Source organism: Balaenoptera borealis (genome assembly GCF_965194805.1).
Source record: "Balaenoptera borealis genome assembly, chromosome: 2".
Classification (NCBI taxonomy): Eukaryota; Metazoa; Chordata; class Mammalia; order Artiodactyla; family Balaenopteridae; genus Balaenoptera; species Balaenoptera borealis.
The window spans coordinates 125,910,866-126,044,321 of record NC_138867.1 but is presented as its reverse complement, the minus strand read 5'-3'; the positions used below and the strand labels follow the sequence as shown (position 1 = coordinate 126,044,321).

General features: G+C 38.6%; 2 protein-coding genes across 6 annotated transcripts; one reads left to right on the top strand and one right to left on the bottom strand.

Annotated features, from left to right (window-relative positions):
- The first annotated feature begins 12,825 nt into the window (after positions 1-12,825).
- On the top strand, positions 12,826-83,685 carry LOC309624569 (uncharacterized protein C5orf46 homolog). 5 transcript variants are annotated; one of them, XR_014242024.1, is made up of 5 exons: positions 12,826-12,960; positions 17,045-17,192; positions 20,378-20,451; positions 82,209-82,257; positions 83,392-83,685. XR_014242024.1 is itself a non-coding variant. In XM_082382818.1 (4 exons), exons 1-3 carry the CDS (start codon positions 12,891-12,893, stop codon positions 20,439-20,441), a joined length of 282 nt encoding a protein of 93 aa, XP_082238944.1. In that variant the 5' UTR covers positions 12,826-12,890; the 3' UTR covers positions 20,442-20,451; positions 82,209-83,685. The 5 variants fall into 5 exon arrangements, 3 of the variants coding, with proteins under 3 accessions (XP_082238944.1, XP_082238942.1, XP_082238943.1); XR_014242025.1 differs by having other exon boundaries at positions 83,218-83,685; XM_082382818.1 differs by having other exon boundaries at positions 82,209-83,685.
- On the bottom strand, positions 51,484-54,913 carry SCGB3A2 (secretoglobin family 3A member 2). Its single transcript, XM_082382819.1, has 3 exons — positions 54,712-54,913; positions 52,025-52,227; positions 51,484-51,629 (listed from the first exon to the last, which is right to left on the bottom strand). Exons 1-3 carry the CDS (start codon positions 54,764-54,766, stop codon positions 51,606-51,608), a joined length of 282 nt encoding a protein of 93 aa, XP_082238945.1. The 5' UTR covers positions 54,767-54,913; the 3' UTR covers positions 51,484-51,605.
- Positions 83,686-133,456: the final 49,771 nt, after the last annotated feature.

The window sequence follows — 133,456 nt, the reverse complement described above, 5'->3', positions numbered from 1 at the left end:
CAGTCTGGATGCACACTTGGGGGAACAATAGCATGAGGCTCTAAGCAGCTGAGGAGCTGAATGCAACCTTTGAGAATAATTCCAACCCTGACTTTAGCCTTCCCAATCACATGAACCTTTAAATTTTAAATAGTTCTATAATATGATAAATTCGACAGGACATTTAAGACGCAAGCAGCAGAATTAGCAAGAGCAGAATATGATTTCTCTCTGTCTCCTCTCTATGCCAAGATTATGACTTCATCATATTCTGCTTTATATTAATGTTGTTTATATTTCACATACTTCTGAAATGGAGTGGGGCTGTCAACACCTGTGTTTCACAGATAAGGAAACCAGCTCTGAGACATGCTTGTTCTCATGGAATCTACTTCCTTGATTCTCTCACAGCGTGTAATGAGGCTTATCACCACCACTCCACTGGCACTCCTACAAGTGACCAAAGACCTAGCTGCTATAGTTATAAAATATCACAATCCTTGTCTTCCTTGATCTCTGAGCCACATCCAACACAGCAGAACGGTACCCCCTTCCGTTAAGCCTCTCTTCCCTTAGCTTCTGTAGTGTCTAAATATCCTCTTTTTTCCTTCTTTATTTCTGACAGCTTTTTCTAAATTTCTCCTACGGGGCCTTCTTGCTTTGTGGGGTCCTTACGTGACGATATTTCTCAAGTTCCTGTGTAAGTGCTCGTCTAATTCTATCCACTATCCTTGAATAGTCTCATCTATTCCCATGGGTTTATTTTTCAGTGATGACTCTATCTTATGCGAAGTCCTCTCTTCTGAGTATAGGTCAGAAAATATTTGTTGATAAATGAGTAAATGCAGGAATTAATAAATAAGTTTATGAGAAGTAACCAGGTTCCCACATTTCAGACTAGAAACAAGTAAAATGCATTCTTATCACTGGTTTTGTTCAAGTCTAAGCTCTCCCTTACTAGTAGCATGACACTGGATTAGTGAATTAAAAGGCCTACACCTTAGTTTGTTTTACTTTGTCATTGTCGCTGTTAATTTTTTTCTTTTTAATAATTTACAAAATGAGGATAATTATACCCACTCTGACCTACATTTCAGGTAGGGTAATTGTGAGGAATGCATGAGTTCTCACATGCGAGAGGGCCTTAGGAATAGGAATTAATCTTACTAAACTGTATTGAACTCTTCTATCAAGAAAGGCAGATAGCAAGATGCCTAGTAGTGTGCAAGACAGACGTTTGGCTTTGTTCTGTTTATCCCAAGGCTCTGGGGAAATACTGATGGTACCTGTTCACAGCTCAGCCATTAACAGCTTGGTAAAGGAAGGCTATGAAGGATACATTGTGGTGGCCAGATTAACTCCAGCCCTAGACGTCCCCAACACACACCTACCTGTAATGTATGGTAATGGCTCAGAACGTGAGCCCAGCCCAAACCTCAACCAAAGTGCCTGGTCTCAAAGACTGAGGGAATACAAAGCAACTAGAGAAATCGCCTCTTCAGTCATCATAGAACGCCAAGACTAGACGGCATTTTATTCTAGTCATTATCCCATTCAACATTTTCATTGGAAAAACAGAGAAACTTGGGCCCAGAGAGGGGAAAAAACAAGTTAGCTGCATAGCTGGAGTACAAACGTAAGCCACCACCCCACTATACATCCCAGCCTCTCCGACTACCTCCACCATCCACAAGGCTATTATAATATTTGTTTCTTTTTCTTGATTTGGATATAACTTACTTACAGTAAAATATTAAGGTATAATTTACACATGGTTTAAATTTACCCTTTTTAACATGAAGTTCTGTGAGTTGTACCAAACAAAAAAAATTATAACTAAAACCTTCCTCATGGCATAAAATGTCCATCACCCTGAAAATTCCCTCATGCCCATTTATAGTGCTATTAGAAATGATATATTTTAATTTCAACTTCTATTTGTTCTTTGCAAGCACAGAAACATCCAATTGACTTTTTTTTTTTTTTTTCCAATTGACTTTTGTACCTTAGTCCTGTGTCCTGCAATCTTATTAAATTCACTTATCAGTTCTAATAGCATTTTTGTAGTTTATTTAGGATTCTATACATAGTCATGTCCTCGAATAGAAACAGTTTTATTTCTTCCTTTCCAATCAGTATGCCTTTTAACTCTTTTTCTTGCTGTACTGCACTGGTAAGGACTTCCAGTGCAATATCAAAAAGACGTAATGACAGAGTATATCTGTATTTTGTTCCTGATCTAAGGGGGAAACCATTCATCTTTCAATATTAAACATGAAGTTAGCTGTGGATATTTTATAGATACCCTTTATCAAGTTGAGGAATTTCCCTTTTATTCTTGGTTTGTTGAGAGGTATATGCATATAATGAGTATGGAATTTTGTTAAATGATTTTTATATCTATCGAGATGATTACATGGGTTTTCTTCTTTAATCTAGCCACATGATAAATTGCATTTATTGATTTTCAAATTGCATTCCAGTTATAAGCCTAACTTACTTGATCTGCTAGTACTTTCTTTGGGGTTTTTATGTTTATGTTTCTGAGGGATATTGATCTGTAATTTTCTTGTCTTGTAGTTTCATTTTCTGATTTTGGTAGCAGGGCAATATTGATCTCAAAATGAGAGGGCCAATAAGCACAATGAAAGATGCTTAGTATTAAGCTATTAAGGAAATGCATATCAAAATCAAAATTATGTACTACTTTGCACCTACTAGGATGGCTAGAATCAAAAAGACAATAACAAGGGTTGGTTAGGAAATGGAAAAACTCATACACTGCTAGTGAGAATGTAAAATAGTGTAGCTGTTTTGGAAGAGTATGGCGATTCCTCAAAGATTAAACACACAGTTAGCATATGACCCAGCAGTTCCACTCCTACCTATGTATATACTTATGAGAAATAAAAACATACATCCATTTAAGCACTTGTACAAGAATATTCATAGCAGCATTATCCATAATAGCCAAATAGTGGAAACAATCCATATTTCTATCAACTGATGAATGGATAAATAAAATTCAGTATATCCATACTTTGAATATTATTTGGTAATAAAAATGAATGAAGTGTGATACAGGCTACAACGTAACTGAACCTTGAAAACGTTACGCTAATGAAAGAAGCTTGGCACAAAAGGCCACATATTGTATGGTTACATTTATATGAAATGTCCATTACAGGCAAATCTATAGAGACCAAAAGCAGATTAATGACTGCCTAGGGCTGGAGGGGGAAGGATTAGGGAGAGATGAGGAGTGGTTACTAACAGGTATAGGTTTCTTTGGGGGGGCAATGAAAAAATGATAAAATTGGTATGACAACTCCATTAATACACTAAAAAAGATTGAACTATGCACTTTAAGTGGCTGATTTGTATGGTATGTGAAATATATCTCAATAAATCTCTTAAAACAATTAGTGGGGAACAGTTCCCTCCTCTTCTACATGCTGAATGAGTGTTCTGTAGATCCATTATTATTTGTTCCCTGATAGAATTTACTAGTGAAATTATCTTATCCTGGAGTTTCTTCTATTGGAAAGTTTTAAATTATGAATTTCATTCTTTAATAGATATGAAACTATTCAAATTAGCAATTTATTCATGAATGAGCTTCTTCAGTTTGTGTCAAGGAATGTATCCATTTCATCTAAGTTATATCTATGGGCCTAGAGTCATTCATATTATTTCTTATTATTTTTAATAACTGTACAGTCTATAATGATATCCCCTCTCCAATCCTGATATTGGTAATTTGTGTCTTTAATTTCTCTGTCTCTCTGATTGGCAAGTGTGCCCAGATATTTATCAATTTTATTGTATTTTTCAAAGGGCCAGATTCTGGTTTTACTGATTTTTCTCTTTCTCAATTTAATTGATTCATGTTCTTATCATTATAGTTATTTCTTCCATTTGAGTTTATCTTGAACTTTTTCTAGTTTCTTAAGGTAGAAGGTGAAGTCATTGATTTTCTTCTCTTTTAATATAGGTCTTTAACGCTATAAATTCACTGCTAAGCTCTGCATTAGCTGCTCTCATAAATTTTCATATATATATTTTTAAATTTTTATTGGAATATAGTTGATTTACAATGTTTAGTTTCAGGTGTACAGCAAAGTGAATCAGTTATACATATACATATATCCACTCTTTTTTTTTTAGATTCTTTCCCCATATAGGCCATTACAGAGTATTGAGTAGAGATCCCTTTGCTATACAGCAGGTTCTTATCAGTTATCTATTTTATATATAGTAGTGTATATATGTCAGTCCCAATCTCCCAATTTATCCCTCCCCCTTTATCCCCTAGTAACCATATGTTTGTTTTCTACATCCGTGACTCCTGTTCTGTAAATAAGTTCATTTGTACCCCTTTTTTTAAGATTCCACATATAAGCAATATCATATGATATTTGTCTTTCTCTGTCTGACTTACTTCACTCAGTATGACAATATCTAAGTCCATCCATGTTGCTGCAAATGGCATTATTTTGTTCTTTTTTATGGCTGAGCAATATTCTATTGTATATATGTACCACATCTTCTTTATCCATTCCTCCATTGATGGACATTTAGCTTGCTTCCATGTCCTGGCTATTCTAAATAGTTTTTTAATCCAATTCAAACTATGTTTCAGTATCTCTTGGGGCATCCTCTTTGATCTATGGATTATTTAAGACTTTTAAAATTTAATTTCCAAATATTTAAGAACTTTTGACATACCTGATTTTTTGATTTCTAGTTTGATTCCATTATAGTAAAAAATACACTTTGTGTTATTTCAATTCTCTTAAATGTGTGAGGCTTATTTAATGATCCAATAAAGTCTATCTTGAACAATGTTTCCTTTGCAAACAAAAAAATGTGTATTCCACTGTATGAGGCAGCATATTTTATAATGTAATTTAGGTCAATTTGGTTAATAGTGGTATTCACGTTTTTTGCATCTTTCCTGATTTTCTATCTTGTTCTATCGACCACTGAGAGACTAGTTTTGAAGCCTTTATCTGTAATTGTGGACTTGTTTATTTATCCTTTCTTGTCTGTCAGTTTTTGCTACATAGATTTTGAGGCTCAATTGTAAGCTGCATACACATACAAGATTATTATATATTCTTAAGGAATTGATTCCTTTATGATTATGTAATGACTCTGTCTCTGGTAATATTCCTTGATCTGAATACTACATTTTCTGATATTAATATAACCACTCCAGGTTTCTTTTGATTAGCGTTTGATGATATATGTTTTTGCATTCACTTATTCTCACCTATGTCTTTATATTTAAAGTGAGTTTCTGTATACAGTGTAGTCTGACAATCTCTGTCTTATTTTTGATGGGTTTATATTGTTTACATTTAATATAATTATTAATATGGTTGTGTTAAAATCTACAGTGTTGTGAGATGTTTTCTTTTGATTCCATCTATTCGTTCTTTTCCCCTACTTTTTGCCTACTTTTAGATTAAATGAGTATTTTTTATGGATCTATTTTTATCTCCATTATTATCATTATTATTATTTTGGCTACATCGGGTCTTCGTTGCAGCATGTGGGACCTTCGTTGCGACATGTGGGATCTTTTGTTGCAGTGCGTGGGCGCTTCATTGCAGCCCATGGGCTTCTCTCTAGTTGTGGTGTAAGGGTTTTCTCTTTCTAGTTGTGGTGTGTGGGCTCCAGAGTGTGTGGGCTCTGTAGTTGTGGCACACGAGCTCCAGAGCGCATGGGCTCTGTAGTTTGTGGCACATGGGCTCTCTAGTTGAGGCGCATGGACTCAGTAGTTGTGGTACGCAGGCTTAGTTGCCCCGCAGCATGTGGGATCTCAGTTCCCTGACCAGGGATCGAACCTGGGCCCCCTGCATTGGGAGCATGGAGTCTTACTCACTGGACCACCAGGGAAGTCCCTATCTTCATTACTGACTCAGTAGACATGCCTCCGTTAATTAATCACAGTTTTTCTTCTATTTATAGTTCTCAATTTATAGTTTGACAATTTGTAGTTTTCAAATCAATTCTGTATCCACTACCTCATTTGATACCAGAAAAGCCTTGTGATTTAAGTATTATTATACCCTGATCTGGCAAAGATAAATTATATATGACTGGCATAGAAATTTTTACACTGTGTATTTAGTGCTAGGGTCTTCATAATTTGGGGAAAGTCACTATTTCCATGTGATTAATTTATGCTTAATTTTTTGTTAACTCCACATCATTCCATCCCGTGTGCCAAAGGCATGACCAAGTACCTCTTCTGGAATGTTGCCTCTACCCTCGGCTGTAGCTCTAGCTGCTAGAAAAACAAAAGCCACTAGACTCTTAACTAACCTTCCTTGTTTATACCTGGTCTGTTAGTCTGAGTTTTGGCTCTCATTCCAGTGGGGCTCATGAATCACCTCTGCCACTGACTCCAAACGTCCATTTACACATTTAATGAGCATCCACTGAACACTCATTGCATTTATTCATCACTGTCTACTTGCGAGTCATGGCTGTGGGCGAATGGTATTTGAGGACAAATAAGGCATGGCCCACACTTGAGGAACTTGTAGCTTAATGAAGGTGTCAGAAATAAAACAATAACTTATGATTCAACGCAATACATACTGCAATAGAGGTGTGTGCAGTGTGGGCCCACAGCAGAAGTGATGAATTCTAACATGGATTAGGTCAGGGATGTGACCATGATGTTTTTCTGAAGGATGTAATATTTGAAGTTGAGTTTGTGTGGGTTGGATAAGCCATGCAAAACTAACAGGGTGATAGAATAAGAAACAGTCTGGAGGTATGCCTAGTAAAGTAGGAGGGGAAGTCATGTGCTCAGAGAGTGGTGGGAAGTTATAATGCAAATAGTAACATGTATTAGACCCACACTGTGCTGAGTTTTTTGTAGCATGATCTCATTTATGCTATAAAAATTTTATGAGGCTGCCACTCTTGTTATTTTCATAATGAAGAAGGAGAACTGAAGTTAGAAGAGTATCACCAACTTGCCAAATCACACTGTAAAGGACTGGGAGGATATTGTACTATATAACAATGAGAATACAAATACTGACCCTTCATAGTGGACCGGATATAAACAAACAGTATGAGCATTCCAGTACATGCCAGGCAAATACTAACCCTGATGAAATCAGGAATGGAATCCAGGCCATCAAACTGTAGACCCTGTGCTCTAAGACTTATTCTATACCACAACTAAGATAAAATTGGAACTATTGATTGAGAATAAAACATGAAGGGCTTTAGGTATACACAGTAAGGAGGCATGGAAATTATTAGAAATGGGAAATGACAGAAGATGTAAACATAATTATGTTTGAGAAAGATTAAATGACAGCAATGTTTAGGAGATGGGGGAGACATACATCAGGAAGACTAGACTACTATTGCAATAGTCAAGACAATGGCCCAAACTATGACACTTATTGTGGAAATGAAGAGAATTTGATAAAGCTGAAGGCTATTTGAGTGGAGAATTGATAGGACTTTGTGAGCAAATAGGTTCTGTGGTGAAAAAAGAGTTAAAGAAAATTTGTACTTCAGATAATTGGATGGATGGCAATATGCTTATCTAAGATTGGAACAGGGAAACATGAGCAGGGGAGAAGCTGACTCTGAGCTCTAATACGTAGTGATTTGTGATTTTTACTCCCCCCAGTGTTCTCTGTTTCCTCTTCTCCCTTTCTCTCTCTCTATTATCTCTTCCTAGCATGTTCATTAATTAAAACGAATTTCAAGATTCAGTTAGCTCACTTTAATTTTCACTTCTAATATCAAAACTCAGGAATTTGAGGGGTCATTCTTAGAAATATGGTCAGTCTTCCATGCCTCTGTGCCTTTGCAGATGCCATTCCTCCCACCAAGGAGTCTTCTCCATACCTTGCTTGCATAGTGAACACCTACAAACCCACTTTTCCAGGCTCCAAACAAATGATACCCCCATGATTTCCTCCCCAGGCAATGTTACCACTCCCTGATAGTCTTCCATAGGAATCTGTTCATACCTCCATCAGTGTTTCTTACATTTATATTGCAATTGTTTGGTTACTTGTTCACCTCCTCAACAAAGGCGAGGTCAGGGACTGGTGTTTTGCATTTTTTTTGTCCCTGTTGCCTAGCAGAGCACCTGGCAAACAGTGAAAGCTCAAGATGTGTCCACTGAATAAGAAATTCATGAATTGATGGGTGGCATGAGGATTAAATAAGTTATAACGTATGTGTAGAAAGGTGATTAGGGTGACAAAGACTATAGCCACTCCTCAGCATATGGATACCATGGGAACGGGAGCTCTTCCTGCAGCCACGTGCATCCCTTCCAGGGCTGGTCTGAAACTTTAGGTAGAGTGAACCAAGGACAAGAGAGGGGCTAATGATTTTCTTATGAGGAATACAGGTGTGAAATATGCCCCAGATGTGATATTAAAGAGGAACTGTGGCTTTTCAGTAACTTCCACTTTCCATATATGATTTTAACTTCTCACATACTACGTTTTAATCATTTCTTTGATCCCCCCCTCAGTCCTTTCCTTTACTCTCTGATCTGAGGTTCAAAGTAAGAAAACACTGATGAGGGCCTCTCCAGGAAGGGTTGCCAGATTCAGCAAACAAAACTACAGGATGCCCAGTTAAATTTAAATTTCAGCTAACCAACAAAATTTCTTTTAGTAAAGTATGTCCTGTGAAATGTTTGGGACATACTTATACTTAAAAAATTACTCACTGATGATCTGAAATTCAAATTTCATGATGCATCACTGTATTTAATTCTGTAGCCTTAGCTCCAGTTCACTTTCTGCCAAGGATCGAGAAGGCGCTCTGTACGCTGCACCTTTGATAGATCAAACTGAGCTCAAACACAGGTGAATGATGCAGGTCAATGGGAAATCTAGAGACGAACGGGGAAAACAGAGCAGATACGGATGGATCTGTGCACAAACAGGCCGGTGACTTCAGGGTTCATTGCGTGACCCAGGCTTTCCACCAGTTACAGCACTGAGCATGTGCCGGTGCAAATAATTTAATAGTTAAGAGCACAGACTTTGACAGGGAACCTTACTAAATACTCTGTAATGACCTATATGGGAAAAGAATCTAAAAAAGAGTGGATATATGTAGTATGTATAACTGATTCACTTTCCTGTACAGCAGAAACTAATACAACATTGTAAATCAAGTATACTCCAATAAAAATTAATTTTAAAAAAAAGAGCACAAACTCTGAAGTCACATGTCCTTGAGTTCAATTCCTTGTTCTGGCTTATACATGATTTGTAATGCTAGGCAAATTATTTAACTTCTCCAAGCTTGAATTTCCTTATATAAAATTAGGATAATAATGGCAGCCTCTCAATAGCTTTGTTGATATATTTCATCTAGTTTGATTCCTGGTCAGAGTTAACAACATTAGCCTACTACTATTACTATTACTATTATTATTATTATTATTATCATCATCCCTAATGCTGCTTGCATGACTAACTCTCACTCCCTCCTCTGGGACAATCCAAGGTAGAACAGGGTAGAAAAGGATAGGGTAAGATAGGATAGGATAGAATAGAATAGAATAGAAAAGCAAGTTTACTGTTTAATTTTTGCTTAGTATATACAAGATACTGTGTTGTTTGCATGTGTTTTTCATCCAGTCCTCATAACAACCCTGAGAGATATCATTATTCCTATTTTGTAGACATTGGATCCAAGGCATAAAGAAATTAGGAACTATTTCTAAGATCACATAGATACACAACTTGTAAGTGGAAATCTGAAACTTAAACTCAGTTGTCTGATCCCAAAGCTCAACCACTAACACACACATCAAGATCTGGCTATGAGATTTCCAAATCAGACTACAGGTATTTCCTACCTGAAGAAAGTACTCTGATGACTTTCAGTTACACAAGGAAATGTTCATTGGAATTACAGCATGCCATATTCCTTTTATTTTCACATCCTCTTGCCAAACTAGAATGGCATTCTGAAATAAGGTACTCATTTCCTCTTCCTGGCTTGGGTAAAACTCTTTCATAATCCCAGTTTCTCCTCTACCTAAAGTCAAATTCATTTGCTTATGCCAATGGAGGGTAAGTCACAAGTTCTTGACTGCTTTTGATATGGCACACATTAAAGGTTCTGTACATTTTAACAGGCATTTTATCTGCTCTCTCCTATGTCCTTAAGACAGTGCAGATGACTAGGCGGGAAAATATGTTTCAGTTTTACAGATGAGGAACCTGAGACTTAGAGTGGTGTCAGCCATTTGCCAGAGTTACAAAGATAATAACTGATGGAACTATTACATGAGTCCATGCTTCTCTTCTGAAAATTATTTATTAACTCATTTATTCAGTACATATTGATGGGTATCTTTTATATGTAAGGCACTATCCTAGAAACCAGAGCTACCTCAGTGAACAACATAGACCAGATTTTAACATTTCTTGGGAAGAGAGATATTAAATAATCAAACAAAAATATAATATTTAAGTGCTAAGAAGGAAGAATACAGAGTGTATAAAAGATTATAATAGAGGGATCTGAGTTGGATTAGAGGGTCACAGAAGTTTTCACCAAAAAAAAAAAAAAAAAAAAAGAGAGAGAGAGAGACATTTTAGCTGAAACCTGAAGCTAAAAGGAATCAACCAAAAGAAGGGAAGTGATAAGAATACGAAGAGAAAACAATGTCAGGCCTGGAGAGTATTTAATCAGGGTATTTAATCAGGGGTACTGACAGGAATAGAAGCCAGCTATCCTGCCCCTCAGGATGATGCTATTTCCTTGACACCAGACCACTGAAAGAAGCTGATTCAGGACTTGTCTGCATACCCCATTTAGTTGATATCCTTGAGAAGCCAGCAGGCCTCTCATAGGCTGTAACATCCAGAACCTTTGCTTGCCTGTACAGTGTTTTTGTGGTGAATTAGAAAAATATACCCCCTTCTGGGCTGATTAAGCCCTGAGGACTCGAAGCTTGTGCAAAGTAAAAGGTATTCTTGGCCTTTCTCAGGCAAATACAGCCACTTGTCAGGGTCCATGGCAGGGCTAACTTGAATGTTATTTCCCCCTGGACAGCACAGTGCTCAGTCCTCAGCAGTGACCCTGATGGCACAAATCTAACTTGCTGAGATCTCCCTGCTGTGAACACTATCTCCAGATCACAATGCTTTGTATAGGAGAGACAGGACCAGAGTCTTCTTTTTTTTTTCTTTCTTTTTATTTATTTTTGGTTGCTTTGGGTCTTCCTTGCTGCACAGGGACTTTCTCTAGTTGCGGCGAGCGGGGGTTACTCTTCGTTGCGGTGTGCAGGCTTCTCACTGCGGTGGCTTCTCTTGTTGTGGAGCACAGGCTCTAGGTGTGCGGGCTTCAGTAGTTGTGGCACATGGGCTCAGTAGTTGTGGCTCATGGGCTCTAGAGCTCAGGCTCAGTAGTTCTGACACACGGGCTTAGTTGCTCTGTGGCATGTGGGATCTTCCCGGACCAGGGCTCGAACCCGTGTCCCCTGCATTGGCAGGCAGATTGTTAACCACCGCGCCAACAGGGTAGCCCCAGAGTCTTCTTGAGAGGATAGGTTGGAGAGGCCTGGAAGGGTCCAAGCAGAGCTGCCTGATGGCTTTCGAGTGCTAAACCAGGAGAAAGAGGGCCTAGCCTTGGCCCCGTGACACCAGACAAGCCCCTGTTTTCTGTACTTCAGTTAATTTCTCCATTTATTAAAAGGACCCTCTGACACTCACAATGTATAAGTTTTGGTCAATCTGTAAGTTTAGGGACCACCCCAAGTCCTCATCGCAGGTAACTGCTTGATTATAGCATTCCTCAAGATAACCAGTATCATCCAGACTTCAACCAAATCTTATCCCCTTGAATGTTTGTATCCAAAAGGAAGGGTATTTTACACCTGAGCTATATAACAACATCTCAAACCCAGTATTCCTTTACACTGAGTGCAGTAATTTAATTATTTTTTTCTCTTTTTTAATGTTTGCAATAGTCCTTGAGTAATATACATTCGACTCCGGCAAAGATAGTCTTGCCCTCAAGGAGCCTATGGGCAACTGGTGGAGATATTTAAACAGGTACCTATCAGGTACATAAGAAGAACAGTTAGCTCTGCCTGGGAGAACCAGAACAACCTTTCCAAGGAAGTAAAGTCAAAGCTGAGACCAATGCCAAGCACTATATTAGCCTCCTTGAGAATTCAAAAGTGAATAAAATACTCTGCCCTTAACATACCTATAGGCTAAAGGAGAAGAGAGCTGTTAAAGTACTTAGTTCCCAGACAACTGGTCAAGGGTGATATGGCAGGTGATGGAGCAACTATCTGGAGTAGGGTGGAATGGCCATGATGGAGATTTTGCAGAGAAGGGGGCATTTGAACCTGAGCCTGAGGAATAAGTAGGAATGCGCCAAGGAGAGATAATAGGGAAGCTATCCCAGGCAAAATAAAGGGCATGAGTAACGGCATGGGAGTGTGAATGGGCACGCCCAGGTGGAGACAAGATACTAGCTCAGAGCATGGGAAAGAAGCAGAGCACACAGGGAGGCAAGTAGGCACACCTCAGCAACTGCTGTTGCTTGCTCCTTGGCACTGAAAAGCACTTCTGCCTGATCCCCATCTAATTGTCAATACTGGCAGTGGAACTAACTCCAAAAGAATGATTCCAGTGCCATTTATAAACACACATTAGAAAAACCAGGAGGGTTTTTCTTTCCCTATCTGTAAAACTCTTAGTTTGAAAGATAGGGCAGGGCTCATTAGTAGAGATCCAAAAGCAAGTTGTGTCTATATCTTATGCAACAACCTAAATTCCACAGCAGATGATGTCACCTATAAATGCCCTATAAATGGAGCAAGGCTTCAGGTGCATCTGAACAACTTAACTGCATCGATACCCACTGCTACAAACATGCCTGTCTCAGTGCCACGGCTGACAATTGTTTGGGGACTGCTTGTCTTAATCCTGACTTGCCAAGCCAGTAAGTACCTGCAATCGCAGCACATGCATTGTGCAGTAGTTAGCCATGACTGGAGGACGTCAGTGGCGCGGATCCAGAACATAAAGGGGAGAGAGGGGAACTTTGGGCACTGCAGAAAGAGCACTGGACTGGAAGACAAGAGACAGATCTTCTAACAAAAAGAAAGTAGGACTTTTATTCAAATGTGCTTAGGTTACAGTCTCTATCCTCAGTGAATGTATGAAGTTTAGAATGATTTTTTTTCTTATATCTTCATGTGATATAGTGACACTATTATAAATTCCTTGAGAGCTGGGGGTGTTTATTTTTTAATGATTATAACTAATAATATTCAAAGGCGAAGAGTCTGGAATAAGACTCCTAGGTCTCGCTCTACCACGAGTCAGAAATGTAACTTCAGGCATGCTCTTTAACCTCTAAGGGCTTCACACTTAAAAGGGAATATCAATGGTTAACTTTCTCATTTAGTTGTCATGAAAATTAAATAAAAGAGACAAAACATATTGGAAAAGTATCTGGTCCATCATAAGCACCCAATAAATATTAACTGTTACTGTTATCATGTATCATCTCATTTGATTCTCATAATCTTTTTAAGTAAACGTGCACCGTTTTATCATTTCCCTTTTTGCAGGTAAATAAACTGAGCTTGCAGAGGGAAAGTTACTTGAGCATAGACACAGGTAGAAGTGGCACACCTGGGATTGAAACCCAAGTCTTTCGATTCTTTCTATTCTAAAGCATCTACTTCTTTCATGTCTGTTCCAAGCACATAGAGGACCAAAAGGCAGCAGGCAGAATTCTCATTAATTAATTTTTGGTTTACAGAAGACAGTGAGCTCTTAACTTGTCTCCAATCAGAATGATAGGTCAGAAAACACAGACAGTACAAATAGTAACAGAGCTTTCTGAGCTCTTCTAAATGTAACTTGGCAGAACTCCCACCCTCCGTCACCCACTGTTCACTGGCACAACCCACAGGCAGACACTCCAACAAAGCTACAACAGGGATGGGCTCAGAGACTACTGTGCCCATCTACCTCTACAGTAATCACCGTGGTAAAGTAAAAAGTAAGATTTATATCCTAGAGACCAGTCCCAGGTCTGTCTCTCATGAACTCTGAAACTGGTTAAATCAGTTCACTGCTTTGAACCTCAGTTTCCTCATCTGTAAAATGGGATAATTACCAACTGCACCAGGTGAAATGAGCATGCTTTTGTCACTTTGTAAACTATAAAAACTGTATAAATATCAGCATTACTGTGTTTTTTCAGAACTTTATGATTATATTGACTAAGAAACTCAATCAGGTAGTTAATGTAAATAAAGGCTACCCCATATTTTAACTGAAAGGAGAAAATATTCAACTATTGGCTTTGATAATTTGTTTCTGGTATGTCAAATTTCTTAATTTTTATTATTTTTCAGCATTTTCAAAGTTCTTAATATTTTAGCAGCATTTTAAAATTTTTGTATCTTTAAGCACTAGCGGAGAAAGCTACTATGAATCATTCTGTTGCTACTATTATTAACAATAGTAATAATAATACAATGAGCATTTATTGTGGGCTCACCTTAGACCTGGTACTGCAATAAGTGATTTATATAATATAGATATAGAGATACATAGATATGCATATATATACATACATATATATGATATACATCACACATAAATAAAGTATCTTTCCATCTTGACAATAAGAAACTGAGAGAATAATTAAATATTGTTTATACAGTTACATGGTGAACGTTTTGCTGAAGACAGAATCAAACTCAGGTATATAGGACTCCAAAACATCACCCACCATACTCTCATACCTCTCATTATATATGCGATCCAAAGGCTGGAGCCAAGGATTTGATCTTCACACACACTGCAATCCAGGGCTCCTTGCATTTTGAAAAGTTAGCATTTAGCATCATATTAAAATAAAAAGTTAAAGTAAAAATAATAAAATTAAATTGTTATGCAAGTAGGCTGATAGGAACACAGAAAAAAGGAACTCACTTGTCATGCAAGGAATTTCTGGTTCGCAGCTGGTAAATGTCTCCAGGGGACAGTTTCTTGAAGGCAGTATTATATCAAATGAGGAACATGCTCTGTGAAGTTAAAAAAAAATAAAAGTTCAAACCCTGGCTCAGCCACTTTCTATATGTGTGACTTTAAGAATTTCTCTGAGCATCTGTTTTCTCTCCTGTAATCCTATCACTGAACTGAATAAGGATTAGGCATGTGATGAAAGCACATCCTAGTACCTGAGCATCACAAATATACCTTCCCTTTCCTTCCCCTTCATGTAATGAAAACAAAGCAATTCTGGTCACCGTGGTTGCCCTGTGCTTTATGTAAGGGTCAGGTCCATATATGCCCATTTTTGCCTTAACTCTTAGCAGCATATGCTATGTACATAATAGTAGGCTCAAAAACACTTGTTGAATGAAAAAAACCAACAGCTGAACAAATGAATACTTGGTGGTTAGTATATTGATCTTGGTTATAGGTCCCAGACTGGTAGTGCTCCTATTGAATTTTTTGCAGTGGCATAGTAAACAATAAATGTTTGCAGAATTGAAAGCCATATTTTTTACTAAGACTTTCTATTTTAGGATATAATATAAATGCAACTCTTCTCACTAATTTGACAGCCTCCACACCAAAAGCTAGTTACATCTCCTTCATTCAGAGTAATGGGGTACATTGTATAGAAGTTGGGACTTCTTGAGTCAAAATGTGTGGTGGGATTGACAGATAAAATACAGGGCACCCAGCTAAAGTTGAATTTCAGATAAACAATAATTTTTTCGTTTAATTATGTACTAAATATTTCATGGGTCATTCTTACACTAAAAAAGTATTGTTATTTATCTGAAATTCAACTTTAACTGGGCATCCTGTAATTTTATTTACCAAATCTGCCAACACTACTTGTGAGGCTACAGTAAAACTAAAAGACAAAGGTCCTACTTCATCCTGGCACCAGGGTGCAAAGGGGGGGCTGTTCGTATCTTTAATTGCCGCTCTTGCATTGCTTTTAATCTCCCAAACCACTTAGACCACTAAGCAAAGCCAAAACCCCCCCAAGGGACCTTGCATGTCACCAACTTCACTCTGGATCTTTGGCCTCATTCCAAAAGGCACTTGACTAAATATCAGAAGTAAGAGACCTGCAGTTACAGTACCATCTTCTCTTGCTATTTGTAAGATCTTCTGCAAGTCACTTAATGTTCTCAGTTTCTGAGTCCGGTGAGCTCTGCATACTCCACAAGATTGGTCAAGCTTAAACTTACACAGTAGATGTAAAATCATTATTTACAGAACTACCACATGCTGTACAAGTGACAGAATTTCTCCTTGTCATCATTATTATACTACTCTCAACCTTATAACAGACTTGTAGTTAGATCATACCTTTTCTGTCAAAGACTATGCAGTTCATCACAGAGTGCTTAAGAACCTGGATTTTAATACCAGGCAAACATGGGATTGAATTCTGATTCTGCCACTTACCATCTCTGTGACTTTGACCCCCTCCTAAACCTCTCTCAACTTCCATTTCTTTACCTTTAACTTCGGATAATAACTTTGCCTCCTTCATACTGTTGCTGTGAGAATAAAATGAGATAATGCACGTAGATTGCCTGTCATAGGTATGTGCTCAGAAAACACTACCTATTATTATATCATCCTCCTTATTATCATTTCCATAGGTCCAGGGATTACATGAGAAAAATACATTAAAACCAAGCAATCTGCCTTTCAGTCCCAGCATTGGCATTTACTAGCTGCTTTAACTCTGAACAAGTTCCTTAACCTCCATGAGCTTCAGTTTTTTCATCTGGAAAGAGAACCAATGTCTGCCTAAGCATCAATATCTGTTGCTCTGTTTGGTTTCAGGAATAAATGACATAATGCACGTGAAGACAATCACCAGGCAGGCACTAGATACGCAATAAATATAACTATATGAAGCTATATAATTAGTGAGAGGGGGTATAAAGAGCTCTAGTGTTCCCTACAATGAAAGAAACTTCCCTTTCTTCTTGCTGAGAATCACCCCAAGATTCCATTCTGTTTTTCAGATGACAAACCAGATAGCAAGCCAGATGACAAGCCAGATGACTCGGGCAAAAGCCTAGAACCAGCCTTTCCAAAATTCCTAAACCTCTTGGGCTCGGAGATCATTAAGAATGCGGTGGAGTTCATCGTCTGCTCCATGATAAGGAGCAAGTAAGCACTGAGATAAACCTTGCTTTTGTGGTAATGACCGCATTGCATTAAAATGAATGAGAAACAAAATTGCATGCATGCCAATGTATTGTTTCAATTGAAACTTGTTGCCTACCTTAAGATATATTTGCATCTGCATGAATTTCCCTGAACTCTTTTGGGGTGAACACATTCCCAAGGAATTTATGGAACAAGGGGTTCCATAAAATATTTTTTATTTCAGGACCAAGTAGAAAGGAAGAAGAGCACCGGACCAAGGGACAGAAAGCCAGGTTCCGATCTTGACACAGGTGTTATTTATCCAGGTGTTATTTACTGGGTGATCTGGAGTTAGGCTTTCCCTCCCTGAGTGCCTCAGTTTGCTAATCTGTAAAGTTAAAGGAATAAAGGACCCGCCCAGTGCAGACACAGTAATTTGCTGATGAAGGTGGTGGGTAGAGGTGTGCTCATTAGTATGATGAGTTCTGTCTTTATTTTCTGGTTTGAGTAATTCAAGAGGGTTAGCAGACACAGTAGCTATTCTCTCCTCAGAGGCAATCTGGAGAACCTCTCTTATGAGGGTTTGTTTTGATCACGAGAGATTGCCTTGATGGCAAATTCCACAACCCAGAATCTTCCCATTATTTTCAACCTGCTTCCAAGCTCCTGTGCCCAACTCCTAATACATCCTACCCAAGTTTACATAGCTCTGATTTTTACATCTACTTTACCCTTTCTTCATTCTTCCAACATTAATCTCCCCAAGTTCAGCTCTCCAGGGTCTATTTCGTTCTTTTGAATTTCTAGGTGCTTTCAGTCTCCACTTCTCTGGGGCTCTGCTCTCTAATTCTCTCCTTCACAGCCCCCTAAGCAGAGTCTGACAAAGTGCAGTCTATTACCTGCTTCAGAATCGCCTGGAGAACTTATCCAAAACGCGGGTCCCTTCATCCCATCTTGCACCTTCCTGGGGCAAGGCTATATAACATGCCTTTATAACAAGCTTTATAACAAGCTTTCAGGTGATTCTTATATACAACAAATTTTGAGAGCCCTTGATTGGATGCTCTGGGTTACATGGCTGAGCCTTAAAGTTCCACACAGCCTTTAAATTTGTATTCATCTTTTGTGTAGATGTGAATCTTTGTATTTTTCTAGGGAAAGTGCTTCTGACTTTATAAGATTCTCAAAAAGGTCTATCACCACTAACAGATTAAGAGCCACTTCTATATAGAAGTGATCAGGGGCCATTTTGTATCACTTGATCTGCTTAAATCCATATATTACTATCATGTGAATGGGCATGATTCTGCATACAATCATCATGAACAAACTGTTAAAACACAGATGTTTATTTTGTGTTTTTATTTTTCATATTGTGGTTGCTTTTGCAACTGTTGAGTTCCCATGACTGTTAGTGTAAACAAGGAAAAAACTGAATAATACCTATTATGTACAAAGTAGAGTTTAGACTCCAGTTGAATTCATATTGTTATAAATCACAACAATAGCAAGGCAAAGAATTAGAATAATAATTCTTTTTATTCCTTCCCTGGGGAATTCCCTAGATATAAAATAGCACATGTTTTCTCTGTTAACTCTGAAAGTTGACTATCTGAAATACTAAAGAATTGTTGTCAGCTCTGGGTTCAGAAATGGCACCTCTTCTACCATTTTCTTTTTCCCTCATTTTATTCTGGGTATATGATATTCTTTCTGTTCTTGGAACTTACAACTGTCTCAGGCTCTCTGCTCTTGCTTTAATTTCTGCCTAAAATGCTCTTTTTTCCCTCCTAGCTAGTGCTTTGTCCTGCCTCTCATCTAAAAGTCACCTCCTCCGAAAACGATTCTATAACCACTCTTATTAATACAAACTTCTTTTATTCCCTGGTTATGCTCTATCACTTTACCTTGTCATTATGTCTTTATAACATATCAGCATCTCAAATGATTAATTTATTTTTAATCATGTAACTATATGAAAGTAGAGATCAGATATCTCTAGCTTATTGCTATAGCACAGTACCCTATAAGTCATATCGGGCACTTAGTAAATAATTGTTGAATTAATTAAATAAGGAAAGGAAGCTTAGAGATCAGATCTAAAGCCCACATACCCCAATTTGACTGAGACATTTTGAGGGATCTTTGTTGAAAGATACAGCAGTCCTTGCTCAAGGGAACAAATCTAACTGTCCTCACTCTGTCCAAGAAAAGACCATAAATATAACAGGGGATGGGAAATGGGAAGAGACCAGCAAGAAGTATTCCTAAGAACTTAATACATGCTTAGGAAAGTCAGGGCAGGAATTGTGAAGGAAAAAAGTCTAGACTGTAAGCCCCTTCTCCTCAAAGAATTTGCTGTCCTTATTGTATAAGATGGCATGAGCAAATGCAATGATAACTAGAATACTGAATAAGGTAAATGTCAGCCAAACATCACAGTTAATGTCTAAGGAAAGGAGCTGTCACTGAGGCCAGGATGCTTAGGGGAGAGTTTATGGCAAAGGTGAGAAGAAATTTGGGTCGTAAAGGACTCAATGAGATTTGATTAGAAAGAGAGAATTGCAAAAATATGGAATTTCATAAAGATAGAAAATTTGCTTTATTTATTCCTATGTATCCAATGCCTAAATACTGTGTCAAGCACATAATAAATGCTGGACCATAATTTACTCATCTCTTACCTTCTCAGCAGCTACCCCACACCCAATCCTTAAACAGTGGAATGGCCTCTGGCATTAATTCATGCTTCTGGAGACCTAAGTTTTAGACTTTGCTTTGCAATTTACCAGCCATGTGACTTGGACAGGTTTTTAATCTCTTTGAGCTTCAGAGGTTTTTTTCATATGTAAAATGATTAAAATTCATTCACTTATCCATTCAACAAATATTTATTAATTCATACTATATGCTAGGCACTGTTCTAGGTGCTGGGGATATATTATGAAACAAATATATCAAAATATCTGTCTGTATAGAGTTTATATAGGAATAGACACCAAACTAATAGATTTGTTGGCAGATTTAAAGAGATAGTTATGCATAATGGCTTGTCAAATTTGAACTATTATGGAAATCTTAGACCTTACGACTGTAAGGTAGTAAGAAAAGTATTGCTCAAATATTATAAGATACCTTAGTGATGATTCTAATATTCCTGATCAGTCTAAATCATAATTCATTTTTTTCTCTCTCTTTTTTTTAAGAGGATTTATGGAATGTGATGATAAAGAAGAAGATAAACAAGAAGAAGAACATTCATCAAAGTGACTTCAACCAGGTGATTTTAACCTAAAAACTTACAACCAAAAAATAGTATATTGAACAAAGGAAAAAGGGTCTGTCTGATTTACTTAATAAATTTGGGCACCCATATTTACCCATAAGCAGAAAAGGGGTATTTTTTGTGTGTGTTTTTGCTTTATTCTTGCACTTGTTTTTTTAAAATTGATTTTAAGTAGATGTATTTTTATCATCTCAAAGTCACTGACTTAATAAGATTCTCTTAAGAGAAGAAGCACAGTTGTGGGGTGAAACAAGTAATCACTGGAAGTGAGGAGATCCGGTCCTGTCACAACCCTGCTTGGAACTTGACTTGTGCAAGTTCCGCCTATGAAAGGAGGGGCTTATATGCACTAAAATCTAAAGACCCAGGTAAACAGGCAATTAGCTACTCATGAGAAGAGTGAGATTTACTGAACCTAATTCCAGGAGAAAGGACTAGTAAACTCTCTAATCCTGCAGTTAGATTTATGTGCAAATAGTCTGGTTTGAGTCCTCAGAGATACCTGCTGTTTCCTTATCCAGTTCTCTCCTGAGAATGGATATCGAAATATAAATACAGAAATGTTAGACTTGAGAAAGTAATTCTATAAGTAACTAGCATGAAATTAGTACTTCTGTTTTAGGCAGTAAGCTAAATGCTTTATATGTAGTACCTAATTTAATTCTATCTAACATTCCCTATGAAAAATATGTATTGTTATTCTTAGATTTTATAAATAATGAAACCAAGTCTCAGGGAGCTTAATTAATGTGGCCAAGTTAATAAGGGAGGAGGGGTGGATCTGAATTCAAACAGCCTGATTCCAGTCTGTGCTCTATCACTCAGCAATAGAGCTGCTGAACAGCGAATAGTGTAGGAAGAGGCAGTAGAGAATAGTGATTAAGCTGTGTGATCTTAGACATACCTCGAGGTGCCCATAGAAATAAAACCCTACCCCTTTGGTTAGTTGAATTACCTTATATGCATCTCCAGGAATCATGGCCTTTCCCAACTTTTTCTCTACTGGCTTCATTTCATAACAAGGGAGTGATTGGCGTGAGCTTAGAAAGCTACTATCATATTACCCTGGAACTTAGCCCACCCTTTTCCTTAAGCTTCTAAGGATGGAAATCAGACTTGCGCATTGGAATCAAGGTGTGCCCAACGCAGACACGCCTGAATCTCACCCCAAAGACAGCTAAGCTTCTAAAAACACTCACCTGTGTTTGCATCTTCCCATTCCCATCTTCTCAGGGAACAGCCTACCTCTTGTTGCAGGTATCCTAACATTTTGCCTTCATTCAGGCTCATTGGTGCTCACACCCTGAATCTTTGGAGTGCCACCCTAGAGGTTCAATGTATGAGACAGTCCAATAAGCAAGGCAACATGAAATTTTAGAAAGAGCAAAAGCCATAGAGAAGATGTAAGTTCAGCTTCTATCTTGGCCTCTTATTGGTTGTGTGACCATGGGGAGGTCAGTTGGTCTCCTTGAGCCTCACTTTACTCCTTATTAATATTTAAAACGTTTGGAACTTAATTGTTCCAGACCTTAATGTCGGAAATTTTTTAACTGCATATAAAAAAACTTTGAGTGGATTCACGAACCAACTGTAGATGCCCTAATGGGCAGAGAGGAATGGCTCTGTCTAGGGATATAAACCAAATGGACTAGAGAGAAAGACGCCTCTAAGGCAGATATTAAATTTTGGATGGTTTGATCAAGGCTGTCTCTCCAAACTCCAGTGACTGTTCATTTAATAAATAGTTTTAAAAGTTGCATTTGTATGATAAGTGCCTCATCTAATCAAAAGCAAATCATGACTTTAGAATTAGTGATTCACAGCAATGCCTATTTCCCCAGTATAGAAAATTTGGCCAAAGTTTTAGGTATTTCCTAAATTAAGATAGGTAGATAAATAGATACATATGTAGATATCCCATTTTTCTCCTACGACATATGCCTCTTTCTTACATAGTCCTTTAATGCTTATTTAACCCATGCGTACTATGTGTCAGATTCTGCCAATGCTACCAAGATGAATAACACTGTCTCATGATTAACAAGTTTATGGTTTGGACTATCACCTAGCAGAGTGCACCCCAGGATTGTGCAGGAAAATAATGAAGTTCTATGTACAAGTGCCGTGGGCATGCCTTGGAGAAAGAATATAAAAAGGAAGCCCTGGAGGAAAGGGTGGGCATTAAGAGGGCTTCACAAAGAAGGTGAATTTCTGCATGCAATCTCAGATGATGAGCAGAAAAGGGCAAGTCCTCAAAAACTAATCATCCAATAATTGGACACCTAATTAATCTGAGATTCTCCCAACCTCAGCTCAATCACATTGATATGATTTCCTTATGTTAATAAACTTACAATCTTAACTCCTAATGTCCTGCATCACTTGAAATCATGGGGATTCAAGTCTCCCAGTGTCTGAAGTCATTTGACATCTTAAAGTATAAATTACCTTTCTTGTGTTAAAATAAGAATCCAATGAATCTCACCAAGATTATGAAAGAAGTAAAAGATGGGAAAGCACTTTGTGAATTCTTAATATCTATGTACATTTTTAAAATTAAGAACATAATATACTTGGACACACTAGATGACATGTTTAGACCTGCTGAGTCAGAACTTCCTAGGGAGGGAGCTAGGAATAAATAAATTTAATAGGAAATCCTCAAGTAACTAATGAGTAAAATTGCAGATGGGCATGACATCACTCAATATCCACCCCATGAAGTCTGATGGGAAATATTTCTTTTAGAATTTAGAGCAAGAAAAAAAAAATTTCCTTCCCTCAGGACTGCTTCCTCATTTCTGGTTATAAGATTTATGTAGCTTGGTTTATTTCATTTATTTACTTTTCCTGTCTATCCAGAAACTCAAAGAGAAACTGACGACTCAATTTACCCCAGTAAACATATGTGCATTCTCCCTTCATCCCTGTTGTTGATTCTTGCCTTTACATTTTTGTTGTTGTTGCTTGTTTCTTCAAATATATATTATAGTTGATTTCATTATAAATCATCTCAAGTTCTAAAGTGGAGAGACATAAAAATGTTAAAGAAAAGATTAAAATATCTTTGTATTTTTCTTAAGTCTTTAAGCCCTCTTTAGCTGGTAATTGTTTCCCTGTCTCTGGTTTGTGTTTCTAAGGACATACCCGCATGGCTCCAGAATAAGGCAAGGGCAGCTGAATCCTGCTTTTCCAGTTCTTTTGTTTCACAAGTCCTCCAGGACAGAGGCCTCAAAGCAGCTCCCAGCAAGTTCTCAGGATTCAGGTCCTGGCTTCAACCAAAGACCGCTTCTTTTGAACATCCTGACTTTGCATTTTTGCTTCTAGGAGTCAAAATAAATGTGTCCTCTTTGGGGACACATATCCTACTTCATTAAGATTTTTGTTGGTGGAAGTAATTTTTCCTGAAGCATGTTTAAAGTTTTTAATGATGCAAAAAATATGAAATATATAAAAATTATTATTATCCAGAATAACTGAAGAACATATCAAATTAAGAAAACTAAATTTCAGATAACATAAGGCCAAAGTCACAGAACCAGTAAACAACAGAAAGAAGATTTGAACCTGACTCCAAAGAAAAACCCATTAACCCCTAAAAATGCATGAGGTTTCAGAGTTAAAACTTTCATAAATCCTTTTTGGAAAAGTCTTTCAAAAAATCTGAGCCTACACTCCTGGGCTAGTAAAAACCGACCTATTAAAAAAAAAATTAACAAGGTTATTGCTGTTCCACAGTTTTTATTATTCTCATAGAATAGCAGAGTGCCCTTGAAGACATTTGAAAATGGTGGATGGAAGAGTCCTTGACAAGTCTAGTGCAGTTCTTTCATTTCTTCTACCACTTGTTACACAGATGTGGGTCCTCAGTGGCAATTGGTGTGGTTCTTGCCCACTTGGTCATAAAGGATTGAACCATTGTCAAACCTGACCCAGCTGAGCCAAGAAGATTCTCCCAGAATTATTTAATGTGGACAGTAAGACAAGACAGAAATCATAAAGCACAATGACAATTATGGTAGCACTCTAGTCTAGATGGGAGGGAAGCTCAAGAGGGAGGGGATATGGGGATATATGTATACTTATAGCTGATTCACATTGTTGTATGACAGAAACTAACACAACATTGTAAAGTAATTACACTAAAATAAAGATATTTTTTAAAAAAACTATGTGCTTCTGTCCTGGATTCCTGTTCTTCCCAAGCACTTTGACTCTGAAAGCAACTCCAGTGTATTTTCAATAAACCTTTTTCTTTTTAATATCTTTATCCGAGTATAATTGCTGTACAATGGTGTGTTAGTTTCTGCTGTATAACAAAGTGAATCAGCTGTACGTATACATATATCCCCTTATCCCCTCCCTCTTGCATCTCCCTCCCACTCACCCTATCCCACCCCTCTAGGTGGTCACAAAGCACCGAGCTGATCTCCCTGTGCTATGTGGCTGCTTCCCACTAGCTATCTATTTTACATTTGGTAGTATATACATGTCCATGCCACTCTCTCACTTCGTCCCAGCTTACCCTTCCCCCTCCCTGTGTCCTCAAGTCCATTCTCTACATCTGCATCTTTAGTCTATTCCTGTCCTGCCCCTAGGTTATTCAGAACCTTTCTTTTTTTTTGTTTAGATTCCATATAATGTGTTAGCATACAGTATTTGTTTTCCTCTTTCTGACTTACTTCACTCTGTATGACAGACTCTAGGTCCATCCACCTCACTACAAATAACTCAATTTTGTTTCTTTTTATGGCTGAGTAATATTCCATTGTATATATGTGCCACATCTTCTTTACCCATTCATCTGTCGATGGACACTTAGGTTGCTTCCATGTCCTGGCTATTGTAAATAGAGCTGCAATGAACATTGTGGTACATGACTCTTTTTGAATTATGGTTTTCTCAGGGTATATGCCCAGTAGTGGGATTGCTGAGTCGTATGGTAGTTCTACTTTTAGTTTTTTAAGGAACCTCCATACTGTTCTCCATAGTGGCTGTATCAATTTACATTCTACCAACAGTGCAAGAGGGTTCCCTTTTCTCCACACCCTCTCCAGCATTTATTGTTTGCCGATTTTTTGATGATGGCCATTCTGACTGGTGTGAGGTGATAGCTCATTGTAGTTTTGATTTGCATTTCTCTAATGATTAATGATGTTGAGCATCCTTTCATGTGTTTGTTGGCAATCTGTATATCTTCTTTGGAGAAATGTCTGTTTAGGTCTTCTGCCCATATTAGGATTGAGTTATTTGTTTTTTTTTGATATTAAGCTGCATGAGTTGCTTGCATATTTTGGAGATTAATCCTTTGTCAGTTGCTTCATTTGCAAATATATTCTCCCATTCTGAGGGTTGTCTCTTTGTCTTGTTTATGGTTTCCTCTGCTGTGCAAAAGCTTATGTTTCATTAGGTCCCATTTGTTTATTTTTGTTTTCATTTCCATTTCTCCAGGAGGTGGGTCAAAAAGGATCTTGCTGTGATTTATGTCATAGAGTGTTCTGCATATGTTTTCCTCTAAGAGTTTTATAGTGTATGGCCTTACATTTAGGTCTTTAATCCATTTTGAGTTTATTTTGGGGTATGGTGTTAGGGAGTGTTCTAATTTCATTCTTTTACATGTACCTGTCCAGTTTTCTCAGCACCACTTATTGAAGAGGCTGTCTTTTCTCCATTGTATATTCTTGCCTCCTTTATCAAAGATAAGGTGACCATATGTGCGCGGCTTTATCTCTGGGCTTTCTATCCTGTTCCATTGATCTATATTTCTGATTTTGTGCCAGTACCATACTGTCATGATTACTGTAGCTTTGAAGTATAGTCTGAAGTCAGAGAGCCTGATTCCTCCAGCTCCGTTTTTCTTTCCCAAGATTGCTTTCGTTTTTGGGGGTCTTTTGTGTTTCCATACAAATTGCGCAATTTTTTGTTCTAGCTCTGTGAAAAATGCCATTGGTAGTTTCATAGGGATTACATTGAATCTGTAGATTGCTTTGGGTAGTAGAGTCATTTTCACAATGTTGATTCTTCCAATCCAAGAACATGGTGTATCTCTCCATCTGTTTGTATCATCTTTAATTTCTTTCATCAGTGTCCTATGGTTTTCTGCATAAAGGTCTTTTGTCTTCTTAAGTAGGTTTATTCCTAGGTATTTTATTCTTTTTCTGGCAATGGTAAATGGGAGTGTTTCCTTAATTTCTCTTTCAGATTTTTCATCATTAACGTATAGGAATGCAAAAGATTTCTGTGCATTAATTTTGTATCCTGCTACTTTACCAAATTCACTGATTAGCTCTAGTAGTTTTCTGGTAGCATATTTAGGATTCTCTATGTATAGTATCATGTCATTTGCAAACAGTGACAGTTTTACTTTTTCTTTTCTGATTTGTAGTCCTTTTATTTCTTTTTCTTCTCTGATTGCTGTGGCTAAAACTTCCAAAACTATGTTGAATAATAGTGGTGAGACGGGGCAACCTTGTCTTGTTCCTGATCTTAGTGGAAATGGTTTCAGTTGTTCACCATTGAGAATGATGTTGGCTGTGGGTTTGTCATATATGGCCTTTATTATGTTGAGGTAAGTTCTCTCTATGTCTACTTTCTGGAGGATTTTTATCATAAATAGGTGTTGAATTTTGTCAAAAGGTTTTTCTGCATCTGTTGAGATTATCATATGGTTTTTATCCTTCTATTTGTTAATATGGTGTATCACATTGATTGATTTGCATATATTGAAGAATCCTTGCATTCCTGGGATAAACCCCACTTGATCATGGTGTATGAACCTTTTAATGTGTTGTGGATTCTGTTTGCAAGTATTTTGTTGAGGATTTTTGCATCTATGTTCATCAGTGACATTGGCCTGTAGTTTTCTTTTTTTGTGACATCATTGTCTGATTTTGTTATCAGTGGATGGTGGCCTTGTAGAATGAGTTTGGGAGTGTTCCTCCCTCTGCTATATTTTGGAAGAGTTTGAGAAGGATAGGTGTTAGCTCTTCTCTAAATGTTTCATAGAATTCGCCTGTGAAGCCATCGGGTCCTGGGCTTTTGTTTGTTGGAAGATTTTTAATCACAGTTTCAATTTCAGTGCTTGTAATTTGTCTTTATATTTCTGTTTCTTCCTGGTTCAGTTGTGGAAGGTTGTGCTTTTCTAAGAATTTTTCCATTTCTTCCAGGTTGTCCATTTTATTGGTATAGAGTTGCTTATGGTAATCTCTCATGATCCTTTGTATTTCTGCAGTGTCAGTTGTTACTTCTCCATTTTCATTTCTAATTCTATTGATTTGAATCTTCTCCCTATTTTTCTTGATGAGTCTGGCTAATGCTTTATCAATTTTGTTAACTTCTCTAGACACAGCTTTTAGTTATATTGGTCTTTGCTATCATTCCCTTCATTTCTTTTTCATTTATTTCTGATCTGATCTTTATGATTTCTTTCCTTCTGCTAACTTTGGGGGTTTTTTTTCTTTTTCCTCAAACTGATTTAGGTGTAAGGTTAGTTTTTTTATTTGAGATGTTTCTTGTTTCTTGAGGTAGGATTGTATTGCTATAAACTTCCCCCTTAGAACTGCTTTGGCTGCATCCCATGGGTTTTGGGTCGCCGTGTTTTCATTGTCATTTGTTTCTAGGTATTTTTTGATTACCTCTTTGATTTCCTTAGTGATCTCTTGGTTATTTAGTAGTGTATTGTTTAGCCTCCATGTGTTTGTATTTGTTACAGATTTTTTCCTGTAATTGATATCTAGTCTCATAGTGCTGTGGTTGGAAAATGTACTTGGTACGATTTCAATTTTCTTAAATTTAGTAAAGCTTGATTTGTTACCCAAGATATGTTCTATCCTAGAGAATGTTCCATGAGCACTTGAGAAGAAAGTGTATTCTGTTCTTTTTGGATGAAATGTCCTATAAATATCAATTAAGTCCATCTTGTTTAATGTATCATTTAAGGCTTGTGTTTCCTTATTTATTTGCATTTTGGATGATCTGTCCATTGGTTAAAGTGGGGTGTTAAAGTCCCCTCCTATTATTGTGGTACTGTCGATTTCTCATTTTATGGCTGTTAGCATTTACCTTAGGCATTGAGGTGATCCTATGTTGGGTGCATAAATATTTACAACTGTTATATCTTCTTCTTGGATTGATCCCTTGATCATTATGTAGTGTCCCTCTTTGCCTCCTGTAATAGTCTTTATTGTAAAGTCTATTTTGTCTGATAATGAGAATTGTTACTCCTGCTTTCTTTTGATTTCCATTTGCACGGAATATCTTTTTCCAACCCCTCACTTTCAGTCTGTATGTGTCCCTAGGTCTGAAGTGGGTCTCTTGTAGACAGCATATATATGGGTCTTGTTTTTGTATCCATTCAGGCAGTCTATGTCTTTTGGTTGGAGCATTTAATCCATTTACATTTAAGGTAGTTATCGATATGTATGTTCCTATTACCATTTTCTTAATTGTTTTGGGTTTGTTATTGTAGGTCTTTTCCTTCTCTAGTATTTCCTGCCTAGAGAAGTTCCTTTAGCATTTGTTGTAAAGCTGGCTTGGTGGTGCTGGATCCTCTTAGCGTTTGCTTGTCAGTAAAGGTTTTAATTTTTCCGTCGAATCTGAATGACATCCTTGTTCGGTAGAGTAATCTTGGTTGTAGGTTTTTCCCTTTCATCACTTTAAATATGTCCTGCCAGTCCCTTCTGGCTTGCAGAGTTTCTGCTGAAAGATCAGCTGTTAACCTTATGGGGATTCCCTTGTATGTGATTTGTTGCTTTTCCCTTGCTGCTTTTAATATTTTTTCTTTGTATTTAATTTTTGATAGTTTGCTTAATATGTGTTTTGGCATGTTTCTCCTTGGATTTATCCTGTATGGGACTCTCTGTGCTTCCTGGACTTGATTGACTCTTTCCTTTCCCATATTAGGGAAGTTTTCAACTAAAATCTCTTCAAATATTTTCTCAGTCCCTTTTTCTTTCTCTTCTTCTTCTGAGACCCCTATTATTCGAATGTTGGTGCTTTTAATGTTGTCCCAGATGTCTCTGAGACTGTCCTCAATTCTTTTCATTTTTTTTTCTTTATTCTACTCTGTGGTAGTTATTTCCATTATTTTATCTTCTAGGTCACTTTTCTGTTCTCTGCCTCAGTTATTCTGCTATTGATCCCTTCTAGAGAATTTTCAATTTCATTTATTGTGCTGTTCATCATTGTTTGTTTTCTCTTTAGTTCTTCTAGGTCCTTGTTAATTGTTTCTTGTATTTTCTCCATTCTATTTCCAAGGTTTTGGATTATCTTTACTCTCATTACTCAATTCTTTTTTAGGTAGACTGCCTATTTCCTCTTCATTTGTTTGGTCTGGTGGGTTTTTACCTTGCTCCTTCATCTGCTGTGTATTTCTCTGTCTTCTCATTTTGCTTAACTTACTGTGTTTGGGGTCTCCTTTTCACAGGCTGCAGGTTCATAGTTCCTGTTGTTTTTGGTGTCTGCCCCCAGGGGTTAAGGTTGGTTCAGTGGGTTGTGTTGGTTTCCTGGTGGAAGGGACTGGTGCCTTTGTTCTGGAGGATGAGGCTGGATCTTGTCTTTTTGGTGAGCAGGACCGCACCTGGTGGTGTGTTTTGGGGTGTTTGTGACCTTATTATGATTTTAGACAGCTTCTCTACTAATGGGTGTGGTTGTGTTCCTGTCTTGCTAGTTGTTTGGCATAGGGTGTCCAGCACTGTAGCTTGCTGATCGTTGAGTGTAGCTGGGTCTTAGCATTGAGATGGAGCTCTCTGGAACAACTTTCACCATTTGATATTACATGGGGCCAGGAGGTCTCTGGTGGACCAATGTCCTGAACTCGGCTCTCCCACCTCAGAGGCTCAGGCCTGACACTCGGCCAGAGCACCAAGACCCTGTCAGCCACATGGATCCCATCTGCATAGTCTGTATCTGCTCCACCCCACCAGACATCCGAGTCAACCTCCTCTGCGTCTGCTGTGTCAATCCAAAAAATCTTTTGTTTGTTGTCTTCCTATTTATACTAAGCCAGGATAGGTTTGCATGCAACACAAAGAACCTTTAATAATGCAGATAGCTAAACAAAGAGCGAATTTGTACTAAATATTGAAAAATATATATTACTTTCTACAATAAATTTAGATAATCCACCCTCTAATTTTCCAGAGACCTCCAGTTTCTTTTTATCCCCAACTTCATTGAAATATAATAGACATATAACATTGTGGAAATTTAAGACGTACAACGTGATGATTTGATATACATATATATTGCAAAATGATTCCCACAACAAGGTTAGTTAACACATCCATCACCTCACATGGTTACCTTTTTGTTTTTTTGTTTTGTAGTGAGAACTTTTAAGATCTACTTTGTTAGCAACTGTCAAGTACACAATACAGTATTATTAACTACAGTAACCATGTTGTATATTAGATCTCCAACTTATTGATCTTATAACTGGAAGTTTGAAACCTTTGGCCAGCTTCACGCATTTCTCCCACCACCTCCTCTGCCCCTGGCAACCACCAATCTACTCTCGACTTCAATGACTTCCATTTATTTTTTAAGATTTCATATATAAATGAGGTCATACAATATTTGGCTTTCTTTGTCTAACTTACTTCACTTAGCATAACATCCTCATAATTCATCTATATTGTTGCAAGTGGCAGGATTTCCTTCTTTTTTAAGGTTGAACAACATTCCATTATATATATATATACCACATTCATCCATTGACAGACATAGGTTGTTTCCATGTCTTGTTTATTGTAATTAATGCTGCAATGAATGTGGAGGTACAGATATCTCTTCGAGATAGTGTTTTTATTTCCCTTGGATATATAACCAGAAGTAGGATTGCTGGATCATATGGTAGTTCTATTTTTATTTTTTTGAGGAACCTCCATACTGTTTTTCTTTATGGCTACACCAATTTACATTCCCACCAACAGTGCACAAGTGTTCCCTTTTCTCCACACCCTTGTCAGCACTTGTTATCTCTCGTATTTTGATCATAGCCATTGTAACAGGTGTGAGGTCATATCTCATCATGACCTTGTTTTGTATTTTCCTAGTGATTAGTGATGTTGAGCACCTTTTCATATACCTGTCAGCCATTTTTATGTTTTCTTTGGAAAAATGTCTATTCAGGTTTTTTTAGGTCTTTTTCCTATTTTTTTAAAAAAATATTTGCTTTTGCTATTGATCAGTATGAGCTCCTTATATATTTTGGAACTTAATTCCTTACCAGATATGTGATTTGCACATATTGTCTCCTATTCCTTTTCTTTTTGTTGATCATTTCAATACTGTGCTAAATTTAAACATCACATCCTCTTAATCAAAGTTACCTAAGATTTCTATGATATTCAGCATCTGACATGCAGACTGCTTCTTCCCAACAAATGTGACCCAAGAATCCTTCTTCATATTCTGAGTGCCTAACTTGTGCTTGGGAAATATATTTACTATAAGTAAAAGAATCGGTGTACTCCCTATGTGAGAGAGACATGCCCTATCAGAGCTTTGTCTTTATCTTCACCTGTTTGTTGTACAATTTGAAATCTCTCTTTCATGTTGGTAAAATAGCAAAACACAACACAACAAAACAAGCAACAACAACAAAAAAAGCAGGTACCGAATCAGTACTGGATTTTGCGCACTACAAAGAAATACCTGTCTAAGATCTCCAGCAACCTATAGAGATTTTGAAGATTTCCCAATTTCTTTTTTTTTAATTAATTAATTAATTAATTAATTAATTATTTTTGGCTGTGTTGGGTCTTCGTTTCTGTGCGAGGGCTTCCTCTAGTTGCAGCAAGCGGGGGCCACTCTTCATCGCGGTGCACGGGCCTCTCACTATCACGGCCTCTCCCGTTGCAGAGCACAGGCTACAGACGCACAGGCTCAGCAGTTGTGGCTCACGGGCCCAGCCGCTCCGCGGTATGTGGGATCCTCCCAGACCAGGGCCCGAACCCGTGTTCCCTGCACCGGCAGGCAGATTCTCAACCACTGCACCACCAGGGAAGCCCTTCCCAATTTCTTTACAATGCATGTTACTTCTCTTCCCACCCTCCAATAAGACCCCTCTCTGCAGCCAGCAGGAACACCTGTTTTTGAAGATGAATCTCTCACACCTTCATGGTGTTTTTGTTTTGTTTTGTTTTGTTTTTATGGTCCCTTCACACTATTATCTCACTGTAACCTTTAATTGCAGTACAATTGAAGTAACCTGGTCAAGCATTATTTTCTTCACATGACAGGCGAGGAAACTGAGGCTCAGGGAAGGTAATTGACATCATGCCTAAGATATGAGAGCTGATGGAGGCTGAGTGGGAGGTTGGTCTAACCTCCAGCACAACTCTGCTGTCCTGTGACACCCTGAGGACACAGTCCACTGCATCGCTCTGTCCCCAATCCCAAAGTCCCTACCATGACATCAGCACTTGAGGGAATTTACCTCCTGCACTTTACAGAGATGCTGAGCAGAAAGAGTACTTCTATTAAAATATAATTCAAATTGTATAAGTTCCTTCTGCTACTTCCCATCTCATTCTGAACAAAAGCTAAATTTTAAAATTTTCTTACAATGGTGGCTGAGAACCTCCCTGAGCTACCCACATCACATTTCTTCTACTGCCACTCATTCTTTTGCTACCTCCACTGTAGCCATCTGGGATCCTTGCTGTTCTCTAACACTCCAGGAATGTTTTTTCCTCAGAGCCTTGCATTTATTCTATTTTTTGCCTAAAATACCCTTCCCCAAGACAGCCACTGGCTTGCTGGCTTGCTCCCTCAGTTCTTTAAATCTTATCTTTGAGATCACCTTTTCAGTGAGACCTTTGTTGGGTACTCTGCTTAAAATTGCACTTTCTGGGCCCACCATTTCTTATCCCTTTGGGCTGCTGTATTTTCCTCCATAGTGCTCATCTTTTAACACAATTTAAAACTTCTTCATTTATTTTGTTCCTTTTTCTGCACCCCTAATAGACTATAAGCTCTATGAGGCAATAATTTTACCTCTTTTGTTCAATATTCATGGAAATATAGTGAGCAATTAGAACAGTATCTGTCAGAGAATAACTGGTCAATAAATATTTATTGTGCTCTGTGTTAAGCAAAGAAATTAAAATCATAATATTTCTACTTAAGGACAGGATAGTAAGGATGCAAAGTTGGACATTCTGTGGTTCTTGCCTTCAAATAGCGCACAACCTTGATGCAGAAGATATGAGCACATAATCAAGTAACCACACTCAGCATGATCTTGTGTAACAGAGGCACAGACACAGTAGCATACAAACCGGGACAGCCATTAATGCTCCCTTGGAAACTCTGGGAAGACTTCTCAGTGGTAATAATATTCGAGCTGTATCTTGATAGATGAGAAAGGATTTGGAGACACAGAGAAAGTGGAGGAAGGGTAATTCAACCACAGGGGACAACTTAAATTAAAGCTCAGACTGTGACAATGCTTGACATTCAGTGGTGGCTCTTCAAAAGCTAGCTAAGTTGGTAAAACAATAGATATTGTTGGGACATTACCCATACTTGGACCTTCAGAAATGTTGCCTCATTTAATCCTCACTTGAAGTGCAAAAATTAGATATTAGCATTCCCTTTTGAAATAATGCAATTGAGAACCTGAAAGTTTAAGGAAACATCCCAAGATCACTCACATCACTACCGCTGGAGCCTGAACTTGAAGAAAATTCTGTGTGAGCCTAAAGCCCTTGGTTTTTACTTCACTGCTTTTTAAGTTTGTGATAGAATTTCCTTCTGTTGTTTTTGTTTTTATTTTGAGAGGGAGGGGAACTTACTGTCTAATGTGTATTAATTGACAAGATGTTTTATTTAAAATTCCTCTTCAAAAATGATTAAAGTAGCATATGCTTACCCTAAGGGGAAAAATGATGGGGAAAGTGGGAAAATGTATACATTTTAAAAGTTAATCACCTCCCACTCAAACACCATTATCCCCAAATCAGCCTTTCTAGCAACCAATATTGACTCCATTCTCCTGTCCATCCAAATATACATACAAATGTATAGGGAGATCTGTGTGTGCCCTCTATTCTGCAGTTTGCCCTTCTTATTTAACAATATCTCATTTTATTTACTTTAGATAAGTAGATACAAATCTTTTAAAGGCTACCTGATAGCTCAAAATTTAAAACATTATAATTTCCCTATTGATGGGCATTCATAATACAATTTTTTCTACTTTTTCAGCTCTTATAGGATGTTGCCATAACCATCCTTATACGTATAAACACATGCACTTATTTTTTATTTCTTTATAAAAGACTTCTAAAAACTGAATTGCTAGATCAAAGGACATTTTTATTATTATTATTATTTTGGGGGGGTAGTTGTATTTTATTTTATTTTTTATTTATTTATTTTAAACATCTTTATTGGAGTATAATTGCTTTACAATGGTGTGTTAATTTCTGCTTTATAACAAAGTGAATCAGCTATACATATACATATATCCCCCATATCTCCTCCCTCTTGTGTCTTCCTCCCACCCTCCCTATCCCACCCAAGTATCTTTTCCGACCACAATGCTATGAGACTAGATAACAATTACAGGAAAAAATCTGTAAAAAATGCAAACACATGGAGGCTAAACAATGCACTACTAAATAACCAAGAGATCACTGAAGAAACCAAAGAGGAAATCAAAAAATACCTAGAAACAAATGACAATGAATACATGACAACCCAAAACCTGTGGGATGCAGCAAAAGCAGTTCTAAGAGGGAAGTTTATAGCAATACAATCCTACCTCAAGAAATAAGAAACATCTCAAATAAACAACCTAACCTTTCACCTAAAGCAATTAGAGAAAGAAGAACAAAAGAATCCCAAAGTTAGCAGAAAGAAAGAAATAATAAAGGTCAGACCAGAAATAAATGAAAAAGAAATGAAGGAAATGATAGCAAAGATCAATAAAACTAAAAGATGGTTCTTTGAGAAGATAAAAAAAATTGATAAACCATTAGCCAGGCTCATCAAGAGAGAAAGGGAGAAGACTCAAATCAATAGAATTAGAAATGACAGAGGACATTTTTAAAAATTATGATTGATATTGTCAAAAAATCTTCAAAATGTAGCAATTCTCTTAAAGGCCCAAATTGACATTGTATTGACAAAAATTAGCTTAGATCTGTATCTCACAGTGTATGAGTAACTTTTTATAACTTTACTGAGGCATAATTGATGTATAATAAACTGCACATATTTAAAGTACACAATTTGAAGAGTTTTTACATATGCATATACCCACAAAACCACCACCACAATCAAGATAATGAATATATGCATTACCCCCCAAAGTTTTCTCTTGTCATTTGTAATTCATTCCTCCCTTTCACCACTCCCTGTTCTAGCCATAGTCAACTACTGATTTGTTTTTTGATACTATAGATTAGCTTGCATTTTCTAGAATTTTGAGATTGACTTTGAAGTACTAATTTTCTCCTTACCATGTTCTCAGTCCTGTCTCAGACATTGAGACAACACTTGACAACATCATGTCTTATGGCTTATGTGGGTCCTGAGCTACCTTGAGAAAGCCAATACACATGATTGATATACCTCTAGCCCCAGGTAATATGTGAGGGAAATCAGGGGGATTTCTAGCTTTTCAGTGTAATCCTCTTACCAATGTGGGTGGAGAATATAGTGTTAATTTAAAGCCAGACTAATACGAGACTAATACTAGGATAATGCAGTCCCCTATCCTTTCTTTAAATAAAATTCCTTCTAGAGTATCTAGAAAATGGATCATCTAAGAGGTGTATATTAATTCGTGTTACTCAATCATTTAATCATAAAATACCTACTGAATATTACTATGCCCCATGCTCTTTGCTAGGTACTAGATTCTACCCTCTTGGAGCTTGCAAACAAGTGGGAGAGACAAATAATGATCACATAATCATATATAAGTATGTAATTATTTTTGAGAGACATACTCAGGAAGGAAGGAACATGATTCTACTAGAGCCTCTAACAAATATATTTCACCTGGACAGGGAGGAGGGTTTCCTAAGTCAGTGAGACCTGAGCTGTGATCTGGAAAAAAAAAAAAAAAAATGACAAGGAGGTAATGAGAAAAAAATCAGCAGAAGCAAATGAAGAGGAACTACTTATGAGTGAACAGCCTTTGCAAAATCCCTGTATCAAGAGTGAAATAAGTCAGAAAGAGAAAAACAAATACAGTATGCTAACACATATATACGGAATCTAAGGAAAAAAAAAAAAAAGGCCATGAAGAACCTAGTGGCAAGACGGGAATAAAGACACAGACCTACTAGAGAATGGACTTGAGGATATGGGGAGGGGGTGGGGTGAGATGTGACAGGGTAAGAGAGTGTCATGGACATATATACACTACCAAATGTAAAATAGATAGCTAGTGGGAAGCAGCCGCATAGCACAGGGAGATCAGCTCGGTGCTTTGTGACCACCTAGAGGGGTGGGATGGGGAGGGTGGGAGGGAGGGAGATGCAAGAGGGAAGAGAAATGGGAACGTATTGTATATGTATAACTGATTCACTTTGTTATAAAGCAGAAGCTAACACGCCATTGTAAGGCAATTATACTTCAATAAAGATGTTTAAAAAAAAAAAAAAAAATCCCTGTATCAGGCATCCTCACGCCAGAAGGTCAAGGTGGCTGGGAAACAAATGAGAGCAAGGGAGAAAAGCAAGTGCTAGGCCTACAGCACTCACAGGCTTAATCAGGATTTCATTCTTAACTCCAAAAACAATGGAAAGCCACCAAAGGGTTTTAGGCATTAGAATGAGAATGATCATTGTTGCATTTTGAAAAGATCACTTGGCTGCTGTGAGGACCAGACTGAGGGGTTCAGAGTAGAAGAAGGAAACCTTCTAGGAAGCTCTTACAAGAGAAGAGAGAGACTTGGATGAGGGAGTATCAGTGCAGATGGAACCATGTGGGAGGATTCAAGAGAATATTAGGAGGTGAGGTTGATAGGACAAGGTGATGAGTTGGATATGATGTGTCATGGTTTCAAAAATGACTCCCAGTTGTCTGACTAATATAATTGGACCTGTGGTGGTGCCATTGATGGAGATTGGGATACTGGATACAAAACTGCCCATGACTCTTAGGATATTTGCACATTCAGGAAACTCAACCCAGAATATTCTTTGGCCAAGATGGTTTCTTCACAAGCTCAAGTCCCAACTTAAATGACATTTCCAAAGAGGGACTTCCTTAGCCACTCAAAATAAAACAGGGAACCTCTTGTCACTGTTACCATTCTTAAAATCTTATTTTTTTTTTTATTGTTCTGATCATAATTTGTAATGATCTACCTACCTGTGTTTACTCACACAGTTTCTGTGTCTTTCTTTAGACTGTAAAATCTGTGGGGCCATGTTCATTTTGTTTACCACTGTGTGCTCAATTTTTGGCACAGATACGGTGATTAATATTCAATCACCACTTGTGGAATTAAAAATATAGAGAGAACATATTTAATAACCAACTATTAGTCATATTAGTGGTTACTATTAGTCATATTAGTCATATTAGTGGTTACTATTATTTAATCACGAAAAAAGTTCTCATTAGAAAAAGACCCACCTAGCTAGTGGCAGAGCAAAGAATGCACTTTTTAAAGATGCTCAAAATAAAGCCAGAGGTAGGGGTTTCCCTAGTGGTGCAGTGGTTAAGAATCCGCCTGCCAGTGCAGAGGACACAGGTTCGAGTCCTGGTCTGGGAAGATACCACATGCCGTGGAGCAACTAAACCCGTGAGCCACAACTACTGAGCCCATGTGCCACAACTACTGAAGCCCGCGCGCCTAGAGCCTGTACTCTGCAACAAGAGAAGCCACCGCAATGAGAAGCCTGCGCACCTCAACAAAGAGTAGCCCCCGCTCGCCACAACTAGAGAAAGCCCACGCACAGCAACGAAGACCCAACACAGCCAAAAATAAATAAATAAAAGAAATAAATTTTTTTTTAATTAAAAAAAATTAAAAATAAAGCCAGAGGTAGTTACTAGAAAGGAGGAACATCAGATAATTTTCATTTAGTTGTGTTTCCCAGTGAAAAATTTAATAAATAGAAGGTGCTGATATTTCTTACTATATATCTTGAATAGATATATAAATAAAATGTCTCCTTTGATGTTGTTAACAACCTATGAGTGTCTCCTGCTGTCTTTAATCTACTTCAAAAGGCTACAAGCTTTTAAGCTGGCTCCTTTCCAAAATTTAAAAAAATGCAGCAAATAAGTTTTACTTTATCTGTTTGTTTGTATTACTTGACTTAAACATGGAGGCCAGAAATAATATGATTCAGGTATTGCATCTCCAGACCTTCCAACACATCAAGCCGAAAAGAGATTTATTGCTTTCTCAGGCAGAACAATCATCCCCCAAGCATTGTCTTTGGTCCCTAATCCATCTTTGGTAATGGACCTTCTCTGACCTCAATAACCTCAGATCCCAACTGCTCTTTTACATGGAACTTTGTCAGTAGCTACCAAAATTTTAAACACTAAAGAATTCTCGGCATTGTATTTCTACTTCCAAGATTTTTCTGAAGAGATAAATAGAAAACTACATGCAAATATATGGATGTTTACTGTAGAACTCTTTATAATAACAAAAATATACTAGAAATGATTTAAGTATTCACATAGATGTCAGTTTAAATACAGTGTGGCTTATTCATATAGGAATGCTTTTAAATGTGCAGAAAATGTTTTGAAAAATCACATAAAACTGTGAACGGGTTTCTTCTAGTTTGTTGAACTTATGAAAGAAAGGAATTAAAGTTACATATGTAATTATACACACATATAATTATACATATATGAAAATATATAAATATATATCATATACAGAAGTATAACTTATATTAATTAAATTGCATATAATATATATTTCTATATTCTGATTATCTCCACAATATTTTTAACTAAACTTTGTATTTTTTGATAATCATAGAGTCACGTGCAGTTGCAAGAACTGCATATTCTCTACTAAGTTTCTCCAAATGGCAACATCTTGCAAAACGATGCTACAATATCAAAACCAGTATATTGACATCAATACATACATGATACAAAGCATTTCCACTGCCATAAAAATTTCTCATGGGGCCCTTATATAGCACACTCACGTCCCTCCTACTCCCATCCCCTTCTTAGCCCCTGGAACTCACAAATTTGTTTTCCTTTCTGTAATTTTGTCATTTTGAGAATGTTTATGTTTATATAAATGGAATCATACAGTATTTAACTTTTGGGAATTGACTTTTTTCACTTAGCATAAGTCTCTGAAGATTCATCCAGGCTATTGTGTGTATCAATAGTTTATTCTCAGGTTATTGATGATAGTATTCCAGTCCTATAGATAGATGTACAGCAGTTTGTTTAACCATTCATCCATTGGAGGACAACTGGGTAGTTTCCAGGTTTTGACTATCACAAATAAAACTGCTATGAACATTTGTGTACTGGTTTTTGCATAAATATAAATTTTATTTCTCTGGATAAATGTCTGGGAGTACAATTGCTGGGTTGTATGGTAGTTCCATGTTTAGTTTTTTGAGAAACTGTCAAAATATTTTTCCAGAGTAGCTGTACCATTTTACATTCACACCAGCAATGTACTAGTGATCCAATTTTTCTATATCTTTGGCAGCTTTTGGTGTTGTCATTTTCATAATAAATTGTATCAACTTCTGCCAAAATCATCAGGTTCTGCCTATGTTCCTAAACATAGTCTGTCTTCTAATTCCTTCTTAACTAAGTCATTCCCTTTGATACACACCCAGAAAAAAAACCTCCAGACCCAATAGACTGCTATCTTACATTTATTACTCAAAACTTCGTGACACAGAACTCTTTCCCCAGACTTCTCCATTTAGCACCTTGAATGAAGGCATAATCATCCTCTCAAATATGCAAAACACAGCAAGCTAGGAGAAATAGTAATGAATAGCTTAATAATATGACTGATGGGAGAGAACAAAGGGTCAACCCAAGAAGATAAAACCTAACAGAAAGATATCCATCTATTCAAAAACACAACCCAGTGCTGACTACCTACAAGCTCTGTGCTATGTGCTGAGAATACAGACATAAATAAGTTCAAGTTCCTATTTGATTTCACAGTTGAGAAAGGAGATTTTGAAATAAGTATGAAAATAAGTATGTCTAAATCTGTGTTTTGAATATGTTTGTTGGTTTAAAATAGTGTCTGACTTTTTTTCAATCAGCACTAAAAAACTTTCAATGAGTTTGAAGCTAGGGAGTGACTTGTATTTTAAGAAATCACTTTCCCTTTTGTGCAGCTGACAGATTGGAAAAGATCAGCTTTGGGAATACAGAGGCCATTTGGGAGATTAACACAGTCGTCTGGAGAGGAATGACAAGGTTTTGGGAAAAGCAGCAGCTGTAGTGATAATGAAAATATGTATATGATAGATATGGAAAAGGCTTATAATTAACAGGGCTTTCTTACCAATTAGAAAATAAGGCTGAGAAGAGGGAATACTTAGAATGATTCCCAAGTTTCTGACCCACACAACAAGGAAAATAGTGCTATATATTGAGATAGGAAATTAGAACATCAGAGTGTATTTTGAAAGACAGACAAGAAGTCCAGATAAATGTCTGTTGAGTTGAACTTTAAAAAACAGCATCTGTTGGAAGTGATTTATGGGTAATTGAATCTCTTCTCTTCAAAGGAAAAATACAGGTTGCAGCAATAGATTTTAGAGTTCTTAACATGGAGATTATATTGACAGCTACAGGAACACATGAAAACCCCCAGTGAAGGCTATATGTAAAGTGAAAAGAGAAGAGGAATCAAGTTTACAATTTTTGGAGGCATCAACATTCAGAGAAAGTCAGGATAATGAGGGCCATTTTAAAGAAACTGAAAAATAATGGTCAAATAGTAAGAAGGATACTAGAAGTGGAAGGAAAGAAAATCCAGCAGAGCAGAAAATTACAAGTAGAGTGGAGATATGGCAGGTAGCAGTTACCTGGAAGTAGTCAAGTAATGTGGTAAATTACATTATGTTAACCCATATTTGGCACCCTTCCATTTGTAGAAATGTATATGTCCTTCCTAAATAAGTCAGGCATGGTCTTGTGACTTGCTTTGGTCAATGAAACAGGACAGGGTCACTTCCAAGAAGAAGCTTTAAAAATTAGCATATGGTTCACTAAGTTCTCTTTCCTCATGAGCCATGATGATCAGAAATGCTCCAGACAAAGACTGTTCCATCAGTTCTGGGTCACAGAATTCAGACAACATGGGGACAGCTATAGCCAACCCAAGATGGCCATATAGTATGAGAAAAAAATTTAAATGTTGTGGATGTAAGCCCCTGAGATTTGGAGTTATATATTAATACAACTGGTCAACCCAGTCTGTTCTTAGTAGACGCAGGCAAAGTGAGAAAGGAAAACAGGAAGTTTCACAAGGTTCAACAATTTTAGCTGTAAAAAACACGGGGGTTAAGAAATGGCAGGAGGAGGAGTCAAGGTGGTGGGATAGGAGGTTGCAGAATTTGTCTCTCCTCACAAGTACATCAAGAATCCATCTACAAATGGAACAATTCTCACAGAACACCTACTGAACGTTAGCAGAAGACTTTGGACACCTAAAAGGACAAGAAAAATCCCCTCGCCAAGTAGGATGAAAGAAAAAAAGAAAAGAGGAATTAAAAAAGGGACCAGCAACCATGGCGGGAAATTGAAGGTGAGGAGAGATTCCTGCACTCAGAAAAACCCCTGCACCATGGGGAAATTAGCTGGGACAGAAAGAGACCTTTGGGGGATCAAAGGGGAACACAGCAGACAGTCTGTGGAAGGCAGGAGAAAGTAAGAACTGTGCACACGGTCTGTGTTACAGCCCTGCGCACCCCAGCCTGAGTTGCGTGTCTCCTGTTGCAGAGAGGGGCTGGGTGCTGGAAAGTGAGGTTTGAAGCGTGGACCCAGTGAGGGGACAGCTGTTGGCTGTGAAAAGACAGCCTAAAGAGACAGGACTAAGGAGCTCCACAACCAGGAAAGTCTGCAGAGGAAGCCTGGGACACCATAGAAGCAAGGCGTCATTGTTGAGTGGCACGCAAGGGGCAGGGCCACAACTGCAACCCCCTTCCCCACCTGCCAGCTTCAGCCTCCATGGGTACTGGGAGGGGCAGCCATCTGAGCAGGCTCACCCACCCCTCAAGCCAAGGCCTCCTCTGCCCATGTAGGCTCTGGGGTCCTGAGTGCTACCCATGCCAAAGCCTCCTTGGCAATCAGCTCTGGACACCCCTGCCTGAGATGGTAATCTGCCAATGCTGGCAGGGGCTGAGTGATTAAGCATGGGATTAAGAGAGTGGATCCAGGGAGAGGACTGATGTTGGCTGCACGGATACAAGAGAGGGAATGGGAGTGACTCTGCGGCCAGGAGTGCCCCTAGAGGAAGAATGGTCTGCCTAGGAAACAAGATGCCATTGTTGCGCATAAGGGGCAGGGCCGCCACTACCCTCACAAGCCAGCCCCTGACTCTGCAGGCACTGGAAGGGACTCCCACCAGAGTGAGCATGCCCCAGTCTGTTGCAACTGCCTGCTGGTCTCTGCCACTTCACACACACCCCAGTTGTCATCACCATACCCCTCCCCAGCCTGAGTGAGTAAGTGTGCCCCAATCAGCTGCTGCTTTCGCTCTCTCTCGCCTGGGTGGGGAGCAGATGCCTGAGGGTGGTGCACATGCAGAGGTGGGACCAAAACCAAAGCTGAGCCCCAGGGGCAGTGTGACTAAGTAAGAGGAAGAGAAATCTCTCCATACAGCTGCACAAGCTGTAGATTAAGTCCCTGTGATTGGCTTGGTAAATCCTGTGTCTGTGGAATATCTGAATAGACAATGAGTGTTCCCACAACTAAGAACAGTCTAGCTTTAGCAGCAGTGGACTCTGGGGGCAAGTACACACAGGAGTTGGGCCAGGTCAGAGTCTGAGCTGGCCCCATAGTGCCCACAGCAGGTCCAGAGACCTAGCTAGAAGTACGGGGGGGCCTCTTGGAGAGGCAGGGGTTGGCTGTGGCTCACTGTGGGAGCAAGGTCACTGAGAAAGAGTCCCAGGAAAATATTCTTATTACTATTATTCTTTTTTTGTTTGTTTCATTTTGTTCTGTTGTTGTTGTTGTTCTTATTATTTTTACTTTTTATTTTTTAATATCTATTTTTTCTATTTTTACTTTACTTTTTTGTTGTTTTGTGTGTTTTTTCTTGTTTTTGCTCTTTGGTTTTTTTGGATCATTTTTGTGTGTTTGTTTTATGTTTTCTTTGCTTTTTTTAGTTGCTCTGTTTTTGTTTTGTTTTTCTTTTTTTGTTTTTGTTAGTTTAGGCTTTATTGATTGTTTTCATCTTTGAGTTCTTTGTTTCTTCTCTTGTTTTCTTTTTTTTTGTCTGTTTCTTTGTTCCTGTTTGGTTGGTTTTGTTTTATCATTTATCTTGGGTTTGGTTTGTCTGTTTGTTTTCCTTCTTTTTTGTGTGTTGTTATCATTGTTGCTGTTTGTTTTTGTTTTTGCTCTTTGTCTTGGGTTTTGTTTGTTTTGTTTTCTTTTTTTTTTTTTTTCTTTTTTTTCTGGCTGCGCTGTGTGGCTTGGTTCCCCAGCAAAGGGTCAGGCTTGGGCCGCTGGGGTGGGAGTGCTGAATCCAGGACGCTGGACCACCAGAGAATTCCCTGGCCTAGGGAATATTAATCGGCATGTGCTCTCTGGAAGTATCCATCTTGACACAAAGACCCACCTCCACCCAACTGCCTGCAGGCTCCAGCGCTGGACACCTCACACTAAACAACCAGCAAGACAGGAACACAGCCCCACCCATCAGCAGACAGGCTGCCTAAAGCTGTACTAAGTTCACAGACACCCCAAAACACACCACATGATGCACCCCTGCCCATCAGAGGGAAAAGACTCAGCTCCACCCACCAGAGCACAGGCACTAGTCCCTCTCACCAGGAAGCCTACACCAGCCCCTGGACCAACCTCACTTACCAGGGGACAGACAACAGAAGCAAGAAGAACTACAACCCTGCAGCCTGCAGAAAGGAGACAACAAACACAGTAAGTTAGACAAAATGAGATGACACAGAAATATATTGCAGATGAAAAAGCAAGGTAAAAACCCACAAGACCAAATAAATGAAAAGGAAATATGCAATCTACCTGGAAAAGAATTCAGAGTACTGATAGTAAAGATGATCCAAGATGTCAGAAATAGAATGGAGACAGGATCGAGAAGATACAAGAAATGTTTAACTAGGACCTAGAAGAAGTAAAAAACAAACAATCAGTGATGAACAACACAATAACTGAAATGAAAAATACACTAGAAGGAATCAATAGCAGAATAACTGAGGCTGAAGAATGGATAAATGAGCTGCAAGATAGAATGGTGGAAATAACTGCCATAGAGAATAAAGAAAAAAGAATAAAAAGAAATGAGGACAGACTCAGACAGCTCTGGGACAACATTAAACACAACAACATTTGAATTATAATGGTCCCAGAAGAAGAAGAGAAAGAGAAAGGGTCTGAGAAAATATTTGAAGAGGTTATAGTTGAAAACTTCCCTAATATGGGAAAGGGAATAGTCAGTCAAGTCCAGGAAGGGCAAAGAGTCCCATACAGGATAAATCCAAGGAGAAACATGCCAAGACACATATTAAGCAAACTATCAAAAATTAAATACAAAAGAAAATTTTAAAGCAGCAAGGGAAAAGTAACAAAAAACATACAAGGGAATCCCCATAAGGTTATCAGCTGATTTTTCAGCAGAAATTCTGCATGCCAGAAGGGAGGATATATTTAAAGTGATGAAAGGGAAAAACCTACAACCAAGATTACTCTACCCAGCAAGGATCTCATTCAGATTCGACAGAGAAATCAAAAGCTTTACAGACAAGCAAAAGCTAAGAGAATTCAGCTCTACACCAAATGCTAAAGGAACTTCTGTAGGCAGGAAACACAGGAGAACAAAAAGACCTACAAAAACAAACTCAAAACAATTCAGAAAATGGTAATAGGAACATACATATCGATAATTACCTTAAATGTAAATGGATTAAATGCTCCAATCAAAAGACACAGACTGCCTGAATGGATACAAAAACAAGACCCATATATATGCTGTCTACAAGAGACCCACTTCAGACCTAGGGACACATACAGACTGAAAGTGAGGGGATGGAAAAAGATATTCCACGCAAATGCAAATCAAAAGAAAGCTGGAGTAGCAATACTCATATCAGACAAAATAGACTTTAAAATAAAGACTATTACAAGAGACAAAGAAGGTCACTACATAATGATCAAGGGATCATTCCAAGAAGAAGATATAACATTTGTAAATATTTACACACCAACACACACTCCAATACATAAGGCAAATACTAACAGCCATAAAACGGGAAACTGACAGTAACACCATAATAGTGGGGGACTATAACACTCCACTTACACCAATTGATAGATCATTTAGACAGAAAATTAATAAGAAACACAAGCTTTAAATGACACATTAGACCAGATAGACTTAATTGATATTTATAGGACATTCCATCTGAAAACATCAGAATATACTTTTTTTCAAGTGTACACGGAACATTCTCCAGGATAGATCACATCTTGGGTCACAAAAAAAGCCTCAGTAAATTTAAGAAAATTGAAATTGTATCAAGCATCTTTTCTGACTACAACGTATGAGATTAGAAATCAATTACAGCAAAAAAAAACTAAAAAACGCAAGCACGTGGAGGCTAAACAATATGCTACTAAATAACCAAGAAATCAAAGAGGATATCAAAAATAACTAGGAACAAATGATAATGAAAACACGAGGACCCAAAACCTATGGGATGCAGCAAAAGCAGTTCTAAGAGGGAAGTTTATAGCAATATAATCTTACCTCAAGAAACAAGAAAAAACTCAAATAAACAACCTAATCTTACACCTAAAGCAACTAGAGAAAGAAGCACAACAACAACAACAAAAACCCCAAAGTTAGTAGAAGGAAAGAAATCATGAAGATCAGAGGAGAAATAAGTGAAATAGAAAAGAAGAAGACAATAGCAAAGATCAATGAAACTAAAAGCTGGTTCTTTGAGAAGATAAACAAAATTGATAAACTTTTAGCCAGACTCATCAAGAAAAAAAGGGAGAGGACTGAAATCAATAAAATTAGAAATGAAAAAGGAGAAGTAACAACTGACACTGAAGAAATACAAAGAATCATAAGTGATTACTACAAGCAACTATATGCCAATAAAATGACAACCTGGAAGAAATGGACAGATTCTTAGAAAAGTACAACCTTCCAAGACTGAATCAGGAAGAAATAGAAAATATGAACAGACCAATCACAAGTAATGAAATTGAAACTGCAATTAAAAATCTTCCAACAAACAAAAGTCCAGGACCAGATGGCTTCACTGGCGAACTCTATTAAATATTTAGGGAAGAGCTAACACCTATCCTTCTCAAACTCTTCCAAAAAATTGCAGAAGGAGGAACCTCCCAAGTTCATTCTAAAAGGCCATTATCACCCTGATACCAAAACCAGACAAAGATACCACAAAAAAAGAAAATTACAGGCCAATATCACTGATGAACATAGATGCAAAAATCCTCAACAAAATACTAGCCAACCAAATCCAACAACACATTAATGGGATCATACACCATGATCAAGTGGGATTTATCCCAGGAATGCCAGGATTCTTCAATATATGCAAATCAATCAATGTGATATGCTGTATTAACACATTGAAGAATAAAAGCCATATGAACATCTCAGTAGATGCTGAAAAAGCTTTTGACAAAATTCAACACCCATTTATGATAGAAACTCTCTGAAAATGGGCATAGAAGGAAACTACCTCAACATAATAAAGGCCATATATGACAAACCCACAGCAAACATCATTCTCAATGGTAAAAAACTGAAAGCACTTCCTCTAAGATCAGGAACAAGACAAGGGTGTCCACTCTTGCCACTCTTATTCAACATAGTTTTGGAAGTCCTAGCCACGGCAATCGGAGAATAAAAAGAAATAAAAGGAATCCAAATTGGAAAAGAAGAAGTAAAACTGTCACTGTTTGCACATGACATTATACTATACATAGAAAATCTTAAAGATGCCACCAGAAAACTACTATACTAAAGATCATCAATGAATTGAGTAAAGTTGCAGGATACAAAATTAATACACAGAAATCTCTTGCATTCCTATACACTAACAAAGAGAAAAATCAGAAAGAGAAATTAAGGAAACAATCCCATTCACCATTGCAACAAAGAGAATAAAATACCTAGGACTAAACCTACCTAAGGAAGCAAAAGACCTGTACGCAGAAAACTATAAGATACTGATGAAAGAAATCAAAGCTGACACAAACAGATGGAGAGATATACCATGTTCTTGGATTGGAAGAATCAATATTGTGAAAATGACTATATTACCCAAGGCAATTACAGATTCAGTGTAATCCATATCAAATTACCAATGGCATTTTTCACAAAATTAGAACCAAAAAATTTTACAATTTGCACAGAAACACAAAAAACCCCAAATAGCCAAAGCAATCTCAAGAAAGAAAAACAGAGTTGGAGGAATTAGACTGACTTCAGACTATACTACAAAGCTACAGTAATCAAGACAGTATGGTAGTAGCACAAAAACAGAAATATAGATCAATGGAACAGGATAGAAAGCCCAGAGATAAACCCACATACTGATGGTCACCTAATCTATGACAAAGCAGGCAAGAATATACAATAGAAAAATACAGTGTGTGTGTGTGGGAAAACAAAAAAAAAACAAGAAAATGCAAGTTTTCCGCTTGCACACTGAAAACTACAAAACATAATTGAAAGAAATTCAAGAAGACATAAATAAATGAAAAGACATCCTGTGTTCATGAATTGGAAAAAAAATACAAACTAAATAAAATAAAAATAAATACAGTTTTTAAATAGAAAAAAAAAAAGAATATACAATAGAGAAAAGACAGCCTCTTCAATAAGTGGTGCTGGGAAAACTGGACAGCTACATGTAAAAGAATGAAGTTAGAATACTCTTTAACACCATACACAAAAATAAACTCAAAATGGATTAAAGGCCTAAATGTAAGGTCAGACGCTATAAAATTCTTAGAGGAAAACATAGGCAGAACACTCTATGACATAAACCACAGCAAGATCTTTTTTGATCCACCTCCTAGAGTAATGAAGATATAAACAAAAATAAAGAAATGGGACCGAATGAAACTTAAAAGATTTTGCACAGCAAAGGAAACAATAAACAAGACAAAACGACAATCCTCAGAATGGGAGAAAATATTTGCAAACGAAACAACTGAAAAAGGATTAATCTCCAAAATACACAAACAGCTCATGCAGTTCAATATAAAAAAAAACCAAACAATCCAATCAAAAAATTTTCAGAAGACCTAAATGGACATTTCTCCAAAGAAGACATACAGATGACCAACAAACACATGAAAAGATCAACATAACTAATTATCAGAGAAATGTAAATCAAAACTACAATGAGGTGTCAACTCACACCGGTCAGATTGGCCATCATCACAAAATCTACAAACAACAAATGCTGGAGAGGGTGTGAAGAAAAGGGAACCCTCTAACACTGTTGGTGGGAATGTAAATAGATACAGCCACTATGGAGAACAGTATGGAGGTTCCTTAAAAAACTAAAAATAGAACTACCATACAACCAAGCAATCCCACTACTGGGCATATACCCTGAGAAAACCATAATTCAAAAAGACACATGCACCCCAATGTTCATTGCAGCACTATTAACAATAGCCAGGACATGAAAGCAACCTAAAAGTCCATCAACCGAGGAATGGATAAAGAAGATGTGGAATGTATATACAATGGTCATAAAAAAGAATGAAATTGTGTCATTTGCAGAGACATGGATGGGCCTAGAGAGTGTCATACAGAGTGAAGTAAGTCAGAAAGAGAAAAACCAATATCGTATATTAACGCATATATGTGGAATCTAGAAAAATGGTATAAATGATCTTATTTGCACAGCAGAAATAGAGACACAGATGTAGAGAACAAATGTATGGATACCAAGGGGGAAAGGGGGTTCAGTGGGATGAACTAGGAGATTGGGATTGACATGTTTACACTACTATGTATAAAATAGATAACTAATGAGAACCTACTGTATAGCACTGGGAACTCTACTCGGTGCTCTGTGGTGACCTAAATGGGAAGGAAATCCAAAGTAGAGGAGGTATATGTGTACATATGGCGGATTCACTTTGCTCTACAGCAGAAACTGACACAGCAGTGTAAAGCAACTATACTCTAATAAAAATAAATAAATAAATAAAAAGAAATAGCAGGAATCAAGGTAATCTTCACAGAGGAGATGAAGTTAATACTATATTAGTCAGGAACCAACCAGGAAACAGAAACTATTTATATGCTTAGAACAGAGGGAATGTAATGCACAGAATTGACTCAGTAGATGATAGAAGACCTAAAAAAATCAAATAGGTGATGGTGAGGCAGCTTAGAAACTGATAACAGCAGGAAGCCAGTATGAACTTCAGCTGGAGAGAAAAAGAAGAGATGGTGTAACAAGAGTCCAGGGACTGGAGTCACCTGCCAAAAGCTGAAACAAATATAAACTTATCCAGCAGGACCTGGTGGCTCAGACATAGTGCAGGCACTTCCAGAGACTTCTCCCAAATAGAGAGAGAGAGAGAGAGAGAGAGAGAGAGAGAGAGAGAGAGAGGGGAGGCCACACTCTGGCCTTTCCCCTTTTCCCACCTCCCATCTCCTGCCTGGGCCTTCTGGGGCAGAATGCAGCCCAAATATCAACTGACATGGGAACCTGAGAAACTGACCTGGGAACCACCTGCAAGGGTCAGCATCATGTCCCCTCCCTCCCCCTAATATGGAGCAGAGCATGGAAAGCATGGGCAATGGATCTAAGGGCAAATAGCCCCAAGATTGGCACAAGCCCAAGTCTGGAGGCAGACTGGGGCAGACATTGCAGGTGGGAAGAAGCTTGAGTTTTTTCATTAAGGCATAAGAGTGTTAGCAGCAAAGAGATTTAGTTATCTCTTCAGCATGGCTGGGGCTGGAGCACATGTGAAGAAAGGAACATTGATGAGACTAGACATGTAAAGTAAGGCCAGATCATGAAAGACCTTGTATGCCATACTAAGGAGCTTGAAATCTATTTTATAGGTGGTCGTATAGAGCCAGAATTATGTCTTGGAAAAGATGATTCTGGAATCATAGTACACGGTAGCATTGAGGAAAAGAAAGGATAGTTCAGAACCATTTGCCAGAGAATGACGTAGCAGAGGCCTAACTTGGTGGAAGGGTCTGTGAAGCTATGGGGTGGCACTAATATAACTGCTAACTTAATCAAACCTCACATTCTGGTGATGTAGACTCCAAACAAATGAAGCTTGTAAAACTTCCCTTTTCTTCACACCCTCTCCAGCATTTATTGTTTGTAGATTTTGTGATGATGGCCATTCTGACCAGTGTGAGGTGATATCTCATTGTAGCTGTGATTTGCATTTCTCTAATAATTAGTGATGTTGAGCATCTTTTCATGTTTTGGAGCATCTACTCTATCCAAACTATCAGAGTGTCACCAGGTAACACCAGTGGAAGAACTACCCAGGTGAATCCAAGGCAAACTGCAGAATTATAATCAAATAAAGTGCTTTTATTTTAAGGCTTAAAAAAAAATTCCTTAGAAGTAGGGGAATAGGAACATAAAGCATCTGGAAACATTGTCAGATAAACAACAGTTGAAGAAAATGGAGACATTCAAGTTAGAGATAAGGAGAAGGAAAAAATCATTACACCTTACTGAAAATGCGAGTTGTCTTTATAACAACAGGCTCTCTAGAGTTTATAACCCAAGGAAAAAATTATCTAGTTAGGCCCTTCTGAATAGAGCTCCCCAAATAAAAATAGGACAAACTGAAGTCTGTTCATTGCTTTATTCATTCTTTTCAGGGGTCACTGAATTTTAGGATGGAAGGAGTTTCAGCCAGGGAGGAGGAGAGCATCATCTCCTTCCCTCCTCCACTCTTGCTTTTTTCTGCTGTCACACCAAATGTGAGAGTGCCTCCTGAAAGTCAAAAAGGCAATATTAAAAATAAGAGCAGCTACATATCATAGCACATCACCAAAAATAGTCACTACCCTATTTCGCTACCATTTTACTTACAAAGAAACAAAAGCTCAGAGTGGGTAAGTCCCATCCAGAATCACAAAGCTGGGAAGTGGCATACATTTCACGACTAGCATACATCTCTCTCATTCAAAAATTCCTTCTAGAAGTGTGGATACTGCACTTTCCTTGAGATTCAAGGACATGCAAAATGTGTATGAGTACAGTAAGCAAGGGGGAAATACAGGTTCACAAATGAGAACAAGGTGGGGTGGAAGTGGGGTGGAGAGGGTGAGCACTCAGGGTGACTAAGCCCTGCCCTTTGATGAGTTAGCCCCACAAGCTGCAGTTACCAGCAGTTTCTTCACGGCCTCAGAGGCCTCTGGTCCCAGCTCACTCACACACTTCCTTAGCCCTTCCACAAGGTGCTCAACAGAAATGCCCAGAGTTTTCAGAAGAAGCTTAAGTGGGTCCATGAGGGGGAGATCGTTGTCCAGAGGTAAAGGTAAAACCTTGTTGACAGGAAGTGGCAAACTGTTGATGAAGAAGGCGGTAGCTGCAGAGCAAAAGAGATCCCAAGTAAAACAAGGCACTTCCAGTTCCTATGACCTCACCACCTTCCACTCTCTCCATCAATGGCTCCATTCCAGCCCTACTCATCTTGATTTCTCATGAAAACATCTGCTTCCGGACCTTTGCCCCTCCCATTCCATCTCTCTAGAACTTTCTTTCCCCAGATAACTACATGCCTTTCTTCCTTACTTGTTTGGTCTCTCCTCAGATGTTACATTCTCAGAGATGTATCTAAAATGGTATCACCCGTCACCCTCTATCTTTATTTTTTCTTACCACTACTTAAAGTATTAAATCTTTATTCATTTCTTTACTTTGCCTTCATCCTCTCACTAGAATGTAGGATCCATGAGAATAAGAAATTTGAGTTTTATTCACTACCATACCCTATGCCTAGCACAGACCCTGGCATATAGTAAGCACTCAAAAGATACTGGTGATTGACTAGATGGGAGTATAGTTTGCGTGTGGCTGTCTCCACAGCCCACAAGTTTGAAACCAAAGGGAAGATGCCATAATGAACCTCCACTTGGAGACATGAATGGACCCAACCACAGCCCAGGAAACTGCTCCCAACCAGTCCAACTCAATGCTACAAACATAAGTGAACAGAGACTCTATGCCAGTTGGTGCAGATACACAGACGAATAAAACAAGATATTACACTCAGAGAACCCACACAATCTGGTGGACAAAAAAGATTTGTGTATGCCACAGAGCAGCATGTGCTATGCTAATATTATGGACAAAGCTCTATGGAAACACAAAAGAAGTGATGATTAATTCTAACGTAGGAGAACGCTACAGGAATCTTCCAAGAATAGATGTTGCAGGAGATGTGTCTTGAGGCAAATGTCAGGATCACAGGTAAAGAAGGGGAGTAGCATTTTAAAGAGGAAAAAAATTAACCAAGGCATTGAGATATTAAGGTGAAAGTGCATACACAGGATGGTGAGTCTTCTTCAGAATTCCAGTGGGGTGTGCTGAGGAGGAATAAAGAAGGTTAGGCTGCAACTTGGGTGGGGCAGATTTTCAAAGCCTTGAATGTCATACAGATGAGTTTGAGACTCTTTTTCCCCAAGGGTAATGAGGAGCTATCAAGGCTCTTATATGGAATAATTTGCATTTTATATCTTCAGCTTTAGAAAGATAACTTTCACATAGAAGAGGTTAGAGAATGAGGAAAATGCTTATGATACATATTTTTACAAAACACATTTGCGTATGTATAAATACACATATGCAGAAGCACACACATGAGACACACATCCTCCTGCTGGCTAAGACCCTGCCAGTACTTCATTCTCTTTGTAATACTTTTTATTTTCCCATTCAAATCATAAAAATGGAGCTTGTGCAGCTATTTCCCCTTCATCTTCTACCACCCACTTTCCCTCCAAAACTCTCCCCCAGAAGGGGGATATTTATTTCCCCTCCACCCATCTTTCTGCTGCCACCTCTTCCCATGTGTCCTTAGACACCAAAGGACAACAAAATAGCCAAAACTGGTGAAGTTACAAATTAGTTCAAAAATTCAAAAAAAATTCACAAGCCAAAGTTGCCAATGTAGGCATGGGTATCACAGTTTCTCATGATTAATCTCTGTACTTCTTATTTTCAACACTTTGGTGACTGTCTTCTCTGTATGTACTTACATATTCCAGAGGGGAGACCCTCAAAGCTTTTTGTTCTCCAAATGAGCAGTGGCCATTATGATGGATTTTGCAGATGCACCCAAATATCTCTTCCTATAGTTAAAATGACTCCCTCCAAAAAGAAAGGATCAGTTCCCATTCTCCTCCAAGAAATCAGCCTCTATACCCTACCTAGAAATGGAACTGTTCACCCCTCAGCTCTCCCACAGAGCTCTATCTGTATTGTCATTGTGCATTAATGACTGGTCTAGTACGGCAGTGACTTCTGTAGAAGTCTTCTCTCCCTTGCCAGACTATAAGAACCTTGAGAACAATATTTATGTCTGATTCAGGTCTGAATCTTCGAATGCCTATCCAGTGACCAACGGCTTATAACTATTCAACAAATACCCACTGATTGTGTGAACAGATAAACATAGCTATGTCTCAAGAGAACCAACGCTGCAAACTGATTAGAGGTGATAGCAAGAATGACTCCATATAGTTTCAGAAACATAAAAGAAAGAAGTCACAAAATCAGATCTTAATCCAAAATTAAGGAAGATTAATGGTGGCCGAAGTTCAATACTGAAGTGCGTTTGTTGAACTTCTGTGGGAGCTGGTTAACTTCTTTGTAGGATACACCAGGGATAGTACTTGTATTGGGTTAGAGCTTGGAGCTGGGAGCAGGGGACATCTGAAGTCCCTTCTGATCTTACTATTCTGTGGCTCTAAAACTCCCTCCACCATATTCCACTGGGAGCCTAGGCTTACCAGTTGTGTTCCTGTTAACAGAAAAATACAGAAATAGCATATGTTCCCAGCTTACTTACCAGAGTAACTGCAAATGCTGATGGTCACCAGCAGGAACACAGTGACCAGCTTCATTGTACGTTATCTGTGATATTTCCCTGGAGTTTAAAATTAAACTGGAAAACCTAATGAGTCCACCGAGCCAGTGGTTCCCCTTGCTGTACCAAGTGTGGCAGTGGCTTTTGCACACACACATATTTATACACCAAACAGGGACCTGAATTTCAGTCATGACCACTTGACTCGCCCCAGGGGAGAAGAGCATGGAGGTCATGTTTTCTCACTAAACAAATTGGAGGTTTTTTCCGCTTTCTCTCATGTTCCCATGAGAAACAAAGCCCTAACTTAAAACACTCTCAAGGATCTCTTGCATAAGCTCTTACACAGAGTTGCGGGTGGGAAGCAAAGAGCTCTAGAAGTCCTTCTCCTGGAAGAACTCTGAAAAGAAGGGAAGGTTTCATATTGGGATTAAAGAGAGTGAAAATTCTGTTGCTTTCCTCCAGTTTTCTATTCATTTAAAGTTTGGAGAAACACATTAACTGATGAGCTCGCCAGTTGTAGGACTAATCCCGACGCCCCTTCAGTCCTGAAATAATACAGACTCAGCTTACTGGCATTTAGTGCCACGTTTCTCTGGAATTTACCTCCACCCACCCCATCCCTGCTCACACATCTACATGGCAAGATCTTCTACCATTTCTAGTGTCTCCCACTTATTTGGGGAACACCCAGGGTCATGCCTTCTCTGTGTTCTCATATAGCTCAGGATCGAAGATCAAAATGCCTTTTTAAAAACCTGGGATTCAATATTTACTCTTTGTGTAACCTTAGATTTGACGTATTTTATTCTATAGTATTGTTCTCCTCATCTAAAATGGGACATTTAACAGCTAACAGCAAGATGGTCTCAAAGGTGTGTGACCCTGAGAAAAAAAATTTTTTTACAAGACCCCATCCATATAAACAACTTGGGTCACCAAAATATGCATGTCAGAACCCTTCTGGCAGTCCAGTCCCTTGTAATCATGCAAAAGAAATACTGTGCTGGCCACAGGAACAATCTGTTTGCAAGGCTGCCCTCCTGCAACCAGGACTCAGCCATGGGGCCCTAGGATGACCCTATCTGTAAGCCCAAGTCCTAGAGTTCCTTGTGGTATCTGGTACAGGAAAGAGAGAAAGAATGAAACTTGAAGGGGAGAAATAAGATCCAGGGTCCAGGTGGATCCCAGTCCCAGCTTGGAGCTCCCTGACCAAGTGACATTGCTGGCCCCAGCCAGCCCCTGCCACTGAAGGGGTACTTAGAACATTGTGAGGAAGATACATCAAGGCATAGTCCCCTCTAGGTGCAAGGCCAGGAGTTGGGGCCCCACTTGAGGGTGTGGTATCGTTATGAGGATTTAATGTAATTATGTAGACCCAGGATATAACTGTACCAAACCAAGATTAACACCTAACAAGTGTCACCTGCTATTCATTTCTGTGCATTACCGAGTTATAACTGCCATTTCTTAATTTTTCTGCTACATTATAAACTGCATGGAGGAGATCATGTATTACTGCCACACATACGCAATCCTGCCCCTTCTACTGCTTTCTCTGCCAGAGACGGCTTCAGTTTTTCCTGGGGAGCTATCACCTAGCCAGGGATGTTGATGTTCCAGAACTCTCACAGGGCCAAGGTTGTGTGTGGTAAAGCGGTGGCGAGTTGATGCCGTCCTTTATTTTTACGTTATGACCTTTCTACAGGATACGAAAACTGTACTGCCCTCATCTCTGCTGGTTGTTTCCATTTTGCTCTCACATCCTCTCCGTGCACGTCCCCCCCCCCTCTGCCCTGCACTATAGGAGGCTCAGTTTTTCAAACTGTGGTTTCCAGACTTTCTGGCCAATTGCGTTCTGGTTAGGATCGGCTAATGGGAGGCACTGGGAAAAGATTGGAGGGGAGAGAAAGGGAGAAATCAGGGTGCTTCTCCCTCTCCCTGCTTCAGGAGACATCTCGGGCAGTGACGGCCGCTTCTCCATGGCTCCAGCTCCTTCCAGAAAGGCCCTTTCATCTGCGGTCCCCCACACACCAGGCAGTCCCACCATCGTTCCGGCTTCCACAGTGCAGCCCCAGCCTGGGCCCAACCTGCTCTCCCTATTCCTCCCGGCCAAGAAGCAGTAGCAGCTTCCTGAACTTTCTAATCTCAGAGTTGACTCGCCTTTCCCCTGGTTGCTTTAACTGCCTTTCTAGCATCTTGTGAATTATCCTTCAAGATAAATTTTTCCTGTTTGATCACCTGGCATGGTTTTGACTTTCTGGCTGGGTTCTGACTAACACAGCATACTAAAATATAGTAGAGCTTTTGGCAAAAAACAGATATTTCTGTTTGGAAACATAGCCTCTCTCTCGCAACTGCCAAGTTATGAGTCCACAAGGGGCTGGACCAATCCAAGAGAAATAGAGCAATACACACACACGGATGCTTCTCCCTTTCTACCTCTGAAGTGTGTGGCACTGTCTCCAGCTTGTCTGCTGGTCCTGGAGGTGAGTTCTTTCCCAGGAAGTTCCTCAGACCTCAGTTCTTTCCCAGGAAGTGCTAATAGATTTCTGGTGGGCCCGTCTAATAGTCGACCAGACATTTGTCTTGACCAAAACCTGGTAGTAAACATGGATGGCTTAGACTAAAGGCTAGAACCTCCTCCATGCAAAACACACACACACACACACACACACACACACACACACTCTCTCTCTCTCTCTCTGTCACACTTACAAACACAAATGTCCACATGCTTACACATATATGAACAGTAATATGTGCACGTGAACAGACAGACATCACATAACCTTCAAGCACTACTGTTTTCATTTCTTTTGTTCAACAAATAGTTATTGAGCATCTACTCTGTGCCTGACACTGTCAGGAACTAAGACTGGAGTAGTAAATGAGGCAAGCAAATTTCTTGCTTTCGTGGAGCTGACAGTGTATGGGATAAACAGACAATAAACAGGTAAACAAATAAAGAACTAGTAGTAAGTCCTATGAAGAAGCTAATAGGGTGCTCTGATTGTAAAGAACAAGAGGATTGGGGGTACAGTCAGACCTGAAAAGAGACTCAGACTTGGCTACTCCCATGCTTCCTGCATTCTGAGCCCATGTATTAGTCATGTCTTTTTATTCCATATTTCTGATGCTTTGACATTTCGGAGGCTTGCTGACCTTGGAGGGACTGCCCCTCCCAGGGCTAGCTAATTCCTAGAGATAGCAAATGGCTCACCTGGGAGTGTACCTTTCATATGCAAACCAACCAATCCAGAGCCCACACTGCCAACCACCTCCTTCAGGAAGCCCTTGTCCCCGACTGGGCCACTGCCCACCTGCCTCAATCACCCCCGGGCCCAGGCAGCTACCAGACAACTAGGGACAGTCCCTACACCCCAGAGCCCACTGAAATTATTCAAACTAGCCTATCCTAAACCTGCTTACCCTGTCTCCCCATCCCTTCCCATGGAAAACTGCTGGGAAGTTTGAGTAAACGCTCCTGTCCACTCACCTGCCCCACCCTCCTGACAAACCCAGTGCTTCCCATGTGCCCTTACTGCCCTGTGGTGTGGCATGACACTTTTCTTGGGAATCTGTCAGTATAACAAGCTATCTTTTCAATGGCAGTTATCTCCTGATCTGATGACCTGAATAATAATAAAACATATTTTAAAACAGCCTTCTATGCTCTTCTTGTGCCGTTGTTATGCTACTGATACTGATATTATTTGTATTAATGTTTTCTTTCCCAGGACTAATTTGTAAACATCTCAAGCGGCTTTGTCTTGTTCATGTTTGGATCCTAACACAGAATCCTACACACTTGATAATATTATTAAGAACCACCAATCAGTGCCAGGCCCTACACTTTGCATATGGTATCCATTTCATTCTCATAAAGCCCCTGAAGATAAGAGCTTTTATCCCATTTTATAAATGAGAGGTCTGAAGCTGGAAGCAATGAATTAATTGCCAAGGTCACTTAGATAATATATAATGTGGCCAGAATTTGAGTCCTTTCTTCTGATTTGTATTTCTTTACCTTTAAACACTTAACTAATATGCTTTTCCAGTAAGCATTTGTTAATAAATTAATTCATGAAAAGAAATGAAAAGGAAATGAATACCAGTGTTTCTAAATTAATTTTCAAAGTGTTTTTCAAATGAATTTTTTGTGGAGATTAAATTAATAAGTGAGAGTGGAAGTTCAATTAGCCATTCAACAAGTATTTATTGAGCATGTTTGGTGGATCTGCCTCTGTGGTAGATTCTGGGAATACAGCAGGAAGAAAGCCAGCATGACTCTTGCCTCATCTTAATTATATTAAAGGAAACTGTTAGAAGCAAGTCAGTAAGTCCAACATAATAACGGCCATATATGACAAACCCACAGCTAACATCATACTCAATGGTGAAAAACTGAAAGCATTTCCTCTAAGATCAGGAACGAGAAAAAGATGCCCACTCTTACCACTCTTATTCAACATAGTTTTAGAAGTCCTAGCCATGGCAATCAGAAAGGAAAAAGAAATAAAAGGAATCCAAATTGGAAAAGAGGAAGTAAAACTGTCACTGTTTGCAGATGACATGACACTATACATAGAAAATCCTAAAGACACCACCAGAAAAACTACTAGAGCTCATCAATGAATTCAGTCAAGTTGCAGGATACAAAATTAGGTTGCATTCCTATGCACTAACAACGAAAGATCAGAAAGAGAAACTAAGGAAACAATCCCACTTACCACTGCATGAAAAAGAATAAAATACCTAGGAATAAACTTACCTAAGGAGGCAGAAGACCTGTACTCCAAAAACAATAAGATGCTGATGAAAGAAATTGAAGATGACACAAACAGATGGAAAGATATACCGTGTCCTTTTTGTCTCTGTGAGGAGAATGACAGTTCTAAAGAAGCCAGCTGAATGTAGATTCAAGACACAAACCAGAAAAAAAAAAAAAAAAAAGACACAAACCAGAAAAAGAAAAGAATCAGCCTGAGATTTCATCTCACACTCTTTCTTCTAGCTGAAAAGAGACAATTATTGGGAAGTCACACTGGAGACATCAAAGTAGAGCTCATTATCTTCTCTTCTACTTTCTGTAAATTGGATGGTCAAAGTGACAAAGTGAAACCTAAATAAAACGGGATATAGCCTCAAAATTTGTCTTGAAAACACAAGCATGTAACAATCAAATGTCACAGCTTTGCATACCAACCTTATAGAGTTTGGAGAAAAGCAAAAAAAAATAAAATAAAATAAAAATAACCTGTTCCTGGCTCTCTTCCCTATTGATTGAATCCTATTTAGTGAAAAATCAGTCCACTGTTGTTTAAGACTAACTTTTAGCCCCTGTAGAGGCACTGCAGGGAAATCCAAATGGAACATGAGCCCATGAGGGTGAAACACAGGAAGTGACGCATAAATCAAGACCAAACCAAAGTACAAATCTAGGAAGCCTCAAAAAAGGAGAAAATTGACTTGCCCAGGCTGGATTTTTCAAAGATGACTTCAAGTGGTTCTTGAATTCAAAGATTTGGATAAGAAGAGAATATGAGAGCTAAAAGTAGAATTTGTAATGTTTTATTTTAAGAAACTAATTGAGACAAGTAAGCTAAAAAGGAAGATGTGTGGAAAAAGTCTCTTTTATCTTTCTCTGTCCAGCACTGTTCATCCACATGCCTGACCATGCAAATTTCAAACAAATGCTTAGTTTACAATCAAACAATCAATGAATTGCATCAGATGAGTTAATGAGAAGGTATGGCTATAAAAAACTAAACTCTGGTGGCCTGAATGAGACTACCACTTCATCTGGCAAGACTTGATCCATAGTGAGAAATATGGGTTCTTGAGCAGGGTCAAACCTGGTCATAGGGGTTTATAAAGCACATTAGTGTAAGGGAAGCAGAAAGGCCGTTCAGTGAGGAGGAGTCTGGACCCAGATGACCCCATACTCCCAAACCATGGCGCAGTCCCACATTCACAGCTAATGTCACTATCTAGTTAGGGGGCCAGAATAGCATCTGCTATAACTTCCTTCCAGCGAGGATGTCAGCCCTCCCAGAGGGCAGCTCTTCAGTGCCTAGCAGACATTCTCCATGACATGATCATGTTCTAAGTCCTACCTTTCAACTGCCCTTTATAGGGGAATGACTTTATTTACCATATTACCTGGTAACCTTGCAGGGATCCACATATGTGAAGGGTCGAACCATTGTTTATCTGAGTCTTGGGGGAACACCTTGCAATCCTCCTGGAACCCGAGAGGATGCGAGGACTACAGTAGCTGCTATGAGCCATCTCCCACGTGCCTTCACATCTCTCCAGGGAAGCTGTCATAAGACATTCCCTCCCAGGTCCTATGAGGTGTGGGACTTTCTGCCCTAACCGCCCTTGGAACAGAAATGCAGAATATTAAAACCTAAGCCTCTCAGCTGCAGTCTAGAAAGAGCTCCCCACAATCGACCTTGGAGTCATCCAACCCCTTCTGTTTCATTGTCATCCTTTTTAATGTATGCGACAAAGATGATAGGGAGCTGACACTTTTGGTCTATTCTCCTCTTTGCTGTCTATGTAAAGTGATAAACTGACTAAATCTAAAAGTGGCTCATTGTATCTTTAGCAACTAAATCAGTGACGGCCTCGGCCTTGCCTGCTCTTGAATATGTGAGCTTAACACCCTTCCAAGAAACAGCCAAACTGCACATTCACCCTGTGGGTGTGACTCAAAGAAGAACATGAGAAGTTCATGGCGTACTTTGCCAAGTTGCAGGTCCTCACTCAGTGCCTCTGCTATAAATCGTTTCCCCCTTTCCAAATGTTTACACTATGACTCTTGACCAGAAGTACAGGGAGGGCTAGGCCTTTTTACTAAGATGAGTGGGCCCCTGGCAAGCCTCAGGATGAGCAATCAATTTGTTAGATATGATAATGATGATGATGATTGCCATTATTTCCCTCTCTACTTTTTTTTTTTTTTGAAATGAATAGCCCAGTTTGCTTTTTTTTTTTTTAAAGAAATTCACGTTCTTTATTTATTTATTTATTTATTTATGACTGTGTTGAGTCTTCGTTTCTGTGCGAGGGCTTTCTCTAGTTGCGGCAAGTGGGGACCACTCTTCATCGCGGTGCGCGGGACTCTCACCATCGCGGCCTCTCTTGTTGCGGAGCACAGGCTCCAGACGCGCAGGCTCAGTAATTGTGGCTCACGGGCTTAGTTGCTCCGTGGCATGTGGGCTCTTCCCAGACCAGGGCTCGAACCCGTGTCCCCTGCATTGGCAGGCAGATTCTCAACCACTGCGCCACCAGGGAAGCCCATCCCTCTCTACGTTTTGTTTTCCAGCTTCCTAACCGTAACCTCACAGCAGCCACCATTACCAACAAGTTCATCAACACCACTTCTCCATGATTTAATTTTGAATGATATTTGGGGATTTTTTATTTACAATTTTCTCTTTAAAGAATTCTGTATTTCTTTTGGCTTGCTTTATAGAACAGAAGGAGGGGAATGGATAATCACTGTATCCAGTAAAGTAATAATGGAGGTTTTTTTGGTATAAAGTTTTAAATTTGAGACAACTTCACACTTACACAGAAAAGATCTGAGTACAATACAAAGAATTTTTTTTGGAACCATTTGAAACTGAATTGCTGACCCAATGCTCCGTCACTCAAGGAATACTGGTGGGTACTATGTGCAACGACACCCTCCTACATGACCATAATCAGGAACTTAACATTGATACTTTACTACCACCTACTGAATTATACCTAATTCAAGTTTCACCAACTATCTGAATACTGTCCTTTGTAGCAAAAAGATGCGGTTCAGAATCATGTATTACACTTTGCCATTATGTCTGTTTAGTCTTCTTCAACCTGGAAGAGTTGCTCAGCCTTGCCTTGACTTTCATGAAATTTCTGAAGACCACAGGCCAGTTTTTTTGTAGAATGTTGCTCAGTTTGGCTTCATCTGATGCTTCCTCATTGCCAGGTTCCAGCTATGCAAGAAGCCAGGTTGTGTTCTCAGTGTATCCTATCAGTTGGTACATGATTCTTCCCCTTACTGATTTATACTACTCATCTTGATCCCATGATTAAGGTGAAGTCTGCCAGACTTCTCCATTTTGCTCATTTTCCTGTTTAATTAACAATTGTTTTGTGGGAAGTTACTTTGAAACTATGTAAATATCCCATTCCTAAGCAAACGTTCAATTTCTGCTTAAATACCAGAAGGGACTCAGGGTTTCCTACTTTATTAAATGGGGTATCATCCATTACAGTAATATTATATTTGATAACCAAAATGTCTCAAATATTGCCAGTGAAAGCCCCTGCAAGCTGGCCTCTTTGCCTTTTGGTGTTTCCCTGTCATTCTTTGTGCTTGCTTTCTGGTACTACAAGATGATCCAGGCTCATCTTCAATATTCTCTGCCCCAGCCCAAATAAACTCTTTTTCCAAGAAGTGACCCTTAGTTCTTTTTAGAAGAAAAGTAATATTGTGGAGTCATCCAGGTACTAGGTTACTCATTTCAACCAGGATGTCCTGCTTCAAGGCCCTCTCAGTGGACAGAGCTAGAAAGGATATGTATACATATGTAGGTATATGTAAATACCCTCTTCTCACTGCAAGGGCTTTGACTCTCTTGCTATTCGGTGTCCCCTCAGTAAATGCCCTTCTTACTCTACTTGGGCCCTGACTCCCTATGCCAGGCCAAACCCCAGGGATGCCCTCGCCTCTCTTAGTTAAATCAGTTCTCCAGAGAAAAAAAGTTGTTCTGTTCTTATCCTGTGTTCAGGCGTCAGTTTGCCAGCTTCGTTCACTTACATTGATGATGAAACAGAAAGAACATTTGACTAGGGTCAGAGAAGTTTTAATGAATCTCTTTCATTTAATTCCCATAGCAAATCATTCACCTTTCTGAATCTCAGCTCATTAACCTATAAAGGAAGATCATATATTAAGCATATATGGTTGTATGGATTAATTGAGATGGTGCATGTTCAGGTCCTTGGTTTACACGTAGGTATTACAATAATAAAATAATGGTTATTGTTCCATCAAATCTAGAAAAAAATTCAGGACTCATTCTTTGATTGGCAAAAGAGGGAACTGAGAAATAAGACAGAACTAATTTCAATGATCTTTTTTTTTTTAACATCAATATGAGCAAAAAGTGTTCTGATCTCAGAAATCATTTCAAACTCCACAGGCTCTGAAAATACAGCTATAAAAATCTACCAGAACTGTAAAACTGGGGTATCAAAATCAAAGAAGAAAAAAACTTTATTTCGTTACTGGTTATTAGTCACAGTCAACATATTTAGATCTGAGTCTAATACTTTGAAGCCATTTGCAACCTGGACCTATTAGTTATTTAAAGCTGCATAACAAATTATTCCAAAACTTAGTGGCTTAAAACAACCGCAGTTCATTATTTTCATAATTCTTTGAAATGACTGCATTCTTCTGCAGCGTTCTGTTTACTAGTGCACTGGGATGTCCTGATATACAAAACACTGGCATTTGTAGTTGGCTTTGGCCAGGAGCTCAGCAGCAAGCTGTCTGCAAGAGGCCTTTGTGGTCCATGAGTTCATATTGAAAGACATGAAAATTAAAACTGTAGATGTTCTAATGATTAGCCTCAAAAGATACACAGCATCTTTTACATTACATTCTGTTATTCCAATCAAGCCATAGGACCAGTCCAGATCTGAGCAGAGAGGAAACACACTCTACTTCTTGGTAGGAAGAATTGCAAAGAACACGTATCCATATTTAATCCACAACAAACCCATATTAAGAGGGTGTCCAGGCTTTTGAAAGATCATATGAGAGACAGTTAATGAATGTGGGAACATCAGCCAGGAGATAAGACGAATCAAGGAGACCTTAAAATATTGTTCAAATACTTGGGGACCTGTCACGATGAAGGAAGAATAGACTTGGATGTAAAATAGAATTTGAGAGTTCTTTTGAAATGCGATTAGAAACTACAGGAATGTACAGTTTAGTGAATCAGTATTGAAACCCCAAAATAGAGGTTAGCTAATGTCACATTTACTGTAGAAAAGGTTCTTATAATAGATAAAAGGATAGATTATATCCTCTTTATTACCCTTTCCAAGTCTATGATCATAGATTCCAACAGCTTCCTTAACCTGAAGCTTAATTCAAGAAGAAAGTGCTCAAGATTGCAATAAACCACTTTAAAATTAGTGAAGCTTCCTCACCACCATTTCTCAGACTCTATCACAAGCAGAAGTCTCCAACTCAGTGAATGCTGATGCACAAATATTTTTCCCTATGGGTCTCAAATTTTTTAAGGTTTTGACTATCAAATGAGTAAAGTTATAATAATTCTTTTTTTTTTTTTTTTTTGCCACACCACGTGGCATGTGGGATCTTAGTTCCCTGACCAGGGATCGAACCCACACACCCTGCATTGGAAGCACATAGTCTTAACCACTGGATTGCCAGGGAAGCCCCAGTAAAGTTATAATAATTTAAAGTCAAAAGGAAAGCTACTTGGTGCCCAACACCAATTTAAATGCTTAAAATATTTCTTTTTTAAAAATATTTAAAATAACTCACAGTGCCTCACCAATATTTAAAAGAGTAACACTATCACAGGTCCTGCCATCTGGGGCTTTCAGGTTGAGAAGCTGAATTAGATTATGTCTGATATGCCTCCCTGCTCTAGAAGCTCCACAAATGTACGTTTTATTTCTTCCAAGGAGGAGTAAGTCCAAACCATGGGAAACCGTGAGGGTTTGTGAAATTGGATGTTGAACACAAATCAATTTTCAAAACAGTTCACAAGTGCCCCCTTGTGGCCAGTTCAGAGATTGTGTTACAGTTTGCTACAAAACAAAGCAAAGCAAAACAACAGACAATGGGTTAGTGAATACCTCCTTTATGTCAGGGCTTGTGCTACAGAGCAGTAATGAATTGCAAAGTTAAAAAGGAGGGTGGGGGAATTATTGTTTTTGCTTCTTGTTTTATTTCTCAAATGATAAGCTAAAAGAAACACTGTCTCAACTGTAGCAGGTTTGGAAACTATATTATAGTGGATTTGGGGGATATGTGTGGGTGTCTACGGTTGGGGAGAGGGGGAAGGTGTGCAGAGTGATGGCAGAGTAAGCAAAGTGACTAATGTCCCTGGAAGCCCTGAGAGCCTCTAATCCTCAGAGATTTTTACAGCACCCCTAAATATTTAGCAGTGTAGGGGGACACCTTCAGGATCTTTCTGTCATTCCAGAACCTGGATAAATAAGAAGGCATTCTGGTGAACACAGGCTGCATTAATATTCAATCCTCTCTGCATTCCCTAGTCTATGGGTGCCAAATCCAGGACTTCCAAGATATTGTCATCAATAATAGTAGAAAGCATTTAGAAAGGCTAGAGCTGTTTTCTGGTTCCACATATAAGGAGCGTCAAAGTCACTGCTCTGTTCTAACAACAAGTAAAAATCTCAAAAGACTAAAAAAATCAACAACTCATCTTGGATCCGTAACACCCATGAGGACACCAGGTAAACTGCCCCAAGACTGGAGAGAAAGCCAGGTGATTACAAGGAGTCACGGCTTAGCGAAGCAGACTCATGAGTGGAAACCACCTGGGGATCTAGTGCTGGGGTAGGAAAACCTGAACTATAATTGACGAAATGCTGGAAGCTCAGCATGGACAACTCTGGGAGTTAAAAACTCCAGAGGGACTCAGTCATGGGTGGGGAGGGGCACAATATTATGAGATCTATCTCCAAGAGCTCAACAAGATTCCCAGAGTAAATATCAGAGAAAAATCTCTTGGGCTTCTGGCAGAGGAAGGAGGAAAAGGAATCAATTTGAAATATACCAGAGCACTTTGTTCTTAACAAGGCCTGCCATCAGGGAAAACTAGTTAACCAGAACCTAACCAGCTGGAGTATCATCGGAGCCTAACTGATCTGGGGAAGGGAAACACCCAACTCCAGCCCACTCTAGCCCTGTCCCTCCTTAGCAGGGAGAAAAAAACTGAGAAACACGCATGAAGTTCACAATCCAGAGGCACAGGCTCACTAAGACTGAGACCTGATCATAGGACAAAATGTTACTTTCCCTCCCCCAAAACCTCACCACCACATTACTAAAGGCCTGTTTACAGCAGTTCCTTTTACCCAGTACATCATATCCAGCTGTAAGAAAAAAAAAAAAAAATTACAAGGCAGGCCAAAAAGCAAAAAACACAATTTGAAGAGACAGAGAGAGCAAGTATCAGAATTCAACACGGCAGGGATGTTGGAATTATGAGACTAGGAATTTAAAACAAATATGATTAATATACTCTTGCTAACGGATAAAGTAGACAGCATGCAAGAACAGATGGGCAATGTAAGCAGAGAGATCGAAATCCTAAGAAAGAACCAAAAAGAAATGCTAGAGATGAAAATGAACAAACACTGTCACAGACAGAAGAATGCCTTTGATGGTCTTAGTAGTAGACTGCACTTAACTGAGGAAAGAGTCTTTGAGCTAATGGTTATATCAATACCATCCTTGAAAACTGAACATCAAAGAGAACAAAGACTGAAAACAACAACACAGAATATCCAAGGACTCTAGGACAACTACAAAAGGTGTAACATACATGTAATGGGAATCCCAGAAAGAGAAGAAAGAGAAAGGAACAGAAGAGATACTCGAAACAATAATGACTGAGAATGTCCCCAAATTATTGTCAGACACCAAACCACAGATCCGGAAACCTCAGAGAACACCAATCAGGGTGAATGCCAAAAAACGATACCCAGGCATATCATTTTCAAATTACAGAAAACTAAAGACAAAGGAAAAATTCTGCAAGAAGCCAGAGGAAAAAAAAAAAAACCTTACTTAGAGAAGAACAAAGACAGAATTACATCTGACTTCTCAGAAACCACATAAGTGAGAAGAGTCGACCAAAACATTTAAAGTGTTGAGAGAAAAAACCCATCAACCTAGGATTCTATACTCTGTGAAATTATCCTTCATGAGTGACTTTTATCCTTCATAAAGACTTTCTCAGACAAACAAAAATTGAGAGAATTTGTGGCCAGTAGACATGCCTTGTAACAAATGTTTTTTAAAGAGTCCTTTAGAGGGAAAGAAAATAATATAGGTCAGAAACCTGGATCTACATAAAGTAAGGAAGAGCATCAGAAAAGGAATAGATAAAGGTAAAATTAAAATTTTATTGTTCTTATTCTTAATTATCAAACAACGGTTTGTCAAAAATAATAATGGCAACAATGTATTTGCTTATATATGTTATGTATATATATATTTATGTATTCTTACATATTTATGCATATATATGAAAGTGAAATGAATGACAGCAATGATACAAGAGATAGGAGGGAGGAATTAGGATTACTTTGTTATTATAAGTTATTTACACTACCCATGAAGTGGTATGATGCTATGTAAAAGTGGACTTAGATTAGTCATAAATGTATACTGCAATCTCTAGGGCAGTCACTAAAAAAAGTTAAAAAAAAAAAGAAATATAACTAATATGCTAAGAAATGAGAGAAAATAGAATCATATAAAATGCTCAATTAAAACCCCAAAAGGCAGAAAAACAGTGGAAGACCAAATAGAAATAAATAAAAAATTGTAATGAACATGGTAGATATTAATCCAACAATATCAATTATCACTTTGAATATCAGTGGCCTAAATGCACCAATTAAAAGACATAAATTTTCATAGTAGAGCAAAAAACATGACCTAATTATATGTTGTTTACAAAAAAAAAACCAAACCTCTTTAAATATAAAGACACTTATAGATTTAAAGTAAATGGTGGGGGGGGGGGTATCCCATGCTAACACTTATCAAAAGAAAGCAGGAGTACAAATTTTAAAACTCTTTGTTCTAGTTCTGTGAAAAACACCATTGGTAATTTGATAGGGATTGCATTGAATCTGTAGATTGCCTTGGGTAGTATAGTCATTTTAACAATATTGATTCTTCCTATCCAAGAACATGTATATCTTTCCATCTGTTTGTGTCATCTTCAATTTCTTTCATCAGCATCTTATTGTTTTTGGAGAACAAGTCTTTTGTCTCCTTACATCGGTTTATTCCTAGGTACTTTATTCCTTTTTCATGCAATGGTAAATGGGATTGTTTCCTTAATTTCTCTTTCTAATCTTTCATTGTTAGTATGTAGAAATGCAACAGATTTTTGTGTATTAATTTTGTATCCTGCAACTTGACCAAATTCATTGATTAGTTCTAGTACTTTTCTGGTAGCACCTTTAGGATTTTCTATGTATATTATCATCTCATCTGCAAAGTGACAGTTTTACTTTTTTTCCAATTTAGATCCCTTTTATTTCTTTTTCTTCTTTGATTGCTGTGGCTAGAACTTCCAATACTATGTTGAATAAAAGTGGCAAGAGTGGGCATCCTTGTCTTGTTCCCGATCTTAGAGGAAATGCTTTCAGCTTTTGACTGTTGAGTGTGATGTCAGTTGTGGCTTTGTCATGTATAGCCTTTGTTATGTTGAACTTTGTTCCCTCTATGCCCACTTTCTGGAGAGTGTTTATCATAAATTGGTGTTTAATTTTATCAAACGCTTTTTCTGCATCTATTGAGATGATCATATGGCTTTTATTCTTGTTTGTTAATGTGGTATATCACATGATTGATTTGCAGATATTGAAGAATCCTTGCATCTCTGGGATAAATCCCACTTGATCATGGTGTTTGATCCATTTAATATATTGTTGGGTTTGGTTTGCTACTGTTTTGTTGAGTATTTTTGCATCTATGTTCATCAGTAACATTGGCCTGTAATTTTCTTGTTCTGTGGTATCTTTGTCTGGTTTTGGTATCAGGGTGATGGTGGCCTCATAGAATGAGTTCAGAAGTGTTCTTTCCTCTGCATTTTTTGGAATATTTCAGAAGGATAGGTGTTAACTCTTTTCTAAATGTTTGGTAGAATTCACCTGTGAAGCCATCTGGTCCTGGACTTTTGTTTGTTGGGAGTTTTTAAATCACAGATTGAATTTCAGAACTTGCAATTGGTCTATTCATGTTTTCTATTTATTCCTGGTTCAGTCTTGGGAGATTGTACCTTTCTAATAATTTGTCCATTTTTTCTAGGTTGTCCATTTTATTGGCATATAGTAGTCTCCTGTAATAGTCTCTTACGGTCTTTTGTATTTCTGTGGTGTCAGTTGTGACTTCTCTTTTTTCATTTCTGATTTTATTGATTTGGGCCCTCCCCCTTTTTTTCTTGATGAGTCTGGCTAAAGGTTTATCAATTTTGTTTATCTTTTCAAAGAAATAACTTTTAGTTTCTTTGATCTTTTCTATTGTTTCCTTAGTCTCTATTTCATGTGCTGTTATTGCATGCTTCTGACACTAAAGTACAGGACAACAGAGAGGTTAAAGGTGCCCTCTACCTCGTATTCCATAAACATGAGCTATTACTGTTATAAATAATATCAAACTCGACTATGCTTATGCACTCTTTTATTGGTCTTTTAAAAACTATTTGTTTAAAAATATTAGACAGAAATTCCATCAAGGATAAGGTTACATTTCCTAAAAGTTTCAATTATCTGGACAAATAGCCACCAAACTTCAAGTTCCTGATAAGTAAAAAATGTTCTTATCCTGGGCTCTTACCCTAAAAGAATTCTAGGATTTTAGACAGACAAACCCTATTACATGTCCTCAAGTTGCTTTCTTCAAATGCTTAGGGAATGGCTAGTATAAACCAAATGAAAAATAATAAGGACAACAAAAATAACATCAACAAAAATAATAATAACCAACATCATCAAGTATTTTTGATGTATCACATATATTTCCAAGTATTTCACAGGATTATCCCTTTAGAGCTTAGCAACAATGCTATAAGGTATGAATACTATTTATCCATGTTAAAGAGGAGGAATATAACACTCAGAGAGATTAAATCTTTTGCCTAAGATATTAGATGGTAAAAGTAAAATAAGATGTGATTTCTAAGACATATACTGAGACAATGATTTTATACATAGGCATTATTGCTGAAATTAAGCATATACCACGTACTATGAACAATCAGAGGAAGAAGCAACTCAGTCCACTAGAATATGAGTGTGCAAGAATTCACCAATAGAAAAGGGTGTGGGGGAGTCATTCTAGGCAGCAAGAACAGCATAAGCAAAAACCTGGAGGCATTAATAGTCAAGTCTGCTCTTGCCATCTTTTCCAATGATAGCCTACTCAGTGACTTTCCTCCTAGGCTTGTATGGCAATGGCCTTGTCATCTGGGTGGCTGGTTTCTACATGACCTGCACAGTCAACACAGTACCACCTCAACCTGACCGTGGCTGACCTCACCATCATCCTCTCGCTGCGTCTCCAGTTCGCCGTGTGGCTCTGCACTACCACTAGCCCTCTGGCTGATGCTCTGTAAGCTAAATAGCACCATGTCTATCCTTAACTTTCCAGCCAGTGTCTTCCTTCTGATCCTCATCTCTATGGACTATTGTGTTGTGATCTTCTGGCCAATCTGGTCCCCCAAACCACCTCATACCAGCTAAAGCAGTTTGGGGGCTTTGGGAGGTTGACTTTTGGCAGTCTCCTTCTGTGTCCCCTACTTGGTCTTCAAGAAAACAGTTCTGGTAGAAGGGGTCACCTATTACTTCAACCAATATGACCCGTGGAATGAAATTCAGGGGCGTTACCAGCTGTGGAGGGAGATCATCATTCCGCAGTACCAAATGCTGATCTCTGGCCATTTTGTCCTTGGCTTCATTCTCCCCCTGGCCGTAATCATCTGCTGCTCATCCTTGCGGCCTTGAATTAAGACAAAGCCAGATGACCAGGTCCAGCCGACCCTTCTGGGTCCTTGCAGTCATAGTGATTGCCCTCTTCCTCTGCGGGTTATCCTTGCAAGTGTCCCTGTGGCTGGACTTTGCTTCCTCCCAAGAGAACAGAGGGGACCTGTACCAGGTGGCCTTACTCATAAGCCCCCTCGCCTGGTTTATGGCCTTTACAACAGCTGCTTCATCCCACGTTTCTATGTCTTCATCGGGCATGATTTTGGGAGCACCTAATAGTTCACCAAGGCCAAAAGAAAACAAGAGCCCTTCCCTGCTTAACACTTATGATATACATGATGTAACAAATTTCCTTTGGGTTATAAATAATAAATCTTCTCCTTAAGTGCTAAGTGGTTCAGATGTTCATTTTTTCTTTGGTTAAACCCATACAGAGGAAAGACCTAGAGGGGAAAAAATAGATCAAATACTAAAAACAGGACCTAATTCCTTAAGAGGCAGGCAGGAGGTAAGATGGAAAATATTTGCCATTTCAATGAGAACATTGTCGTGTCAGGGATGATGCACATGGATGAATAATAATCCCAAGGTTAGAGCCTATGCCAGGAATTATAAAATCTTAAAGGATAAAGATTTGCATGATTTCATGATACATGATTTCAGAGACTAAGGAGATGAGTTCCTGGTCAAAATTAAATGAACTAACCAGCAAATCATGACAGCTGTTCCCAGTTTACACCCAATTCAGAGTTAATTTATTGCTAAGAAAAAACCAGAAGAGAATACCAGAGCTCTTGATCAGAGCAAAAAAGGACATTTTTCAGAGGACAATAGGAGATCTGCTACAGGCAACACCACTAACAATTAAAAAGGAGGTGGAGCTTGGAATGATGTTCCTACAAAAGAGAGAAAAGCAAAATTATGCTTATAGGTTTTCCCACAGAAAATTGCTTTCAAGGAAATCAATGATAACCAATTGCATAGTCAATCTTGAGCATAATTCAAACACAAGTTACAATCTAGATAAACATTTTGAATATTTGTAATTCAAAGTTGCAGAGATAGAACTAAATCCTGAGTGCTGGGATGAGAATTAGCATAAGTGGCCCCAGGGGTGGGAAGATGAGGAACACTGGAAATGTCTGAGAAAGTCTTCATGGAGAGTGGGAATTTAGGCCAGACCTAGAGGAATGGGCAAAACCTATAAACATACAAGTGGGTGAGGGCAGATGGTATGACAGGAAGAAACAAGTAAGGCAGAGAAAATTCCAGCTACACTATCTCAGTAAGCTTCCATGAAAATACCATCAGAAACTCAAGTACTAATGAGACCCTACATTCAGTCAGATTTGTGCCAGAAACCCCTGAACAACTAAAATAATGGTATTTGGTAATCACAACACTAGCAGTGTTGGTACTAGGGTGAAACTAGTAAGATACTCACCTCAGGTGCAAAATTTAGGGGAACACTGAAAAATTCAGCTTCAAGATAAATAATACCCTGATGCAATAATTTTTTACAAATCAAAATTAATGCAGGGCTTCCCTGGTGGCGCAGTGGTTGAAAATCTGCCTGCCAATGCAGGGGACACGGGTTCGAGCCCTGGTCTGGGAAGATCCCACATGCCGCGGAGCAACTAGGCCCGTGAGCCACAATTACTGAGCCTGCACGTCTGGAGCCTGTGCTCCGCAACAAGAGAGGCCGCGATAATGAGAGGCCCACGCACCGCGATGAAGAGTGGCCCCCACTTGCCGCAACTAGAGAAAGCCCTCGCACAGAAACGAAGACCCAACACAGCCATAAATAAATAAATAAATAAAAATTTAAAAAAAATTAATGCAAAAATATCCATGATGAACAAAATATAAAATTTTAAATGAAGACAAGGTCAAACTTTGCACTTGATGATTTGATGATGACCTCACTCCCCTCACCCTGGTCCTGGTTCTAAACAACAGGCTAGTGTTTCATCATCAAAGAAAGAGAAAAATAAACTCATACAACTCTGTATAGTAAATAAGAACAAAGGCTAGTTAATTTTTTAAACATCTTTATTGGAGTATAGTTGCTTTACAATAGTGTGTTAGTTTCTGCTGTATAACAAAGTGAATCAGCTATACATAAACATATATCCCCATTATCTCCTCCCTCTTGCGTCTCCCTCCCACCCTCCCTAAATATTTTTTCAACAAAGGTTGAAAAATTAAAATATTAAAAGAGATAACCAGCATTGAAAGGCCATGTGTATTTCAATGAATTTTAGGAAACAGAATTTTAATGGTGACAAATACATGCTTAATAACAAATATCTTTTGCAAAAGAGTCATCAGATAAAGCCAGTGCTATGAGCCGTGACACTGTGCACCATGGCAAGCACTGTGGCAGGAGCTGGAGGTGGGGGTCCTTGCCTTCAGTAACTTCCTGTCTGGTATGTAGATGTTTGATTTCTTGAATGCAGAGGGAGAATGATAGTGGACATACCAAAGGGCTGAAGGACCCAGGGAAGGGAGGACTAAATTCCATCTGGGGAGGCAAGAAAGGCTTCACAAAAGAGGTGTATCTAAGCAAGATATAAAAAATGCCATAGGAACTTAATAGGTTAAAAAAAAGTGGGGTAGAAGATACGCACTGGAATGGAAGTCAACTTCATGAGAGATTTGAGATTGTTAGAAACACTGAAAATTCTAAAATTGTAGGAGTTCAAAAGGTTTTGGTAGAGAATGATAAGAGAGAATGAGTACTAGTCAAGGACCAGATTTTATTTTATTTTTTCAAAATTATCACATATACATGGTTTGAATGATACGAAAACATGTCTTATTTATCCTTTGAGCATTTATTTATGTAAATAAGAGAAAATATAAATAAGTTATTTTATTCCCTCTCTTTCATACCCAAATGATGGCATGCATCTCTTTTTCCCTCTATTTCCAATATAACCTAGAGCTTTTTTCTAAACATGCAGTTTCTTCATTATCCTTTTTTCAGTTGTATATATTTCTAGTGTGAGCATACATTGGAGTTTAATTATTAAGTGCCAGATTTTGAATTTTGAATGTCTTATTGAGAAGTTCACACAGTTTTCCTAGAGTCCATAGGGAGACATAAAAAGTTTTTAGATGTAAATGGTATGATAAGAACCATGTTTTGGGAAATTTACTCTAGCTGCAATGTGGTCTGCAGTGGGGTGGGGTGCACCTGTGGTGATGGTTAGAGAAAAGGCATCAGAATAGACAACACAGTAGGAAAAATGTTGATAATTTCTATCTTAGTGCGCCTCTGAGTCAAGAACTGGATAATTGAGGTATTGTGCACTCATGAGGCAGCCTGATGCCATGGAAAGAACTTAAGAGACAGGGCATATGGCCTCTAATCCCTGCTCTGCTTAACAGTAGCTGTGTAACCTTTGGCAAGGCATTCTTTCTGAGCAGAGGATTTTAAATGAGGGGTGCTGTGTTTCATGATCCCAAGCCTCCTTCCAGCTCTAACATTCTACATATGTACAATGGTACCTGCCTCCCCTGACCCAACACTCCTTCTGAGCTGTTCCTTTGGGATCAAGAAGACTGGAGGTCTCTCAAAAGAGTGAGTAGTGTCTGAGAAGGCAGACGGCCAAGAGCCATAGATGCCTTGTGACAGGTAACTGCTGGTGGCAACTGCTAATTTCTAAGTTCCTATCAGCTTTTCTTCTAGCAAAATCCTCTAAGATCAGCTGTCCCGCCCAAATCTTCCCAAATGAGACTTGCCATTTCATAAGCCCTAGACAGCAAGGCTGACATGCCTATAGCATTTCAAGAATAAATTTTTCCTAATTCAACAAGAGTAACCAGGTTATTCCCTAAACTCTCACAGTTGCTCAGAGTTCACCAACTCCTTGAATTTCCTTGTGGCAATATATACATAACATAAAATTTACTGTTTTAACCATTTTTAACTCTACAGTTCAGTGGCATTAAGTACATACACTGCTGGGCAACCATCATCACCATCCATCTTCAGAACTTTTTAATCATCCCAAATTAAAACTTGTACCCGTACAGTAATTCCCCATTTCCTTCCTCCCCCCAGCCCCTGGCAGCCACCATTCTACTTTCTGTCTCCATGAATCTGACTACTCTAGGTTCATGTAAATGGAATCATACAATACTTATCCTTTTGTGACTGGTTTATTTCACTTAGCATAATGCCATCAAGGCTCATCCATGTTTTAGCATGTATCAGAATTTCCAAGGGAGATCAGCTCGGTGCTTTGTGTCCACCTAGAGGGGTGGGATAGGGAGGTTGGGAGGGAGACGCAAGAGGGAGGAGATATGCGGATATATGTATATGTACAGCTGATTCACTTTGTTATACAGCAGAAACTAGCACACCATTGTAAAGCAATTATACTCCAATAAAGATGTTAAAAAAAATTTTCCTTCCTTTTTAAGGCCAAATAATACTCTGTTGAATATATATACTACCTTTTGCTTATTCGTTCATTTTTCAATGGAAATTTAGGTTCTTTTCATCTTTTTGCTATTGTGAATAATGTTGTTATGATTCACAATACAAATATTGTATTAGGTGTACCAATATCTGTGAGTCCCCACTTTCAGTTCTTTTGAGTATTACTCAGAAGTAGAATTGCTGTATCATGTAGTAATTCTATGTTTAATTTTTTTGAGGAGACTTTATACTGTTTTCCACAGAGTCTGCACCATTTTACATTCCTACCAGTAATGAGCAGGGGAACCAATCTTTCCACATCCTGGCCAATACTTGTTATCTTCTTTCTTTTTTTTTTAATAGCACTCCTAATGGGTGTGAATTCTGCATTTCCTTTTTCACTCAAACTTGTCTTCAACACCTCTATTTACAGAGCAGAGTAGGAGTGTTCAAAGGCCAACACTATCATCTCCATCATCATAATCATTATTATGGATTTGGTTTTTCAGTTTACAAAGTTCTTTTTGTAAACTATAAAATATGTATATTTGAAATAAATATATAATTTCATGTAATATCCACAAAGTATAGGAACTTGGCAAGTCTTAATATCTCTATTATGCAGAGAAGTAAACAGGTTTCGGTTTATTCGAATGGTCCTAATGTCATACCATAAACTGGTAGTCGGGATTGGAATCCAGATCATCTGCACCTCATTCTAAGTCTCTTCCTGCTACCCAATGAGCAAAACTCGGGGCTCATCATGCAGCTGTTTTTCCAGTGGTCTATGACTCTCCTCAAATCTGTGTGACCTACACAGATGTAGGTGTTTGATCAGATTGGTAAATCAAAATGAGATTCAGGGAGGTACCCATGGCCCTGACCCAGCCTTATAAACGACTGGGTCTATTCCCACCCTCTCTTCCAGGGAAGACAAAAAGTTATGAGGTCTCAAATAACTACGAAGAAGATAAGTAGAATTACGCTCTCCTGTCACCAGCTCACTGGGCAACCAAAAAAATTGCATCTTACAATTGCTTATCAGTGAGAGATGCAGGTGAAGCCACTTACATACGACGGTGATTCTGAAAGTATAATCCTCAGATCAACATCGAGGATTTCTCTAGAAACTTGTCACCAAATTCTCTGGCTCGCTCTTAAACCCACTGATTGTATCAGAAACTCTGCCTGCAGCCCAACAACGTGTGGTTTCATAAGCCCTCCAAGTGATTCTGATGTGTGTCAAAGTTTGAGAACCTCTGATATAGAAGAAAGAACACTTGTCTTAAGATCAAATAGACCACAGTGCTAGACAACTCTTGTTCACAGCACTGGCTTTGGGCCCAATACTTCATTTTAGCTGCTTTTATTCTTTAAAATTGGAAAAGTAGAGCCTCACAGTCTTGGTGAGTATTACTGAGTCATGTGTATTTGAGAACATTTTGTACTTAAATATCTTTAAGGAAACGTAGGGGGTTATGATTCCGCTGGATAGGCTGAGCCTAGGGATGCCTGCTGTGCTGATGGAAGGAAGCTGCCTCTCCCATAGCGCCTATTTACTCAATGACCATGAGGGTTATCACAAGATCCCAATCCAGAGGCTCTAATGGATTTACCGTGGGACCAAGCAGTAGCTCCAGAGCAGACAAGCTACAGGCTGGCCTGAGAACTAGGAACTATGGTATGACCTAGTACACACACACACATACACACACACACACTGAGCTAGGTAAGAATTTTCATCTTAGAAACATGAAAGTGTTAATCCAAGAAAATGAAGTAGTAGGTGATAGAAGCTGAAACCTGAAGACTGCTTTGAGTCAAGACAGGTCATGGCAAGGTGAAATTATAAGGAAGCAGAAACTTTAAGAAAGATAAAAGATATAGAGAAGTTGCTGTCAGAGAGAAAGAGTAGAGCAGAGAGGAAGCAGGGTTGCCTTAAAAGATGGCAACCCTGTGACCCACAAGAGGGGAAAGAGGAGCTGATCCCTAAAGCAATCGCAGCTTCTGATGGCTTTCTAGCACCACTTTGAATCCCTTGTAATGAATGACATTTTCTCTTGAGTGGGTCCCTGTTCCTTTAAAGCCCAAATCCTCAATTCAACACATTTTCATTATTACCACATTTAGACTGTAGAAAAGAAGATCCAGCCTGGCAAGGATGTGGGATAGTGTGTCGTTGCTTTCAGTTACATGATGGGCTATCATAAGGAAAAGATAGAGGGCTTAGACCATGCATCTCCAAAAGCCTGAGTCAGAACAAATACATAGAAGTTATGTGATCCATGAGGGCTTAGAAAGGAGGTCTTTCCTAACAACAAAATTTCCTTTTTATACAGCTTTTTTTTTACCAAATTTTATCATGAGCATGCTTTACAGTTTAAAATTAAAAACTGTTTTTTAAAATGTTTTCAAATATTGGATCTTTCCTGTCAACTTTAGAAAAAAATATTTCCTTTGGTAAACATTGTATTAGCAGTCAGTGTTTGTTAAATTCTTAATGTAAAGTTCAGCAGATGACTTATGGGATTTTAAGACTCTTAATTGGCCACAGTCTGTAACCTGAACTGTGTGGACAATGTAGGGTTTCACCAAGGGACTTCCTTGAGTGCTCAAATTCCAACCTAAGAGTCAACATACTGTTCTTTAGCGATTTCCTCCTTAATCCTTTCTAATATAAAAAAGGAACAACTTGCTCACGTGTTTAAGGCATAACCTACTTTCCAGAGACACACACAAATATTTCATTTCCACCAGTTTTAATGGAGCATGTAGGTGTAGAAGATGGCTTCTAGTGTGTGTAATAATGTGACTGTGTATTTATTAGGATCTGCTTCTAACTACCACTTCTAACAGTGTGACCTCAAGTGTGGCAAGTAGGATTCATAACCCACATAACCTTAGTTTTCTTATCTGTTAAATGGGGATAATAATAGTCCCTAATGTGTTTTGTAGCATCAAATGAGTTCTATGGAATATGGCACAGTTCTTGGTACACATGAGTTCTTTTCATTATTTATTTTTATTATTTATCATAGATTTTTATTGCTACTGGTTTTATATATTATTTTTGGTTTTGCCATTATTATTTTTGGTTTTGCCATTATTTTTGGTTTTGCCATTATTATTGACTGAAGAAGAATTACTTTTGGCTTCTAGACTAAAGAATTACCAGTAATGCAAGCTGCCTTTTCAGTCCTTCTACCTAGTAACCACATACCTGCAGAGGTAGACATTTTCCTAAACTCACTATATGTGATGATTTAATTTTGATAATATCTGAATCAGGTACTTTACCAGCTTCAGAGACCACCAGTGCCTGAGGACCATTCTCCCCTCAACTCTGATAAACCCCAAATTTAGGGGAGAAGCCAAATGTGAATGGAAGTTGAATACATATAAAGAAACTCCAAAACCTTTCAAATTTTACATTTCAACAAGGACCTACTGTATAGCACAGGGAACTCTACTCAATACTCTATAATAACCTATATAGGAAAAGAATCTGGAAAAGAGTAGATAAATGTTTATGTATAAATAAGTCACTTTGCTGTACACCTGAAACTAACCCAACATTGTACATCAACTATACTGCAATATAAAATCAAATTTTTTTTAAATGCCAAAAAAATTTTTTTTACATTTCTAAGTACATCTCTTTCTCTGCATGTTTCCATCAGCTTAAGGGGAGGTATCCTGTTGGAAAGAACCTTAAGACCTTAATTCAATGTCCCATCCCTCTGTAAAATTACTTTTGTCCTGTGGCCACCCATGCCCTCCCAAATAACTCAGGCAGTTCATTACATATTTGGACAGTACTGACTATTGACAAGTACTTTAAAATATGTGCCTAATAATCTGTCTTCTTTTACTTATTGTTCCTACTTCTACCTTCTGGTGCCACAAAGGAAAATGGTTTCCTAGTTTACTCAATAACCCTTCAGATATATCTTATACCCCTTCATATCATTCTTATATGTTTTAAATTATTACTTATTTACTCAATTCATTCAGAAAAGAAATTTTACCTACTACCCTATCAGATGCTGTACTCGGCATTAGGGGAGTACAACAGGAGGGAAAGTGATGCAGTCCTTAACCTCTTGAAGTTTATGTTACCGTTAAGTCTTTTTTCCGGGTCAAAATTTCTCAAGACATTTTTTTTTCAACTCAATAGCAAAAAAACTAAAAATCCAATTTAAAAGTGGGCAAAGGATCTGAATAGACATTTTTCCAAAGAAGACATCCAAATGGCCGACATGTGCATGAAAAGGTGTTCAACATTAATAATCATCAGGGAAATGCAAACAAAACCACAATGAGATATGACCTCACACCTGTTAGAATGGCTATGATCAAAAGGACAAGAGATAGCAAGTGTTGGCAAGGATGTGGAAATAAGGGAAGTCTGGTGAACTGCTGATGAGAATGTAAATTGGTGCAGCCACTATGGAAAACAGTATGGAGGTTTTTCAAAAATTTAAAAACAGAACCACCATATGATCAGCAATCCCACTTCTGGATATATATCCAAGGAAATGAAAACTAGAATCTTGAAGAGATATCTATACCCCCATGTTCATTGCCATGTCATTCACAATAGCCAAGACGTGGAAACAACCTAAGTATCCATCAATAATAAATGAATGGATATTACCCATGGATAAATAATAGATAGATATTATTCAGCCATGAGAAAGAAGGAAATCCTGCCATTTGTGACAATGTAGATAGAAATGATGGAAGGTGATTGAATTATTATTATTCCCAAATAAAATAAGATACTGAAACATTACTGAACATAGGTTTCCTTTTACAGAAAAACTAAAAATTTTTAGGACTATTAATAAATATATTTGGTGCCACATTGAGACATTTTCTGTAAGAAAGCACAGTTTTAGAAATTATAAATAGCATTTATAAGATTGTCATTCTACAGAATGCTAATGTAAAGCACAGTTTATAATTTCTTATTTCTTAGTTTCTACTAGAAATTAGGTTTTTAAAGGTTAAGTATTCTAATTAAAATATGAAATTAAAACTAGTAAAAATTAATAGGGAAAACATCATTGCATGCAAAAGAAAGAAGGTATAAGGAATGGAAGTGCATTTTGTTAAGGGAAAAGTAGGTGATTTTGTCCTAAAAAGAAGTTAAAAAAAGAGAAAAAGAGAAAAGGATGGAATCTGAAGGTGAAGAGAAAATCTGTAGAAGTTTTGTGGAAAAGAAACCCTGAGAAAGGAGTTTTATATGTGATCAGAACTGGCTAAGATTGGAATGAATTTTAATATTAACAGTAAGGTGGTACAAAGTTAGAACTGGTTTTTCTCCCTGTTAAGAGAACAAAGTTTTCTTGGACTCTTTATCTGATTTTTTTCCCCTTTTTATTGAAGTATAGTTGATTTACAATGTTGTATTAGTGATCTACTTTTGATAACAGACTATAAAATTTCTTTACCGTTTAAGTAATCTGTTGCAATGGCTCTGTATTTGCCTTTGAAGTCTTTTATTGTCACTAAGCTAAATGAATAAGTATCGTTTCACAGTGACCTATGATTTTATTTGATCAAGTGTTTTAAAACCTTTTGGTATCTTTGATAAATTTCCTTAAGTCAAATTCTAAATGAAGTTCTTTTGACCTCTAGCTAACTTTTACATGATTCAGAGAGCCCCTGGAACATATCAGAGAGACATTAAACTAATTAGGCTTATTTAGTATGGTAAATTACATGGAAATTATTGTCAAATGAGTGGTGATAAAACTTCTTAGGTTATATTGTATGAGTAAATGTCAACAATATAAATGTTCTAGAAATTATATGGAATTTCTAATAATTGAATGTGTCATGGTATAATGTTATCAGTCATAATTCTAGTTAATATTTTAATATTGTATGTCACAAAAATAACCAAATTTCTTTGACAATTACATTGTAATCAGGCCTTTAACTGTGACTTTTTGAGTCTTTTGTCATTTATAGACACATTGTTTTACTATGATGCTTTTGCAAAAATTCTTCATCTTCAAGAAGAATCATAGAAAGGACTTCTTGACAAGCACAGGTTTCTGATAACTTTCAGATCATACCACTGAACTGGGTAATAAATTAAAGAATTCTAATGGAAAACCGGATGGCTTCATAAAACTACTAACAGAAGTCAAGATCAAAAAGAATTAGTTACATAGGGCTGAATGATAATTTTTATGACTTTTTTCCTGAAATACTACTGGCTTTAATCTTTGTTTTCCAGATACAAGGAAACCTTTCCCCTTCAGCTAATTATGGCTTACAGCAATTTGGTAAGTTACACCTCTGTGAGCAGAATTGAAACAGTTATCTTTTCTCTCTAACTGATCCCTCTGCAATCTAGAAACTCAATAAGATTCTTATTTTCAGGACAATATAATTATTTGCATAAGTTTAATGAGAATCTGTTTTTCCTATAATAGGACATAATTGGAAACACTGGTCATATTACCATGGCTTTGACTGGAATGTCATATTTGAGAATGTGCATAGAATCAGGTTAAGACCAGACAGCTTTAAATAACTAAGGTGAACTTTATGGAGCCATAAAGCTCCTTGGAAAAACAACCTGGTACCTTGCTTACAGGGTTCCCAGAAACCTTAGGAGGTAAATAAAAAAGGTCACTTTCTGACAGGTACAGGAACCTCAAAATATTTTGAGAACCTTGAGAAGAGAGGAGCCAACACAAATCTGTAGATATTGTAGGTGAAATCTGAAGACAAGTCCTTGGCATGGCTCTCCAGGTCTTGAGAGATCTTTTAAAAGTTCAATCTGAGATTCCTTATGAAAAGTTCCAGCAAAGCCAATTTAAAAGGGCCTATGTCAGGACTTCCCTGGCAGTCCAGTGGTTAAGACTCCGCCAAAACAAAACAAAACAAAAAACAAACAAAAACAAAACAAACAAAAAAGTAAAAGAGCCCATATGATCAATTACACTTATGTAAATAATCAGACAAAGTTTATTAAAAGCCAGAATTATTTTGCAAACAAATTAGTCTCAAGTTGACCATATTTGGTAGAAATGAAGGTAATGAGGTAAATTTAAAGAGAAAATTATGTTTCAGTGGATATTAAGTTCTAGTTTTAATTGTCTTTGTATTTAGCCTAAGTCTCACTTCCTAGATGGCTCCTTGTTACTATGTTGCATTATTGTAAAGTTTAATTGAATTATTAAAAGGACATTCTAAGCTTGTTCCTGAAGCTTATCACTTTAATCTATCTTTGGATGAAGATCAGATGCTCTGTGACCTGCAACCAGGAGATTACCTGCACTGGAAAAAGCATCACTTAAAGGACTGTCTTCCAACTAGTTAAAAGGACCCTTTATCAGGTACTCTTTAACTAGCTCATGAGCAACAAAACTGAAGGGAATTAACTCATGGATTCATATTTTTCACTTAAAAAGGACTCCTGCACTGGATTGGTCTATAGAGAGGACTGCTGATCTTGAACTCATCTTAAAACAATGCTCAAACAGAGGAGAAATGGCACCCATATCAGGATGAGAAGAAGATGACATTAGCAGTAGATGGCTATCCCAAGATGCCAGACATGACCTGTATGACTATTCAGAGTGTTTTCTTGATTTCTTGGACTTTTGCATATGAATCAAATGTTTTTCTATCATGGGTTCAATCCTATGAAAATTTTAGAAATCAATCCAATTGTGAGGTTTGTAGTAAATTACCTACATCCAGTACTTCTGATTTACCTTGGTGGATTTCTTCTCTCTAAGGCTCTGATTGGATGATCTTTATAAAATTTATTTTAGAAGAAAGAAGTTGTAGTTCTGTTAAGGCAGCTATTGATATTGCTAAATGGATCCCCTCATTTGGCCAATCAATCATACTTGCTCTGACCATGGCCATAAATAATAATTTTCTTTTAAGTTACTCAAGTTCAATCAGAACAACAAGCTAACTTTCAGTCAAAGAATATAGCTAATCAGTTATTAGGAGGGACCCACCCTCAGTTATGGGATGGATCTATATGGCTAACACGAAGCTATGGTCAGTTAAGTTTAAGGCTCCCCCGTGTTGGGAACAATTAAATCATACGAAGATTATCAGCCTAATAATGCTAGAAAATTAGGTTGGGTGCCTTATGAAAAATGCCAACATATCATTTCCCCTAAAGAGAGAGATTGGTATGGAACAGACTGGGTCAGGCAACCAGGAATATATGAGGTCACACCTAATGGAACTCAATAGTTTTCAGCATCAATTTGTGGTCTTGGCTTCCTCCAGGATGAAAAGGAAGATGTACCCTAGGATTCCCTTGGTCTCAAGGCCACATGCATACCAATTTAGATATGACTCCAGCAAATTTACCATTAGTACCAGCCTGATGGACCAAGAGATCTGTATTCCATTGGTATGACCATTTAGCACCTATTTTTGTGCCTTCAGTAAAATTGGAAGATGTAATTGCCCACATCGAAGCCTTAACAAAATTCACCCAATAGGCCTTAAAACAATAGTGATCAGGCTATCAACCTACTGAATTCTGAGGTCACTTTGATGAGAAAAGTGGTGTTACAAAATCACACAGCCCTCAATATCCTTCCAGCATCTCAAGGAGACCCCTGCACCATAATTCAAACTGAATGCTGTGTTTTTATACCAGATGAATCCTCTAATATAAAACATTTAATGACACACATGAAAAATCAGATTTCTGCCTTAAGTGATCCACTTCCTAATATTGGTCATCTTCTAAAGAGTTTAATTCCAGAAGCTCGTAGCTTAAATCCCTACTTATGACCTTATTAGTGTTATTAGCTATATTACTCATATCCTATCTATTTTATAAAATTGTTGTTTTTTGCATGTGTAACCAAGTCTCTGATAAAATTAATGTTGGCTAAACATCTTGAGGCAATTGATCACATATATAGCTCTACATAAAATTAATTGTATATGGGACTTCCCTGGGCAGTCCACTGGTTAGGACTCTGCGCTTCCACTGCAGGGGGCTCGGGTTTGATCCCTGGTCAGGGAACTAAGATCCCACATGCCGTGTGGTATGGCCACAAAGAAAAAGAAAAAAAAATTAATTGTATAGTGTAACTCTAGTTACAGGAAGAAGCAACAAGGGAAAACATGTCCTGGATCATGGTAGACAAGTAAGACATATGATCCAGAGAATTTATAGGTTATTAACAGAGCCTAATCTAGATATAGCACATGAATGGCCTATCAACAAAATCCTTACCTGAACTAGGAATGAGCCTTCAATAGTACTGTGGGACAAATCAGTCACAAAATGCCTCCCAAACCTTGGTCAAATTTATGACCAAAAGAGAGCAAGCTCCAAACAAACGGAACAAAGATGGTCCTCATCATCTCCTGTGACAAAGTCACAACCCATTGCAGTTGCCTAGAAACATTGCACTCTGAGGGGAATTCCAGTTGGAAAAAACAGGAAGCATACAGTGCTTTGGCTAGAGGGGCCCCTAGATAGTAAAGATGCATATCTAAGAAAGAAGTTCAATGACCTCAGACTCTTGCATCTTACCATACATAGAAAAGCACTAAAATTATTAACTCGAGATGTCTGTTTTAATGATTAGCAGTAATCTTTTAATGCTCAACTACATTTTTTTTTCAGCAAAAACTCCTATATATCCTAGCTCCTCCCTGACCTCTTTAGAACAGTTCCTCAGAGCTATCTGAGAAGCTGTCTCCCAGGCTATATTTCTCAGTAAGATCCCTGAATAAAACTGAAACTCACAGTTCTCATGCTGTGCATTTTTATTTCAGTCAACACTCTCCCACTTAAATACCTTCAATAAATCCCCTTTAAAGTAAAGTACAAACTTTTGACCAGGCATCCAGGCAACATCCATTCCAGTCTGGTCTCTAGGATTTTGTTTTACTCCTTTACTCCTTACTCTTGTATATGTTTCATTTAGGCAGCAAAACTTGGGTAAAGGTATGTCTCATTCATTTTCACACTCTCTCCATACTCAGTAGATGCTCAAATGATGGAAAAGCAAATGTTGGGTAAACAAATATTTGCTGGGCCCTACAGAGACAAAGGGACACAAAGAAATTTTAACAGAGACTTTGCTAGGTTCCTCTGTCTTTACACACATAGTTCCTACTACAGATATCTATGTTATAGCTCCCTTCCTGGAACAGATCCTCCATCTACCTTCTTTAGGCAGTTCAGGGGAAGGTCAAATAGTATTCCTGAGTCTTTTGAGCCTTAAAAATAATCAGCCTAAATTAATCCTCAGGTCAAAGAGACACAGTTTGGGGTGGCAAATTTTGCTCCCCTACACATTATTAAATTTTGTTCTATTTTCTCCTTTCAATCTGTAGCATGTCAATTTCATTCTCAGACCAGACAAAAGAACTTAGAAGGGGAGAGGAAAATTTCTTTCCTCCCCAACAAAAAGGCTCTCATATAAGGTTAAGGACTTCTCCACAGTTTCTATCTACCCACATCACACTCTGAATGCTGATGTGCAATTTTCACAACAGTAAAAGAAGCTGGTAATCAAGTTTCCTTGTGTAACAGGAGCCTGATAATTCAAGGCATTAGTAATAAAAGTTTGAAAAAGGGTAGGTGCAATATCTGTCATATTTTGTCAACCAATGTACTCAAATGTTCGTATCCCAGGGAGTCTTAATAAGATTGAAGTGATGTTTCCTCCTTTCTCTGTTAATCCGAATCTTAAGTATCTTTCAAGGCTCATCTCAAGAACTCTTTTAATGATGTTTCCAAGAAAAACTCTGGCAAGTATTAATTTCTACACTGTTCTGACCATTCATACAAGCTAAGAACTATTATTCAACACAGTTCTTCATTTTCTTTTAACACATCATTCTCTGTGTCATGTGTCCAAGTCTTATATGACTTTATCCACACTGAGGACCCATGAATATGCTTTCATAGCAAGTGATTTTTATGCTTTCCAACACAACCTCTCAGCCCACCTTTGATTTCATTATGAACAGCTGCGATGACCAGTTTTGTGCACACTGACAGTGTCTCACCTTAGAACTCTGTTGTGCCTCTCAATATTTCTGCCTCAGAATCTTTTCCCTCCGCTAAGGAGCTTAAAAGCAAATGCAGGGAAGTTCACCTCCTGGAGCCAACCCTAAGCAATGGGAGCCAGAATTCCATAGATAAATACTCTGGCTTCCAATTTTATACATGTCCTCAGAGACCATCCAGTGGGGATTGAGCCCCAATTGCCCACAACAGTAATCAGGCCAATAATGCATCACTTTTCTTTTTTTTTGGTCTTACATATCCAGTTCCTTTCCTCCTGCTTCCTGCCAAGTAAACTTCTTGCCTTAGAATCTGTATTGTCAAGAGGAGGGGAGTGTTTGGGGGGAGAGGGTTCATGGGGGTTCATTATTTCATTCCTCAACTCTATTTTCTAGCATAATTTATATCTGTCAGTTGATTAAAATTCACATAGAATTTTCACAAACCTACTTCATTACATTCAAACTAAAAATCTGTAAGAAGCCACCATGCCCATTTTTCAAATGAGGACACTGTGGTTAGTTGCAATAGTAAAGATTACGATATTATTCATTCAACACAGTTTATTCACAGCCTACTACCATGAAGTCAGCGCACTAAGGAAACACACAGAAAGGTTTTCTAAACCCATGTTTGGGGAGTGGGGCATTGGTGAAAAATGGCTTCCCAGAAGAAGTGAAATCTAAACTGAGATGTGGGCGAATTGGTTCATAAAAAGGGGACAAATCATAAAGGATCGATTATGCCATGTCAAGGAATTTTTATTTTATCATAATTGTAAAAAAGGAGTCAACGAAAAGTTTGAATTAAGGGAGTTACATTATCATTCTGCTTCCAAGCGAAGAACAGATTAGAGGATTAAAAAAGAGGCAGGAGAAAAATGGCTGATTCTAGGGCTGAGGCAGAGAAAATGCAAGATTAGTTTCAAGCATCCTGTAGTGACTGAAATTAAGGAAATGCTCAAAAAAAAAAAAAAAAAAAGAAAAAAAAAGAGCATGCCATAGGGCTACAGGAGCCGAGTAGAAATCACTCCCAATGGCAAAGCTGGAATGATTTGACCAACAAAATAAACAGCCTAGTATTAGATTATTTTAAAAATATAAAATAAATATTCATGAGGCTTTGTACTTACTTATATCACTATCTAGACTGTTGGGGTTCAGGGCAAGTCATCATATTGATTATTTTGAATTAAGGTGACTTAAGAAATGGCCAATGCAGGAAGGACACTCTAACCCTCCTCTCTGTCTCCCTGAAAGCAGGAAATAAATCTCATGTGAAAAGTGCACTCCCTGCATCTGGAGATAGAAGGACACCCTTATCGCCAGAGGCAGAGAACTGGGGCCAAGATGCCTGTAAAAACAAACCTTGTTACTTCTTTACTTTGCTACCCCAAGTCCAAACTCTGTTTAGATTCTTCATTAATTGTGCACCCAAAACCGAAGTTTCTTTGTCCTGTCAATTACTCATAAATTTATTGTTTCTTTGTCTAAAGAGTATAAAAGCTTCCTACTTTGGCCACCTCTTAGGTTCCAATTCTATGAACTTCGTGTACACAAATTAAAATTTGTTTCTTTTTCTTCTGTTAATCTGTCTGTGTCAATTTTATTACTGGTTCAGCCAAAAGAACTCAAGATGGGTAGAGGGGGAAATTTCTCCCTCCCTGAAAATACTGATAATTATTGGATACATGAACAAACAAATAAGGGAGAAGAGACAAATATTCCGTATAGAGGAATTCAAAATAATTTATATAGATTCTCCCTCTTCAAGAAGATTGAACTTAACTTCTTTTCTCCCTGATGTAGGCCACACTTAATGATTTTGTTCCAAATAATAAACTATGAAAAGAGGGAAAAGGTAACTTTGTAGTTGAGGAAATTGGCCAACACTACCTGAACAAGGTGACCAAGTTTAACATCATCAGTGGCAAGTCATGTTAATTGCATGTACCCAAGATGTATGCCGAGAAAGGGTATCGCATCATCTCTGTGGTGTTTTTCCCAAAATCTACAAACCCAGTCTGACAATGAGAAAAACACAAACAAACCCAAATTGAAAGACAGTCTAAAAATACATGGCTAGTACTTCACAAAACTTGGGCAGGAATAGGCAAGGGGATTAACAAGGGATAACTGAGGAACTGTCTCAGATCAGAGGAGACTAAGGAATCATGACTATTAAATGTGATATTGTATCCTGGATGAGATCCTGGGACAAGAAAAGGACAGCAGTAGAAAAAGTAGTAAAATCTGAATAAAGTCTGAAGTTCAGTTAATAGAAATGTTCCAGTGTCAGTTCCTTAGTTTTGACAAAGCTACCAAGATAATGTAACAATACGGAAAACTAGATGAGGGGTATACACAGACTCTGTACTATTTTTTCAATATTTCTATAAATCTGAAACTATCCTAAAATGAAAGGTTTCCTTAAAAAAATAGTAGGATGTATTGAGAACAGTTCAGAGACTGCTTCAATGAGTTGATAATGGTCTGAATTAGAGAGACACTGTCCCAGCAGAGAACAGAGTGAAGATTTTGAAAGTAGGTTCAACATGACTTGGTGACTGTGTTAGGGGACCAAGGAAACTGGTGATACAGAGATAGAGAACAGAGAGTACATTGCTGGTGAGTGGATGAACCAAGTCGTAAATCCAGGTCCTATGCCCCTTTAGAACTATTAGGTGCATAGCATATAGCATATAGGAGCGCCCAAGTGAAAGAACATAGGGAACTAATCCAGGCATGGTGCAGAGTGATAGAATCGGAATAGAAAGAAGGATGTGGATCAAAGATGAACTAGGAAAATTGTAGTTGATTAGATCGAGTGCCATGGAAAAGTAGGGACAAAAGATGGCTTTAAGCCTAAGATTTGAAATGATGATGGCTCTCAAGAGCTTAGGAGAAGTTTGGAAAAGGAGGATTGATGGAAAAGATGATCAGATTTATTTGGTAAAGTGTTTGAAAATGATGTCAGGACATCAGTGGAAATGCTCCAGGGTAGAATGAAGCCAGGTAGACAGTCTGGAGACATAAACCATAAATCTAGAGATGTGAGAAAGACTAACAAAAGATCATTTGAATTGGCAAGAATGAATTCATTAATAAAATGTTAGAGGTTAGTTTAAGAATAGTAGGACCAGAAGCCAGAATCTACTCCAATTATTTTCATTTCCTTCACATTTTCTCCCTCTTGCTGTGCTTGTTCCAAACCAACTTGCATTTTCTTATTTGAAATGTGGTTAGTTATATATTGATCTTTTGTCCCTAAATATATGTTTCTACCTTTAGCCATAGAATTTTTCTTGGTTTCCATATATCCCCAAAACATTTTGTTTTCTTCCAGTAAACATTTACATATCTCAACTAGACTGTTTCCTTCTCCCCTGTTTGAGCATTTAGTTAATCATTGCTGGAGAGGAATCAGTGCCAGACTGGGAAAAGAGCAAAGCTGCTGGAAAGTGAGACTCAGGGCTGTATCAACAAGGAAACATGGGTGGGAGGTGGTCACGATCGCTCTGGGTTTAATGGAGGTGGTCTTCAACACTGACAGCTTGCCCCTTTTTAAAAAAGTTAATGCAAGAGTAGTTCAGAAGTTCCCTATAAATTAAATATACATTAGAGAAAGATTTTACCAATCAGAGAAAAGAGAAGGGGCAAGAAGTTGATCCCAAATCTATCATAAGCTCTACTGTGGCAGCAGTAGTAATAGTAACCATTTATTAAGCCTTTAGTGTCATGGTGTGAGCCATGAGCTTTACATACATTATCCTCTTTATTTCTAATGACAACTCCATGAAGTAGGTATAGGTCCACCGTCCTTAATTCATAATTCCAAACCATACAGAGTTCTGAAATACAGAAGTTTTGTTTGATTTTGTAACTCATTTGACAGCAAAATCTGTCAAGAGATAATTTAAGGTTACTTATTTTCTTTATATTATGTGTTTTGCTGCAGAATTATTAGTGTGCTTTTCTAGAGAGAGCTGCCCTAGACACCACTGAGCTTTCTATAATGAATAGTATATGCATCATATGACTTTTCTAAAATTTAAAAAAAAAAAAAACCCTCTGAATTCCTAAACTCATCTGGCAACCAGGGGTTTTGGAGAAAAGATTGTGAAAACTGAGGGTGATAAATGTGAAGTTTAGCTCAAAGTCACACAGGCAGAGATTTTTTTTTTTTTTTTTTTTTTTTTTGTCTGTGTTGGGTCTTTGTTGCTGTGCACGGGCTTTCTCTAGTTTTGGCGAACGGGGGCTACTTTTTGTTGCGGTGCACGGGCTTATTGTCATGGCTTCTCTTGTTGCAGAGCATGGGCTCTAGGCACACGGGCTTCAGTAGTTGTGGCATGCAGGCTCAACAGTTGTGGCTTGTGGGCTCTAGAGCGCAGGCTCAGTAGTTGTGGCGCACAGGCTTAGTTGCTCTGCAGCATGTGGGATCTTACTGGACCAGGGATTGAACCCGTGTCCCCTGCATTGGCAGGTGGATTCGTAACCACTGCGCCACCAGGGAAGCCCCAGGCAGAGATTTGAAATGAGGTCTGCCATTCTCCAAAGACTGGGATTTGGGTCATTATATAACATGCTGAAAATGTTATTATTTTAAGAGCTGGCACCAGAATTTATTTTGGGGGAAGAACTGTCTTCATTGGGAAAGGAATTTGTTGGGTATGATATCTTAAGGATCTAGGTGTCATCCGGTTCTTTTTTAGAAGCTTGTTGTTTTGTTCTTGAGTAGAGGGGGTAAAAAGAGAAGGAAAGAGAAGGAGCAACCAAACATTTGTGGATTTGGCTTCTGTTTGGGGGGAAATAGCCAAGAAAGACTCCCATGTAAGACTGGTTCTAAAGACCTATGTGTTACTTTATAGTATTTTGTTGTCTGGTGTGTGATATGATTTCCTCCATCATTACCTTGCAAACTTATTAAAGTCTACTATGCCCACAAAGGCTTAGAGTGAATCATTTTCCCCATCTTATCAGGTGCCTCTAGACTAAACAGCATGTTTATCTCTGGAGATGAAAAAAACAAGTCATGACCTCAAAGAGTTTAGTCTAGTAGAAGAGATAAGAAAAATAAAAAATTAGAATTCGCAGTTTAATGTTCTATAATAGAAGCATGCCTAAGTGCACGGTTTGCACAAATAAGTGAGCAACTCTTTCTGTCTATCAGAGCACCATTATTCTAGCTGGGTACCCACAGGGGCAGCCAAAGCAAGGAAGACCGTATTCACATGACACTGAAAGGTATGTCTTTAATAACTGTTATTTGGAAATACACTACTAGGATTCCCAATGCTGGAAGAAATTTCCTTATTGAGTTCCAGAGTGCCTTTTGATCTCTATAAGAAGTCCTTTTATTCAAAAATATGATTGCCTGGAAAGTTGCTGAGTGTAAATCTTAAAAGTTCTATTACAAGGAAAAATATGTGCAACTTTGTGTGGTGACACATGGTGACCAGACTTACTGTGGTGATCATTTTGCAATATATAAAAATGTGAAATCAATATGTTGTACACCTGAAACTAATATAGCATTGTATATCAATTATACTTCACAATATAAAAAAGATTGTCTCAATCGATTTTTTTCCTTTCCAACGGTAAAGACTTATCACTTGCCTTTCATGTGTTGAATACAGGAAGGCTCTGTTGAAGGTTTATGACATTATTTTCTTCCTACTCTGGTAAATGATTAAAGGAACAAGGAATTTTGAGTTTGCAGAAAAGAGTGTTTAAGAGATAGACTCACAGCCGTTGAAAACAAAATTATGGCTACCAAAGGGGATAGCAGGTGAGAAGGGGAGAGATAAATTAGGAGTTTGGGATTAACATATACACACTACTGTATATAAAATAGATAAACAAGGACCTACTGTATAGCACAGGGAACTATACTCAATATCTTATATTGATGTAATGGAAAAGAATCTGAAAGAGAATAAATATATATGTATAATTGAATCACTTTGCTGTATACCTGAAACTAACACAACATTGTAAATTAACTATCCTTCAATAAAAAAAAGAAAAGAGTGTTTAGAATGGGCTTGATAGTTGTCTTCAGAAGTCTATATTTGAAGTACATTGTTTCCAATCTTAAGACAATTTTTGACCCCATGGCCACCTTCAGGAACAGCCTCTATTTCCTACTGTCTTTAGAGCAAAATTTCTTGAAATAGATGTCATTCTCTTTGTCTCCATTTTCTCACATTCTGTTCACTTTCTAACTTTATTTTTTTTGATAGATCTTTATTGAAGTCACAATACTGTGTTAGTTTCTGTTGTACAACAAAGTGAATCAGCCATATGCATATATATATCCTTATATTCCCTCCCTCTTGCTTCATCCTCCCACCCTCCCTATCCCACAACTCTAGGGCTTCGCAAAGCACCGAGCTGATCTCCCTGTGCTATGCTGCTGCTTCCCACTAGCTAACTATTTTACATTCGGTAGTGTGTATATGTCCATGCCACTCTCTCACTTTGTCCCAGCTTACCCTTCCCCCTCCCCATGTCCTCAAGTCCATTCTCTATGTCTGCATCTTTATTCCTGTCCTGCCCTTAGGTTCATCAGAACCTTTTTTTTTTTTTTTTAGATTCCATATACATGTGTTAGCATACGGTATTTGTTTTTCTCTTTCTGACTTATTCACTCTGTATGACAGACTCTAGGTCTATCCACTTCACTACAAATAACTCAGTTCCGTTTCTTTTTATGGCTGAGTAATATTCCATTGTATATATGTGCCACATCTTCTTTATCCATTCATCTGTCGATGGACATTTAGGTTGGTTCCATGTCCTGGCTAATGTAAATAGTGCTGCAATGAACATTGTGGTACATGTCTTTTTTGAATTATGGTTTTCTCAGGGTATATGCCCAGTAGTGGGATTGCTGGGTCATATGGTAGTTCTATTTTTAGTTTTTTAAGGGACCTCCATACTGTTCTCCATAGTGGTTGTATCAATTTACATTCCCACCAACAGTGCAGGAGGGTTCCCTTTTCACCACACTCTTTCCAGCATTTATCATTTCTAGATTTTTTGATAATGGCCATTTATTTTTTTCTGGGCTTTCTATCCTGTTCCATTGATCTATATTTCTGTTTTTGTGCCAGTACCATATTGTCTTGATTACTGTAGCTCTGTAGTATAGTCTGAAGTCAGGGAGTCTTACTCCTCCAGCTCCGTTTTTTTCCCTCAAGACTGCTTTGGCTATTCGGGGTCTTTTGTGTCTCCATACATATTTTAAGATTTTTTGTTCTAGTTCTGTAAAAAATGCCATTGGTAATTTGATAGGGATTGCATTGAATCTGTAGATTGCTTTGGGTAGTATAGTCATTTTCACAATATTGATTCTTCCAATCCAAGAACATGGTATATCTCTCTGTTTGTATCATCTTTAATTTCTTTCATCAATGTCTTACAGTTTTCTGCATACAGGTCATTTGTCTCCTTAGCCAGGTTTATTCCTAGGTATTTTAATCTTTTTGTTGCAATGGTAAATGGGAGTGTTTCCTTAATTTCTCTTTCAGATTTTTCATCATTAGTGTATAGGAATGCAAGAGATTTCTGTGCATTAATTTTGTATCCTGCAACTTTACCATATTCATTCATTAGCTCTAGCAGTTTTCTGGTGGCATCTTTAGGATTCTCTACGTATAGTATCATGTCATCTGCAAACAGTGACAGTTTTACTTCTTTTCCAATTTGTATTCCTTTTATTTCTTTTTCTTCTCTGATTGCCATGGCTAGGACTTCCAAAACTATGTTGAATAATAGTGGTGAGAGTGGACATCCTTGTCTTCTTCCTGATCTTAGAGGAAATGCTTTCAGTTTTTCACCGTTGAGAATGATGTTTGCTGTGGGTTTGTCATATATGGCCTTTATTATGTTGAGGTAACTTCCCTCTATGCCCACTTTCTGGAGAGATTTTATCATAAATGGGTGTTGAATTTTTTCAAAAGCTTTCTCTGCATCTATTGAGATGATCATATGGTTTTTCTTCTTCAATTTGTTAATATGGTGTATCACATTGATGGATTTGTGTACATTGAAGAATCCTTGCATTCCTGGGATAAATCCCATTTGATGGTGGTGTATGATCCTTTTAATGTGTTGTTGGATTCTGTTTGCTAGTATTTTGTTGAGGATTTTTGCATCTATATTCATCAGTGATATTGGTCTGTAATTTTCTTTTTTTGTACTATCTTTGTCTGGTTTTGGTATCAGGGTGATGGTGGCCTCATAGAATGAGTTTGGGAGTGTTCCTTCCTCTGCAATTTTTTTGGAAGAGTTTGAGAAGGATGGGTGTTAGCTCTTCTCTAAATGTTTGATAGAATTCACCTGTGAAGCCATCTGGTCCTGGACTTTTGTGTGTTGGAAGATTTTTAATCACAGTTTCAATTTCATTACTTGTGATTGGTCTGTTCATATTTTCTGTTTCTTCCTGGTTTAGTCTTGGAAGGTTATACCTTTCTAAGAATTTGTCCATTTCTTCCAGGTTGTCCATTTTATTGGCATAGAGTTGCTTGTAGTAGTCTCTTAGGATGCTTTGTATTTCTGTGGTGTCTGTTGTAACTTCTCCTTTTTCATTTCTAATTTTATTGATTTGAGTCCTCTCCCTCTTTTTCTTGATGAGTCTGGCTAAAGGTTTATCAATTTTGTTTATCTTCTCAAAGAACCAGCTTTTAGTTTTATTGATCTTTGCTATTGTTTTCTTTGTTTCCATTTCATTTATTTCTGCTCTGCTCTTTATGATTTCTTTCCTTCTGCTAACTTTGGGTTTTGTTTGTTTTTCTTTCTCTAGTTCCTTTAGGTGTAAGGTTAGATTGTTTACTTGAGATTTTTCTTGTTTCTTGAGGTAGGCTTCTATAGCTATAAACTTCCCTCTTAGAACTGCTTTTGCTGCATCCCATAGGTTTTGGATCATTGTGTTTTCATTGTCATTTGTCTCTAGATATTTTTTGATTTCCTCTTTGATTTCTTCAGTGATCTCGTTTATTTAGTAACGTATTGTTTAGCCTCCATGTGTTTGTGTTTTTTACGTTTTTTCCCCTGTAATTGATTTCTAATCTCAAAACACTGTGGTCAGAAAAGATGCTTGATATGATTTCAATTTTCTTAAATTTACTGAGGCTTGATTTATGACCCAAGATGTGATCTATCCTGGAGAATGTTCCATGTGCACTTGAGAAGAAAATATAATCTGCTGTTTTTGGATGGAATGTCCTATAAATATAAATTAAATCTATCTGGTCTATTGTGTCATTTAAAGCTTCTGTTTCCTTATTAACTTTCTGCTTGGATGATCTGTTCATTGGTGTAAGTGAGGTGTTAAAGTTCCCCACTATTATTGTGTTACTGTCGATTTCCTCTTTTATAGCTGTTAGCAGTTGCCTTATGTATTGAGGTGCTCCTGTTTTGGGTGCATACATATGTATAATTGTTATATCTTCTTCTTGGATTGATCCCTTGATCATTATGCAGTGTCCTTCCTTATCTCTTGTAACAATCTTTGTTTTAAAGTCTACTTTATCTGATATGAGTATTGATACTCCAGCTTTCTTTTGATTTCCATTTGCATGGAATATCTTTTTCCATCCCCTCACTTTCAGTCTGTATGTGTCCCTAGGTCTGAAGTGGGTCTCTTGTAGACAGCATATATATGGGTCTTGTTTTTGTATCCATTCAGCAAGCCTGTGTCTTTTGGTTGGAGCATTTAATCCATTCACGTTTAAGGTAGTTATCGATATGTATGTTCCTATGACCATTTTCTTAATTGTTTTGGGTTTGTTTTTGTAGGTCCTTTTCTTCTCTTGTGTTTCCCACTTAGAGAAGTTCCTTAGCATTTGTTGTAGAGCTGGTTTGGTGGTGCTGAATTCTCTTAGCTTCTGCCTGTCTGTAAAGCTTTTGATTTCTCCATCGAATCTGAATGAGATCCTTGCTGGGTAGAGTAATCTTGGTTGTAGGTTCTTCCCTTTCATCCCTTTAAGTATATCATGCCACTCCCTTCTGGCTTGTAGAGTTTCAGCTGAGAAATCAGCTGTTAACCTTATGGGAGTTCCCTTGTATGTTATTTGTCATTTTTCCCTTGCTGCTTCCAATAATTTTTCTTTGTCTGTAATTTTTGCCAATTTGATAACTATGTGTCTCGGAGTGTTTCTCCTTGGGTTTATCCTGTATGGGACTCTCTGCACTTCCTGGACTTGGGTGGCTATTTCCTTTCCCATGTTAGGGAAGTTTTCGACTATAATTTCTTCAAATATTTTCTCAGGTTCTTTCTCTCTCTTCTCCTTCTGGGACCCCTATAACGTGAATGTTGTTGCATTTAATGTTGTCCTAGAGGTCTCTTAGGCTGTCTTCATTACTTTTCATGTGCAGATATATATTTTATATACATATATACGTGCACACACATATATAAATGTATATACAGATATCTGTGTGGATATAGGTATCTATATATAGAGACACAAATATATTTATGCCAGTAATTGATCTCTGTGACCAGAAACATGGGAACTGAAATCTCTGTGCCTGTTTCCTTACTTGTAAATGGGAATAATAATGCCGTAGGGTTTCTAAATCATGGAAATAAAGTCCCACAGTGCCCGGAATAAAAGTTTTGAAATTTTTCAGCTGCAGTGGTTATATTGTAATTATAGTAATGATGATGATCTAATTTTTTAAATATTATTTTTTTAATTTTATTTTTATTTTACTTTATTTTATTTATTTAATTCTTTTAGGCTGCGTTGGGTCTTTGTTGTTGTGTGCAGGTTTCTCTAGATGTGGCGAGCGGGGGCTGCTCTTCATTGTGGTGCGTGGGCTTCTCATTGCGGTGGCTTCTCCTGTTGCAGAGCATGGGCTCTAGGCATGCGGGCTTCAGTAGTTTCAGCATGTGGGTTCACTAGTTGTGGCATGCGGGCCCTAGAGTGAGGGGGCTTCAGTAGTTGCAGCGTGCAGGCTCAGTAGTTGTGGCTCGTGGGCTCTAGAGCACAGGCTCAGTAGCTGTGGCGCATGGGCTTAGTTGCTCTGTGGCATGTGGGATCTTCCCAGACCAGGGCTCAAACCATGTCCCCTGCATTGCACGCAGATTCTTAACCACTGTGCCACCAGGGAAGTCCTAAAATTATTATTAAATGATAGGTTTATGAACTGCCATGAGAGATTAAAGAGGAGGGGGAATCAATACTAATTGAATCAAGCACCACAGGTATTTTAGCCAAGCTTTAGAGGATGGGTACAATTAAAATCACTGGTACTTGTTTGGAAAGTAAGCAGTAGAAGGAAAAGAAGGGATCATGTAAGAAAAGTCATGCAGGTCCATGAATAATGAAAAATAAGATTTAAGAGTTAAGATGCAGCTAAGTCAAAGTCTTCAAATGTCAGGTTAAATATATGAGGCTCTGTCTCTCCAGTCTCCATCATTTTTCATACTAGCCAAACCGTGGGCACAGTATGTGAAAATCAACAGGTGCTCAACCAATATCCCCATTCCAGCCAATATTATCGGTACCACTAGAACAGTTCTCTTAAGGTTTGTTATCATTCTTTATTCAGGTGAATAATTTGTCCTTGAAACAAAGGAGAGTAGGTCATAATATATCTGCTTGAGTTCCTGATGATATACATACATGGATATGTACACAGAGAGGTAAAATGAAGGAGAGATTTACACAAGCCTAGGCCATGCAAACACATTAAATATGACTAATAGTCTAGCATAGTAGCAGAGTTGTTCCAGCCAATGCCCATCCCATCCCCTAGGGCAAACAGTATTTATTCTGTCAAGACATTAATCATATGAAGCTTAAATGCATTATCCATTATTCCAGTCCATAGCAGGAAGAGTTATATTATTACCAGCTGGCAATTATTATTTCAGGGGAGATGGAAGACAATATTTTTGTACAATATTTATTTACTTTTCTAGGTTTATTCTCACTCCAAACAAATATATTATGATGTGCATTTTTATAGTTGAAGAAAATGATTTTCCCAGAGTCCTATCACAGTTGAAATGGCAGGCTTGTAATTGGAGCCAGGTTTGTCTCTTCATGTCCTCTTCAACTTGCTGCCTCCAAAGAGTCATTTTCCATCATAATTTTAGGGCGAGTTTCTAATTAGAATTTTATCTAAATTTTACAGCAATTAAGAAAACAAGAGTGGGGGACTACCGTGGTGGTCCAGTGGTTAAGACTCCGTGCTCCCATTGCAGGGGGCCTGGGTTTGATCCCTGGTCAGGGAACTAGATCCTACATGCCACAACTAAAGGTCCCACATGCCGCAACTAAGACCCGGTGCAGCAGAATAAATGAATGAATGAATGAATGAATGAATAAATAAATAAATAAATAATAAAAGACAGTCTTCACCCAAAAGAAGCTTACATATTAAAAGAAAAGAAAAGAAAACAAGAGTGCATGGGTCCATGGGATATCACTGTAGTGAACAGGTTTTCAAATTGCAGGTCAGGGTTGGTGAACTGTGAGATAGGACAGAATAAAAAGTACCAAAAATTATCGCATATAAAAAGGTTATGTTTGGGCTTCCCTGGTGGCGCAGTGGTTGAGAGTCTGCCTGCCAATGCGGGGGACACGGGTTCGGGCCCTGGTCTGGGAGGATCTCACGTGCTGCGGAGCGGCTGGGCCCGTGAGCCACAATTGCTGAGCCTGCGCGTCTGGGGCCTGTGCTCCGCAACGGGAGAGGCCGCGATGGTGAGAGGCCCGCGCACTGCGATGAAGAGTGGCCCCCGCTTGCCGCAACTGGACAGAGCCCTTGCACAGAAACGAAGACCCAACACAGCCATAAATAAAAATAAATAAAAAATGAAACTTAAAAAAAAAAAAAAGGTTATGTTTTATTTCTTAACAGTCTTACTTGTCTATACATATGTATGTATATACTAGGCCATAACACAAAATCTACTTTTTACTTTAGGTCCAGTCCAAATGTTTAGTAATCACTGTTTTGGAAAGAGCCCAGGCTTTGGCATCAGATGGGTCTAAATCTGAATATTTCACTGCTGCTATTATTATCTAAAGAGTTCCTGCTCCAAGATCCAATTCCCTCTCCTCAGACTACTTGTGAAACCAAAGAAAAACCCCTTTTCTCAAATATTAACTGCTCCCCACCCTTTACAGTGGCTACTGGAAACTTCCTATTGGCAACAAAACTACTATTTAAATTATGATTTGAGATAAAATTATGATTTGAAATGAGTAAAGAATAAAACTCTACTCATTCAAACTATATCTATAAATGCTTAGCCTAAACTCCATGAAGGCAGAAATGATATGCATTTTCCTAGCACTCAGGCACCAGAGCTTTCAAATAGTAGGGCTCTATGAATATTTGATTATAACAATAGTTGAATAAATAAAAGACTGAAGAAACCAATGAATGACTACTCTATATCAGGCACTGGAGACACAGAAATGAACAAGGCATAAATCTGGGTCTTCAAGAAAATCAGTATATACATGTACTACTTAATTCATGTTTTCAGTAAATATTTATTTAGAACCTACTATTTTCCAGGTACTTTGCTGCTACTACAGTAAACAAAAAAACCAACTCTGCTCCCTAAAGGTGAAGAGATATTACAGAATAATCATACAAACAGCTATAGAATAAAAGTTAAGTGCTATACAGGGTATCATGAAACGATAAAATAGCAAAGCTTAATCTAGATGCAGAAGAGAATTAGGGAAGACTCAGAAAAGCAGCTCCATGAGAAAATTTAGCCTGAATCTTGAGCGTTAAAAGCTGGATGCTTTTTCTCCCCCTCTATTATGAGGGAATAGAGAAAAGTCCAATGTAGCTTGACAGATTGAACAAGAAGGAAAATGGTGGGGGATAAAGTGAGAGAGATAGAAAGGAGCCATATCATTCAAATCAATCCTCCCTGAGGATTTTGAACAATGGGAAACTGGAGAGCAGCATGATCACATTTACACTCTATAAAGATCATGGAACTGTTCTATGGTGAATAGCTTTGAGGATGAAATAATGGTAGATGTTGTTGGGGAACTACCTGAAGGAAATTTCAGAAAGTCAAAGTGGAAATGATGGCATCATCTTAGATATGACAGTGTAAGGTAATGAGAAGTGTCCAGAATTGAGGTTATTTTGGACACAGAGTCAAGAAGAGAACTTGGTAACAAATTAAGAATGGAAGATGGTGCATGGTAAGGGCAGAGGGAGGCATCAAGGAGAACACTTAGGTTTTGACTTGCCCAACCAGTTGGAAGGAAAAGAAGCCATGAGGAGACTGAAGAGACAGATACTTGTGGTAAATGATTAAAACAGTAGTATAGAACATTAAATTTGAAGTGCCTATAGGATGTCCAAAATTGTCAAGAAGGCACTTAATATTTGATATGAAGATCAGAGGAGAGATATAGGAAAGAGATACATATTTGAGAAATATATATATAATTATATATATAATTTAAATAATGTGGATAAATGAGCTCACCTACAGAAATTGAAAAGTGAGGAAGGACTAGGACCCAGGACCAATACTTGAGAAACCAAGTCTTCACTCATTTGAGGAAGAAGAGTCAAAAGAGAGGATGGAGATGACATGAGGATGAAGAAGGTATGAGGAAATGTAGGAGACCGTGGAGTCATGAAACCCAAGAAAAGAGATTATACTGCATTTGATCAAGTTTGAAGAATTAGAGGTCAAGTGCTCTGAAAAAATGTTTATGGAACTAATCAACCTGAATTGGTGACCTAAACAAGATGGAGGAATCTAGGATGGTAAAGGTTGAAGCATCAGTGGAAGATGAGGGAGCTAGTTATATACACAAACAGTTTCAACAGTGTATTATGTATTATATTCAAGCATGTTCGAGATACCATGGAAACTCAGAATGAGCTGAGGAAGTTTTCCAATAAGAAACAGCATTCAAAGTGAATTTTAAAGACTTAGGAAGAATTCATTGTTGTGTAAGCGTAAAGAGGAGCCTTCTGGTTAGATGGAACAACATTTTAAATACTGAAAAAATAACACCAATAAAAATAATAGTGATGGATAATATTTCTAAATGTTTACCATGTGCCAGAAACTGTTCTAAAAGCTTCATATGTATTAATTCACCTCAACTATAAAATCAACCTCTTTCTTCCACTTTCACCATCATTTCTTGGTTGGACTATTATAATAGCCTAACATTAGGATCTTTTGCTGCTGTCGTTGCCTTAAAGTTTATTCTCATAGAGAACAGAAACCTTTTAGAAGGAATGTCATATCATGTCATTCTTCTGCCATAACTCTCCAATGGCTTTCTGTTGGTTAAAAACCAAAGTCCTTACTATGGCCTACATGGCTCTTCATTATCCAGGCCCCCACTATTTCCTTTATCTTACTGCCTATGTTTTTATCACTTTGCTCCAGCCAGACGGTCATCTTGGATGTTTCTCAAACACATCAGCAACTTTCTGCCTCGGAGACTTTGCACTTTCTATTCCCTCTGTCTGGAGTGCATGTTCTTGGATATTTGCACGATTCAGTTCCTCGCTTCCATGTTTCTGTTCAAATGTCAATCAGCAAGGCATTCTCTGACCAATCTGTGATAACTACCTCCCCAAACCTCTAGGTTTATCTTCTCTATTTTTTTCTCCATAATATTTATTATAATCTGATATACTTTATAATTATTTGATTACTTTTTTATTGCCTGTCTCCCCCAACTTAAATGCAATGGAAGCTCCATGAGGACAGGGGCTGTCATTTTCACTCACTGATCCATCCACATAGATGAGTACATACATTGACATACATCAAGACCTGGGAGGGTCTAAGATTATACCCTATACTTGGAAGCTGACATGTTAGCCTGCCACAGTTAAAGAGATGCTGGCAGAAGACACAGACTCCTGACTCAGAGAAAAGAGATATAATCATTCAATAGCAATAGCCAGACTGCCAGCATTTGCTCTGGTTCCCCAGGCCCAGCCTCCATAGGGTGACACAAAGAGGTCCAAGGGTACCTGCACAGAAAGCACAGTGTGTTACAAGGGAAGGATGCCAAGCTTTTAAAAATCCCTAATCTTGTAAATAGAGCTGCAGTGAACATTGTGGTACATGACTCTTTTGAATTATGGTTTTCTCAGGGTATATGCCCAGTAGTGGGATTGCTGGGTCATATGGTAGTTCTATTTTTAGTTTTTTAAGGAACCTCCATACTGTTCTCCATAGTGGCTGTATCAATTTACATTCCCACCAACAGTGCAGGAGGGCTCCCTTTTCTCCACACCCTCTCCAGCATTTATTGTTTGTAGATTTTTTGATGATGGCCATTCTGACCGGTGTGAGATGATATGTCATTGTAGTTTTGATTTGCATTTCTCTAATGATTAATGATGTTGAGCATTCTTTCATGTGTTTGTTGGCAATCTGTATATCTTCTTTGGAGAAATGTCTATTTAGGTCTTCTGCCCATTTTTGGATTGGGTTGTTTGTTTTTTTGATATTGAGCTGCATGAGCTGCTTGTAAATTTTGGAGATTAATCCTTTATAGTTCAATGCTTCATTTGCAACTATTTTCTCCCATTCTGAGGGTTGTCTTTTCGTCTTGTTTATGGTTTCCTTTGCCGTGCAAAAGCTTTTAAGTTTAATTAGGTCCCATTTGTTTATTTTTGTTTTTATTTCCATTTCTCTAGGAGGTGGGTCAAAAAGGATCTTGCTGTGATTTATGTCATAGAGTGTTCTGCCTATGTTTTCCTCTAAGAGTTTGAGAGTGTCTGGCCTTACATTTAGGTCTTTAATCCATTTTGAGCTTATTTTGGGCTATGGTGTTAGGGAATGTTCTAATTTCATTCTTTTACATGTAGCTGTCCAGTTTTCCCAGCACCACTTATTGAAGAGGCTGTCTTTTCTCCATTGTATATTTTTGCCTCCTTTATCAAAGATAAGGTGACCATATGTGTGCGGGTTTATCTCTGGGCTTTCTATCCTGTTCCATTGATCTATATTTCTGTTTTTGTGCCAGTACCATACTCTCTTGATTACTGTAGCTTTGTAGTATAGTCTGAAGTCAGGGAGTCTGATTCCTCCAGCTCCATTTTTCTTTCTCAAGATTGGTTTGGTATTTGGGGTCTTTTGTGTTTCCATACAAATTGTGAAATGTTTTGTTCTAGCTCTGTGAAAAATGCCAGTGGTAATTTGATAGGGATTGCATTGAATCTGTAGATTGCTTTGGGTAGTACAGTCATTTTCACAGTGTTGATTCTTCCAATATACACTACCAAATGTAAAATAGATAGCTAGTGGGAAGCAGCCGCATAGCACAGGGAGATCAGCTTGGTGCTTTGTGACCACCCAGAGGGGTGGGATAGGGAGGGTGGGAGGGAGGGAGATGCAAGAGGGAAGAGATATGGGGATATATGCATAGGTATAACTGATTCACTTTGTTATAAAGCAGAAACTAACACACTATTGTAAAGCAATTATACTCCAATAAAGATGTTTAAAAAAAATCCCTAATCTTTTTATTCTTTAAAAAATTTATTTTTATTATTATTATTTTTTTAAATTTTTTGTTGCATTGGGTCTTCATTGCTGTGTGCGGGCTTTCTCTAGTTGCAGCAAGTGGGGGCTACTCTTCGTCGCGGTGCGTGGGCTTCTCATCGCAGCGGCTTCTCTTGTTGCAGAGCACGGGCTCTAGACACACTGGCTTCAGTAGTTGTGGCTCACGGGCTCTAGAGCGCAGGCTCAGTAGTTGTGGCGCGTGGGCTTAGTTGCTCCGCGGCATGTGGGATCTTCCCAGACCAGGGCTCAAACCCGTGTCCCCTGCACTGGCAGGCAGATTTTTAACCACTGCACCACCAGGGAAGTCCCCCCAAATCCCTAATCTTTTAAAAAGGGCACTATGCCTGCCTAAACTTCACCCTGGTGAAAGATACTATCTTATTATACCCAACGGTAAACAAACCTCCCCTTTACTCCAGAGAGAGACACTATTCCACCTCCCAAGGCTGTTTGTTATACAAACCCTCTTGAAAAAGTTGTTTGAAACACAGGCAGTGTCTCTACCCATGAGACATGCAGAAACATGAGAGATAATTGAGAATTGTCTCCCCAAACCACACATGACAGACACAATGCATATTTTAAAATGAAAGACCAACACTTTGAGGTAGGTACTATTATTATTTCTGTTCTCAGATGAATATACTGAAGCTCAGTGAAAGTGAACTACTTGTCCAAGGACAAGGAGCTGGTAAGGGTCTCTGGTGAGCCCACTCTACCCTGGAGCACACACACACCTTAGGGAACTGAGTCCTCCCTACCTCTACCCTGTCCCTCTCTCAGCTACTTTAGGCTTTGTGAGTGGGTGACAGAAAAAGAGAGAAAAGAGAGAAAGAATAAAAAATGGAAAAGCTGAAGAAAAGGAAGAAAGAATGAAGGGAGTTTTTTAGATACTCACACCTGTTCATACACCCAGAACTACAGAGTACAAGGACCTTGGAGTTCACCTTACAGATGAGAAAACCAGGGCTTGAGAAAGGAAGGGCCTCTCCATAGTCACAGAGGAAGTTAGGGCAAGAACCAACTAACTAACCACTAGTCATCTCTTCCTGACAGTCTTTACCTTGCACATTTTAGGCCCACGGCATTCCTCTCACCTTGCTTACACTGGTGCTGTGCCCCAAACCTGGGGGCCAGGCTATGCTATGGAGTCAATCAATAACCAAGGAGATCTGTGACAAAGGGCAGGAGGTGGAGACTGGGATACCATCCTGCCTGTATGAAACTTCCAGCCCCAGGATTCTAGAGAGAAGTGGTAAGTTGAGTTCAGTTTTTGACTGAGCTCTGGAGCCAGCACTCCAGCCATGAAGGTAGCCAGCATCTTTCTTCTCACTGCCTTGGTCCTGTTGAGTTTATCTGGTAGGTGGCTTTGCATATTTTTCTGATTTAAGTAAAACCTTTTTGTCCTGTTGCTTTACTGACCACATTACTTTCTAGACTTAGAGTCTACTCTTGGACAGATCTTTGGGTCCCAATCAGATGAAATAAGATCAGTGGATGAGAATTATATATAGAAAGAAGGATTTTAACATAACACAGGAAAACAATTTTACTAGTGAGAACTGCCCAGACATGAAATGGTTTTCCCCAGGTGATGAGGCTGACTCTTTGTCAGAGATATGGTAGAAAAAAAAAGAGATTATTTCAATATCAAGTACACTTCTAACTCTGTAAATGTTTAAGGCCAATTTACAATTTTATGTTCTCATGGAATTGCATAAATAGGTAACAATGATTTCCAGTTATTCCAGTATAAAGGGCAGAGTTTGATTAAAATTTTTATTTTTGACCTACAGAGTATTTCTAGAAAAAATATTCCTCTTGAATAGACGGTATGTTTATATCTTCAGACTGTCTTAATAATGTTGACAGATGATCTGAACCCCTGGAATTGGCATCAGCTTCCTTTTTGTCTTTGGAGATGGTTAACACTTTTAACTTTTTATCAGATCTAGCAAAGAAACCTACTGACAGCCAAATCAGCACTTTGCGAAGAAAAGGAACAATACTATTTGTTGTATTTGCTAAATATTTATGGGAGCAGTGGTCCCTTTTCCCCTTCTCATGCATATGAATTAATACATATGGCCTGTGGTGACCACCTGCTCATTAAATTTTCGACTCAACTAGATTCTAAAATTCAGTGGGACTCTCACCGCATCAGGTTCTGACTATTCCAGGGGACTTCTTCTCCAAGCCCCTAAGTGTCTCACTACTTTTCAATACATTTAGGTAGGAAGAACTTCCTTTAGATGACCTCAGGGATTGTTAGTATCAAAATCAAATCTCACCAACATTTCTTCCTCTGGATACTATCAAATTAGTTCTCCTTCCCTGCAGTGAGCTCACCCACAATCACCATCTCCTACACGATGTCAGCAAGACCTGCTATTTCCTAGAGAATGAAGCATGGCAATTTTAAGTATCTACCTGTAAATTCAAGAAATGTGAATTGAACTAATGGTCAGTATAATGCAATGGAGAGAAGGAGCTCTTTGGGAACTGAAGGTAAATTGTCAAAAGAGCTCCATTTTTTTAAAAACATTACTTACAAAAGAAGACTTACATGTAAGTGCAAAAGTTAGTTTTTCATCAGAAGACCTGGTTATTGCTAGTGTTCACAGCTAGTTATAGAAACTTTCCATATCTTCATCTATAAACTGAGATAAAGATACTTGTATTTCCTACATCACTGTGAGATCAACAAACTGGTTGTTACTACAATGTCAGTGAGCGTTCAGAAGGTATTTGCTCTGTGCCTGACACATTTGAAGCAGTAAGTACATCATTTCTATTTTCAAGGAAATGGGTCAACTTGTCTTAAATATCAAATTGAGATACTTTGATCCTAATCAAATTTTTGCGTAATTTTTTTGAGGTTTCAGCAGGCAGGGAGTGAATGGACACCAATGAGATATACTTGAAAAAAAATGGTAATAAGAAGGGGTGGGTGGTGGAAGAGGAAGCAGAGAAGTCACAGACTTAAATGGAAGCAGAAAATTCTGAATGAGAATACATCAGGCTTCTCCCATTCATGACCCAACTTGACATGTCTGATTTATGTTTTTTAGGTAGTACTAGAGCTAACTTCCTGGAAAGAGAGGTAAAGACAATTTTGTTAATTTTTATTTCTGGGGCTAAGACTGTTTGTTCCACACAAAGCGTAGTCTAACTCACCTTTCAATTTAGCCTGAAGTTAATATGAGGAGTATGAATGCTGGCAAGACTTAACCCATTAAATGTGGATAGTAATTGTAGTTCCGCCACAGGCGCTTATGGTGAAGGACAAATTCACTGATAAACAGGCAATTTCTCTGTAGTCATATTATGCTTGCTGTGAAGGAGTTTTTATATATACTAGGGCTACCTGGTAGGACAAGGATTTTAAGTGGAAACCTTCTAAACATCACTCCAAGCAGCCTTTCCTCCTTACAGCCAGTTTGACCATGTTGGCATAAAGTTCTCTTCATCAACAAGGTGGAGCTCTAATTTATAATGAGCAAATAATAATAATAAACTAGGCTCTTCCTCTAGAAAAATATTCTCTATCTAACTTTTCCAGTTTTTCTTGTACTTATAATGTAAATTTCAGTAAATTTGGAGACCAGAGGAAGAAGTGTCCCTCTTCTCGTTACATTTATATTTAGTGGGAAGGCCGATGGCAAACCAAAAGTGTATAAGTAAATAAATTACTACATTGGTGATGTGTTATAAAGAAGTTCTGGTTCCATTAGAAACCTAGTCTAGTTAAATCAGGGAAGGTGCGCTAAGTCAGTGAGATTTATTTTCAGCCCTGAAGGATAAATGAGTGTTAGCAAAGGGAGAAGTAGGAGAGTAAAGTGGTTAAGAGCTAAAGCTCAGGACCTAGATTGACTGGGTTTAAATCCTGGATCCAGTAATTATTAGGTGTGTGGCCTTGGGTGATTCAATCTCTTTGTGCCTCACTGTCTTTACCAGAAGAACAGTATAATAAAAAGTTCATAGGATAGTTGTAGAGTTTAAACATAATAATACGTGAAAAGCACTTAGGACAGTGTCTGCCCTGTGAAAGTCATTTGATAATTACTAGTTCTTACTGACAGTAGAGAAAACAGGCTGTGCAAAAACCCCAAGGGTAGAAGGCACCGCGTGTCTTTAATTGACTTAGAGAAGACCAGCATGACAGGACTACCGTGTGCAAGGAAGAACATGTCCCAAGGTGTGGCTGACCTGAGAGAGCCAGCACAGGTAGTAATTGTAAATTTGAACATTATCTCACTCACTTTATTCAAACCTCACAACGCCATGATGAGATAGGTAGGGAAACAACATCATTTCCGCTTTGCAAATGAAGTGACTGTGGTTCAGAGACACCAAGAGATTTACCAATGTCACACAGCTTGCAGATAGCAGAGGCCTTACTTAAAACCAGGTTTTCTGACTCCAAATTTTGGATTCTTCCTCCTGGAACACTTAGTATCACTCTCCCAATCACAATCATGCTTCCATCTTTAAGCCGATCAACTCCAGGGAGATTTTAGAGACTTTGCTATAAATTCAAAGAATGAAAAATGATGGGAAATGATTCTGTTTCATTCCATTTTTAGGCTAAATGTACAAATGAAGTGAGTGGATGTCCCAAGATTTATAACCCTGTCTGTGGGACAGATGGAGTTACTTATTCTAATGAATGCATGTTATGTATTGAAAATAAGTGAGTACAAACTTGAATCTCTTTTAAAATATATGTTTTAAGCTAGAAGTCTTCAAATTTTTACATATATTATCCTTTTAAGCCTCAAAGAATATACCAATAACATTAATCTCACCATGAGAGAAACAAAATACCTAGTTTTCCCCCAAACAATTCTTAATTTCTTTTTCTCCTTATTATATATGTTATGATTATATATAGAGGTGTGCATGTGTGTGTATGTGTGTGTGTGTATTATGATAGAAAGTAGTATTTATTATGTCAAGCACATGCGAGGCACTTAATATTCACAATGACTCCATGAGGTAAATAATACTAAGCTTATTATACCCATGAAGAAATTGAGACTCAGTTAGTTTAAATAACTTACTCAAGATCACCCAGCCATGAGTGGCAGATCTGGTACAAAATCCTTGCTCTTTCCACTATAAAGTCAGGTACTAGACTAAATATTTGTGAGATCCAGAAGAAAATCCAACATGCTTTGTCTCCCAGTTTGCTTACGCTCAACGCTAACACGGTGTGGTCAATGGTAGTATAAGCAAAGTGCTCTGAGAGCACAAAATGAAATAGAACTAATTGTGCCTGCTAGGATTTGGAAAAGTTTGAGGTTTTCTCTAGGACATAAAGAAGGAGAGAGAGGCATTTCAAGATGAAGAAAAAACTGAACAGAAGTGAGAAAGGAATTAATAACATGGTGCTGTATAAAAGGTGTTAAAGAAAGGACAGTGGGCTAGAGGAAGGAAAGTGTTTGAATGTTTCTTTCAATTAATTAAAAAAAAAATCACTTCTATGAAAAAAACACAACCTTTTATAGCGAACAAGAGATAGTCTGGATTTTTTAAAGACCACATACCCAAAATACCATTATACTTAAAAATTCATTCTTGGTGATAGCAATGATTGTGTTCACTAAAGCCCTAAAGTATGCAAATATGAATTACATAGATTAGGTGACCAAAAACATATTTTTGTAATAGTTTATGTAATACTTTATTTATGGATGTGAGACCTAGCCTCAGTGGAGTTTCTGAACTGATTGTAGGTGGGTAGGTGATGGGAATTAGACTCAGGTACTCAGAGAAATAAATTCGCCACAGATTTTCTGTCTTACTCAGCTGCTGAACACTTACGTGCCAAGCACTGTGCCAGTGTCCTCTGCTTTCCTAGTGGATATAACTAAAAGAAAATAGCACAAATAAGGTAGCTTCTTGTAACTTGTGACAAATGCCATCAAATGAGGTGTGAGCAACATGCTACAGGAGTGAAGGAAAAATACAGATTGCTTCTTACTGAAAGGGTCAAGAAAGGATTCATGAAAAGGGTGTCATTTAAACTGGACTTTGCATTTTCATAGCATCACAAAAGCGCTCCAGGTTAAATAAAGGTGTAGAATGATCAAAACAAATAAAAGAGATTCCACAAGCGACCCAGAAAACTCTGTTATTTTGGAACTGATGTGGTATTAAGACTTTGATTTAGGTTCAAATGACTGCATGCATTCCGCATCTCTAATTCCTTGTACCATGCACCCTCTTCTTGGTCTGCTTTAAGTCATTTCAGAAAATTCTCAGTATTTAACAAGGATTGTGGAAATAGGTCCCCAGGGAGAAACATCTAATATCCTGAAGTTTTAGGCCCAAAACATTGGATGTTCTGCTTTTCCAAAAAAATTTCCACATTAAAGACTTGTAAAAGGAACTTGAAACCACGTGTTAATTTTCTCATGGCCTATGTTCTTGACATTAAGGTCAAACATCATATTTCCATCCAAGGGGAGGAGAAAGCAACACAACAGCCTTGAGACTTGGGCAATTTCCAAGTGCCAAGATCAAAAGGCCCAGTATTTAGAGTGAACCATTGGAAAAATATGAGCATAGAGCTGGGACACCCTGTTTCCTTAGACTTTAAAACCTACCAGTTCTACCTGCTCTTTCTATTCTTTTAAAATTATGTAAATATGGGAGCAACATTTGAATGCCAGAAAATGTAACTTCTCTTCCTATATTTCTCTGATAAGAAAACAGGTCTAGAGGGAAAATGTGTCTTTTTCAAATGCAACATATTTTCAAATGTACCATTTTGCCTTTCCTCTACTGCCCATTAAAAGCCCCAAACAAATACATTGTATGGTTAACTACAGCCAGGCTCTGACCTTAGTTGTTGAGCTTTGAGATGGGTAGACAAACAAGGGCTTGCATCTCCTTGATCATTAAGTGCTTAGCAGATATATTCAGTAAGAACTTTTTTTCTAATTCCTGTATGTCTTCTTAGGAAATCTATACTGGCAAATTCTTCTCTATAGACTAGTATTCTCCTGTAGAACTTTCTGCAATGACAGAAATGCTGTCCAATATGGAGGCCTCTAGCCATGGTACCAGCACTTAAAATGTGGCTACTATAACTGAAAGCCTGGATTTTTAATATTACTTAACTTTAACTGATTTAAATTTGAATAGTTATATGGGATAGTGAACAGCACAGCTATGGAAAATAAGCCAATCCGTGGGCTCTGTCTAGATGCTAACTAAAGCAGCTATCATATGGGACAAGGATATAACTTCCTTTTGCAAGATCTCACAGATGAGAATCCCCAGAGTTCTAAGGCAAAGGATCAATCAATTAGAAGGTCCTGAAGTAGCCCAGGCACCAGCTAAGATGGAGACCTGGTGGCTAGGACAATGACGTCAGAAGGAAAAGAAGCAACAATGGATTAAAGATTAATTTCAGAAGCTTTTTATAACTCCCTGCTACATCTGTAAACTCTGTAAGGACGGACATTTTTCCCTTTTGTTGTATCCTTAAGGTATGTTATAGTTCTCAATCAATATTTGAGGAGTTAATGAATAAGTGAATGAGTAAATGAATAAGAGAAATAGAAATGGAAATGAATCTCAAACCTCTCTATTTTAAATAAAGCTGATCTTGTTTCCTTGTTTTTCTCCCATTGTCACGTTTTATCAGCAAAGTTTAAGCTGATTTTTTTCCCCCAATCTCTTCTATAGGAAACACCGGATTCCTGTCCTCATTCAAAAGTCTGGGCCTTGCTGAAAACCAAGTTCTGAAATCCCATAAGAACACTATGATGCGGTGGCTGGCCTGATTGCTGAATAAAATGCATCTAAACACTTCCTGTTGCTCCCATATGCTTTTTCCTCAAAGGCACGTTTGATTATACTGGGGACGGAGGATGGAGGCAAACTCAGCATAAACCAAGTTTTACAAAATACAGCAATCCTGTAATTTTGGACAGGGTTTCCTTCATGCTTTTTCCTTCCCCATCTTCCTCACATTCTGAGGACTCTGTCTCAGGAAATGCGATTGCAGACATTAAGTGACAGGACATGATCGATCATGAATACATGTAATCCCATGAGGACTAGACTAGCATTTTAAGAAACAGTTGGAAAACTCTCAGTCCAGAAACGTTGCCCGTCACCTTTCACCGACTGAAATAATTCCTTTAGAGTTCCTTGGGATTTAACTGAGCATCTATTGTGCCTGGCACTGGTCTAGGTACAGAGGCATATGATTTTGAAATGCTGCCTGTCTGGTGAAACAGAGTTTAGTCTTAAGATTTTCCATATATCTCACAATGTAGATTTCAGGTGAGACACAACTTTTTCAAAGAGGCTCTGAATCATTGAGGAGACCAGAAAAGCTACATTTTCTCAACTATGCAGTGGAGGAGCCTCTGCATTCAGCCTTAATTCTCCCCCAGCAGAGGCCATTCCCTACTAGTTACTGAGGTGAGTAGCAGTGATGTAGAGCTCCCCATTTTCCCTGGTAGCCTGAGGACTATATCTCAGTCTTGACTTGGAGATCTGCTTCTTTGGGTCTGACAGGTTTGTGCTGAGATAACCAAAGAAGAACTAAGACCTCATTGTGAGTTAACTTTTACCACCAAACCATCCCCAAGAGATGATTTGCCATGGAAGGAAGGGACTACAGACCAGATGAACTGATCGTGAGGCCGCTGTGTAGTTCACTTTGCTTTACATATGAGCCACAATAACCCTGTAAGGTTATCCTTATCTTGTGAGTAAACTTAGAAAAGTTAAGTAACCTGACTAATATCACCAGCAAATAAGGTGGCAAAGTTAGGCTTTTAATTCAGGGCTGACTCCAAATCTAATGCTTCCTAGTCTAAACCACAATCACCCCAGGTGGACTATTCCTTCCCGATTTCTTTCACAGGAACTTTAGGTAACATCCTCATATTAAATGGCCTATGTGTTTATAGTCAGGGACAGCAAATAAGGTAGAAATAACGAAGTGCCTCAAAAGTAGAAAAGTTGGGCTTCCCTGGTGGCGCAGTGGTTGAGAATCTGCCTGCCAATGCAGGGGACACGGGTTCAAGCCCTGGTCTGGGCAGATCCCACATGCCGCAGAGCAACTGGGCCCGTGAGCCACAATTACTGAGCCTGCGTGTCTGGAGCCTGTGCTCCTCAACAAGAGAGGCCGCGACAGTGAGAGGTCCGCGCACCACGATGGAGAGTGGCCCCCGCTCGCCGCAACTAGAGAAAGCCCTCGCACAGAAACGAAGACCCAACACAGCCAAAAATAAAAAAATAAAAAAGATTTTTAAAAAGTGGAAAAGTATCTATAATCACAAAAAAAGAGAAGGAGAAGCAGCTTGAATTCCTAAACTCATACAAAGAAGCAGCCCAGAATGGAGAAGTGGGTAGAGGGTTAAATGAACCTGAGATGCATCAGGTTCCCTGATAAATAGTGGAGAATACATCACCCACTCAACCAAAGGTAGCCAATAAAATCTGTGCCACACATGCAAAACACAGTTGCCTGACACTCTAAGGGTTAGGTTAATTTCTTGAGATATTCAGAATATACAAGACTTGAGGTTTAAATCTGACCACTAGGGGATGCTGTGGTCTACCAAGTGACTCAGCCAAACCACCACCTCACAGTTCAGGTAAGTTATGAATGCAAGATGGCTTCCAGCATCTTGTCTGTGATGCTAGAGGACATTTCAAGGACAACGCTAAGCTTAAGGAACTTGGACACAGTAAATGGATTTAAACATTGAATGCTAGAAATTTTCGTGTCTAATTGGACCATATTACAGGCCTGGAGAGAAGAGGTTTGGAGATTACAGGCAGAGACAATACATAAACCCAGATTGTCTGCCTTTAATGGTTCTGCTCTCTTTCTGACCTGTTAATAGACTTAGGCAACCCACATTTCTGCCTGGCCATGCCCCCAAACTGTTGCCAAGCCAAGTTCTCAGGACCCAAAATAAGACAAACAAGAGGCAATAGCTGCCCCTGGGAAAGAAAGGATGGACAACCAATGGTACCTGAAAGCAAATTCACAAGTCACACAATTCAAGGATCTGAAACTGAGCAGGATCCTGTGGGGCCCTCCTGGGTACAAATCCTTTCCCTGTCCCCCATTTCTTGCTTGCAGGAAGAGGGCTTCAGCCTCCTAGACCTTCCCTGAGTTCCAAAGAGCACATTCAAACAGTTGGTGATAAGGAAAGTAAGAGAATGCAGAAACAAAGGCGGAGCGATCAAGAAACTATAGTGCAGTGATTAAAGCCGCGAACTCATTCCCCCTCAAGGGATATACTTAACAGTATCTTTGAGTTCTTCTGCAGGAACTAAAGCCCCCATCCAGGTGGAAGATGGTAACTTCAGGCTGAGCACAAGATTCCTGGAGCACCTCCCTGTTACCTCACCAACAACCAATCTGTAGAAAGTCACACCCCCTATAGCCCTCATCCCAAATTTTACCTATAAAAATTTCTCCCTGAGAAGCAGCGGGGAGTTTGGGGGGTTTTGAACATAAGCCACCCCATTCTCCTTGCTTGGTCCTGTATTAAGCCTTCCTCTGCTCCAGACTCCGACATTTTGGTTTACTTAGCCTGTGTGTTGGGCACAGGATCTTGTGTTTGGTAACAGATTAAAATCTCACAAATGTTTTTCCCGCCAGTCTGGATTTGGAAAGGAAGGGACAAAATGAAATTTTACCTTCCTCTCTCGACCAGGCACCACAGAGAGAAACAGAGATGGGCCAGCTGACTTCGGTAAGGATTCTTACCCTTGGCCGGCTCCTGCAGGATTTCCCTGGATCCTGTCTGTGGGTTCCAGAGAGAGTGGGGTGTCCCAGTGGGTTTTCCCTCTACCCTTCATGGTGAGCGCTTGGCTGAGACTCCATTTTCTCCAGGGCGCGTCATACATGAATAATCTTGTCTAGGTTCAAAGTTCTCCACTGCGGCCATTGTAATTCATGTTTATCTTTGGTAAGCTTAACCTGCTCATTCAGCCTTCAAACAAAATTTTATTCGCCCGAGGCGTCACTCCGGACCAGTTCAGCGTAAGTCGGACCAAGTCTGAGCCGGGACCCGGTCTAGTTTCGGAGTCGGTCCCGTCCATCACCGGAAACAGTCCGGTCTCTATGTCCGTCGTATCCCAACTCCGGCCAGTTTCAGAACCCAGGCCAGGGGGAAAAAATGCTCAAAGTCTGAAAGTTCTTAACACACAAGGCATGGATGGAGGATTGGAGTGAATTTACCCACCACCTCCAGAGGCGGCGAGAAAGCCGCGACTCAAGGGGCTCTGCAGGTACCTTCACTGCTGTTTCTCGTCCCCCTGAGGGCTGTCGAGGGTCTCCTTGGGTTCCCTCTTCTGTCACCAGACCTGTGAAAAGATAAACTGAGGCTTTTTTTTTTTTTTTTTTAATTTATGGCTGTGTTGGGTCTTCGTTTCTGTGCGAGGGCCTTCTCCAGTTGCGGCAAGCGGGGGCCACTCTTCATCGCGGTGCGCGGGCCTCTCACTGTCGCTGCCTCTCTTGTTGCGGAGCACAGGCTCCAGACGCGCAGGCTCAGTAATTGTGGCTCATGGGCCTAGTTGCTCCGCGGCATGTGGGATCTTCCCGGACCAGGGCACGAACTCGTGTCCCCTGCATTGGCAGGCAGGCTCTCAACCACTGCGCCACCAGGGAAGCCCAAACTGAGGCATATTAAAAATTTTAAGTTTGAGCAAAAATTGATTCAAATCGGGCAGCATCCAAACTAGCAGACAGGAAGGAGCTCCAAGGGTCAGTGCAAAATGGCATTTACAGCCAGAAAGGAGGGGGGACAAGGAAGTTACTAGACAAAAAGCAGATTTGTTATTGCAAAGTCACTTTCCTTTAGGGGATGGCAGGGGTCTAGCAGGCAGATTATTTAACTAATGCTGATTAGGCGATTTCTGATCTGCTAGTTTAAGATTCCATTTCTCGGAATGGAAACTATAATTCAGTTAAGTCTTGGTTTGGTGGCGTGGGTCTTAGCATAAGCAACTCCATTTGGGGCCTGTTGCCTTATTTTTAACAGAACCATCAGAAAGCATGTGGATTACTGTGTTCGTGTCTGGTTGGTTCATTTTTTAAAAAGATATTTACAACTGGAATATGTTTAGAGGAGACAGATAACCATGATAGACAAGAATTTGAAACTTTTTCCTATGATAGATGGTTGAAAGAAGTAGGAAACTTTCGTCTGAGGAAAGGAAAACCCTTAGAAATCTGGTGAGTCTTTTCAAACAATTTAAGAGAGAGAATGTTAACACCATGAAAGCAGAAACTTTGTTCTTTTTTTATTGCTGTATTACAGGCTGGAAGACAGTACCTAACATCTAGGAGGTGCTCAATTAATATTCTTTTTGTTACATAAATGAATGAGGAAGAGGAATAAACATGCTCTTGTTGGCCCTAAAGGGTAGAATTTAGAATAATTGCGTAGGGATTAAAGGGAGATTGATTTGGGTTCAGTAGAAAAGCATATAGTATAATGGTTAAAATCAGGGGCTCTGATTTAGAGTGCCTGGGCTGGAATCTGGTTTTACCACTATTTAAACATGTGTCCTGGGAAGAGGCAGAGGATTTCTCAAAGTCTCAGTTTTCTCATCTCTAATATAGGGTTAATAATAACAAGTCCCTCTTAGGGCAATCAGTACAATGCCTGCTCTACAGTAAGTGCTCAAGAAGGACTAACTATTATTATCGCTGTTGTTATTGTTCATCTCATAACCCTTCGAGCTCACTAAAAAGGTCTCCTGGTACATGAACATTTCCCTGATAGGAGGAGCTTTGCTTCTTCAGGTAACAATTCACTGCACTATTTAATTGTTACCTTCTGGAATAGATTCCTTAACTGGATACAAGATTAGACTAAAATCACTCTGCTTTTAACTGTAGAAAATTCCAAGGTTATAAACCACACCCCCAAAACAAGAACTCAAGGGTAGTGACTGAGAATAAGTTTTGTGGAAGGAGAAGGGTTTTGTGGCCATGGTGGAAAATAGGGTAGTAAACCCAACTTCCACTGTTAGTTCCTCATCCCTGGGGAATTAGGAATGCAGGACAATTTCCTTTACTGGTTTCAGAGTATTTGAAATATAAAGCTATCAAACAAAAATAGTGTACAAAAAAATATTTTTGTCCCATCGAAGAAGTAAACTTGTTTGAAATAAAACATTTTTTAAAAGTATTTTTGGGCTTCCTTGGTGGCGCTGTGGTTAAGAATTTGCCTGCCAATGCAGGGGACACAGGTTCGAGCCCTGGTCTGGGAAGATCCCACATGCCACGGAGCAACTAAGCCCGTGAGCCAAAACTACTGAGCCTGCGCGTCTGGAGCCTGTGCTCCGCAACGGGAGAGGCTGCGACAGTGAGAGGCCCGCACACCGCGATGAAGAGTGTCCCCCGCTCGCCGCAACTGGAGAAAGCCCTCGCACAGAAACGAAGACCCAACACAGCCAAAAATAAATAAATAAATAAATAGATTTATTTAAAAAAAAAAAAAAAAAAAGTATTTTTAATAGTTTTTAAAACTATGATGATTTTTAATAGTTTATGAGCCTCCTGAGAAATAGGAACATGAGGAACATTGAAACTTTTATTTCCATTTCTCTTGCCCAATTTATCCCCTAAAAGCCTTTACTTATTCCAACTAAGTAAAAATAAAATGTATTTGCATAATAAAGGAAGCAATTACATAAAAAGGCGCAAAGCTCTTACATTTCCAAGCTCTTACATTTTTTTTTTTTCCGGATTTTTAACCACTGCACCGCCAGGGAAATCCCTAGGAATTTGCATTTTAAGCCAGCTAAGCATCTGATGGGCTTGGGGGTTGGAGAACCTACTTGCGGGTATTTGGGCAAAGGTAGGGACCTCAGAACAGTTTTCTTGCCAAGAGGGTGCTAGACGCATGGGGAGAAATATTGAAAATGGGGATGGGAAAAAAACTTATACTGAGTAAATATAAAACTTATACTGAGTACTTAGCACTGCCAACAATTTCCTTTGTTTTTTTTTTAAATTTTTTATTGGAGTATAGTTGTTTTACAATGTTGTATTAGTTTCTGCTGTATAGTGAAGTGGAGTTCCCTGTGCTATACAGCAGGTTCTCATTAGTTATCTATTTTATACATATTACTGTATATATGTCAATCCCAGTATCCCAATGCATCCCACCCCCGCCACTTTTCCCCCCTTGATGTCCATACATTTGTCCTCTACATCTGTCTCTATTTCTGCCTTGCAAGCAGGTTCATCTGTACCATTTTTCTAGATTCCACATATATGTTAATATACGATATATGTTTTTCTCTTTCTGACTTACTTCACCCTGTATGAGTCTCTAGGTCCATCCACATCTCTACAAATGACCCAATTTCGTTCCTTTTTATGGCTGAGTAATATTCCATTGTGTATAGGTACCACATCTTCTTTATCCATTCGTCTGTCGATGGGCATTTAAGTTGCTTCCATGACCTGGCTATTGTAAATAGTGCTGCAGTGAACATTGAGGTGCATGTGTCCTGTTGTTTTTTATTTTCACATCTTTATTGGAGTATAAATGCTTTACAATGTTGTGTTAGTTTCTACTGTACAACAGCTATATGAATCAGCTATATGTATACATATATCGCCATATCCCCTCCGTCTTGAGGCTCCCTCCCACCCTCCCTATCCCACCCCTCTAGGTGGTCACAAAGCACCGAGCTGATCTCCCTGTGCTATGCAGCAGCTTCCCACGAGCCATCCATTTTACATTTGGTAGTGTATATATGTCAATGCTACTCTCTCACTTCAACCCAGCTTACCCTTCCCCTGCCGTGCCCTCACATCCATTCTCTACATCTGCGTCTTTATTCTGGCCCTGCCACTAGGTTCATCAGTACTGTTTTTTAAATTCCATATATATGCGTTAGCATACAGTGTTTGTTTTTCTCCTTCTGACTTACTTCACTCTGTATGACAGTCCATCCACATCTGTACAAATGACCCAATTTTGTTCCTTTTTATGGCTGAGTAATATTCCACCATATATATGTGCCACATCTTCGTTATCCATTCACCTGTTGATGGACATTTAGGTTGCTTCCATGTCCTGGTATTGTAAATAGTGCTGCAGTGAACACTGTGGTGCATGCATCGTTCTGAACCATGATTCAGAAAGGTATATGCCCAGTAGTGGGACTGCTGGGTCACATGGTAGTTCTATTTTTAGTTTTTTAAGGAACCTCCATACTGCTCTCCATAGTGGCTGTATCAATTTACATTCCCACCAACAGTGCAAGAGGGCTCCCTTTTCTCCACACCCTCTCCAGCATTTATTGTTTGTAGATTTTTTGTTGATTGCCATTCTGACCGGTGTGAGGTGATACCTCATTGTGGTTTTGATTTGCATTTCTCTAATGATTAGTGATGTTGAGCATCTTTTCATGTATTTGTTGGCCATCTGTGTGTCTTCTTTGGAGAAATGTCTATTTAGGTCTTCTGCCCATTTTTGGATTGGGTTGTTTGTTTTTGTGATATTGAGCTGCATGAGCTACTTGTATATTTTGGAGATTAATCCTTTGTCAGTTGCTTCATTTGCAAATATTTTCTCCCATTCTGAGGGTTGTCTTTTCGTCTTGCATATGGTTTCCTTTGCTGGGCAAAAGCTTTTAAGTTTCATTAGGTCCCATTTGTTTATTTTTGTTTTTATTTCCCTTACTCTAGGAGGTGGGTCAAAAAGGATCTTGCTGTGATTTATGTCAGAGAGTGTTCTGCCTCTGTTTCCCTCTAAGAGTTTTATAGTGTCTGGCCTTACATTTAGGCCTTTAATCCATTTTGAGTTTATTTTTGTGTATGGTGTTAGGGTGTGTTCTAATTTCATTCTTTTACATGCAGCTATCCTTTTTTCCCAGCACCATTTATTGAAGAGGCTGTGTTTTCTCCATTGTATATTTTTGTCTCCTTTGTCAAAGATAAGGTGACCATATGTGCGTTGGTTTATCTCTGGGCTTTCTATCCTGTTCCATTGATCTATATTTCTGTTTTTGTGTCAGTACCGTTTCGGTGACTGTCGCTTTGTAGTACAGTCTGAAATCAGGGAGGCTGATTCCTCCAGCTCTGTTTTTCTTTCTTAAGATTGCTTTGGTTATTCGGGGTCTTTTGTGTTTCCATACAAATTGTAAAATTTCTTGTTCTAGTTCTGTGAAAAATGCCATTGGTAATTTGATAGGGATTGCATCGAACATGTAGATTGCTTTGGGTAGAATAGTCATTTTCACAATATTGATTCTTCCAATCCAGGAGCATGGTATATCTCTCCATCTGTTTGTGTCATCTTTGATTTCTTTTGCCAGTGTCTTATAGTTTTCTGAGTACAAGTCTTTTACCTCCTTAGGTAGATTTATTCCTAGGTACTTTATTCTTTTTGTTTCATTATTTAAGCAGTACCTAACTTTTAGCTAAATAATATGAAACATGTAGATAATAAAATAATGCTCATGAAAAAGGAATAATATAGGTTTTTGCTTTTCAACAAGTCAACATTCAACATTCACTGGAAAGCCAACAAACATCAAAAGTAAAAAAGGCTTGTTGGAGATCAGGTCAAAAGACACTTGGTTTGGTGGATTGCTATTTGTGGCCATGCATTTTTTTAGATAGTAATAGGTGACCATTCTATTTATTGCATGTGTAGTCATGAATAAAGCATGTAAAATAAAATTAATACTATTCTGGGGGGGCTTTTTATTATTCCCTGTTGAAGGAAGAAAAGGACTAACAGAAAGTGGCAGATTAGGAGTCATCAAACAGTTGTGTTAGATACAGAAAATAAACGCAAAGAAAACTACTGAGAAAATAAGAAAAATACATACCTGTGGAATTTAGAGGAGCAAAAAGCAGAAGGAGCCATGTGTACTATAAAAACAAAAATAAAACAAAAAGACAACAACAACAACAAAAGAAACATAGAGATAAGCACCTGAATAGAAAAAGAATGGGAAGCAGAGAGAAAGACAGTGAAAATTTAGGAAGTTTTATAGTGACTATAATTCTTCAAGGCCACATTCAAAGTAAGTTATTATATTTTGAACTGCTTATGCTAAATATCAGGGTTTTTAAACTCTTTTGTTTATTGAAATGTATGTGCTTTTCTTTAAAACTTACAGCTATATTTTTGAAATAAAGTGTTTTTTTTGATTTCTAGAGAACTTTAAAATATTCAAAAGAATGACTTAATGGAAATTAACTTACAAACCATAACAATGTAAATTACTATCTGGTGAAAGTTAATGAAGAATAATAAATAGGAGCTAACCTGTATTGAGTAATTAATCCTATGTGCCAGACCCTATGTTAAATGCTTCCCTTGCATTGTCCCATTGAATCCTCACAGGCACCCCTGAGATCCTCATTTTAGGAATGAGAAAACTGAGATTCTCATTCACTCAGGGTTAGAACTATTACAACCACAGAATTCCTTGGCTTATCTGTCATGTTACACTGCCTGTCCATCTCTTACTTATAACTGCTACTGCCTCTGCCTTCTATAACAGCATTTATAGCCTCCCCTTCTTTAAAAATAATTACTCCAGGTTCCCTGAACCTACCATGCTCTCTGGCCTCTGCGTTACTTCTCTGACTGAGTTGTCCTTATTGTTCAACCTCCACACCATTCACACACACACACACACACACACACACACACACACACACACACATTATTCCCACACAATCCATCTGTCTAATTTTTTCTTGGCTTATCAGAATGCAGGTGTGACCTCTGAGAACTCTTTCTTAATACAACTCTTCTTAAGTGCCCCCTCTTTTTGCTCCTTTTATGTGCTTGGCCAATTTCTCAAACATCTTTTCAAGATCTCTGCCACTGCAGAAACCCCGGTCTCCCAAAAGTTTTCTTAAGTTTTCCTCTTTTCTTGATTTTCTAGGCATTCAAAGCACTCTTAGGTATATGAGTCAGGTCAATAAATCTGTTTCATAGCCAAACACTACATCCCCTTCCCCAGCTCATGCTCCTCAGAAAAATCAACTGTATCTAGTAGAGCTAAAAAGTGAGGACCAACAAAATTTTCCATAGAACTTGGACAATGGAATCCATTCCTAAAACACTCTCTCAAATCCAACCCTTCTCCATTTCCTCACATACTGCCCTCTCTAAGCCTAGCATCACTTCTGATGTGGTTTAATATAACTCACTAGGTGCTCTATCTGTCCAAGTTTATTCAGCCTATCTTCCTTCCAGTGTATCCTCCTACTCTATACACTGCACAATGCCAACTCCTTCTGAACCAGTAAATACTTCTAGACCACAAAATAAAGTAGTACTTTGATTTTTAAAAAAAGCTGTAATGGCTACACATTGTCTACTAAAGAAAGTCCTAATTTAGCCTGGTGGTTATAACCCCTCAGGAATATAAAACCTCACATGTTCCTGTCTTCACTCTAGGCATTTTTCCCACTATAATGTCTTTCTGCATTCTTTTTTTACCTGTCACTTTTACCTATTTAATAAACATCACACACACATGTGTTATCACTTAAGGTAGTAGTTCTCAAACTTTAGAGTCCATGAGAATCCCCTGGAGAGCTTCTTTACAATTTCATTGGCCAAGCCTCACCCTCCAGATATTTTGGATCAGTTGATTTGAGGTGGATCCCACTGATTTGTCATCCATCTCAGTTGTTAAATCTCCCATGAATTTTTCCTGCTCTCCCAAGCCTATCTCTTCCAAATTCCCATAATAATTTGTTGGTTCCTCTCTTATTGTAACCACAGTCAACCTTGAAATATAAGAAAGTGTGCTAATGTTTATTTGTTTTAGTTTCCTAAGGGGAGTGATTGAGTCCTAAGTATCTCTGTATTCTGTATTACACAAACACAGCACATTCTCAGTATACTGACTCAATAAATAAACGAAAATTAATTTTATATCATGAATCTGGTGGTGGTCAATATTTTTAAAGAGTTGGGTTTCCTTCTTTAATATTAGGTGAAAATTCCTGTTTGAAAATTGATGTGTGGAGAAGGACACCTTTTCCTTTACCCAATTATATTCAGTATCTGGGGTCTGCAAATTAAACTGATATATTACAGATTAACAGGAGAAAAATGGCTGATTCATATGCATATGAAAGCTAACAAAAGAAGTAACTAGCTCACTAGATGGTTAAACGTAGAGGCATAGATGCCTAACTCAGTAGGGGAAAAGGAGGGAGAAGAAAAGGCTTCTGTGGGAAGAACAAATAGGAGGGACAAATGGGTTTTTAGGAGAGCAGATGAAAAAGTTTGTGATGATGTTTGTCTGTGCAGGTGTGAATGGTCTTTCCCTCTTCTTCATGGCCTTATTTTCATTTATAGTAGGTTTACTCGTCTTCTTCGCTCCCAGTAGACCTGCCCCAAAGAGGGAATTTACGGCAGTCTTATTTCCCAGAAATTGCTTGGAGCTCTGGATGAGCCGTTCCTTCTGTTCAGTAGATAAAATTCTGCACATACGAGGATGGGAGAAAGGGCCACTGTCCATGGGAAAAGAAAGCAAGACCTTCAAAGGAGGTAAGATTGAGGGATTGGGGGTTTTATGCCTATTATCCCCCCTTTCTGCTTTCAGTGTAGATGGCAATGAGAACAAGGTTTCTTAGGGGTGAGCGGGAAAGGAACATGTAAAGGCATGGGGAAACCTACCTGAGCATCAAGGAGGGTTGTCTTCAAGGAAAAGATTATCACTGTTCTCAAAGATATCATCCTGGTGCTAGATTTGTCACTTGTTTCACATCCCTACTACCAACGCTCTCCGAAATCCCTGCTCCAGTGTAACTTATGCTTTTACTTCTCTCATATCTTGTTCCTACCTTTATCTGTCTATCTCTACCACATTTAACTGGAGGTCTATTGGAAGACAGTGAAGTGTACCATCCCTACAAATTGTGTCTATGGGAACAAAAATGGGTTTTTTGCACAAGTAACTAGGAAGGAGGAGGCTTATTGATGATTTTGGAAAGGGAGACAGAGTTTTCCTCTCAGACATTCAAAAAGTCAAAGCCAGAAGTTACTTACCTGATATAAAGTACTTTCAATCAAACATAATTGAGAGACACTGGTATTAAGGATGTTAAGTTCTGAAAGAGAGAAGAGGGATAATTTGGCTTATTCTAAGGAAGCTGGGTGAAATACTCTATTTGAATGTCACTAGAGCAGAAAGAGACTGACACTGGGACACAGCAAAGTCCCCTAACACCCAGGCAGCACCAGCTTTCTCAAAATAACATTGGCTGGAAGTCAGTTTCAGGTGGTAGGCAAGGAACTAAGAGAAAATTCACCTCTGTAACAGGATCCTTTTAGCAGTGAGAGGTCTGCACTTTGGTCCCAGGAGAGGAAATTGTGAGCTTCCCTAGAAGGGATGGAAGGAGAAAGCAGAAGCAGGAAGGAGAAAGCCCTCTCCACTCTGACCTGTGTGTCCTTGACAGTGCTGTATTGTCTGACATGAAGTTCCTCTTAGAACATAGAATACCCAGGTGGGAAGACCTGGTGCTATTTATAATTCCCAGTGTGGCCCTGACACCTGCCAATGAGGTTGCTGTGTAATTATCAACCCATCCTTTCAAAATGAAGGGAATTTCAGGGGTCACTTGATTTTCATTCCTTAAAAAGGAAAACAGTGAGTTGGGCATCAGATAGAAACATCTGCCTCTGTCCTCCTCAAGTTCTGATTTCTACCCTTCAATAGTCACCAAATTCCCACCTAATTCCCCTTAAAAACCAAACAGTAGAGAGGTGTGTATATTTCAGTTTCTCCCCCATGATACATCCATGTTACAAAAACCACTGAAGCATGCTCCAAGACAATCATTTGAAATTAGCTTTGAGTGGGCAAGGTTTGCAAGGGTCAGTTATTTCCCCTGAACTGGGAGACAGCACTTTAAGTGTGAGAGAAGGAGAAACACAGCTATAAGGGACATTGAGGACAAGATTGGCCAAAACGTGTAAAGGAACAGAGCAAAACCAAATCAAGCATTAGAGTAGGATTTCCCAGGGCTCAGATCATGCCCATATCATATCCATATCAAAACAATTTTTAGGGTTCCTTTCCCTTCATGCCAGCTAAGCTCTTCAATTCTCTCTGCTGAGTCCCAAGTAAACCTAGGCCATCACCTGACCCAGCTTCTAAATCTTAATCTTTAGCTGTTTATCCTACTGTTCTCACCTGGATGTATCTGTTGCCCAAGGCAGGCTAAGTATAGGACATGTCCATCTGTCTCCAGAGATCAACTTAATTAAAATGAGCATATCCTTCTCGTTGCAAACAAGATGGGTTTTTATTGATGTTTTGGGAAAACTCGGATGGAGTCATTCTCCTAAGATAGAGTTCTGCATTTATTTACTGAAAGCCACTGGGAAGGAATGATTGATGGACCAAGGTTTGCATTTCACCATATGTAACACAAGGAGTCTGTACTTAGTGTTGCTGTGTCCCTCAGTATGCAGTCAATGGAAAATATATTTGATTGGAGCAAGAGAGAGCTATTTAAGTGACCTCCTTTATTTTAGTATTAATGTTAGACCACAAATGAATCAGGTCTTCTATGTAAAAACTGGTATTTTAGAAGTTTTTTAAGTAAATAAAAAATTACTAACTTTCAGTATTGAAACCAAGAATGATCTACATATTGAAGCACATGAGACTTTTTAAAATCAGATATACTGATTCGCTGACCTATGAGACTACTGTAAATGCAAATGGGAGATTCCACCTGAAGGGCTTCTTTCTAAAGATTCGTATGACATTCGCTGTATGATTACCGGGATCCTGCAGTAAATGTGCCCTCATGTTTAACTTGTTCTTGCCATGTCTGCTTACCTTGACTTTCTGATTAGTTTTGCTCCCACTGCTTTTTTCACCTGGGTTTCCCTTCCCAGATGCTTAATTGCAGGGAACTGTCTCCTATTCCAGGGAATTTATTTCTAATGTGCTTTACTGCACCATATTTGAGGCATTTCCTTTTATTGTGGACTGGCTGAAAATCACATCAATGCCAGTGCAGTGAGATTTGTGAGAGAAGAGGATGGAAAAGGCAGAATTTGGCTGTTTTTAAACTCTCTTACATAAGTAGGCTCTACAGGGTATTTGAACTGTACTTCCTTGAAGAATAATTATGTATATCATAAAATTAGTCAACAATGAAAATTGTTACTAGACCAAGTACAGGACTAAGATAATCCCTCGGCTGTTCAAAACCTCAAGGAACACTCCTATCAGGTGAGAGTCATAGAGCAGGACCTCAGGAGTCAGAGGGAGGAGACAGAAGGTTCTATTTCATTTCCTACCTCTTCTAGCTTCTGCTTTACTCATTTGCTATAAGCTAAGTATGCATTTCCTTTATTCAGTCATTTGTTGGCTGGCTTCATTATCTTGGGGGAGTCAACCAATTAGAGGAAAGAAACTCTGAAGGAGAAGAGACATTTCATTGATTTTTTAGAACCTTCTTTAATCCAGAACCCTGAGAGGCAAAGAAAAGAGATTTCCTAATCATATCAAAAATCTTGGCAGATTTAAGCAAGATAATCCCATATAAAGCCTTTAGGTATCTCCATATTTGAAATTAGTCCAATCTCTGGAAAGAGAAGGGGATAATAGATGCCTGTAAAGGTACCTACTGTTTAAAAATTTTGTGAGCTCCAAAGAGGCTTCATGAAGCATCTTCTTTCATTGTCCTTCTATGCCTACCTACACCAAGTCCCTACCACAGAGAAAGGGTGTGCAGTAAAACCCAGCCTTCTGTTATACCTCTCTATGACTCCATCCATGCTGGGACTGAGAGCTGTGGGGGAATGGGAACAAGTACTGGAGGTTCACAGGAAACTGCATGCCTTCTGATTCTCCTTGTTGCCCATGGGAGGTTATGACCTACAGCAACTGTCTAGTAGTTGAGGCGTTTATGAGAGACAGTAGAGCAGAGACCCTAGAGAGCTCGTATACTTTTGGGTGCAAGAAAATGACGACCTCTCTTCAGAATTTTTTTTTTTCTGGGTCACAAGGACCCTTCTTAGATAATTCTTGGAGAATAAGAAAAGGCTGCTTGAAACCATCATTCGATGGCATCCTCTGATGCCTACCTGTGGTCCTCTGCCATGAAACCAAAGTACAGAAAACTCTGGGAGAGAGAATGATCCTTCCTTTGTCCCTTTCTTGTTCACCATATGCCGTGACTTGAGTCCAAGTGGAGTAGTCTGGGAGAATGCAGAATAGTTTAGGATATATGACATGAATATTCATTTCTCCTAATTTCAGCTAATCTCTTCCCATCATTCTGACTATTAAAGCATCTCCAAGGTCTTCATTTGAAAGACTTTGCACTCATACTAAGAAGTTAGAACTAGCCCATCCAGAAGGAAGGGATAGAATTAGATGCACTCTAAGTGTCCGTGTATAATTTAGGAGGCTCTGACTTACCATGGTCACCCACACCAGAGTGATGATGCCTGAATAAAAATTTGGCAGATAATGACAACCACAGTGATGGTGTCTGAGGCTCAGAGTCGGACAGGACAATTCGCTTCCTTTAACATAGCAATGGGAAACCTGGACATATATAGTTTCTTAAAGTATTCTTCCCAGACTGGGTCTCTCATACTAAGAATCAGGGCATGAAGACCCTCCTATATAACTCTGACAAGCTTAAAGGGGATTTCAAGAAGCAAGCCCTTCCCCGATGTCACATAACTCTGCATTTCTCTGCCGTTAAGCATGAGTGTAAAGTAGATAAGAATTTCAAGGAATGAGGGCATTACTTGAGGCACAGAATCCTTTTTTTTCTTTCCAGTCTTCTCTAGATATCAGGGCTTAAAACAATGGGGAAAAAACTTGGGAATGTAGGAAGCACAATAGAAGATGCAATATGAAGCTTTATTCCTCTTGATTCTCCAACACTGAATTTGTTCCCAAACTCTAGCTATAGAAAGCCCACCCCCAGGGAGTTCCCTGGTGGTCCAGCAGTTAGGACTGGGCACTTTCACTGCCATAGGCCTGGGTTCTATCCTTGGTCAGGGAACTAAGATCCCACAAGCCATGTGGTGCAGCCAAAAAATAAATAACTAAATAAATTTTTTTAAAAAATCCCATCCCCCCAATTCTATGGTACTAAACAGAAAGCATACCACACAGTTCACTGATCTACAACTTGACGATATTCTTCCAAAAGGCATATTTTAAAAAATAAGTAAATAAACGTAGCCCTGAAGGTCAGATTTAGAGAGATCTAGTTATGCTGTTGGGAGGGAAAGACACTCATTATGCATTGTAAGGACCTTACATCTCATAAAGGCTGGAAGAGAGAGGTAGATTATCTCTAAATGTTCTTCCCTGGAGAAGGAGCTCATAATAATTGATTCTCAATGAAGGTCCCAACACTAGTGAAAAATTTGCTGAGAATTTTATAGAAATTTCTGACCACAGGAATAAAGCATATAGCTTACTTCCTGTGGAATAAAAGTGTTTCCTTTAAGAAAATGACATGGGGCTTCCCTGGTGGTGTAGTGGTTGAGAATCTGCCTGCCAATGCGGGGGACACGGGTTCGAGCCCTGGTCTGGGAGAATCCCACGTGCCGGGGAGCAGCTGGGCCCGTGAGCCACAACTGCTGAGCCTGTGCGTCTGGAGCCTGTGCTCCGCAACAAGAGAGGCCCGCATGAAGAGTGACCCCCGCTTGCCGCAGCTAGAGAAAGCCCTCACACAGAAATGAAGACCCAACACAGCTAAAACAAATAAATAAATAAATTTATAAAAAAAAAAAAAAAGAAAGAAAATGACATGAGGAGATGTGAGCACTCATAGGTCAGAATCCTGCCCACCTAAGAAACATGAAGTTTCCTCTCCAAGGCTGAGTCTCTTATCCTGAAGTATGTCATGAAGGCACCTCCTAGAAAGCTCTGAAGGGCTAAGAGACAAGGAAGCATTGTCTCTCGGCTTTAGTTCCACTCTTCACTACTTTGATTTGCAGTATTAGGGCTGGGATTATGCAAACCCCATTGCTGCTTGGCCAGTAAACTCTGCCAATAGCAGGTGCCAGAGGGAGACTAGAAGACTGTAGGAAGGAGAAGGGACTGGTTCTTTCCCATTTGCATCCTGTGTGTTTGAGATTCCTGTGAGCATCACCGCAGCAACACTGGAAGGAGGAGGGAGGGCAGGGGAGAAAGAAAAGAGGGGAAAGGGGGAGGAAAAAGAGAAAACTTACAGAGAAAAGTGCAGACATTATGTTTTTTTCCCCTAAATACTGTGTGTATTTCCTAAAAACAAGGGCAATTTCTTTCACAACAAGAATTCAATTATCAAAAGGAGGAAATTAACAATGATATAATTCTAATCTATATACCTTATTGAAATATTGCCAGTTATCTCATTAGTGTCCTTCATGGCACGTTGTTTTATTTTGTTTCAATTCCCCAGGATCCAATCCAAGATTCCAAAGCACTTAATAATTATGTCTCTAGTCTTCTCTAATAGAGAAGATTTTCTCAGTCCTACTTGGTCTTTTATTACTTTGACATTTTTGAAGCGTGCAGACCAATTATTTTGTAGAACATCCCTCAATCTGGGTTTATCCACTGTTTCCTCATGGATTAGAATTGCAATGTCATGAGTTTGGCAGATTCCTTGGAATGGATGTTGTGTTCTTTCCCATGCATCATGTTAAGGAGGCACGTGAGTTCTATTTGTCCTACTCTTGGTTATCTTTAATCACTTGATTAAAGAGATGTCAACCAACTTTTCATCACTATAAAGTTACAATTTTTCCCTTTGTAATTAATAGGGGCCTTGTGGAGAGATAGTTTGAGGCTCTGTGAATGTCCACTTCCTCATCAAACTTTAACTCATTACTTCTAGCATCCATTGATGATTCATGCCTAAAAATATTACTATGATGTTTGCTAAATGATGGTTTGCCAAATGATGGATCATTCCTTTTATAGTTATTAATTGACATTCTACTGTAGAAGGGAACTTTCCCTTCTCCCCTATTTATTCCATTTTGTTTATTTGTTTATATATGTTGGTATGGACTCATGGGATTCTGATTTTATTCTATGTATTATATTCCATTACTACAATTATTCATTTTGATGCTCAAACTTTCCCAGATTTTGCTAGTGGGAGTCTTTCAAGCTGGCTCATTTGATTTTGAAGTATCCCTGTCATTCTTTGAACACTTTACTTTCTGGCATGGCAAGATGTTCCAGGCTCATCTTGTACTTTACTGCCTTGCCCTGGAATCAACCATTTCTCCAACGAGCTCTTGTTTCTTTTCTTTTAATGAAGGATGCTATTTAGAATTCATGGTCTGGATACTGGTGTGTCATAGCTGCTAGGCCTTCTCAGCAGACAGAGCTGACAGTTATGTTTAAGTATTCTCTCTCTGCCTCTCTCCCCCATCTCACTACCAATTTGCATTCACACAAGTAATCAATGAGAGTGTCTGTTTCTCCATGACTTCATCAGCAGAAGCTGTTTTCAATATAATCTGATTTTATAAGACAGTTTCCAATGGTCTTTTCTAGTCATAAAGGCATGATTCACACAGATCTGGGAAGGGACAGTGCTCAGTGTGCCACTTAAAAGTATATGCTGTAGCATAGGGAGATCAGCTCAGTGCTTTGCCTGCAGCTCTCAGTAGAAGGCAGGCTAGGTATTCCTCAGTAATCTCTGTCCACCTGCTCCCTTGTGTGTGGGAGACATAATAAGTGTGATCACAAATTACAGGAAATACATGAAGCCCTGACTCAAAGGCTGGTCCCTGATATTAGACATGGATTATTAAGACTCACTGCTAACTCTGGAGTCCTCACGTGTGTCTCAGTGAAAAAATCCTCTCTTTCAACTTTAAAGGCTACACATGAAAACTGGCCACAGAGGCAATTAAGAGTAGAAAAGAATATTGGGGAGATGAGTATAAGACATAAAGCAAAGCATTCCAGGACTGCCCTTTGGCCTGTCCTCCATGCTAAGATTCTTGCCATAGTAGAAAGTGACTGAAAACAGAAACAGGATAAAAAGAGTTAGCATGAAGCTCTATTCCACTTGATTCTGCCATAGCAAATTTGTTCACCAACGTGTGAAAACCCATCCCAGACTGTTTAATAGCATAAGATATAGGATATACCCATGACTGCCCCACAGTTTAGATGAGGTCCTGCCAGAAGGCATGACTCAAAAGATCCTGGTCTTGATGGTTAGACTCAATAAGTTCTGGGTATGGTCCTGGGAGGGGTGAAATTCAGTGTTCTGTTGATGAATTTTTAATCAAACCAAGACTGGAGGAAGAGTTAAGTAAGATGTATTCTAAAGGCTTTTCACTGGAAAAGGAAAGTACAATTCTAGTGTCCACCTATAGCTCCCATGCACAGCTACAGAGACTGAGGTTTTGCAGGGACAGACATGGAATCACTCCTCTATTGAGGGATGGAGGTGGAGGGGAGATGTCCATACTAAAAGGACACTAGGAGTGTTGGTGACACGTCACTCAAATATTTGTTAAAGGAGATGGAGGGAAACTGCATCAGGGTTCCTCTTCAAGTTTTGGTCTCTCAGACTAGGCTCTGACACTAAGAAATTACTACCGTGTGCTTGGAATTTTTGGTCTCAATCATCTTCATTTTCACATCCTCTATTTCGTACATGAATCTGTCTGACCTGAAAATAGGCTGCCAAATGGAGGAAAGTATGAGGATTGAGAGCATTGCTTCATTGAATTTTGTGGTGTATTAGCTAAAGCTTAGGTTAAAGAAATCTGGAAGGCCCAGGAGATGTTAGCAGCCAAAGAAGTTCCTTTTCCTTTGTCTCATACCATCTGCTTGTAAAATCCTATTTATAGAGCCTTACCTAGGTTGATCTGAGAAACTGAGGCTCAAAAACTAAATTTAATATCTCTTACAAGCTTTGGTTCAAGAGATAGAAAAGATTGTCATTATGACCTATAAGAGACCAGGACTTTGACTTAATATAATTTAGGTCACAGAGGCCACAATAAGGCATAAATGTCCTTTCTGGGCTTGATATCTCATACTGAGGTTTGGGACATGATGACTCTTCCTTCAGGGAAGGTATGCGAAATAAACCTACTCTTGTTCTGTAATATCTCCATACATATCTCCACATAAAGTCAGACCTAGGACAGTTTCCAGAAAATTCTGGAAAATTAGGACATTGCATGATTCAAAGCACTTTGTTCTTCCTCTTTGACATCCTCATGCTATTGTGTATTAGAGCCAAAATAGAAATGGTTGGGAAAATGGAGGAAATATCAGGAGCTCCATCACCTCTGATTCACTGTAAGTTTTTTAATCCTATTAATTATGTATTAAAATCAGATAGTCATTAGTCATTCCACTGTATCAAAAAAAAAGAATAAAGATCTCCTCTCAATTATGAAAAGCAAACAAATCTTAAATATTACAGAGGAATTTGCATGAAACACAATACGCCACATCTCCTTTTGCTCTTATATTTAAAAATTGTTCCTGGGACTTCCCTGGCGGTCCAGTGGTTAAGACTCCGTGCTTCCACTGCAGGGGACGTGGATTCGATCCCTGGTTGGGGGAACTAAGATCCCACATGCTGCGTGGTGCAGCCAAAATAAATAAATAAAAATAAATAAATAAATAAATAAATAAATAAATAAAAATAAAAATTGTTCCTGGTTACAGAGGCTGGGAATCTAGGGGACATAATCATGAAGCAATGTGACCTGTTCCTCCTGTCTGGGTCTCCAGTTATTCAGTGACTAAAGATAAAATAAAGAAGGCTTGGAAATTGAGCTGTTTGGAGGTATAGAAAGAATGGACATTTTTCTTTGTCAGTGTTAATTTGCTCCTGATGTAATGACTTTTAAAGCCTCACCTAGGACAATAGAGTAGCCTGAAAGGAGAGGTTAAATTCACCACTCATGGCA

Coding starts and splice junctions, on each gene's coding strand:
- SCGB3A2 (XM_082382819.1), bottom strand. CDS start 54,766: ATGAAGCTGGTCACTGTGTTCCTGCTGGTGACCATCAGCATTTGCAGT. Junction 52,228..54,711: donor CAGCATTTGCAGTTACTCTG/GTAAGTAAGCTG, acceptor TTTGCTCTGCAG/CTACCGCCTTCTTCATCAAC. Junction 51,630..52,024: donor AGGCCGTGAAGAAACTGCTG/GTAACTGCAGCT, acceptor TTTGACTTTCAG/GAGGCACTCTCACATTTGGT.
- LOC309624569 (XM_082382818.1), top strand. CDS start 12,891: ATGCCTGTCTCAGTGCCACGGCTGACAATTGTTTGGGGACTGCTTGTC. Junction 12,961..17,044: donor AATCCTGACTTGCCAAGCCA/GTAAGTACCTGC, acceptor TCTGTTTTTCAG/ATGACAAACCAGATAGCAAG. Junction 17,193..20,377: donor TGCTCCATGATAAGGAGCAA/GTAAGCACTGAG, acceptor CTTTTTTTTAAG/AGGATTTATGGAATGTGATG.